Source organism: Haemaphysalis longicornis, unplaced genomic scaffold, assembly GCF_048455015.1.
Source record: "Haemaphysalis longicornis isolate Haplotype H1 unplaced genomic scaffold, Haemaphysalis longicornis Haplotype H1 scaffold_9, whole genome shotgun sequence".
In the NCBI taxonomy this organism is placed as follows: domain Eukaryota; kingdom Metazoa; phylum Arthropoda; class Arachnida; order Ixodida; family Ixodidae; genus Haemaphysalis; species Haemaphysalis longicornis.
In genome coordinates this window covers 80,038,967-80,159,968 of record NW_027526460.1, presented here as the reverse complement: position 1 = coordinate 80,159,968, position 121,002 = coordinate 80,038,967, and the positions used below count along the sequence as shown (strand labels likewise).

At 47.2% G+C, this 121,002-nt stretch overlaps 3 protein-coding genes and 1 long non-coding RNA gene across 6 annotated transcripts; 2 read left to right on the top strand and 2 right to left on the bottom strand.

The window, feature by feature from the left end:
• Nucleotides 1–60,193: 60,193 nt before the first annotated feature.
• Nucleotides 60,194–61,712, top strand: LOC144152362 (uncharacterized). The gene is made up of 2 exons (XR_013319150.1): nt 60,194–60,568; nt 61,358–61,712. It is a non-coding gene; the product is annotated as an uncharacterized LOC144152362 (long non-coding RNA).
• Nucleotides 61,713–72,946: 11,234 nt separating this feature from the next.
• Nucleotides 72,947–79,530, bottom strand: LOC144152955 (U6 snRNA-associated Sm-like protein LSm8). Its single transcript, XM_077684545.1, has 4 exons — nt 79,244–79,530; nt 78,156–78,196; nt 75,010–75,137; nt 72,947–73,498 (listed from the first exon to the last, which is right to left on the bottom strand). The coding sequence occupies exons 1-4, from the start codon at nt 79,272–79,274 to the stop codon at nt 73,408–73,410; spliced, it is 291 nt and encodes a 96-aa protein (XP_077540671.1). The 5' UTR covers nt 79,275–79,530; the 3' UTR covers nt 72,947–73,407.
• Nucleotides 79,531–79,676: 146 nt separating this feature from the next.
• On the top strand, nt 79,677–89,903 carry Mrpl2 (mitochondrial ribosomal protein L2). Its single transcript, XM_077684544.1, has 5 exons — nt 79,677–79,823; nt 80,206–80,498; nt 83,577–83,825; nt 84,343–84,479; nt 89,618–89,903. The coding sequence occupies exons 2-5, from the start codon at nt 80,237–80,239 to the stop codon at nt 89,876–89,878; spliced, it is 909 nt and encodes a 302-aa protein (XP_077540670.1). The 5' UTR covers nt 79,677–79,823; nt 80,206–80,236; the 3' UTR covers nt 89,879–89,903.
• A 2,897-nt stretch (nt 89,904–92,800) lies between these two features.
• Nucleotides 92,801–118,280, bottom strand: LOC144152960 (uncharacterized). Of its 3 annotated transcripts, none has more exons than XM_077684561.1 (6): nt 117,942–118,280; nt 112,004–112,193; nt 108,705–108,870; nt 106,645–106,772; nt 100,960–101,446; nt 92,801–94,963 (listed from the first exon to the last, which is right to left on the bottom strand). In XM_077684561.1, exons 2-5 carry the CDS (start codon nt 112,175–112,177, stop codon nt 101,000–101,002), a joined length of 915 nt encoding a protein of 304 aa, XP_077540687.1. In that variant the 5' UTR covers nt 112,178–112,193; nt 117,942–118,280; the 3' UTR covers nt 92,801–94,963; nt 100,960–100,999. The 3 variants fall into 3 exon arrangements, with proteins under 3 accessions (XP_077540687.1, XP_077540685.1, XP_077540686.1); XM_077684559.1 differs by having other exon boundaries at nt 92,801–94,968; nt 117,942–118,279; XM_077684560.1 differs by having other exon boundaries at nt 92,801–94,968; nt 112,004–112,190; nt 117,942–118,279.
• Between the last annotated feature and the right edge of the window lie 2,722 nt (nt 118,281–121,002).

Genomic DNA, 121,002 nt, shown 5'->3' with positions numbered 1-121,002 from the left:
AGCTTTATTACCATGCTTACTGCTGCTAAAACGATTTCCAATCCAATACAATCGAATTCAATCCAGTCCAGTTCAGTCTGGTCCAGTCCAGTCCAGTTCAGTCCAGTCCAGTCCAGTCCAGTCCAGTCCAGTCCAGTCACTGCTCCCCGAGCATGCGCAGCACGGCTCTTCAGCAGCCGCGCGAAACGGCTATCAAGCTGCTCCGGTGCCGCGTCAGACTTGGCTACTGCGCAACGGAGGCGCAGAGCTAGGCACGGGCCGGCGCCAGTGCGTCTGCCGCGGCTATGGCGAATGTGCAGACTCAATTCTCTACACACCCGTACTCCAATTGGATTGGATTTCAATCCAACACAATCCAATTTAATCCAATCCAATCCAATCCCAATCCAATCCAATCAAATGCAATCAAATCCAAGCCAAGCCAAGCCAATCCAATCCGCTCCGATCCAAACCAATCCAATGTTCCTCGCGCTTGCACAGAACGGCCCTTCACGGCCCACGCGAAACTGCTCAACCTCGGCCAGTGTAGCTCACGCTACAAAATAGTCGCGTGGGTTCGTTCTTCGTCTGCGATTTGGGTGTATGAGGTCTGACGGTCGATTGGACGCCCTTTGAGCGAAGCTTGGACGCACTTTTAGCGAAGGTTTTGACGCAGTTTTGATTTCAGAACGCTTTCGCGCTCCCCTCAACTTCATTAAGAAAAGGACGGTAAAGTTTTTCCCCCGTCACTGTACACGTAATAAGTAGCACGTTTTACTATAAAGTTATATAGCGGGAAGAGAGCCCTTACAGATGTCCATAACCGCGGTGATGCATATTTTGTTGCGCTCGGAGATTGGCAACTAAACACGCCAACGAATATAACACTACTCGTATGGTATAACATTGGTTAGTTTCCGGCATGAATATATTAATTACCCGCCGCGGTGGCTCAGTGGCTAAGGCGCTGCGCTGCTGAGCACGAGGTCGCGGGTTCGATTCCCGGCCGCGGCGGCTGCGTTTCTGATGGAGGCGAAAAGCAAAAACGCCCGTGTGTACGAGATTTCGGTGCACGTTAAAGATCACCAGGTGGTCAAAATTAATCCGGAGCCCTCCACTACGGCGCGCCTCATCGCCTGCGTTGCGTCGGCGCGTAAAACCCTGTAATCAGATCAGAATATATTAATTGCCATATTTGAGACTTCGACACCGCGGATACTAATGAACTATTTCATTTACCAAAAAAGACTGCCGAAAGACACGTGGACCGAATGAAATTTTTGGGCAATATCGATAGCCAGCAACTGTAAAATTGCCGATAGCACTTTCCGCTGCTAATGTTAGCCACTTGCCATTTTAGTACCGACGGGGCTGTCAATAATGGCCTTTTCGATAGTCAGTTTACATACCTAAAATAAACACATGTGGGTGTTTTCTATCCCATTCATCTTCCTCCTTATAACTAAAACATCGCCAATTCAGACGTTTGAGCCACCGCATTTGCAGTCGCAAATTAGCATTAATGTTTACCTCCCTGGTCAAGAAAAGTAAGGAAAGCACCAGAAAAATGTGACTGTATTCTTAGAAGACGGTTCTGTACAACGCAAAACACAGAAATCTTGTACCGCACCGAGCATTTGTTTATTTTATGTCTTTAACACCCGAAATCCCGCACGAAACTCTAACGTACGTAAAAAGAATAATCAGGTCTTCACGTATGTAAAAATTATTTGAATACGCGCGCTAATGCACGAAGGCATTAAAGTTCAGACACTGAGGGCGTTGTCGCGTTAACAAACGGCAGTCGAACTTATACCCCAACTCGAACGAGCTTCGTTGAGTTGAGAGCGTGCCGATAAACACCACGGTTTCTGTACCTTAAACAGAGAAGAGAAGAAACACCGCACGCCACCATTTTCAGAACTAATTTTGGTAACTAGGCACCAAACTTGTTTTAAAACAACAGCTTTCATTTTAGCGAGTGTGTGCGCAACACGAAACGTAGTCGGAGAAAACTAGTGAAGTTGAGTGTGCGCTTCTAATGAGCACGCGTCCGTTGAAATCGCGGCTACCGTCGAATATTTTCTCTTAGGGCGGACGGGAAACGTGGAGTACAGTGAAGCGTCGTTTTGATATTGGGATAACACCGCCCATGTATTCGTACCACTTGCTTAACAGGCCAGTTGTAAGCGTGAGATTGCAGATTCTTTCGACGTTTGACCCAACGTGAACTTTAATGCCACCGCTTCTGTGGCGCAGAGACACTAGCTATTGAATATTTCACCGCGGAACAAATTCAGTGGTGCTGCCACGGGAAAGATTTTGAGTGAGTGAGTGAGTGAGTGAGTGAGTGAGTGAGTGAGTGAGTGAGTGAGTGAGTGAGTGAGTGAGTGAGTGAGTGAGTGAGTGAGTGAGTGAGTGAGTGAGTGAGTGAGTGAGTGAGTGAGAGTGAGTGTGTGAGTGAGTAAGGGAGGGAGGGAGAGAGGGAATTAGCGAGTGAGGGAGAGAGGGAGGGAGTGAATGAAGGTGAGTGAGTGAATGATTGAGTGAGGGAGTCAGTGAGTGAGTAAGGGAGGGAGAGAGGGAGGGAGAGAGGGAATGATCGAGCGAGGGAGGGAGTGAATGAAGGTGAGTGAGTGAGTGATTGAGCGAGAGAGTCAGTGAGTGAGTAAGGGAGGGAGGGAGGGAGGGAGTGAATGAAGGTGAGTGAGTGAGTGAGTGAGTGATTGAGCGAGTTAGTCAATGAGTGAGTGACGGAGGAAGTGATCGAGTGAGTGAGTGAGTTACTGAGTGAGGAAGTGGGTGAGCGAGCGAGTGAGTGAATGAAGGTGAGTGAGTGAGTGATTGTGTGAGGGAGTCAGTGAAGGAGGGAGGGAGGGAGGGAGGGAGGGAGGGAGGGAGGGAGGGAGGGAGGGAAGGTGAGGGAGTGAGCGAGGGAGTCAATGAATGAGTGACGGAGGGAGGGATCGAGTAAGTGAATGAGTCAGTGAGTGAGGAAGTGGGTGAGCGAGCGAGCGAGTGAGTGAATGAAGGTGAGTGAGTGAGTGATTGTGCGAGGGAGGGAGGGAGGGAGGGAGGGAGCGAGTGAGTGAGTGAGTGGTGCGTGAGTGAGTGAATGAAGGTGAGTGAGTGAGCGATTGAACTAGGGAGCCAGTGAGTGAGTGAGTGATTGATTGAGCGAGCGAGTCAGTGAGGGAGTAAGTGAGTGAGTGAGTTAATTAGTGAGTGAGTGAGTGAGTCAGTCAGTGAGTGAGTGAGTGAGTCAGTGAGTGAGTGAGTGAGTCAGTGAGGGAGTGAGTCAGTGAGTGAGCGAGTGAGTGAGTACGTCAGTGAGTGAGTGAGCCAGTGAGTGAGGGAGTGAGCGAGTACGGTACGCGCGAAAATACGGTTCATAAAAAATGTGTTATGATTAACTGCATCACCCATTGTCATATTCGGCGTTCATATAAATTCCTCCGAAAACATTTAACCCCAATTTTTAACAGTAGCATCATCGTGGTCGGCTTTGTGCTCTCTGAGCTGTCATCCTTCTACGTGTCCAGTCTCTTCTTATGGTGTTATTCATCGGCAGTAGCATCACAGCTCAAGGTACGAGAAAGAACTGCGCTTAAACCGGACATGTAATGAGGAGATCTGACAACCAGTGGACAGTCGTGGAACCATAGCGACTAGCGAGAGAATGGACCAAAAGTGAAGTCCATTAACTCGACGGAGGGACGAGAGAGAGAATAAACGTTTTTTTTTTAGCAAACAGTGGTAGTTAAAATTTGACTCGGTGGGGTGGATTGGCCTCGGGTCAGGTAGGCTTAAGCCTTGGCTGCCGCCCAGGCAAGGGTGGCCAGAGAGTTCTGGTCAATGTGGTGTCAGGAGTTGTTCTTTTTGAAGGAGTCAAATCCACGTGAACAGAATTTGAGAAAAAAAGCGAAAGTTTTTTCACCTAACCTAAATGCAAACCTGTCAAATCGATTAAATGATGTGCTGTACATGTCAGCTAGGCGAAGTTTACGGCCATAAGTAATTAAAAATATGTGGCGCATTTGACCAATGTTGGGATGATAACTTTGGATTTTGCTCGCATTGAATTGAAACACTGTATTTGATGTAACCTTCTTATGAAATTTTTATTGAAACTGAATTTCAAGAATGGAACGATGCAGTTTTGGCGGAAAAGCCATTAAACATATGCAACAGGGTTTCAAGAACACGAGGACTGTGCACGAATGAGTCGCGATGAGTCTTCTTGGCAGCATAAGCAGCTCTCTTAGAGTCCTTTCGCAAAATCATTCTTAGGAATGCCTGAAGGCACTCACGAAGTAAGCTAGCTCTTCATTGTTCTGCCATAAATTTCCAAAACTCGTCACAAGAAGGCTGGTCATATCGTCTTCTTCACCTTAAGGAACTGGCTCGTACACACACAGGGGTGGATTGCCCAGGGTTTGTAAGCGGCGGCTTTTTGGTTATGTAATAAACGGTAAATACGGGAGTAAAACAAAAAGAACAAAAAGAACCATATTTACTTCCTTGGGCGGGGTAATTGGGAATAAATGATTATTTCACATCTCTCAGTCTCACTTACTTCACTTCTGCTGTTCACTTCGTTGTCGACGTCGGGGACAGATCTATACACGATTTCTTAACAACCGTCCGAATCCATGGTTAGCGAGCTCCGAAAACCAAAATAACTTGCAAAAACACCCCGCAAACAGTCCGACCAATCACACCAAAATCAGACTCCCACTGCGTAAGTGGATTTGGCTCATTTCGATCCGTTCCACAGCAGCATCTGGCTCATTTTTTATATTAAACGCGATTTCCGCACACGTTTGCCGTCCGTTACCCAACCTATTTCGTCGCAACGTCTTTCCTAGGGGAAAGCAGCGGAGTTTTTCTTGTCACTACAGTTTTATATGACTTAGTTCCGATTTGCGGACTCGGTTCATTTTTAAAAAAACTCCTCAGGTACCCTGGGCTTTGGCTGAAGCCCAGGCATGGGTGACAAGAAAGTTCTGGTCGGTGTGGTGAGAGCTGATCAGCAGGCCCCCACACAGCTCGGAGGAAGTGTTGGAATGAATTAAGAGAAACTTCGAAGGATTAGGGCACTGCAAGACAGGAACTGCTGGGAGAACATGGGAGATGCCGTGGTCCAGCAGTGGACAACGACATCGAGCAGTGGACCAGCAACGTCCAGCACTGGTCCTCCTGTATACGTTTTGTACTACACTCAAGTTACATGAAATATTTTTTTCTGAATTTGAATTTGACACGACCACGCTGATGATCATGATCATTATCACCATCGTGGCCACCGTCGACATGGCCGGTCCGACGACGCGTCGGCTGGCCTCCCCGCTAGTCGCGGTGGCCACTGGCACCGGACGGAGCCGATGGCTGCTGCGGTCGCTTGCGGGCTGCCGCCACTGAAGACAGCGCTGTTCCGGGCAGGCTGTCCAGCTAGCGGCGTCCAGTCAGGGCCGTCGGTCACCGGCGTGGCATGGAAGGGCCACTCAGCGTTTGGAGTAACTTCTACGCCGGCTGGCACCTGTGTTGGGTGCTGCTGGACGAGAAGAACGGCATGCTCTTCCGCTTCAAGGTACGCACGCCCGCCCGCCTACATACCACAACGCTTGTGCCACTGCTCGTGGGCACCTCTATAGCAGAGTCCGTGTCAATATAACATGCAAATTTTACTGCATATTGACTCGCTGTATTGCCTATACTGTGTCCTTCATTTCAACTAAAACTTTCAATGTTCGAATCGCCCTAGGTACGATTGGGGTTTTGAGTCGCGCCGTACCAGAGATCTACGAGTTAGTGATGGCTTCAGGTGCTCTTTAACTGGTGTAGAAATCTTTTATACGCGCAAGCTGCTTCCTAATAAGCCTCCAGAAAGCAGGTTGGCGCATGTAGTGTGTGACATGGTTGTTGACTCCTGTTTCAATACAACCAGCACGCACCAAGCCTCGAAGAAGCATGCACGTGGCAAACAAGGCCCATAAAGGCCCGAACCTGTACTCATGTGGGTAGAACACAGGACACGAAGGTCGAAACCAGCTGGAAAAAAACTGTGACTTAGCCACAATGGCAATGCGAACGATGTTTTCCCACTCCGGCTAACCCTTAACCCTCTCGGCCCTGGTGGTGTCAATTAACGCCATCACATAAAAGTTCCTCTAGAACATAGAGAACGAAACCGAAATTGCAACTTTTTCTGGGTAATTGTTATTCAATGATGCCTATTGCGACAGGCGTCACCATCGTTGCGTTTTAGCAGAGCTGGAACCTACGAAGAAGAAGCTGCGATGAAGACAAAATTCCGACATTGGCGTAAAAAAGCACAGGGGGGCCTAGTTTTATTTCCACGCTTATAAATCTATAAATACGTGCACTGCGAAGATTATTTCTTTTTTGTAGGCTCAAGAGGTCATAGCGTTTACGAAAACATTGAAAACAGATGTTCCTGCTCAATTTATTTCTTTAAATTTCCAGATGTTCTAATTAATTGCCTTATTAGTGAATCAGCTAATACTTGCCCTACTACTGTTATTTATTGTTTGTGGGCTCGTGGGAACATAAAATTTAAGAAAACATGCAAAAAAACATTGTTTTTTTTAAATAAAATAATCAATGCTGAAAGGGTTAAAGGCATACGATATGCTAGAGTCTGTTCTTCAGAAACAAATATGCCTTATGTCTGTCTACTTGACACGAAAGTGAGTAGTAGTGTTCATCTTAGCCAACCAAAACCGACAGTCTGTTACGGCGGATCTAAAAAAGCCAGAGGTGAAGAACCTACCGTAGCGACCCCGTGGCTGAGGCGTCGTGCCGCCGATCGCAAAGACACGGGCCGATTCCGGCCAGGACGGCCATTTTTCTAACTGAGGCGAAAAAACCGCACTTGTGACAAGATTTCGGCCTCCATCACAGAATTCCCAGATGCACTAAATTACTCCGAAGTCAACTACAACAGCGTGCCTGACAGTGCGGGTGTAGCTCCGGAGCAGCAAACCCACCGAATGACTTCGAAGGTGGAGCCCAAACTCTAGACGAGAGCGCAACACGTGAAAAGGGCGGGAAGAGCCTTAACTTTCAATGACGTTTATTTGGACAATTAAGCATTTTGACAACCGCATTCGTGGTCCTGGCTACCGGGCCACACAGAAAATAGGAAATGTAACGAAACAATCAACGTAAAGAAATTCGAGAATTCACATTTCCTCTGCTTATTTCATCTGTGCGTGAACCGTAACCATGCTCAATAACCATTTTTTCTGAGCTAGGACCATAGCCTTTCGGCACCAGGATATTCGCACCTATAATATTCATTAACTATGCCCCACCCTCTGTAACGTCATTCCATCTCTAGATCTCTGGATGAATGCCAGCGTCAAAAATTAGCGACTTAATTTAAACACCACGGTTCAGCACACTGGAAAACATGGCTGGCGATGAGATAGACCACACTGATTGAATTCGAAGTCGTTTCTGACCCCCCGGGTGTTTTTTAACCTCATGCCTCCGCAGACCACCCTAATTTTGAGAGGCGAGAGGCTGGGACAAAAAAATGGAAGCTGTTCTGTACTGTACTGTAGCTCAGCCAACCTTGGATATGCAAAGTAAAAGCTTGGCTTAGTCTGGTTGAGTCTTGGTTTCGCTGGGTTAACCTTTTATGTAGCTGCATTGCCGACCACGACTCAAAGCCTAACGTTAGGTCCCGTGCAACGCTCACAGAACAAGGCCCGGCCTCGCTTTCATCCTCGGCGAATGCGGCGTTTCTCTCTCACGGCCATCGGAACGCAAGATGAGCCGCATCGCCTGAGACGCCCCAGCGGCGCATGCGTGCACGGGAGGCTGCGGGTTTCGGTCGGCTGTCGATCAGCTGAGCGGCCGCTCAGTCGCCGCCGCGACGGGAGCAGCCGCGATGTGAGCAGAACGACTTAAAAATGGGGCCTTATGCGCAGCGCCGACAGTGGGCCCGGCGAATCACGCTGTGCGATTCGGGGGGTGTGTCGCCGGGAAGGTGTCTCCGGTCAAAAGGTCAACTTGCGCATACTCCGCGAAACCGCTGGACGAAAGTAGTAAAGCTGTGCTTTAAAAGAAAGGATGTAAGCCCGGCGCATTGCCAGACTACACATATGTGACTACAGACTGCACATACGTGACTATACGACTACAGACTACAGACTACAAATAAGCTAAAAGTTTTGTTTGGGGTGCCATTCGACACCCCAAGCAAAACTTCTAGCTTATACCACGCTTATTCGTCCAATCCTCGAATATGCGAATGTGGTCTGGTTCACTTTCACAAGCAAAAATGTAGGCGCGCTTGAAAGAGTGCAACGGAAGGCGGTTCGTTTTATCTATAATTGTTATAGGTGTACAGACCCGCCTAGTGTTCTTTTGAAAGAGCTGATCTGCCCACCCTGGGGAGCCATGCCAAGCTTCATAGTTTGAGATTTTTGTATCTGCAGATACACAACTCATTGAAAATAAATCCGGCTAGCTATGTTAAGGCTAACTGTAAGCGTCAAACACGAAACAAGCATTGTCACACAGTTGATGAGTATTCTTTCATGATTCCGGTTTTGGTCACTCTTACGAGCCATATGCGCCTCGAATGCACTGCACCCCATTGTGTTGACACAGCCGCCAGTTCAAAAATTTGTACTTCGAGCGAGTGAAAGTTTGTGTTGACTTTTATGTGCCCATGATTTCTTGAATTTGACTAGTCGCAAGTTTTGACTCTTTATCTATGCTTTTACTTTTTGTATTTGTTTTAATATATAAGCCACTGGTAATTTTTTAGTCTGTATATTGTTTGTTTTTACAATGTGACTCTACTTCTGTAATAATGCCATAACGGTACGGACAGTATCCTGAAATAAATAAATAAATAAATACCGACTGTGTAATCCGCAATTCATTTTATGCGCAGAACCACCACCAAAGGCGCCAGCGGCGGGGATTACTCACAAAATTCAGCGGAATCAACCTTTTGGTAAATCTGCCCTCTTTTTCTCGTCCTGGAGCGTGTGTCTGTGAACTGAGGCTATATAAGCGCTGCAGGGGTGGGAACCTTAACGCGCCCCTTTTGACCCGCCGGTGTCAACTGACGCCACCACATAACAGTTCGTATAGCGCACAGAGAATGAAATCAAGACTGCTAGTTTTCTGCGGAATTCTTCTTCAAGGATGCCTATGGCGATAGACATCACCGTTGTGGGGTTTTAGCGTGAGCTGGACGCTACAAAGAAGCAGCAGCTCCGGTGAAGACAAAACTGCGACATCGAGGCTAAGAAGACGCAGGTCCTAGTTTTATTCCCAAGCTTACAAATCTATAAATACGTTCACTAAGAAGCTCATATCTTGTCTGTGGGCTCATGTGGTCATACAAATTAGGAAAACATGCAAAAAAATGTTTCTTCGCAAACATAAAATTTTTAATCGCCAGATGTCCTAATTAATTGCCTGATTAGTAAATCAGTTTGCACTTGCACTACCAGCTCTATTTTTTGCTTGTGGGCTTATGGGGCCCTGAAATTGAAGAAAACGCACAGACAACATTGTTTTGCCTGGATTTAAATAATCAGGGCTGGACGGGACACTCCTTTTTTAAGCTCATTACAATATGATGACAATGAAATCCCGTCTTTTTCGACCAAAATTCAGTGTTAATTTGATTTTTGAAAGAATAATAGTAACATAAAATATTGGCGGCGAGTGACGAGTGTATTCGTACACACACACGTACGCACACACAATGTTAACCAACATGTTAAGTATGCGGTAAATAGCACTTCGATATTCTTGGAACGCTCCTAAATTTGTGCAGCCTGCACTAAAGCCCAGTGGTGGCATGGCCGTTACTGTACGCAGTTCTTTTTTCAAATAAATAAATGAATGAGTGAACACACGTTTACTGAAAATAAAATACAGAGAGAGAAGTCCCCTTGACATGGCCCAAAGCCTCGGTCAAGAAGGGATGAAATATTTCTTGCAGTACAGTGTTCTTCCAGTAGTATCTTTAATTTTTTTACTTGTCCCGAAATAAAAAAAAAACGCGATGTCAATAGAAAAAGCATAGCTGACGCCGCGCACAAGCCGTACTTTATACTTTTAAGATTTATTTGATACATGCGCGCTGTCCGTGGGCCCCTTCACAGGGTGCTATTGTGACGAAGGACCCAGCAGAGCCGACTGGTTTCTCCGTCGTCTCCGAAGGCAGAGAGTACCGATTTCAAGGTAAGCACGAGTTCACGTGGTTGCATGGCCAGCATCTGCTGACTGCATTAAAAACATTCTACATGCCAAGTGAAACACATTTTTACGACATCGGCAGGTTTTTTAACGTCATTTTTTAGGGGCGAAGCCCCTTATGAGCGGGGGCTGTTGGCGTCTCATGTCGTCGTCATCGTAATCGTCGTTCGTCTCATGTAGTCACGGTACTAAACACTGGGAAACTCGTTTACGCCTCGCGCTGGAACGTAACGCGTACTAAAAAACCACCGGGGACACTCATTTACGCCTCGCGCTAGAACGCTTCGTGCTTCAAAGACAAGAGACTTGCAGAAAAGCTGCAACCCCCAACGGTTTCATCTCTATTGTCAGAAACGCCAAGGCAGCAAGAATGCACTTATACAATGCATGCTTCGCCCCGCCCCAGGTTTCACGTTAGTGGAGATGGCCCGGGTTTTTTTTATTTATTTATTCAGGTTAGATTAAGCTTACGGGGGATGGCAAAATTGCAATAGTCAAATTTGCGACAGTGCAAACACTCCAAAACAACCGACCGCTATTAGCAGCATTTTTAGACGTAAAATGCCGGTTGAGACGCATTTCACGCGTTATATAAGCTCAAAACATTCACATGACAGGTTTGGGAGCTGGCACTAATGTTTTCGCATTCCCTGCATCATACGGAGTGTTTTTAGTTGTTCTCGTAATTTCTTTTGATTTTAAGCGCCCAAAAAGGATGAACTGGAGTATTTTTTAAGGGGACATGAACACAAAATACGAGTTTGGTTCATTAAACTGTTCTGTACCGATAGCGACGATAGCAATTTTATCGCAAACTTCGCACAAATAACCGAAATTCTCAGAAAAAATATGGCCCCGTATCTGCTCCTTTCGTTGCAAATGTCGCCGAAAGACGATACTCGACTGGCGCCCCTCCCAAGTAAAGGCCTCCCTTCTCTTTCCCGCTCACCTCTCATGCTGTTCTTCTCCCGTCTCGTTCCTCCCAAGATAACACGCTAGAGGTTTGCTAGAGTCAGTTTAAATTTAACGCGTTCCAGTGCTCCAAGTTGGGTGTCTCGGTGCCAGCGCTGCCGTATGGCGGAGACGCGCCTGAATTGAGGCGCCCTACTACAACGTTAATAAAACCACGTTGCCCTACTCCACGAGCGTTCCAAACTGAACTTGGAACCTGCCTAGTGGAACCTCTCGTTGCTATTGCCGCTTGAATTTTTAAATGCCGCCAGGTAGCGCGGGCAACAGTAGGCGACAGTTTTCTGCAGTTGATCTGGTATTTCATTTGCTATCGCCAAAAGCCAGCATCCGTGAATTTTTCAATAAAGGAACACGGCTAATGTCACTCATGTATTGATTTTCGGCCTTATATTTCCATAATTGCTTGTTCTTGTTCAACAATGTTGACAAGTCTGAACAATGACACCGGACTTAGACGTTTAGATTTGGCTGTGAGTATATAAGGCTACTGCGCAGCTCTTCCCTTTGGGCGGGTGGCTGAATCGAGTCACAGACAGACAGATCAAAATTTGTGGTTTTAAGTACCCCACAAAAGACTATCGTCTTTAAAATAGATAAAGCAGAGGCAACTCCCCCGCCTCTTGCAGGCTGTTTTTCTGTGACATCACAGAATCTTGTTTGCGCGATCGGAGGCCGCCGAGATGAGCCACCAGCCAAGAAACTTGGCTGTGCGATTGCAATGGGGCCTGTAGTTTTGTTTTACCGTATCACTTGAGTGTTAACGGGCAGTTAACACACTAATAGCTGCGTCCTTAGTGCTCACCCATATTACGTAACTCCTACCCAAATTATGTCACTGTAGCGCGAAATTTCAAATTTGGTAATATTTCTTACGTTATTCGGTTAAAAACGTTTTTCGTAGCCGGGAAGGAGCTTATCGAGTTACCAAAGGCTAGATCTTTTAATTTGAAAGAATTTGCATTTTGTCTTCATGGCACGTCGAAGTTCTAGATCACCCTAGAAGGCACACAAGAGAGTATTTCGTATCTGAAGCTCATCGGAATGAACGAGTGGATTACATGCGTTAGTCCCTCATCGACGCAAACCGAGATAGGGCCGGCAACTCTTCTTTTTTTAACGTGGTATAAGTCAAAGTGTATAACAGCTGCATCTCACCGGTACTCACCTACGGGGCAGAAACTTCGAGGCTCACTAAGAGGGTTCAACTTAAATTGAGGACGGCTCAGCGAGCATTGGAACGGAAGATGATAGGTGCAACATTAAGGGACAAGAAGAGAGCGGAGTGGGAACAAACGCGTGTTGAGGACATATTAGTAGAAATTAAAAAGAAGAAATGGACGTGGGCAGGGCATGTAATGCGAAGGCAAGATAACCGCTGGTCATTAAGGGTAACAGAGTGGATTCCCAGAGAAGGCAAGCGTTACAGGGGGCGGCAGAAAGTTAGATGGGCAGATGAGATCAAGAAGTTTGCGGGGTAAACTGGTCACAGTTGGCACAGGACCGGGGTAATTGGAGGATAATGGGAGAGGCCTTTGCCCTGCAATGGGCGTAGACGCCTGTCTACGCCCATTGCAAGGCAAAGACCTCTGCAGCTTGTTGCTGATGATGATGATGGTGATCATGATGTTGATGATACCGATTGATGATGATGATGATGATGATGGTGGTGGTGGTGGTGATGATGATGATGATGATGATGATGATGATGATGATGATTATGATGATTATGATGTCAAAGACGCGTCATTACGAACAATCGAACCGTCGAGACAAGAACAGCCTTCTGTTAAACGTCCCGCAGCACCAAGCGAGGCTCAGCGGGACTCCTGGGTGATGGAGCTTGAAGAGGCCGTGCTCCGCCAGATGGTCTGCCGAAGGGCTTACCACGTGAGTGAAGGAACATCCCTCTAAAAAGAACATCCTTCGGCGCCTCCACCCATGATTCGCCTTGTTCATTCGGCACCTACTTTATCACCCATACGGGAATATGCAGAGGTGGTTCTTGTCCAACCTGCATGAATTACGTCCTTTCTGTTCTATTCCACCTCAAGGACAGGTGCCCCAAAAAGTAAACGAAGCACGGGTTGGACATTTTGAGGGGATTTCTCCGCCATTTGCCTAGCCAGCAACCTCTAAATTTTCATGAAAGACATTCTAAAACAAAATGTGGCCGCGCATAAGCAATTTGTACTGGCAGCCACATAAAATAGAAATTATTGTAAATTCACGAAGCCGTGCTTCGTTTACTTTTTTGGGCACCTGTCCTTTTTAACTTAAAATAGCACGGCTCTCTTGGCATTCCATGGCACTGAGTTTGCGAAGACAGCTTCTCGTAACGTTTCCCTAGATTGGCAGTGAACCATGACGTCACCTTCCCGGAGAAAATTATCGCTGATATTAAACTGTGACAGCTGTTAAACATTTCAGGAGAAAATTATCACTTACATTATACTGCGACAGCTGTTAGTTGTTTATAGGGGATACATCAGTGTAGCCGTGGAGAAAGGAGAGGTCACAAGGTGATACCGTATTTGATTGATTGATTGTGGGGTTTAACGCGCCGACGCAACGCAGGCGATGAGGCGCACCGTAGTGGAGGGCTCCGGATTAATTTTGACCACCTGGGGATCTTTATCGTGCGCCGAAATCTCGTGCACACGGGCGTTTTTGCTTTTCGCCTCCATCAGAAAAGCGGCCGCCGCGGCCGGGAATCGAACCCGCGACCTTGTGCTCAGCAGCGCAACGCCTTAGCCACTGAGCCACCGCGGCGGGTGTGATACCGTATTTATTCGATTATAAGGAGGTACAATTATAAATAAGGCAAGGGTGCAGTTTGAAGAAAATGGCCATATATATATATATTGTTACGTGGTGGCAGGACAGAAATGAGACGAACGATGAGATGGGTTGAAGCGATCTATTTACATAATTTCCATAGCGGCCATTACAGGCGTTGTGACTGCAGTCATGTCACAATATATATCATCATTGAAAATCAGCCCTCCCTTTCCCTGTTCTCTCGCCCCAACCCGCCAACTTATGTTGATAACAAGGGTACACTGTAGCACCCCTTCTGCACCTATACAAGCGTGCGTGCTTCTAGGTTGTATGTTACTCAGATGAAGACTGGTCCTCCAGTCGAAACGTCAGTAAGCCACTGTTTTTGTTCTTAATCGTGACTCAACCATTTTCTCACATATATATATATATATATATGCACTTGAGGCGACAATTACCGGTGTGAACGCGCGCCGTGCGAGAACGTGCAGTGAGAGAGAGAGAGAGAGAGAGAGAGAGAGAGAGAGAGAGAGAGAGAGAGAGAGCTCAGCTTCTAAAATTAGATGGGGTAGGACTTTGAGGCTACGAATTTTGGGGGAAAAAAAACCTCTCCTTATATTCGAATAATTACGGTAGTGTATCGCAACATGTATCATGGCACATGCACCGTGCACGGTCGTTGTACCTTTTGCTCGTATTTTTCCCGTAGGAATCAATGCTTGCGGAGATGCAGCTTGTACGAGTGGCAAGTACGTATTTGTCGTACATTCTGCACTGCGCTCTGAGCAAACGTTTCCTCGCGGGTTGACTTTCCAGCCATAATTAACAGATACTGTCGCCCTTCAATGCCTAAACAAAATTACGATGCGCCTCTTCGCCTCTAATCGCAGATCTGGGATAGGCGCTACATTGGGCCAACTTTGGCTTTAGTGAACGCCAAGCTACAAGACGCTGGACTCCTCTACGAAGAACTGGCTTGCACCTTGCAGGTGAGCGCGAAAGGAACGAATTCTTGCCGTTGCAGACACGCGAACACCTCAGGCACTAGAGCGCATGCGTGGGCTTGGACAACCAACAACACAGAGTAAAGTCCAGGGGTAAAAACAATGCCTTTGAGGCGCGCGAATTAGGAGCTCACCGCTAAATCTTGTACGTCTAAACAAATGCCCCATACCAACCTTACATTTCGCATCGTAGACTATTGCAACCTTCCTTTTAATATCCAGCTCTTTCGAGACAGTAAAAAAATCCCGGTCCATCTCCAATAACGTGAAACCTGGGGAGGGGCGAAGCATGCGTATTCTTGCATTCTTGGCGCCTTGGTGTGTTTGCCAACAGAGGTGAAACCGTTGGTGGGGTAGAAGTATACAGCTTTGCTGTAAAAGTCTCTTGTCTTTGAAGCACGAAGCTCTCTAGCGCGAGGCGTAAACGAGTGTCCCGGTGTTTTTTTAACGTTCTAGCGCGAGGCGTAAACGAGTTTCCCGGTGTTTCAGTACCGTGACTACATGAGACGACGCTTACGACGACGACATGAGACGCAAAGAGCCGAAGCCCCTAAGGGGCAGCGCCCCTAAAAAAGCTGCGATGGATCTCTAAGACATCTTGGAAAGCAAATTCCCATAGAGTAAAATATTTTTTTCAATAAACTGAATTCTCTAATTTTTTAAACATTCACAGCTATTCGACAACAGCGTGGGTGCTGCAAATACTTTCAGTGATCACTAGTCTTCACTTTTTCGTGTTCTTCGTGTTGACGGCCAACGACGATGACTGTGGTCACTTTTCGCGTTTGATGAGGCATCTGAAGCTTTCACCTTAAAAACGGCTTGCACCAACTGAGGTGTTCAAACTCAAACGCGCTTACAGCGTGCTTTTAATCGTTTCTTCCCATTACCTCGGTCTGTTCGCTGCTTATGGGCGCTTTCCTTTCCAGGACCTGGACAGGCGATGGTCTTCCGACGACGGAGGGCAGAGAGCGCGATGGCCGGGCGTCATACATGACCTGTTGGTTAGTATAGCGCTCCCTTCTTTACTCGTGAGCATATCCAGTCCGCAAAATGGGCGTGACCTTGCCTGAAACATCGCATATTTCCATATTTAAAACTGGATTACGCAAAGGTTGATGAGCAGTAGAGTGAGGGGACGATGCGGTTATGCGACGGCCTCACATTAGGCCTAACATCAATCTTTGAGGCCTAACGTCGTCAACAGGCACCCGCAGCTCAACCTACAATGAGTATGACGTTACTTGGCGTGTAGAAAGGCTTACGTGGAAGGTTACCTAACGTTGGACTTATACCTCTGCTACAATCGGTGGTACGGTCGCTACACGGTCGTTTCAAGGGCCTTCTAAAGGCCATTGAAACAATTGTCCATCGAGTATTGCACTGACTACCTATTAGACGCACATAAGTAAGAATACAGCTGTCAACTAAAAATTTCAATGTAGCACAGGCATTAAACAGACGGCGTTAGACAACTTTGGGCGTTAGGCCTTAGGCGTTAGGCGTTAGGCCTAACGTCAACCGGCATCTGGAGAGCGACGTACAGTGAGTATAACGTTGCTTGGAATGTATTAAGACCTAACTTTAAAGTTACCTAACGTTGGGCTTAAACATAGTGTGTTAGGCCTAACGTCACGCTATGAGGCCTGATGTCGTTAAAGCGGGATTCACACGTCGGAGAAACCCTCTCACGGAGGCGGACGGATATGTGACGTCAACAGCACGTGACCGGATTATCCGGCCTGGCGGTGCATCCACACATGCGGAGCTACGAGGAGTGACTAGCAGACGACAGCGCCGAGGAACAGGTTCCATTCCCCGCCGAGGGCCACCGCCGTCGAGCGAAAACATGCGGAGGCATTTTCTTTCGCAGAGCCACCGCGGGCTATCCTCACCGAGGGGCGGAGCCTAAAACCGGTCACGTGAGCGGGTCCCGCGGGCCAAAAAGAGAGGGTTTCTCCGTCGTGTGAATCCGCCGTAACGGGAGTCGATTGGAGTCAGCATACTCACTGTACACACACGCGCCCGCTAACGCATCCTGCACCGGTATGAAGCAGGTGCTTTGACGTTGATCTGTGCTTACGTTTCCTCACTAGGCTTTCCTCACGACCGCTCGCGCTGCCATGGCTTTGCTGGAGAACTTGAAGGTGCGCCGCCTGTTTTTACCTATCACGCGGTTTTTTTAGCTTTCTGTGACTGGAACATGTGAACAGAAGTGCTAAAACGGCATTACGGAGGGTAGAAACGTCTTTCTGTAGTTTTTATATCATTACGACTTCACAACCTTCCTAAATTCTGTCGCGAATAAATTATTCCCTTCAAAATTGGTCATCTTTCTGTATATCGACAAAAATACAGTTAAGCCAACGCGCTTGTTTTGATAACTGGCAATTGAAAGAACGAATTCCTAGACTGCTCATGCAATCGTCGCCGACCAATACTCGTCAAGTATCGGCCGTGGCCATAGACGTCAAATGAGCAGCGAATGCGACAGTGAACACCCCTCAAAAAGGCAGAGGGGTCGCAATAACACTTCTTCTGAAGCGCTTCCATAGTGAACCACGAGCTGAAGACCTTTCCTTTTCGCCTCCCCAATTGGGCTTCACACCATCTCATTGAATATATTCTTCTATCATATCCGTTGCTTAAAAGCGCGTCTGCTGCCAGCATCTTCTCGTTACACCCAAAATTGAGTTGGAAAAGGAACCTCAATTTACTATTAACCGTTGACCGTATAGCTTACCGAGACTGGCGGTGAACGCCAGTTACCGCCTGTTTGCCGCAGGTTCCACATGCTTGATGAGTAAAAGAAGCTTAGGCAAGTAGCCATTGCAAGAAACAGGAACGGCTGCTGCAGGCACGGGGCGCGTAGCTTCCAAAGCTGCCTTCACCATGATATATCCTAGCAACTGATAACTAAAGAAGGCTTCAAGAAAAGGCCAGTTGACCCGCGACCACCTTTAAAGGGACTCTGCAACACTTTTTTCAACTTTTTTTTGAATCTTAAATGCTTGCAGAACGTAGTCACCCAACACACCCAGTACTTAGATTAGGGGGCCGCAAAGAACCTAAGCCAAAAATTGCTGCTTTATGCCCATCAGATATCTTGGAAACTCGCTCAAAAATTTTTTAAGTGCGAATGCACTTCTTAAGCGAGCCTCAAGCGTCCGCCGCCGTCCGCATTCCGCCGCCGTCCACATAGCAACAGCTGCGGGTGCGCGCGCTCCTCGTCTTCCTTGGCAACGGGGGGAGATGGGCGCGCGCTGCCTGGCCGCTGACATGGCACATACCCACGTGGGGGATTGGCCAGGAATCGGGCGTGAGAAGGGCTAATGCACCCGCTTAAAGGAGTACTGACACGAAATTTCAAAGCTGAGATCCGCTCTAGCAATCAAGTACAACGACAACACAAATAGGTGTCTGTGCATGGCACATACCCACGTGGGGGATTGGCCAGGAATCGGGCGTGAGAAGGGCTAATGCACCCGCTTAAAGGAGTACTGACACGAAATTTCAAAGCTGAGATCCGCTCTAGCAATCAAGTACAACGACAACACAAATAGGTGTCTGTGAATAAATGCATCTTTCTTTCTTTGTAGTTGTGTGTGTGTGTGTGTGATCTCTCTTTCGCGAACATTACCGAACCGCGCAAATTCAACTCCTGCATTCGCACTTTCACATTCTTCCCCTCGGGGAAATGCGGGGAATTTTTCTTTCTTTCCCGGTCTTGGCGTTCTTAGAAGGCTCAAATCGCGTCATCAAGGCCATGTAGCGGCTGTTGGCCGGTTTTCCTTCAGTTGCAGCAATGAACGCATTGGGTAGCAACTTTAAAATAATTCAACAAAAACAAAGCAGAAACGGGAGACATGTCTGGTGCAACCACTGATCAAGAATATATAGGAGACGAAACGGCCCATCGCCATAAGCTCGGGTGAGCGACCAGATAATGTCACAACGAAAACCAAGGCGGACTGCAAAGCTTCGTCGCTGCGACGGTGAAGGACAGGGTAGCGGCACCTGATGGAGAAATGATATCGGCCGCACTTTTTTTCGTGACTGTGCAGTGCAATGCCGAAAGCAGCAGCTCCGCAGTTTCTTCCCCCGCGGCAGATGCCGCCAGGTTAACATATGACGAGCGCTTGTGACATTATCTGGCCGCGTTAGGAAGCCTTGTTTCCCCTCCTATATTGTTGATTTGATTGATTGATTGTGGGGGTTTAACGCGCCGACGCAACGCAGGCGATGAGGCGCGCCGTAGTGGAGGGCTCCGGATTAATTTTGACCACCTGGGGATCTTTAACGTGCGCCGAAATCTCGTACACACGGGCATTTTTGCTTTTCGCCTCCATCAGAAAAGCGCCCCTCCTATATTGTTCTTGCTCCATGGCTGCGACACGCAAATCCTGCAGTGCCGCTCCGTGCTGGCGATAACTATAGCTTAAAGTGCTTCCAGACGCGAAGGAAAGAGTGAAAGCGCTTATCGAAAGTGTTGCAGGGTCCCTTTGTGCGCAGCTCTTTGGCGCCCGCTACTGTAGTTTGACGGCGGAGTTTGCCTCGTTACCGAGCGAACGAAGGGAGAACCGAACACAGAAAGAAAACGGGGGAGGTGTGTGGCGAAAGTGTGAGGTGGAGGGCGGTATGCCGAGCCGGCGCGAGACGCTCCCCATCAGCGACGCATGGCAAAAGTGTGAGGGGGAGGCAGTGATACATGCTGGGCGGTGGCGACGCGCTGCGAGATGACGCCATAGCAGCGCGTGCCGTCGTACGCTCGACAATGACGCGTTCACTTCCTGAGGCGCAGTTCGCTGTTCTTTAGCGAGACGCAGATTGCGATCACTTCCCGAGACGCAGCAGCTATGCGCCGTGACTGAGAAGACTGCAGTTCGCGCTGCGCCGAAATATCACATTATAAAATGTTCAGACTACCGTGATTTATGGACGTAAGAAAACGACGTGTCACGCAGTTCGGTTGGCTGACACATGACGTCATTCTTCAAAGTTATCGCGACAGTTGTGGCAACAGTCTGAACCCGGCCTTAGGGAGTATAGTAATCGGCAGTCGTTTTTTTTTTTTTTTTTTTCTTGCTGAATTTCACGGAGCTCCCAAGAAGCGAGTCCGGTTTGGTTTTTGGGGGGCTTGAAAAGCACTGCCGCAGGCTGCCACTGTTTGCCTACAAAGAACGTCCATACGTACCCACGTATACTTCCACCGTTCTTTCGCAGTCAACCGCTCAGAAACTAGTCAGTTGAGGCAACATCACCCGGAAGTGAATGCACTTCCCGTGATAGAGCGACATGTGGATGCAACTGTTTTTCAGAAATGGGTGAAGACCCGAGGGCGATCTCGGGGAGGAGGGCGGAAGCGAAAAGAGTTCGATTACAGAGCAACCAGGTTTAGTAGGCCAAGATTAGAAAAAATTAGAAGCCGTTCCACTCAATGTGAAAGCTGTCGGAAATGCCGAGCAGTGATTCGCCATAGTGGCCTGTACCGCCGTTATCCGCTTACTGCTACCACCCCATGCAATTCAAATTTCCCGCCTTCGCAGTGCTCGCGCGCCCCCTGCCTGAAACTGCGCCAGCGGGAGTTCTGTTCTCTTTGTTCTTTTCTCCCCACACGTGCCGGCGTTGCACTGCCATCGTAATTGGGACCATCTCCCCGCGAGGGGGACTGGAGTAAATGCGTCGCATAGGGGGTGAGTGTATTGCGTTAACGTTTAGTGTTTGGGGAGTTGGTGGTAGTGAATGCGTTGTATCAGCAGCTTCTTGACGTAGTTTGAATGAGTCAAGGATATAAGGCGCGTTCGTAGCCTCCCATTCTGGGTCGGCTCTGCATTTAAAAAAAGATGCGGAGTTGGACCGGACAATTTGGTGCGGTGGACGGACAACAGGTTACCACTGGGGAACGCGGGCGAGCGGGAGGGAAGAATTGCGAAGGAAGGAGCTAGAGTCTACCCGCCCCGGTGGCTCAGTGGCTAAGGCGTTGCGCTGCTGAGCACGAGGTCGCGGGTTCGATTCCTGGCCACGGCGGCCGCTTTTCTGGTAAGAGAAAAGCAAAAACGCCCGTGTGTACGAGATTTCAGCGCACGTTAAAGTTCCCCAGGTGGTCAAAATTAATCCAGAGCCCTCCACTACGGCGCGTGTGTGGATACGAGTTTGCCAGCTATGGATATCACACCGCAGGCATGAAAAAACCGGTTTGTCCGCGATTCTAGTTGCAGTACTGCTGTTACGACACGCCGTATAGCCTGTATTCAATAGCGAGGCACGCATGCAGGCAACCATGTGAGTGCGCTGTCACTTGTTACGCCGGGCGCCGCTCGATGGCGGTACTTGTCCGTGCTAAGCGCATGATATGGGTTGCACATTGCAAGCTCTAGCACGCCGAACTTAAAGTAATGGCTCGACTCCAATGTCAGTGCAATTAACAACTGTGTTGACACCACTGTTGAGAATCAGGTTGAAACGGAGCAGACAACGCACGCCGGTGTTATTTTTTTCTTCGGCGTGCGGCAGCAGTGGCACAAGCCGCGCCATGTCCGTGGCGCTTCGGCCATGTCCGGGGCCATTTCAGTGTTGCCAAGCGAAGAAACTGACAGTTAAACTTTTCAATCAATACCACCTATAGCAAACGACCAAATTCAAAGCTGCTCCTCGGCTCCCCTGTTACGAGTGTGGTCGAACGACTGTTTCCTTTAGTAGCCACTACTTGTCTGTTTTATACTCAATTCCCATAGCAGAGAGATCACTGCGCATGCGCCATACTACAGTTCCCTGGATGTTTTAACTAGATTTTGGGTGTGAAACGTGCCTTGTAAGCACACGGCGTCTACGTAACTCTGCGACGACCAGTTATATGCTCTTGGGATGCATCTTCGCTACGGAGTTTTGCCCTGCCGTTGTTCGTTTCGCGGTGGAACACACACGACCGGGCGTAACGTCCACGCAGGCGATGATTCTTCCGGGACTCGTGGCTCAGCTGGAAACCATGCAGCCGCGCAAGAAGGCCGCCACCATGCTCAGCCTGCTCAAAACGCACGCAGCTGGTAAGACGACACTTCCGGGGAATTTAAAAGAGCCATGAAGACGAAATACAAGTTGGGTTTATTAGAAAGACTGCTTAGTCGGGATAACAATGATACCAATATCATCGCAATCTTCGAACAAATAATGAAGGTATTAAGGAAAGCGTGTGAAGCCGTGGCGACCCCCTAGCCAATTTCCCGCAACTTTTCTATGACGTCACGGAACCTTGTTTGTGCGACTGGCGGCCGCCTAACCAACACCACCTAGACTGCTTCAAAAAAAAAAACGTCGAGGTGGTGTTGGCCTAACTGACCTGTCACGACGACACATGGCTGGACGTCTGTAATGGGGCCTCTAGTTCCATTTCACCACATCACTTGAATGCTAACGTGTAGTTAACGCACTGAAAATTGTTTTATTGTTGGCACTTATGATATCATTCTTGCTCAGCCACGTCACTGTGGCGCAAAATTTAAAAGTTTTTAAATACTTCTTGCTTTTTTTTCGTTAAAAAACATCTTTTGGGGCTGGAATGGGGCTGAGTGAGATACTGAATCCTAGTTCTTTCAAATTAAACGAAGTTGTATGTTCTCTTCATGGCTCCTTTAACTTATTCCGCGAAAAATGGTAGCATGGGTTCGTTCTTCGTTTCGGTCGTTCGTTCTTGCGATTTCGGTCTTTCAAGGTTTAACGATCGATTGTACGCACTTTCGGCGAAGGTTGAACGCAGTTTTAGCCGAGGTTTTGATTCAGTTCTGATGTCAAAAAGCTCTCGCGCTTCTCTCAACTAACTTCAGGAAGGTATGAGGAAAGTTTTTATGCTACTGAGGACGAGGATGACGCGAATATTTGCCTGCTTATTTTGCTGCAATAATAAGCCCTGCAAGTTTCTTCTTATTGCAAGCTCTGCAATAAGCTCTGCAAGGCTCTTTCTGGGAACTTTCCCCAGAAAAAAATGTGCAAACATTGGAACTTGGTGACATAGTCCCGAACAAACGGCCGGGTGAGAAAAACACCCGCAAATTTGTGAGAAACGAGTGTGCGTCCTTCAGGAAAGCAGGATCAAGAAGTGTCTCGCTAAAATTTTGTGATCACTTTCTTCGTAATTCTTCAAGCATCACGTGTTGCTGAGTAAGTAGCATACTAATAATTGTAGCGCTTTCCACAAGAATGCGCCCTACGAGGCTTTAAGCAGGCTTAAACGCTGTTCCTGTGAGTCATGAATTGGCGTAACTACTTCTTTTAAAGTGCTGCGGCTTCCGGACACACATAAATGTCAAGCGTGAGACAGTCAAAAATTTTGCCGTGATCGAATGCGGTTAAACCAAGTTTGTCTCACTTTTTTCGCACTAAGTCCGCAATGAACGCCACTACATTGGCACCCCAAGACAAAACACGGACGCTGCTAGACGTATGCAGTCGCCGCTCAATGCGCGAACGTGCAGTAAGCTTCGATGCATCCAGAGCCTCGTATAATTTACTGATGGCACACACCGTCACACTCTTTCCCCGTGTACCACTCACCGCACGACCCCCCCCCCCCCCCGGAACGAACGAGCGACTAAACGCTTTCACTCCGTAGCGTCCATTTGACCTTTGCTGAGCTTGAAAGTCAAATTGACGCTACGAGCTATTTTCTGGTTTTGTACTTGGAAGTAATATAGAGCTTTCGAACTAATAACACCGTTTTTAAATTAGGTCTATATTCTTCAATCCTGAACCCCTCATGACCGGCTTGTCTCCTGTTTGCACCTCAGGATTGGCCGTGGACCCGCTGTCCATGCTTCTGCGCCGGAACCCACAGCCAACAGCCGAAGGCGCCGCTCTACTCGAACCTGCCGTCCGAAGGTCGCGCTCCCGGATTTGTCGCCCGCTACCGGAGATGGCGCCTTCCGAACACTCCTCGTACATGTTTCATCCTAGTATGCTCGCGTTAAAATCTTTTTACGGCCCTTTTTCAGAACACTGTCTTGCGGGGCGCGACGCTGAAATTCAAATTTTGTCGTTTCGGCGACGCCAGTACATTTAGAACCAGTTGTTATGGGTTAATATAGGCTCGTTTACGCACACACGTGATATGAGCACTGAAGCCTGCTTATGCGCTTTTTCTATCCTCTCTTCTGCCCAATTCGTAGCGCTGTAGAATTTACAGCAGGATCTGGGGGGAAGTAGGGAGGTGGCAACTCTACCGTTTTTACCTTGCGGTGGCAAAATAACCTAAAGCAAGGCTTTATTTGCAAGCAAGATTTTTAAACTCAAATTGCCGTTTTACGCGCCAGAGCAGCGCCTAGAAAAAGCTACCTAATGGAGGGCTCCAGATTATTGTAGACATCGCGGGAATTCTTAGCCTCTGCGATAATTCCAATGCCAGATTTCATTGCAACCAGGTGCAGCCATTCTCTTTTTTCATGAAAGTGGCCATCGCTCTAAGTAGCTCGCAAAGGAAACCTATGAAGGGAAAGTAAAAGCAGCAGTCATAATTTATTCACACGATCACATATCCATGCTCTGTATTTTCTAATGTACGATTACATGGCACAAATACTGACCCGAATAGATGTTCTTACCGATTCGCTGTCTCCATTACATCACATGTGAACAATGGAAAAAAATTGGCTCCAATCCATGGTGTGAAGATGGTTGGACTGCGAAGCTGTAAACGACACACCCACAACGATTTCCAATGCGGCGACACTTGAATTCACACACGTGGCTCTACAAATACTGAAACCAGAGACTCTGCCAGCCGTTATTTCGGATTTGCGGGGGCGACGCATCAAACGTAGCGGCGTCGGCATTTCTGCCGATTTTCTTTCGAAAACGAGGAGGAGCGTCTTTCGAAGGGTGAGGAGGAGGGCGGCATGCGCGGCTATGGCGTCATCTCTCTCACTGCCTCCCCCTCCCTCTTGTTTCGTGCGTCGCCTCCAAAAACCGCCCTGCCCCTTCCCAGACACTGAATCCAAACCACCGTATGTCTCCCCGTCTCCGCGTGTGGGCGTAGCTTAGTGGGGAAAACGACGGGCCCTCTCTTCGCTTCTCTTCGGGCCTCGGTTCGATCCCTGGCGGTGCCAGTAGTTTGTGTAGCCTGTGTGCAGCCAGTAGCCAGTAGTACCCTGGGATGTTTCTATCTGTAGCCAATAGTAGCCTGGGAGTTTCCTGCTGACGCGGACTGGAAAATTTCCCTGGCTGGTTATGCCTCTGGTACACTAGCGTCTGAACGTCATTTGAACCAAATGTAATTTGACTACAATGCGAAGTTGTGCTGCTCCACTGGGTTTTGAAATGCCATTCGGCTCAAATGACATTCGAGGCAAATGAGCACCCAGAGAGTCATTTGGGGCTCTCTAACGCCATTTCTAGCACTCTCGTGCACAGCGTTCTAAGTCAGCATAAACAAATACATGACTGGCGTACTTAAAACAAACAAAATATTCTTAAATTGTGGGACTTCGTTTACTTCTCGTTCACTTTAATCGCGATATCAAGGTGCAATTATTCCGTACTCTCATCACCAGTGCGAGAAAGCGACGAACCAGTGTGGCCAGATAAAACAAAAAACCTCGATTGCGTTTCAGAAATAATTAAAAACGGTGTCAAAGCTTAGGTTATTGATAATTTTGTATCATTTTAATGCCGAAGACTGCCGCTAAATTTGATTGTTGCAGTATTGCCTGAAAACAGAACTCGACAACAGTAGCGCCTTGCAGCACGGCGAGCGACTGTTAAAGCTTTCGAATGTCATTGAAATTGTAGTGGAGCACGGCGATTTCGGAATGGCATTCAAAGCCCCTATTTTTTGTCAAATGTCATTCGGCTCGAATGACACTCAGACGCAGGTGTAGCAGGGGTATTGGTCATCGCCCCTCATAAATGCCCCCATACCATGTCGTTATTTCGCCTCGATTGGCCAAACTCTGGACGTGTGTTTGCCTTTGTCGCGCTGCACTATAGCCGCCCACACCATGTTTGCTATGTGACGCAGGCTCATCTCGGCCCCACAGTCCGCCCCGTTCGGAGCACGGCGTCCCCGCGGCCAGTTCGCCGTCGGTTCGCAGTATGTGCAGCACCACTCGGCCAACCGCGGGTGACGACTCTTCGTACCGCTCGGCGAGCACCAACTCGGTGACGCGCTTCATCACCGCCGCAAGCAGCGTCGAGCGCTCCGGTGAGCCTGCCGTGCGGCTACAGTGCCCAACAATTGACACCAGTCTCGGGTATCGTTGGCTCTCACTAAATTTGCGATACATCAACTTTCATTTTTTGAGCCTAAATTGGCCATAAATACAGATATCCCGTGCCTTCTTCATTAACATGAAACTTGGAGAGGGACGAATCATGCAGTGTATAAGTGTATTCTCGGTGCCTTGGCGTTTTTGCCAACGCAGATGAAACCATTGGGGGGGTGGGGGTGTACAGAATACAGATTTTACAGCTTTGCTGTAAAAGTCTCTTATCTTTGAAGCACGAAGCTCTCTAGTGCGAGGCGTAAACGAGTGTCCCGGTGTTTCTTTAGTACGCGTTACGAAGCGCTCCAGCACGATGCGTAAATGAGTGTCCCGGTGTATTTATAGTGCGCGTTACGTTCTAGCGCGAGGCTTAAATGAGTTTTCCGGTGTTATAGTACCGTGAGTATATGAGACGACGATTACGACGACGACCAGGACAGGAGACGCCAACCGCCCTAGCCCCTAAGGGCTTCGCCTCTAAAAATTAAAGCTGTACCACTCAACGCATCAGCTGCCAGTGGGAAGCAGTGATTTCACCGATTAAGGCCCCTAAAACTAAGGGATCTAAAAGGCCCCTAGAGGGCCTTATCCCCAATGGGGATGTTGCGCCCTCTCTTGCCTAGTTTCAGTGTCGGCCTGGCGTTGATACTGAAAATTCTCAAGATAGGGTGCCGCAGCCCCTTAAGAGGTATATAATGAGACATTGGATTAAGTTTGTTTTTTTGCAATTTGGGGTAATTAATGGCTTAATTCAAAATTTCTTCGTATTGTAGATCATTGTGTGCTTATTTGCGGCCTAGCAACAACAGCCTCTGAGGCAACGATGCAGCGCGGATATCACCCCCAACACTTTCAATATAAGGAACGTGCGCCTCTCGCCGCATTGAAATGGACCTTTTTCCAGTAAAGCTCTGCGCATGCGCGACTGTCGCTCCCGGCCGACCGATCCGCCATTGTTGAGGGGCAAAATGTAAACAAAATGACGCCATATTGGATTAGCCAGTTGCGAACGCCGAGGCCAGCTAAGCGCTGCTCCGTTTTCTGAGCCCTGACAGTGGTTGCTGACTGGTAGGCGCTACGGCTGCCATCAAAAACTTTCTCTGCCGCCACCAACACCATGCGTTGTGCATTAGGCGGCTTCCTCAACTGTGCAGGGCAGACGGAAAAAATGGCGGCGTGTTCTTCTACAATCCCCCAAGTGTGGTTCGGGCGGTCGCCGCAAGAGGGCTACGCTACTGGAAAAAGGCCCATTGACATAGGCTGCGTTCCAATTCGCGGAAAGCTTGGTAGACAGCCTACGAAGCAGTCTAACTGGAAGTCTAAAGGAATAAAATTGGAACGGCGCCGCGGTCGCAAACGCAACACCAACGCAGACGACAGCGTCGTAGCAGACATGTGAAGCTGCGCAAGCCGCAAGTTTCGTAACTAATACTACCGTTGTTATTACACACATTATGTGATTTAAAAATTAAATAAAGTCGTCTTCATCACTAGTAAATTATACTAAATATTTCAATAAAAGAACAAGTGCTTTTCTTTCAACATTAATAAGCAAAAAGGTGGCGCTGGCATCCCTTATTAGTTTAGACAGGAAGGTAGCCTGCATCGTTGCTGACTTCGATGCTGTCTCCTCGAAGCAGTCTTCGTCGACTGCTTCGTTCGAATTGGAACGGGGCTTAACATGGCGGACTGTCCGCGAAGACGGCGACGAAGCTGTCTAAACGATAAACTGGAACGCACCCATAGGCTTCGTAATGGCCCAGGTTCAATCGCGGCCAGAGGAAGCGGTGATCTTTCCGAAGCCTCTGTTTGGGTGCGTGGCGTCTCGTTCGGTGGCCGACATCGTGACCCCGGACGGGCTCCGACGACAACCCGGGCCGCTAAAGTTCTCCGCAATTAAAATACAACTTTGTTCAACTTGAAGTAACTAGCTTTCGGCTAATCGCTCTAGATCGTTTCTCCATCCTATTTGAGTTCGAGTTTCACCAGAACATCATCACTCGCGAACTACATTCGGCAGTTAGGTGGAGCAGGCTATAGTGGTGTAACGGGTTTTGTTTGGTCGCAGACTTGCGTGCGGACAAGAGCTCGCGTTCAGCGTAAGTAATAAACGTCACCTACTTCTTTAGAAAAAAAAAAGGAAAAGACAGCACGCTTTTGTGTTTTGTATTTACAACGGGACAGGCATTCTTTCTTTTGTATCTTCTTGTGCCGCTTTTCCACTCGCATCAGGGCGACTGTAGCTACCGCAGCCTCGAAGTGGTCCGCCCATTCAGGGCAAAACAGCAGCGAAGGATGTAAGTTTACTCTCTCTCTCTATCTCACTGCATGTTCTCGCACGGCGCGCGTTCACGCCGGTAGCTGTCGTTTCATGTGTATATATACATGCGTGTATATATATATATATATATATATATATATATATATATATATATATATATATATATATATATATATATATATATATATATATATATATATACACGTGTAGGATGCACCTAATTAGGGATTTTAAAATTACGCTCCCCTTCACCGTAAGCTGCTACGCGACAAAGGCCATGTCATGCCACCAAGCGTCCAACGCCACGTGACTAGGCAGCTGAACCCATCTCGCAAAAGGATTCTCGATCATAACTTTCGCGACTTGCACACTTGTTCTCAAAAGTGCTCTCCTTCAGCTGTAATTTATTCGAAGGACGACAAAGCTTTGCTCTAAATAAATACCCGACATGTTCTTAAAGCTTCAGCCTCAGTTAGTCAGTGCTCGAACAAAAAAAAAAAAGGTGTAAATGACGTTACATGGGGAGCTTTCACCGGATATTCGCCATGAGCAGGTGGCACAAAACCAAAGATTTTACGCTGTTACGAAGGCATCAGGTCAGCGGTTCGGCGTTTTCATCCATTGTTGTGGGTGCGCAGCGCAGGAGGCCGAGAACGAACCCTCAGACTCCTCAATCCTCCCGCAACCGCACGGCGCGGGCACGGCAACGTTGTCCGGGTCCAATGTATTGCAATCCCCGCAACCGAAACAGCCAGAGGTGAGAACCAGCTGTCTTGCTCCCATCTCTTACCGCTCCCATGCTAAAAAAAAACACACATCCCCACGCCATGAACGATGCCGAGGGTGCGAAGCACTGGGACGCAAGTTGTGCATTGCCTGTGTGGCGAGCGTCATCGTCCGTGCGTGCTGATGCAGACTGGAAAAGGTCACCAACAAAGCCCCGCGAAACATGAGCGACGGCGCAATCTCGGCGCTCACAGCCTACTACAACAAGTGCTGGCAATCGGGCAAGCTACCCCCACAATGGAAGAAAGCGCGCACAACGCTCATCCCCAAACCTGGCAAGCCTCCACACATCGATCACCTCCGACCGATTTCCCTTACATCCTGCCTCGGTAAGCTGCTGGAGCACGTTCTCCTCAATCGCTGGCAGACGTACCTCGAAGAAGCCGACCTGTACTCCGACACTCTGCTGGGCTTTCGGAATAAGCTCAGCACACAAGACGCAATGCTCCTCATTCAACACGAGATCCTGAACCCCCCCGCCGGATCCCTCGACAACTACGCTCTACTGGGCCTGGATCTTGAGAGCGCCTTTGATAAGGTGCACCACTCAGCAATCCTCGCGCAGGTCTCGCACCTCAACATGGGACACCGCACTTTTGCGTATGTCAGACTTCCTCGCTAACCGCACGACACAAATTGTGGCCGGCGACATCGAGCTCCCAGAGAAGACCCTGGGTAGCACCGGCACACCCCAAGGATCAGTGATATCCCCCCTATTGTTTAACCTAGTCATGATAGGAGTTGCCCGCAGACTGGGCAGCCTCCCAGACGTCAAACACACCATTTACGCGGATGATATCACCATATGGAAGGCCGGTGTCAGCGACGGACAAATCGAAACCGCCCTGCAGCAAGCTATTGACACCGTGGGAGAGCAACTCTAAGGTACGGGACTCCGGTGCTCCCCGGCAAAGTCCGAACTGCTCATCCTCCCACCCCCTGGTACGCGCAACAATCGTGAAGCATCCCCTAACATCAAGCTGAAGACGAAGGACGGCACCCCCATCCCGCAAGTCAAGTCCATACGGGTACTCGGCATGTACATTGACGCACTCCGCCACAACGGACACACGTTACAGCGCCTCAACGCCAAAATCACCACGGCCATGCAACTCATCCGCAAGGTAACCACACGATATGCCGGCATGAGAGAGACCAGACTCCTCCGGCTAGTTCAGTCCTTCGCCGTTAGTCACATCGCATACGTGGCGGCATACCACAATTGGAAGCCGACGGAGCGTCAGAAAATAAACGCCCTGATAAGGAAAGTATACAAGACAGCGCTCGGTCTCTACACGTTTACCAACACGGAGAAACTCCTCGGCCTAGGCGTTCACAACACGCTCGCCGAGATCGCCGAAGCGCAGCGAACCACACAGTTCGTAAGGCTCACCCAGACAAAGACAGGCCGCGCAATCCTGGCCCGCATCGGTTACAACCCCCCCGGCCACATCGACCCTACACCCTCCGGCCCACTGCCACTAGTCTTCAGCCGACGGCTCAGGATCCCCCCGCTGCCCAAACACATGCACCCCGACGCCAACCCCGAACGTCGCCTGGCCCGCGCGAAGGCCCTAACCAAGATGTACGCACAAGACACAAGCGCTTACTACGTCGACGCCGAGCCATACCCCGGCAGACCCGATGCTTACGCGGTCGCCGTCATATCAGCTGCCACGGGAGCCCTCAAGACAGCCGCAAGCATACGTACAACACACACGACTCTGGCCGAGGAGTTCGCTATCGCTCTGGCCCTCACCCAACTTCCGTGCACCACGATCCTCAGCGACTCTCGCTTAGCGATCCTCCGTTTCGCCACCAACCAGTTAGCCCCGCCACCCTACGGATCTGCACCCCCTCCCGGCCACCCGCAAAGCTCGCCCGACTCGCATGGTTCCCGGCCCACACCGACCTACCGAACGGCGGAACTGTTAACAGGAATGCGGAGGCGGACGGCACGCGCGCTCATCAGTCGCGCAGCCGTACACGACCCCGCACGTTCCGTCCAACAGCCCCCCCCCCCCCCCCCCAAAACCCACGCCGCTCCTCACATACGGTGAGATTCTAGCCTGGTACCGCGGCATCAGACATAAGTACCCACCGCCGCACCCCGACCTCCCACGAGCGGAGTCGACGATACTCCGTCAACTCCAAACGGAAGCGATATGGACCCCCGTATTCGCCAAGCACATCTGCCCCACGGTTTACCCGACCGACCACTGTCAACACTGCAACGCAGCCAGAGCTACAACACCACATCTTTTATGGGACTGCAGGCCCCCAGAAGACACCCAAGACCCAATGCCACCAAGCATGGCACTCGCCATAAGAAGCGACGACATCGGCCATCAACGCGGCACGGTCCGGCAGGTGATGGACATCCTCGCGCGGCAACGGCCGAAAACGCCGTCTCCACCGAGACGCGCAGTGAGTAGGCGGCCGTAGCGGGAAGGTCCACCACACACCTCGCCGCCCCATCCCCTCTTTCCCCACCACACTACTGCTGGACATGATATATCTCTCTCTCGGCATCGTTCACGGCGTGATGTGTGATTTTTTTTTTTTTTGCGTTTTTTACCCTTTTAGGGGGCTTGACTCACATATAGGGGCGAAGCACCTTAGGGCCTCTCTTTGTGCGTGGATTGTCCCTTGGGGTCCGTGTACACAGTGTTGCGCATGCGCGAGGAGCATTGAATTGGATTGGGTTTGAATTGGGTTGGATTGTATCGGATTGGGTTGGATTGAAATTGTATTACTGTACACAGGCGTTGTCACTCATTTACATGCGCGAGTGGGCAATGCCACGGGTGCTTTACGGTAAGAACGATCCCCAGTGCTTCGCCCACTCGTCATGATTCACTTCATGGAGAAGCGTAAATTTTTTGTTTTTTCTATTTCGATTCTAATGATGTGTGCACGGACGCCAACGAACATTGCGAGGTCGCTGTACACTTCAGTACCTATTTTTTATTCAAATTTCCGTCTGGCGGCGTAGTGTAGTGGTAGCGTATTGGGTTCCTTGAGTGCTGTTGAGGGAGTCGGTGGGTAGAATCTTTCGGGTGCTGGTTTCCTTTTTTTTCTGCGACTCCTTTTGGCCGTTCGTCCATAATGCTGTGTGCACGGACGACAACGGACGGACATTGCAAGGTCCTAAGGTGCTTCGCACCTAAAAGCAAACTTTATTTCGGGTGTACGGTGAATCCTCATTATAACAAAATTTCTTCATTCGAAGTTTCTCGCAATTCAGGAAATACCGCTTACAACGAAGTCAGTTTCCTGTTCCAGGTCTCACTGTCTCTTCGTGATCAGAGCCCAGATTCACAAAGCTGTTCGCACGCAGGATATCCCTAGAGCATCTCGTGACTGACCGGAATTCCTGAGCGGCTTAATCACGCAAAAAGCGAGATGACAGCCAGTGTGCCAGCTAATATCGAAATGCTCCTCTGCTGTCCTATGTGGGGACAGCTATCTTAAATTTGGTAATTGAAGTTTAGTGCCGTGAATGAACACGCTCTTCGTGGTGCCGTGAGATGGGTAGCAGGGAACTTACAACACATTCCCGCGGGGCTAAAACGTTAGTACTGGAGCTGGGCGTCGGTTAAAACTTTTAATCCGATTAATCGGCAGGCTTTAATCAGTCAATCGATCCATTAAGCCGTCGCGTTGGTTTACAAACAAAAGTGATAAAAAACAATGTTTTAATAGTAACCATCAAATCACCATAATCACAAAGTCATAAAAATATTCATGAAATAGTCACAAAAATGTAATAATATCTCATATCAGTATGCTCCTCGGCCTATTTACTGCTTCGGATCTCGGAAACGGGAATGAAAGGAAGTGCGCTGGGAGTATTACTGAGCTCGGCAAGAAGCTCAGCTTCATACAGACAAGTGCGAAGGAGGAGAAATAGAGGTGGAGTGTAAGAATAGAGTTGAGTGTCAAAGAGATACAGAACGAAAGAAGAAAGAATAAAAGGTGGGGCTAAGCCAGTCTAGCACATCACAGACATCCCGTATGAGCTGAGCAGATCATCATCACGGTGCTGATGCGGGCGGAACGTTGACCGCCGCGTTCTTTAGGAGCATTTGCACGCGCTGCAATCGCAAAAGTGATTAATCGCAAAAGCGATTAATCGTGCTTTACTTGCGCCAGAGTTGGCTTATACAACGGTAAGGTAGCTGGAGTGCCCGCTAGGCGTTTTTTGTGCCGTGTATATGCGCATTCAGAGCAGCCCTTTTCACGGCGGTCTTGGATATAAACTTGCGGTCTTAATCACTATCATCTCTCAACATGCTCGCATCGTTTTTGTTGTGAAGTAAGGCGGGTCTTCTCGACACGAATATGACCCTCAACTCGCTTGCGCGCAGTTTCAACATGGCGCCCTTATTTCATTTCGCTCACGTGAGTTCAACCGATTAAATTAATCGCGACTAAGGATTATTCGATCGATCGGAAGTTTAATCGATCAATCGCGCACCCCTACTTAGTACCAAAAGAATCATATAGGCCCACGGAAAAAAATCGCCAACACGGTTCAATCACGTGCCGTCAGGAGGTAAATCGCAGGAAAGTGATGCCGGCCTGTTTGGTAGCCGACCGATGACTGTATCGAACACAGCGTGGAAGAAAGCTGCAACCAGACGGCGCCGATGTTTTATTGCTTTTAGAACCTTCCTCATCTCACCGTAAATTTTATTTGACTCATATTATCTTCCCCTTGCGATGCATGTCGGTAGCAATTACGTCTGGAATTCGTTCAAACCGATTATCCTGTGTTATCATGGCGTAGTAATACAGGGTTACATCCAGTTTTTATCATCAAGGTGATACGTCCGAGTCATTCAGAGCATTAAGTTCTTCTGAACGTTTTTTTTTGTTTGTTTTTTTTTTCGGAGGCTTTTCATTTGCACTGCCCGTGGCGTAGTTACGTCGCAGTGTGTTCTGCATTGGCCTGCTCTTAATGTTATCTGTTTTAAGTGCAGAGCCTTTAGGGGCTGTACCTTTGCCGTAGCTCGCTCGCTGGACCCAAGTAGAGCCATACGGCGTACCGTCGTAGTGGAATCCCGTCGTTACGGCATCCCACAGAGGCTTCGAAATCCAAACAGTTATATATATATATATATATATATATATATATATATATATATATATATATATATATATATATATATATATATATATATATATATATATATATATATATATATATAGTGTGTGCTTTGAACGCAAAAAAGTGGTGTTTCATGCAGTTCGGTTGGCTGAGGCGCCAAATGACGTCATTATTTAAAGATATTACGACAGTTGCGAGAACAGTCTGAACCCGTCCTAACGTTCTGTCTCAGTATAAATCAAGTGCAAATGCCCGTGGTGTGCACTGGGGCGAGAACTGAACTCAACAGGCGACAGAAAAGGCATCGCCTCTACCACTGAATCAACCATCCCTGCAAGCACTGCGAGGAATTCACTGTTGGTGCCGACAGCGACATCACGTTGCGTTTATGGCAGCGGACGACGCGCTAAGAAAATAACGTCTGGACAACGACTCCGGCAATTTACTGTAATGTTTGCGATCGGTAGGCACGACCGCTCTTTTGCGCCAGCATTCTTGCTTCCGTTGTTTTTTTGGCGTCTGATTGTGCAGCACTTCACAGCTGCCTCCTGTAGCTCATCCTACGAAACAACATTAACGACCGACCATTTCTTCACAAGAAATATTCTTGCAGAACTTCAATTGAAAATTCGGGCCTGTCTGCATGTGCGTTTATTGGCGCGTGGTTATCCTCTTGAATCCACCGAAATTATCTGGCACCTTATTTAATTATAGGCACTTCCGCGCATGTACATTAGCCCTTCCCTTTCCATCTGTCCTAACAGCCTATTTTGTCCTAATTTGTCCTAACGCAATGTCCACACTCATTACCTTGCACTCGGTGTGACAACCACTAATCTTCACCTCTCGGTGGCTGCACTGTGTGTGCCGCCGGGCTATTAGAGTAAAAGCTCGTTCGCTAAAGAGTAAATGGAACACTCTGATATTACTCCTTGTAATCACTTGCTTAACACTAGGGCCACTTAGTTCACCCATCCATCTGTTTGCCGGTTTAGCACTGACCCCCTCCTAACGTAGTTGGCACCGAATCAAGCAAGGATCGGATGCTTCATCGCGGCTCTTGTACGGCCACAAAATCAACGCGTGAATTGTATCAACGCCGTGTATTGAGCAAGTATTTTGCAATAACATGCGGCTCTTGTGCGTGGGTTGAATTCACGGTTTAACACACCGTGAGACATGTGACGAGGCATATTAAAATTCAGACTAATCTTTTCAGTTTCAACCTGTACTAGCCGACCGATTTTTCGGGCCTGGAAGGGAACGAACAATTGTCTGAATAAAAGAGCAGTCCTAAAAATCCACAAGTCGCAAAAAAGAACTTTAGTTTAAATAGCAAATTCAGACTAATCTTTTCAGTTTCAACTTGTACTACAGTAGCCGACCGATTTTTCGGACCTTGAAGGGAACGAACAATCGTCCGAATAAAAGAGCAGTCCTAAAAATCCACAAGTCGCAAAAAGGAACTTTAGTTTAAATAGGACTGAAGAAGTTGCGAATGGTTCAGGACAAATATGATGATGATGTTGCTTATAAGTCAACGCACCTGGTGCCTAAAAAAAGTGGTGTTTAAATATAAACTGGACACGTATGACCCCTTTCCGCCCTTCGAGATTCCCTCCGCCGCAGACTATACAACAAAATCATAGCCTCTAAGATCAAAGTTGGTTACCCCGGCGGTGGTCAAACCAATACTCATCCAATCCGAAGCTAGCTAGGTGGCTGAGGATTAAAATTAGCATCGCCCTGGAGTCGCTCCGTGGCTCTGTCGCGGAAAATTTAGTAATAAAAATCAACCTTTTGGCTTTATTTAGTCCGAAATATTCGTTGCTCATATACATTACTCCTATGGGACAACTGGTGGTTGCTCGGGAAAGTTCGTAATATCCAGCAAGTCCGAATTTTCGGCGTCCGAATAAATGGGCGGCTTATGTATGCGTATCCGACGCCGTCGACGAGATCCTTCCCATTTTCTTCTCTCAGCGAAGGACCCGCCGTGGTGGCTAAGGCGTTACTCTGTTTAGCCCAAGGACATGAGTTTGATTCCTGGTCGCAGAGACAGCCTTTCTGACGCAGGCGAAAAGCGAAAACGCCCGTGGTCGAGATATCGGCGCACGTTAAAGATCTCCAGGCGGTCACAATATAATCCGAAGCCCTTCACTATGGCGCGCCCCATAGCCCAGATGTGACTTCGACGCGTAAAACTTTATTTTCTTTTTCAGCAAAGAAACATCCACTTAGCGCCGCCTCGTTTCGAACGAGAAACTTCGTGACTTCCATCAGAACGCGTTTAGCTCTACTGCGTCACGACCGGTGCTACTTTAGGAAACAATTACAATTAAAGCCGTTCCACTCAATGTGAAAGCTGTCGGAAGTGCAGAGCAGTGATTCGCCATAATGGGCTGCAGCGCCGCTATCCGCTCACTGCTGCCACCCAATACATTTCAAGTTTCCCACCTTCGCAGTGCTCGCGCGCACCCCTGCCTGAAAACTGCGCCAGCGGGAGTCTGTTCTTTTTGTCCTTGTTGTAATTTCGTATGCTGGAGCTCTTTTGCGCCATTTCGAACCCGTAATATTTTTCTTGCTCGGCTGGAGCCTTGATGCGTCATTTCGAACGCGTCATTTTTTTTTTTTTTTTGCACGGCCACTTTTTTTGCATACTATCGTAAAAACCAACCCAACAAGCCCTCCTAACAAAATAAACGCGGGGGATGCCGGCTATATACACAGATTTTGCCTGAAATGTACCTACAGTTTTCTTTGCGCTAAACAACGGGGAGATGTATGACAAGCGCCAGCGGTTCACGAGCTTTGAACGGTTATGACTATTCAAACCGCGTGGTTTTTCGAAGCATCGGCATAACTCCCTCACGCCTGTGCAGAAGGCCCTAGTTGGGTCCGTTATCTCGCTGCGCCGCCGCATCGACCGTAACCGAGCTAAGACGACAAGGCGAGCCCATAAAGTGATCCGCACTTAATAACAAAATTTCAAGTCATATACGCTGTCAGTAGCACACAGTGCCTTAACGTTCCTTTTTTGGCCTTCGCTTTGTGCGTGAACGTAGACGACGCCCGTCGACACGGCGGTCGCTTGGTGGAACGAGCCTGCCAGTCCGACGGCTCGCAACCTCCGCGAGCTGTGCGCCCCGCTTCAGTTCGGCTCCAGCATGCTGTCGCTGGACTACCCGATGCCGCTGCTCCAACCGCGGTCGCTGCTCGTGGCCCTCTCGGACCTGTTCGCCTGCCCGGAGCTCTTCGCAGAGTACGATACTGAGGCGCCGTAGCCGTTTCTGCGGTAGTCACTCACTTACAGTTGGTTATCCCCGTAGACGCAGGTCGTGCGAACATGTGTGTGTTCGTGCGTGCGTGCGTGCGTGCGTATAGAAATAGCGAAAGAAAGAAAGAATGAAAGAAAGAAAGGAAGAAATAAGTAAATACAGAAAGGAAGGAAGAAGTAAATAAGGAAAGAAGTAAATAAGTAAATAAAGAAAAAAAGAACTAAATAAATAAAGAAAGAAATAAGTAAATAAAGAAAAAAGGAAGAAAGAAGTAAATAAAGGAAGGAAGAAATAAGTAAATAAAGTAAGAAAGAAATAAGTAAATGAAGAAATACGTAAATAAAGAAAAAGAAACTAAGTAAGTAAAGAAGGGAAGAAATAAATTAAAAAGAAAGAGAAGGGAAAAAAGAAGTGAAAAAGAAAGAAAGAAGGAAAGGAAGAAAGAAAGAAAGAAAAAAGAAATATCCATACACTGTGTGCGCATTTCGCTCTATCATTCCCTCATTTTAACATGCACACGTGTCCTCCAGAAGCCCCAATAAGAAGATTTGGGACAATTTTTCTTGACGTGGCTACATCCGCGCAGATAACATAAGCCTCATAAATACTTTCATTCCCAATCCAATTCGTGAACATATATGCCCTTCCGTAATATAGTTGTGCCTGTAAAGCTTGCTTCTTAGCCGAAATAGCAACGTTGCAACAGAGCACGCTTTACAGGCAAATTTTTTTTCAATAGGGCAAGGTGTTAGGTTACGTTCAGACTACCGACGCAAAAGCCATATCGTGATCTATGGACGTAAAAAAAATGGCATGACACGCAGTTCGGTTGGCTGAGACGTGAAATGTCGTCATTATGCAAAGTTATTACGACACCTGCGGCAACAGTCTGAACCCGGCCTCACGATTCAGCGCGCCGCTAAGTGGTTCGCACATGCTGCAAGTTTCCTGTAGTGCACCTGTGCGTTGCGGAAAGCCCGTTTTCCCCGAAAAAGTGTTAATACAGGCCCCGCCAGCGATGACTCGAGCCGCGGCAGTTTCAAAATACAAAACAAACTCTTCGGCATGCAGAGACATGCACCTTCGAAGCGGACGCCGCTCACCGAGATCTCCTCTATCCCTCTATCAGGTTCAACGCACGCCGCTACTGCCAGCCCTCGCGAACTCTGGAAAGAGTGTTTGTGTGTGTGTATTATGTTCAGGCCGTGTGCAAAAGCACTAGGAGAACTGTTTGACCGTTAGCGCTACGGGGATAATTACGCGGCACCTCCGAGCGTAGAACGCTTTTTTTTTTTAGAGCATCGGACCCCGCATTCACTCTGATCGAGCCCTGCTGTAACCTCGCCCGGAAGGGTGCTTTTCCTGTATCGCCGTTGTTCATCTCTCGCCATGCAGTAAAACAGTTGGTTTGCCTTCGGCTTCTTGTGAACACCAAGGCAGCAACATTTGCTGACCGTTCGACTACCATGCTACCACACAAGACGGAAGCGACGGAGCCGGGTTCGGCGACGCCTTCCCGAATGTAACAAAGGACAGATGCTGGCCACGTATGATATGAGAAGGCCCGGAAATTAGTTGGGAGAAATCAGAAATCCCAGAAGTAAAGAAGCCGAGGAAAACACTAAATCGGGCAGTCGGAAAGCAAGTGGAGGGATGATCGGACAATGTCAGTTGCTTATGTGTAACGGTGCTTCGGCGGCGAAGCTTGTCATCTAGCTGCAAAGAAATTTATTCCTAGCTTGAGTCACGTGCTACGGTAACGGTCGATAGGAATGTAAGTTGGAAGCTGATCCAGGGTGACCTCTTAGAGGTAAGTAGTGGGAAGCGGGTACCTTTGAGCATGAGCAGAAGGGGAGGGGATGGCGCCTCCTGTAGTATTTATTTATTTATTTATTTATTTATTTATTTATTTATTTATTTATTTATTTATTTATTTATTTATTTATTTATTTATTTATTTATTTATTTATTTATTTATTTATTTATTTATTTATTTATTTATTTATTTATTTATTTATTTATTTATTTATTTATTTATTTATTTATTTATTTATTTATTACATGCGGCCAATTTCACTGACTTCGACCCTTTGCAAGCTTCTGGAGAGGATGGTTCTTACACGTCTCAATTACCACCTTGAAGAACAATGCGCTCATTTCCATCCAGAGCAAACGGGATTCTGACCAAACCTTTGCACACACGACAGCTTCTATCTCCTGCGACGTCTGGCAAACAAGAGTCGCGGCCGGCGAACCGGCGTACCGAGAATCCTGCTCACCGTAGACCCTCGCAAAGCGTTTGATGCAGTCTCTCACGAAGCCATCATTCAAGCATTTGAAGAAGCTCGTCCCAGAACACGAATGATAAACATGGTAAAAGCGTTCTTTAATGACCGCACATTCGAAATATGTAGCGGGTGTAGCCAACCTCGTCACTACACAAATAGGGTAGGAGTGCCCCAAGGGGCAATCCTCTCACCAACCCTATTCAACCTAGTGATGAGAGGGCTTGCAAATGGCCCTCACGACCACGCTACGGACATTCGTTTTACTATGAACGCCGACGATGTCACCATCTGGACTAACCCAGGGCAGCATGCCACAACAGAAAAAGCAGTAACTGCCGTTCAAACTGCCCTGGATGCTTTATTCGCTTACCTTCCACAAACTGGCATGCACCCATCGGCTGAGAAGACCCAGTACATTCTCCTAGGAGGGTCACAGGAAGAAAGAGATAAAGTAAGTCTGAAGCTGGGGGATCAACTAATCATTAGATAACCTACTCGCCAGTTCCACATCTTGGGCGTACCATTTCACGAGAACGGAGGTGCCGACGCATGGCTTAAAGAGCTCGCGCCTACATGGATGAAGATCCTTCACCTCATTAGAGGATTTCCCATCGCAGTGGGGGTGGGGGTACGAAGGCCGCCCGCATGTTAGTAGTAGCACTTCTAACTTCCCGCGCCTGCTACGGAGCCTCGTATTTTGACCTCACTCAGGCTCAAACCAAACTAGAGGTGTTGCACCGAGCATCCATGCGTGTCATTACGGGCCTTCCCCGGCACGCGCGAGTAGAACAGCTCCATCGTTTCTCGCGTCTTCTTGCAATAGCTGCGACTATCGAAGAGTGGGGGCGCAATCACTCAAGGCACCGCACACGGACTCTTTCTGGTCAACGTTTATTATTGCTGGACTCCCCCGTGCGCCATACCGACCTGCCAAACATTCCTCCAGAGATTCCATCATGGGAGGATGAAAATGTCTGCCGGCTCAGTCCTACTACCCGAAAGATTACCAAAGCGTCCCACACTTTCCAGCGATCCGCTCAGGCTGCCTGTGCCGATGCCGATCCTGGGGCTGTTTTCACAGACGCCTCCTGGGATTCTACCACCCACCGCGCAGGCATTGCTTTCTACCACCCCCAACGTGATGTGCGCCGTTACCTGGTGCTCCAGTACGATGATCAGGAGTGCCCCACGTCTTTTGAACTGGAGTTGCGCGCTATTCACATGGCCCTGGACTTTTTATCGCAACAAGAGTCTCAAGGCGCCTTTCCCCCAGGGACGCGCCTCACCATTTACACAGATTCCCTTCAGGCCATCAAAAAACTACAGCAGATTCCACGGCACGGCTGCCTAGCTCATCAAATTAAGAGCAGTTGTCGTGCACTTCCCGTACAAAACAATGTGGACGTACATGTGACCTGGATTCCCGGACACGCGGGCGGCTTTCGAAATAAGGCCGCTCACGCTTTGGCGAGCGCGCTTCTCAACTCCCGCTCGATCACCGCCGCTGGAACACGGGTTCACTACCATCCGTCCACTCCAGGACCCCGACGACCACCCTGACTTCCTGAAGCAACGTGGATGGCAAGTGCTTCTCGCATCGGTACCCCTTGACCCCCATCCATTGCCGAGCGGACTTCCACGTGCTGCCGAGGTTTTTATCCATAAGGCTCGAGCTGGAGCGGCACTCGCCGATGATGTTATTGCTAAATGGCGAGCCTACATCCCTCGTCATGGACGCCAGCAACCTGAATGCGTTGATCCATCCCATCCCGACGTCACCTGTCGAACATGCGACCTGGGGGTCCGCCCCACTATGCAGCATCTTGTGTGGGAGTGTCCCGGACTTGAGACTATTCGCGCGCGCCATCGCCGCCAAGTTCCGACGTATGAGTACTGGATCTCGCCACCACAGCACACGCACGCAGCCCGAGTCCTGCGTTCCCTCTGGGACTTCGCACGCGGGGCTTAAATTCTGAGCCGGACGTAATTTTACCCCCTCCTTTCCCACCCTACCATCCTTATAGGCCTTTGAGCCAGCCCTTTTTCTAATAGTTAGATCTATTTATTTTATAGCCTCTGTAACAGGGAGGTAACGTGTGTCATCTCACCAAAGAACCTGACGTACCTATGTTGTGCTACTAGTTTAATTCTAGTGCGCTATTGGCGGCAGGCTCAAATCAAATTTTGTCCGCTATGAGTCTTAGCTGTTGTAGGCTATCGCCTCTTTGCTCTTCTTCGACCAGCATTGCAATCTTCTTTTAGTCACCTCTATAGTCGTTAGTTAACGCAAGAATAAATGAGAACAAGCTAGTCCAACGTTCCGTGGCCCAGAAGCCGAAGTGATGCACTGGTTGTATTGAAGAGTGAATTATGCTCAGGATAATGAACGCATTCTTTCGCACACAGAGTAATAGAAACAGAACTGTAAAATCCTCAATGGTAAAATGAAAAGCAAAATCCAGTGGTATTAGAGCAGTAAATTCATTTGTTGCATCCGATATTCGTTGTAAAAGTAAAGGTTATAATTGGCTTCAAGAAATCGGCTACCGCAAAAATCCTAGATACTAAAACGCACTACTCTAGTCTTCGAACCCGCTGTAAACGACGCAATCCTCACCTGTCTCTTCGTGGCATTTCAAACTAATCAGTCAGTGCATGAAAACGCGAAATTCCAACAGAACAAAGTTTGTTTCACAAAATAGGCCTGCGTTCTTATTATTCGAAGAAGGATGTGATCTTCGCCTAGCGGCTTTTCACAGCCTTTCAGGATGAAGTTTTCCATGGTGTACACGCACGAAAGGGCGCTTTCTACGTTCGTAGTTTTACAATTCTGTTATCTTCTAATTTCAAAGAAAAGCTTTCTACCTGTACCAGACGACGGTTCCTTCACGGCATGCGGGACAAGAAACTTCTATCGCGGCTGAAAAGGGGGAGGGCGGTTTTCACTGACACAACACATTGTAGGTGGCGAAGCGGACGCACGCTATTACCCAGCGTTCCCTGCGCGACGACGGGAACCATTCCGTCGGCTTTGTCGTCTGCTTTAGCGACGGTTGTTTTGGGCCTGTTTTGGCGCAGCTGCGCGTCCATTGCGCGCTTCCTTCGCACGGCTTGATTAGCTTGTTCGACAGCATCTCCTGGGTAACCCGGACCAGAGGGAGTTAAGTGGTCGTACGGCAAAGATACGCTAAGTATTGGTTTGCAGGGCGGGAAAACAAATTGTAGAGACCCCGTACAGACATCTGACCGCTAGAGAAACGCTACCTTTTGCGCACCGCTTGCCAAGAACGGGACTCCATTTTCTAAATTGGTCAATACCAATTCGGTTGTGTTTTAAGAGGTATTGCAAAATGCGAAAGGAGCAACTGGTTCTGATAAATAGCGATTACAAGAGTTCCCTCAGCTTTCTCGCAATTCTCAAACTTGCTAAACTAACTAGTTTAAATCGGTATAAACAGGAATCACTAAGCTCACATGCCGCGTTGTTTCGGTGTCTGCGCTTGTATCGCGCGCTAGTGTAGCCCCGAGCTAGCACATCAGGGTGGCTAGGCTCCGCTGTCTCACCCTTCGAAAGACGCTCCTCTTCGTTTTCTTTGTGCCGACCCATGGCTGAGCTACAGCAACAGCGTCTGCCGCTCTAGCCCGGCCGTGGCCGACGCTCCTGCATTAGGTATGCCGCCCACGCGAATTCCAGGTAACGGCTGGACGAATATCTGGTTTCGCTCTTTGTAGAGCCCCGTGTGAGTATTCAAGTGACGTCGCATGGGAAATTGTTGTGGGTGTCCTTTAAAGCTTTGCTTTCCAGCCACCTTCACAGCGTGGATTGGAACTTTCTTTTTGTTTTGCTTTCTTAACCTAGCTTTCGAGTTCGAGCCTCGCGCGAATCAAACATTTCTTCGTTATGGCCGATATCGCGCGCGGGTGCGGTGGTTTCGGTTTCTTTATAAGAAGAATAAGTGTAACTGAAATGAAGCGTGACCAGCCAAAGCTCGTAGTTAGTTCGCTATAGCCGATAATTCGCTATATTAATGTTCGTTATAACGAGGTTCGCCTGCAGTCCTAATCCAGGTACTGTAAAAAAATGTCGATGTGCTACGCAAGGTCAGGAGCAGTAATCACGAAAAATATACGCCCGTAATAAAAAGAAAGTTAGTAGTTCTCTGACGCTATTGTTGTCACCAAAAGCATACAAATGTCAAACTTTCTGGCTAATAAAAAGCGTTAACCTTGCAAAAGTTGCGTCTCTAGCAACCCGTGCAATCTTCGTGGCCGTTTCACCGACCTTGCTCCTCCCGTTTTGTCCGTGCATATTTCGAAATCTGTACGCCTTGGAGCGTGCTCCTCTGCAGGATCAGCATGTCCACCCGTGCGTCGGAGCGTATGCTGCGCGTGCTGCGCTGGTACCTGGCGAGCCTGTACTACGTCAAGCGGGGCGATGACGTCACGAAGCCGCTCGCTCCGGTGCTGGGCGAGACTTACCGCTGTTCGTGGCAGCTGGTCCGCGATACGGAGAACCTGGGGGACGTCACCTACGCCGCCGAGCAGGTCTCCGTCAACCCGCCAGGTAAGGGCGCGCTCACAAGTCGGCGCCGTTTCGTTGACTGACGTACGTGAATGCCTGGCGAACGATAAATACGAGAAAGATGAAAGCGACGCACAGGGCCCGTCATCCTAACCATCAGCCAGGTTAGTACACTGTAGCCCGGTGATGTAGGTGATGCCTGGTGAAGCCAGTAGCGAGGTGAAGTTACGTTAAATCAGGTTAGGTGCACAGGTGGCGTCAAAAGTAATTGGAGCACGGGAACTGCGGCCGAACCGCATACGAGAGCCATGTTACATAGCTGCACCGGCGGTAAATGAAAGGAGCAGAACACGCATGCGTGCTTGCCGACGTCGATAGACCCTCCATACCTCTGAACCTACTTCTTTTAACGCGGCTTCGAGCGTTGTTCACAGCATACTGGTCTCGGCGATGGCGCTGGTAGTAGACCCACCTAACAATACTAGAAAACAAAAATTGCCACTTCGGATCCGTGTGATTTCGACGCTTCTCCAGCATCTCGCGTGCGCTGAAAGTGTGTTAGCGCGATTTTGAATACCGCATCTGCTACCAGCGCAATCGCTGAGATCAGTATGCAGCGAATAATACTCGACGCCGCGTTAAAACTTGGTTGAGAAGCATAAATGGGCTATCACCGTCGGCAGGCGCGCATGCGTGTTCTGCTGCTTTCGTTTACCGCCGGTGTAGCTACACGGCGCTCCTATGCGGTTCGGCCACGGCTCCCGTGCTCCAATTACTTCTGACGGCACCTGTACATCCCTTGTTAACTGCCATGCTAGCAGCGGAGTTATGTTGCCCGCCACGGTGGCGCAGTGGCTAAGGCATTTTGCTGCAGAGCTTCAAGTACGCGGGTTCTATACCAACCCCGGTTGATGCTTTTCAGGCGGAGGCTGAAGCGAAAACGCCCGTGTGTTCGAGATTTCGGCGCACGTTATAGATCACCAGACACTCGATCGATCGATCGATCGATCGATCGATTGATTGATTGATTGATTGATTGATTGATTGATTGATTGATTGATTGATTGATTGATTGATTGATTGATTGATTGATTGATTGATTGATTGATTGATTGTACGGTTTAACGCGCCGACGCAACGCAGGCGATGAAGCCCGTCGTAGTGGAGGGCTTCGGATTAATTTTGACCACCTGGGGATCTTCACCGTGCGTCCAGAGTTTCGAACACACTGACGTCTTTGCTTTTCGCCTCAACCAGAAAAGCGGCCGCCACGGCCGGGAATCGAGCCCGCATCCTTGTGCTCAACAGCACAACGCAATAGCCACTGAGCCACCGCGGCGGGCCCATATGGTCAAAATTAATCCGGAGCCCTCCACTACGGCAGAGCTCAGGAGTAGCGTTAGCGCGTAAACCACCGAAAATTCGAAATTGAATTTTTGAGCTAGGGTACGTGAAGTCAGGTTGAGATAAGCAAGAGGTTAGTGCTTCGTGAATTGCCATGCTGGCAGCGAGGTTACTTTAGGGTTAGGTTGGACTGGGAGTACGGGCTTCCTCAAATTTTAGGTGCGAAGTACCTTAGGACCGCACAATGTCCGTCCGCGTTCATGCGCATAACATTTACAATCGCAAAAAATCCCACATGCACCGGCAGGATTCGAGCCTGTGAGTGGTAGATCAGACAGAGTTAGTGTCAGTCGTCTTACCCATTGGGCTACGACCGTGAGTTAGTACCCGAGAGTCAAACGGCTTACTCCCTCTCCTGTAACGGTGCGGAGTACCTTAGGACCTCCCAATGTCCGACCGCGTCCATCCGTGCGTACACCACCATCAAGCGAAAATCAAGCGAAATTCGATTTGAGCCGTGAGTTGCAGTTTCATTTAGGAAATAATCAAGGTGCAACTCACGGTTCAAATAGAATGACGGTAGAGGCGCAAATCGGATGTCACTCGGGGCGCAACTTGGATGTCATTTCGAGTCCGCGTACTCCGCACCCTCGCCATCATCCACGGAGTGGAGATGCTGCCATTCTTTATCAGATGCGTTAAATAATTACCTTTATGGCATTAATCTCCTCTTCTATTGCGCACACAAATGCGTAGGACCTTCATTACTTTGAAACAACCTGTCCTGGAGTGCCGAATCCTATATTAAATATTGCCATTGCGAAAATCTTCGCTCCAGATGGCATACCAGACATGTTTCTAACGCGCTAATGTGGCTTGTGTGTGAGTGTGTTGTCCTACCTTAATATTAAAAAATAACTCATCTTTTCAACGGTTCGTAAATTCTGGAAAGCGCCAGATGTCATGTTTGGCACTTAAATAGGCCATGAAGGTTTTGTTTATTATAAAGTCTGATTTGTCCTGATTACAATGTTCTAGCAGGTAAGGTGTGTCGTGCGGGGGAAAACCAATGGAAAGCGCGGGTCCCTTTAGCGATGAAAAAATTGTATGGAGCAGCAGGCGTCCCCAAGAGAACTCCTGTTGCAGCCAGCGCCACCTATAAGTTTTTTAAACAAACAAAACAGTTATTTGACGGGTTTTATAAAACTTTACGTTGTGAAATGAAGAAATAAGACTATTTAGGGCAATAAATGAGGATTAATTTAACAAACAAAACTTTTCAAACCACTGGAAAGCAGCGGCCGCCAGGGGCGCTGCTTACAGGGGCGCTGCCTAGGCAGAAATTTTCATCGCTAAAGGGACCCCCCTAATCGGGTCCGAACGACACACCTTTCTCTTCGAGTACACTGTATCCTGATGATTACATCAATTTTATCGCAAACTTCAAACAAATAATCCAGTTAGTAATGAAAAAAAAATGAAGTAGTAGCGACTCGCCACACATTCTATGGCGAAGTGTCTATGACGTCACAGCTTTATTTGTGCGATTGGCAGCCATCCTCCGCGGCAGCCGCTTATCAAAGCCACCGCCATTAAACGTGGCTGGGCCATTCTGGTGGAACCTCTGCTTCTGTTTGATCGTGTCACAGGTGGATGATACCGTGCAGTTAACACGCTCGTAACGATGTTTGCAGGGCCGGACTCTGTTGCGTCACTGCTTCCGGCGTCGTGTGGCGCGAAGTGTGAAAGTTCTTTCAATACTGCTCGCGGTTTTTTTTTTTACTTAAACTTAACAAAAACATCGTTCATGACCAAAGGCTGTTTCTTTCAAATGGAACAGAGTTGTATCTTGCCTTCTTGGTTCCTTTAAGAGAGCAGTGCGTATTACAGTGCAGATGACAAAGGCCATTGGCGGCCATAATGGAAAGAAATTGACGAATCCCAGGCGTGGGCGGTTCTTGAACGTCTTGAAGTCGCGCAATCTTGACACTTGCACAAGAAGCAAGTAGACAAACCAAATAAACGAAGTAGACAAAGTTACGGTTTGTCTACTTCGTTATTCTGTAGTGTCCGTGTCGAGTTTGCGCTACTTCAAGATGTTCGAGAACCAGTACCAACTAGCCCAATTGTCGATTTTTCTGCATGGCTGGAAATCGATGTGAAGCGAAGCTTCAATTGCATGCCGTTCCGAATTCGTTCCTCACAAAGCGTTTTCCAAAGTATATCTCTGCGTCGACAAATGAGACGAGCTTCTCTCGCTAGGCCACAACACGTCCGGCGACCGAAGCGCGGCTAGAGGCGCTTCCGTCGGCGCCCCTTAACCGCACGGTGCGCTCCTTGACCTTGTCTGAACTTGAAGGTCAGAGGGACGCTGCCAGGCTTTTCTTGGCTTTGTGCCCGGAGTAATAAGCGGTGTGGACAGAGAGAGATGCGCGGCAGGCGCCTTCCCCGCCGTGTTCCCGTGGTGCACAGGGATGGGCCGGCGTGGCGGTGCGCAGTGACGTGCGTGCACGCCGAGTGCGTGGCCAGCGGTGTCGAGGCCCGGGTGCGGCTGCAGCCGGACGCCTTCTGTGTGGGCTCGTACGTACAGCTGCGCCTGCACGGCTTGGCCAGGATCCACCTGACGCAGTACGCCGAGGAGTACGCGCTCGAGCTGCCCACCGGCTGCATGCGGTACGTTAAGCGTGAACGCGACGAGTTGTTTGACGTGCTCTAAAAGTGCCTAAAGGGAGTCTAGAAATGGGGGTCGTCAAGCCGAGGTACTCTAAAATGGGGTGTGATGCAAATGCAGGGGTAAGACAGGATAAATTGGGAGTGACGGAGACAAAACGCCAACACTTGCGGAAAACAAACGGAGTGGCAGGCAGCCTACACTAAAGCCCACAAATGCGATTACTGAGGCGGTTGAAATGCAAAACACGATTCTCACAGTGTATGACAGGCGTGCTTTCGCGTTGGATTTTAAAGCGGGAGCAGGGCGTGCACACAGGGTCAATCCCGGGCTGTGTTCACAACGGAGAGAGATAAGATTCCCACACGTTCTTAAAGATATTCACTAATGAATGTTCCATTATTATTTTGTTTTCCTTGTTTTTTACGCAACCTACTCGCTGGTATGAGGCGTTGAGGCTTAATTAAAGAATACAGTCATGTAAAAATGAAATGCGAATACAAAAATATGAACTAGAACACGCAAAGTTGAAAAATACTGTTTGTAGATGCGCGCTATGGGTATGCAGTTCAAATTCGATCTAACGAAGTCACCGGGAACTGCAAAATATTTCTTTAAATCGGGAACTTCGTAAAATCGGGACCATCATACTCCAAGCAGCTGATTCCATAATTTCGATGTCTGAAAAGATTCACACCCCAGCAGTAATTGCGGCTGCCGCGGCGCTCGCCTGCCGATAATTTAGCAATGCGCGAGAAGTACCGGGTGAAAATGATAAGCCAGCCAGGCCTTGCCCCGAAGCCGTCGCACCCAACCAGTCGCCCGAAACTTATACCACTCGCCGCTGAGCAGATGCCCTTGGCTCGCATATCCTTAAACCAGGTAAACATGGTTTCCTCCAACTTCTCGTGCGGGGTGGTATTGAGATTCTTTTCTTCGGGGCAGTAAAAAGCGAAGCAGCGTGAATGATCGCATCTCTTCTCTTCAAGATTCTGGAAAGCGTGCTGGCCGGGATGCTGTGGCCTGCGGCCATGCACTGCTGTGTTTCTCTCGTAGAGCCCCGTAAAAACAAATCTAGATGCTTCGTTTTTTTTTCTGACATGGAACAAAAACTCTTCGTGGATTTCCGACGAAACACATTCGAAATTTCTCCTTTTTTAAATGTCCGTTTCTGGAAATCCTTCGTTAAATCGGGAATGGCACTGAATTTATTCCGTTAGTTCGAGTTCATAAAAGCATTGAGCCGTATAGGAACCTGCGAGGGAATCCCAATTCCTTCGTTAGATCGGGAAATTCGTAAGATCGGGTTTCGTTAGATCGAGTTTTGACTGTATTTGGGAAGTCACGTTTCCCAACTTTGTTACTGTAATTAATCCACGCGTCAATTTGACCTGCGTCGAAAGAAATTGCGCTATTTTCGTGTTCTGGTTGATATTTTTGTGATCGCGTGTCATTTGTCTATGACTGTACATGATCATTACATGTTGCACTAAAACCGATTTCCATTCATGCCGTTTACCTCCCGCAGAACCATATCGATTTATGTGCGGGCCGGCTGCACTTCCAACAAGAATCGGTCAACTACACATGTGGCCTGTGGTTGCATCCTCGCCAGGAGTTTACTGACAGCTATAGAACCTTGTAACTGGATGTCTGCGTCGTCGGCGCTCTCCGGTCACTCAGAAGCATGTTCAGCCGCTGCGCCTCCACTTCTAGATGTTCTGTGGATCCGCTGCGGTGGCTCAGTGGCAAAGGCGTTGTGCTGCTGAGCCCAAGGACGCGGGTTCGATTCCCGGCCGCTTTTCTCATGGAGGCGAAAAGCCAAAACGTCTGTGCGTTCGATATTTCGCGCACATGGTTAAAGAACCTTCCCAGGTGGTCAAAATTAATCCGGAGCCCTCCACTACGGCGGACCTCATCGCCTGTGTAGCGCCGGCGCATTAAACCCCACAATCAATCAATCAATCGATAAATCAATCGACCAATCAATCAATCAGTCAAGAGATGTTCTGTGGCAGTGCGCTCAGCAATCTCAGTGCGTTTCAGTCTTTCTTCGACCAGACTAGGATTCAGTGATTCTGCACTTACTGCTGCTTCACTGTATTGCACGACCCTGCCGTCAATGGCGATGTCACGGCATCGCTAGTGACGTCACTTGCAGTCTCGCGGTCACGAGTCTTTTCAGGCATCAGCCTCCGTAATCATAGCAGACACTTTCTAGCAGCTGGTTTACCTTTATCTGGCTTTCTGGTATCCTTAATTGAATGGCCTGAAAGGGTCTTCAGCCTTGGAATGACACTGGGATACGCTTTCCAGAACCGATGTTGCATGAAACCGAGATGGCAGTGCCTGTATTTGCTAACCACATTTGCCGTGCTTGTGCCTGTACATGCGAGTGCTCGTTCGTTTGAGTAATTGTGGCAATATCACTTGTTGCTGGCTTGAAGTTATCAAATGCTATGGTGTTCTGATTGATTGTAGGGTTTAACGCGCCGACGCAACGCAGGCGATGAGGCGCGCCGTAGTGGAGGGCTCCGGATTAATTTTGACCACCTGGGGATCTTTGTCGTGCGCCGAAATCTCGTACACACGGGCGTTTTTGCTTTTCGCCTCCATCAGAAAAGCGGCCGCCGCGGCCGGGAATCGAACCCGCGACCTCGTGCTCACCAGCGCAACGCCTTAGCCACTGAGCCACCGCGTGCTATGGTGTTCTAGCTTGCATAATAATCCGGGGAGCAAAGGTTTACATTCTGGTTTGGTGTTCAGCTTTGCTTGGTCGTATTACAGGACGTGGTCTTATTTGTATTAAAATTCCAATAACATGGGCTAACCTGCTACCTATAAGTGACGTGGACAAAGAGGCAGGCTAGCTGAGATGCAGTTGCCCATCAATTACAAAATCTGCGTTATCTGTTTTACCTTGAATGCCCCTTCCCCCTTACAAGGGTGTCGAACTTTCGACAGTGATTTACCACGTCAGATAGCTTGGTTAGTTTGGGCACAATGAATTATGAGAGGGATGATAACGCCCCCCCCCCCCCCCCAAAAAAAAAAGAAAGTAGTTTTGCTAAGAATAAGGTGGGGAGTAGCACTCTGTTCTGGGGGAGTTCTAGCTTCTTGGGTATTTTTTCTTATCTTGCTTCGTTTTTGTTTTGTTTTTTTCTAAGTTTGTTATAGTCACGTTAGGATCAACGGCACCGTTAAACTCAGTGTTGCTTAGGCTGCTGCTCAGCTCTACAAGAATGACGCTCAGCATCAATACCGTATTATCGCGCGTATGACCCGCCCCTGCATATAATCCGCACCCCCACTTCCAACCCATTGAAAAAGAAAAAAAACTCGCGTATTGCCCGCACATTTGATACAGGAAAGGCTGCACCAAAGCTACTGCTCAAGCAACACATCACAGAGAGAGAGAGAGAGAGAATCAACTTTCATTGAGCCCAATAAAGGTATTGGCTAGTGCGCGCAGGCACCGGACGGGGTGGAACCCTCTTCTCGGTACCCATATGCGTCTAGCAGCTCCTGTCCCCTGGCTGCCAGCGTGAGCTGAATCGTCAGGTCGGGGCTAGGCAGCCAAGTCTCCCATCCATCTAGGGGGTCGGGTGTGGGAATAGGGGTTGGGGGCGGGAGGATCTCAAGAGACTCACACTCGGCCAGGACGTGTGCCAGAGTGCCTTATGTCCTTGCAGAAGGGGCAAAGTCGTACCTGTCCGGGTACATCTTGTTCAGGAGTGTGGGACGCGCTAGCGACCCCGCCTGTATCCTTCGGATAACGGTCTGCTGTTTTCGGCTCAACACTATGCAGACAGAAAAAGCGTATATCTAGCAAGTAGAATTCACTGACTGCAAGGCGAAAGTCACAATTCACTCAGCGTCAATGCTCTCGCCATAGCTATCATAGAGCCGTAGTCCTTACTGTTGTACACAAGGTCACCTTCGGTTCCATCCATGTTTGTGTTGCAGTATTTTTTGAACTTTTTTTTGCACCATCACATCTCGAATCGCCCTCCATGCCTCGGCAATCCACTTGCAGATTAGTGGCATGGAAGGCTTAGTGGGTGTTACTGCGTACGAGCTTCACGGCACAACGCTCATTGCCGTGAAGCTGCAGTAAAGGAAAAACCCCGCGTATTATCCGCAACCTCTACTTTGCCATTGAAATTTTCGCATTTTAAAGACGATAGACTTTCTTGGGCTACTTAAACGCAAAACTTTTGGTCTCTCTGTATGTCTGTCTGTCTGTGACTCCATTCAGCCACCCGGCCAAAGTGACGCAGAAACTACGCAGTAGTCTTATATGCTTAGCAAGGAGTACTGTATAGTATTATAATGAAATCTTATATGTCCACAGCCAAATCTAAATGTCTGAGTATGGTGTTAAAGTATGGCGTTAATGTTCAGACTTGTCAACATTGTTGGACAAGAACAAGACATTACGCAAGTATAAGGCAGAAAATGAATACATGAGTGGCATTTGCAGTGTTCCTTTATTAAAATTCACGGATGCTTGGTTTTTGCGATAGCAAATGAAATACTACATCAACTGCAGAAAACCGTCGCCTGCTGTAGCCGGCGGTACCTGGCGGCATTTAAAAAATCAAACAGCAACAGCAACGAAAAGTTACACTAGATAGGTTCCACGTTCCGCTTGGAGCGCTCATGGAGTATGCTAACGTGGTTCTATAAACGTTGTAGTAGGGTGCCTCGATTCACGCGCGTCTCCGCCGTACGGCAGCGCTAACATCGAGGTACCAGACTTGTAGCAGTGGAACGCGGTAGTGGAACGCGGTAAATCTAAATTGACTTGAGCAGACCTCTAGCGTGTTATCTTGGGAGGGGCGACACGAGAGAGGAGCAGCATGAGAGGTGAGCGGGAAAGAGAAGGGATGCATTTACTTGCCAGAGGCGCCAGTCGACTATCGTCTTTCGTCGAGATTTGCAACGAAAGGAGCAGATAAGCGGACATTTTTGGTGCAGGCTATACGCGCGAAAATACGGTAGTGGTTAAAGTACTTTTTATAACTAATGCGGGACTATAAAGTTGATAGAGGCGTTACGCGCTGCTCAAACTCAAGAAGATGAGGACATGAATTCCGGAACCTGGCTTTATATATGCTAACATCCTCTCTGTACTGTCGACCTCTGTGCATTCTGGGCAGCTACGGTGCTTCCCCCAGGCACGTACAGTAGCCACTGTCCTTAACGTGGTCACATGATTACGCCTCTGCTAGTTCCAAATTGGTCACGAGGCTGTGTAGATGGGCAAAGGTGAAACAAAAGACAGTAGCAGACAACAAGCTTGCTTAGTTGCTTAGCAATGCTGTTTCTTTTTGCTCACGCGGTATTTTTTCGCTGTTATCTTATTGATAGGTTTAACGTTACATTGGTGCGAACACATTTATGAGTGTTTTTGGGTCGTCCCACTGTCCCGAAACACTTTTATGTATACGTTGACTCGTGAAGATGACTTGAGAACACGTTTTAGATGCGAAGCAGCTTATCGTCACGCCTTTTCCATCCGCCGTTGTGCGGCACTGCGCATGCGCATCCTGCTCCCCCTCCTCTACTCTACTTGTCTCATCTCCTCTCCGGCATTACTCCTCTCCTCTCCGGCATTCCTCCTCTCCTCTCCGAAGCTCCTCTCCTCTCCGGGATCGCGCAACGAATGGCAACACCTGCGGCTCCGCGCGCGATAATACGAAGCAGCTTAGGGTTAGAGGCGCGACGGTAGCCGCTGCATACTCCGCTGGGGGCGCCACTGTAGCTCCGCGGTATAAATGACGCGCGCGCGCTCCGCTCTCCTCATTTTCCTCCCGCAACGCCGCGATGAGTGCCACGGGCAACGCCGCCGGTAACGCCACCTAACTGAAAACTAATGGGAACTTGAGTCGACCCCATGGCTGCTTCGCATACTACTCAGGGTTCCCCTAAGGGAAGATGGTGAAATTTTTTTTGTTTCAGAGACATTGCCAGCAAACCCTGGTTCGAGCTCTGTGGCGCCGTGAGCATCAATTGTCAGCAAACGGGTTACCGCGCCAAGATGAAGTTTATTGCCAAGGTAGGCATTTTTTCCCCCACTGCTAACAGGTGATTGGTTTAAGAGGTGTCCACAGCTGAAAAATAAAAACATTAGGAAGGGCAAAATAAACGCATTGCGTCCTTCTGCAAGAAATGTATGTGCAAATCAGAGGACTTACAGACGTTCAATGGTGAAATTCTAAGCTCAGCAGGATCACGTGTTTACTTGCGATCGCATTTTTTTAGGGGGCGAAGCTCCTCTTGCTCGGGCCCTGTCCCGTCCCTCGTAGCGCCGTGTACATACCGCTGATGATGATTGTGGCAGGATGCCCCTAGGGATTGGCCAACCAAGATTGGACGAAGAGGTCAAAACGTTCAACGCGTTCGTTGCTACCCAACGAGGAGGAGCGGAAGAAGAAGAGGTTGTCGTTCGTCGTCTGCGAGCTCAAGAGACGTGCCGGGGGTACACGACACAAGACGCTCTGCAGAAGGCGACGGCCAAGGTGGCTAAAATGTCACACACCGAATTTGCCAACTTACCCATGGAGATTCTCATTGTCCCAAACAAGCCCTACATATGGTATAGTAGGCGTGGGGCAGTTGGAGTAAAAAAGCTTTAAATCTATACGGCACTGTAATGGCTAGAAAAGTGGCTGGAGGTGTTCTTTATGTTTAGAGGTGTTAACCGGTGCAAAGATTAAAATATTATGAGATATTGGAATATAAAAAAATTCTAAATTCTTTGGCAGATAAGCAGCAGGCATATGTGGAACGTGCTAACGCCTAGTGTGGGCAGCAACTGTAGCTATGGTACTATACTCGGTGACAACTTAAGAACGGCACCGGAAGTTGCCGCTGTGCCTTATCACCGTAGCCGGATGTTTCTCCGCGTGGCGCAAGTAGGGCGTTACTGGGAATATTTTGAACATGGCGTCAGCCGTTCCCGTGATTTTTTGGACTTAATATGCTTAACGACTCCAGTGACGACAAACAAACTGCGTGAGGCAAGGGAGACGATATCACGCGTTCATAGCAAACCCCTTTCAAAACGCGCGCGCACTGACGTCACGGCTCCGACGCTTTGGCGGAGTGATACACTACATGAGGTGGTGCCGTTCTTGAGTTGTAACCGAGTATAATAAGTAACAGTGACAATCGTGGATAGAGAGAAAGCGAGACATTTTCAGCTAGGGAGGTAGCCGGGAATACCTGCGCTTCAAATGGACATGCCACCCCGTTTGACACTCGTATCCAAAAAAAAAAAAATGGTTTGGTTATGAACCAAAAGGGACTGCCACAATTTTTCCGAAATTTAATCTTTAAATACCAGCTGCGTTTCCAGGTATTTCGTTGCCAGGCTGAAGGGGGGAGTGTGTTTAAATATTTAAAAAGTGCACTACACTGTTTTTGTTGAATGCACCAGTTGACAAATCACTTTGTACAGTGGCGTGTGAATTGTTGCATGACCAGATCGACGCATGCAAGCATAAAAGCATGAAACATGTAGAGCGGGGTGTCTAGGAGTAAAAAACTACCAGAGTTCTTTTTTTAAGTAATGAAAGTTTACGGGCGCAAACTTGTGCTCCAAGATAAACTAAAGAAAGAGCATAAACATCGAAAACGCTCTTAAATAAAGTGCGTGCATAGTCGAACATCCGCCGATAGAATGCTGTGCCGTTCGATCTGCGTGCGTTTATTCGCTCCCACATTGGCGGATCCACGGGGAGGGCCAGGTTGTCCTTGCCAGGCGGAAGTGGGGAGTGTTTTTAAACATTTAAAAAGTGCACTACACTGTTCTTATTGAATGCTCCAGTTGACAAGGATCGCTCTGTACAATGATCCCGCCTGAATTCTGAATTTATATTCCAAGATAATGATCCCTCAGGTCGTAGAAGTCTAGTTGGCGTTTTTTTGTGTCTTGTATTATGGGTTTTCAAAATTTTTCGCGAATAAAAAAGCCTATATCCTTCGCCTCCTCCTCATCATCATCACCATCATCATCATCACTGATTGAAGCTGACGCCCCCCCTCCAAAACCTGGATCCGCCTCTGGGTAAGCCCAGTATTTTCCAGAAACATCCAGTTGTATTCAGAACAGTGTCAATCAAACAAGTCATCCAGTAGAATTGGGAACAGAGTAGCCCTTCCCCGAATAAGATATAACTGGGTATGGCCCAATACCAGAGGGAACAAACGCATGCCCGCTTTAAACTACATAGCCAGGCACTGGCAACAAAACATTGATAAAATGACCGGAAAGGGGAGGGGGCGATATTATCGTGCATCATGTAAATTGAACCTTTTTTTATTATTCTTTCATGTTTTGTTTTTACATCCTGTGGCTCTGGCACTATATTATATATATATATATACATATATATATATATATATATATATATATATATATATATATATATATATATATATATATATATATATATATATGTGTGTGTGTATGTCTGCCATTTCTTCGTTGCCGCTCGATCTGTTTGCACTTTTAAGAGCAGAGCTATTTAGGCTTTAGGATTTCAGTTCTGTCCTGTAGCGTTACCAGAAAAAAAGACCGAGAAAAATACCGAGCGCTTGTGAGCGTGTGCCTCGTGAGGAGCACCTGACGACGGCCAGCTTGACGTTCGAGGACACTCTGCCCAGCGTCTGTGGCCGTGATCTCTTGCGCGATGCTCTCCTCGCCGGTTCACGTGCATTCACGCCTGAAGTAAGAAGCACAGACGCCGAGAGAGAGATAAAGACATTTATTCGGTGAAATCCGGCACCGGGGGGTGCGTCACGCAGGACTCCGCCCCGTCCGTGGAGTCCCCGAAAGGACCGGGCTGGATGACTAATGTGCCTGGGGAGACCGGGCGTGAGGGGCATTACAGCCACCACCTTGGTGACTGCCCGATCCGCCTCGTTTCTGTCTAGCCAGGGCTAGCTCCAGCTGCTGGATCACCGTCCGTTGCGCACTGAGGTCCGTAGAGTTGAGCGCGCACTGCACATTCGGGGGGAGCACCCGCGGGTACCCCTGAGTTTCGTGTTCTACACATCCCCACATTACGTGTGGTAAGTCTGCTAGCACCAGTTCACACACACAGCACGTGTCACTTGCGTAGTATCCTGGACACACATAACGCGCCAACGCCGGCGTAATCACTGTGTTTGTCTGTAGTTGACGATAAAGCACTCCCTCGGTACGGGTGAGGAGTGGGTGTGGCTGCACTGTCTTCCTCCGTTGCTCCCGATGCCAGGCGAGTACGTCTCCATAGTTCAGGATTGGGTGCATTTCAGTGGAGCTGTCGCAGTCAGTCTCATTTCCCTCCGCCCGGGACGTAAGAGGTTCGGCAGTCGCTACACGGTGTGCGAGCTCTCGTGCAACTTTGTCCGCCTCCTCATTGCGGTTGGGGGTCCCCTTCGATAAGTTTCCCATGTGCGCCGGGAACCATCTGAGGTATGCTCGGGCCATTCTGTTTGTGGGTGCCAGTTTCCACGCGACGCTGCTTATCGCATCTCTGCTGTATCTGTGGACAGCAGAAAGGGAGTCGCTCAGTATCGTGATGGTTTGACCGGGTTGACAGGTCAACGCAAGCGCTATGGCAGCTTCTTCAGCTTGCACGGCCGTACGGGTCCGGACACTGCCGGCCGTTACACACTGACCATCGCGTGCTCGTATTACCGAGAGTGCAAAGACCCCGGTCTTGTGCTGATGTTCGGCTGCGTCGACGTAATATGCCGAGCCATCGTCTTCATACATGTGCGCTAACGCATTTGCTCGTGCTCTACGACGTTCCTCGTCCAGCCCCGGCTGCACGTTGCGGGGAAGTGGAGGCACGACTAGTTGCTGCGCAAGTAGATGCTTCTTGCCCGCGTGTATCCTTTGGTCTCCCTCTTCAGGCAGAGGGTCCACCGGCGACGTCAGACCCGCCCTGTGGAGTATCTCCCTGCCCGCTTGCGTGGTGCCAAGCCGGACTATTTGCGATATGCGTTGCGCCTCCCCTATTTCGTCAAGGGTGTTGTGCATTCCCAAGCCAGCCAGTGCCACGTTACTGGTGCTAGGTAGGAGGCCTAGGATGGCTTTCGCGAAGCCGGTTGCCGCAGGTTCTAGCGCGTGCTAACGGGGTCCACTTTGGGGGAGATGTGAAAGGCTGCGGACAAAATGATCCGGGCCTGCCAGTCATGAAGAACTTTCAACAGCAAGTTCGGAAATGCATGTTGTTGTTGTTGTTGTTGAACACGTTTATTTCACGTTTTGAAGCCAATCTAAGGCTGCTGTGAAGAAAAAAAAGAGTTAAACGTTTCGTCGTTTGATCACTGGCTTCGGTCGTGACGGGCTGTGGTTCTGGCAGTGTGTCCGAGCCGGGAACCGGTGGCAGGAGCTTCTGCATCATCCATAAGCTGGTTTAGCGACCGCCAAAGTTCGTTGGCGACCACTGCAGTTGTACACGGGGGTGGTGCAGTTCAGCTCCGAAGGGAGTTCGGCCTTATCTCACTCGGGAGTGAGGCCAGGGCCCGAGCTCTGGGAGCCATGTCAGGTGCAACAGACGGGTCTCCGGCAAAGGGAGAGGGTCGGTGAGCTCTGGTGTTTCCTCCAGCCTTGTACCAATAGTGCAAGCTGCACCATTTTTTTTAATGCAGTTAACGTTCTAGGGTTACTTCACCCCGTATTTGATTTGCCCATATCTGTCTGTCTAGCCCTCTCACGATACTCTCGCGGAATACAAGGGCCCAAATTTTACCTCCAAGCTGAAGAGAAAGCGGAGGGTTGGTTGGAGGGGCTGGAGAGGAGGGGGAAGTGAGAGAGGAGAAAAGGGGCCACTCATATGGAGGATGGGGCGGCAAGAGGGACTGGATGGGAGGGAATGGAGGGGGAATAGAGGGTGAAGTGAATTCATTTCAACGAAAATCTGTTATGCAATTGCCCAAGCAGCATTGGCCGATAGCCAATCATTGGACGCCCCTTGGCTTCCCTTTGGCTTCCGATAGCTTGGCCAGACGCCGGCCTGTACGCAAAAGCCATTCGTGGACAACGAGCGCTATACGACCGGCCTTGAGGACACACATTGGCCGGTGCGCAAAAAATCACACTGGACAGCCGATAGCTTGGCCAGACGCCGGCCTGTACGCAAAAGCCATTCGTGGACAACGAGCGCTATACGACCGGCCTTGAGGACACGCATTGGCCGGTGCGCAAAAAATCACACTGGACAGCGCGCTCATTCAGACGTAATTTTTGATCATAAAATTTTATGAAGAGTAGTAGCCTATATGTGACGCAGGTATTTATGAGTGCCTTTACGCACGTCTTGGCATGTTCTTGTTAGTTGAATGACCACTCAAGTTCACTCAAAATATTACTGAAGTTTGCGTGTTTTTGAATTTGTTTTCACGCGCAGCGCACAACAAAAAAAGTAGTTCCAAATCATTTTCAAGCTTGTGTCAAGTAGCACATTTAAATAAAAAGTATTGGCAGGTGTAAATGCCGACAGCCTTGCCTGTTTTTGCATATTGTTACATGAAGTCTCACTGTAGAGCACTCGTGTGCGTTATTTTGCGTGTGTACATGCGCACCCGGCGCGCAAGCAGCACCACTCGAGGGCAGCACTGCGGTCGTTGCCCGCGGCGGTTCCCCAAACGGTTAGAGCGCGGTGCAGAGGCCAAAACGCAGCAAAAAGTAGTTACCTAAAGAGCCACAGCACCGTGCCACGAAACAAAGCGTACTTAAACTAAAGTGCAGCTTATTCAAAACAGCGTGAGAGAGAGTGTTAAACGTTCAGTAGGAATTGGTCATTTGTGTGTCCTAACGCAACGGTGAACGTCGAACTACTTCAGCGTTGTGCCTTTGCGCGTTCTTTGAACCCGCGGCGGGGCTGGTGCACGGGCGCGTTGCACCGACGGCTCCGTCTCTTTTGTGGCATTGAAACTGCGGTAGTACTCCTGTACGTGTCTGTGAGGTGCGTTTTGGTGTCGGTGGCTGTGTGAAGTATACTGACTGGTGTAATAACATCGTTTGCCTGCTACGGCCGCCGCTGAAAACGTAAGTCACCATTTCATTTTTTCGCGGTGCGGGAGTGCGCTCGTTCCCGCCAAAACTTCAGCTGTCGTTTATAACTGGCGCTCGCGAGTGCTGCTTAGTGTTGTTGGTTCTTGCGAAGAAAAAAGTGGTCACATACATGTGCTTCCAATTGTGTGACGCCAGTTCTAGCTATCCTTTTTCCGGCTTTGTGTTTTCCGAACAAGCAGCCGTGCTCCCACTGCAGGTTCACGACGTTCAGCATGCGTTGAAGCAAGACTCGTGTGCAGTATAAGAGTTGCGGATGTATTACGCTGGCTTAATTAAACTCTACCTATTAATGAAGCTTTCGTTTCATTATTTTCTTGAGCAACGTAAAGGTATTGTCGAGCGACAAAGTAATTACACTACCGCTGGGCTTCTCCGTCGGTTCCGTTCGCGTCTGAATTCCGCGTCTGACGGGGCAGAAGTGAGCGAAGGCACAACAAAATTTCACGGAACCGCTGGCGTGTCGCTTTGTCTATTGGACTTTTTATATTACTTTCCGCTACTGCAATAAGAGTGAAGCCCATTTTCGGTGAAATTCCGGACTGTTTTCTCAAGAACGAGCCAAGTAACTGCCACCGTAAAACGCAGTATTGAAAAATGAATAGTGCAGTACGTTTTATGTTTCATTGCGAGTGTTAACAAGCTAGAACTTTAGGCTGAATATTTTCACACGGATATGTGGTAAGGCTTGTATAGGTGCTGTATTTAGTAAGCAGCGTGAATTTAGCATTATAGTGAACTATTTTTTTTTTTTACTTATTACAGGCGCTACGACGCATAGGTGTTTCCCGTGGACAAGTGGCGGATGCAGCAGTGACAAGCTTTCCAAGCTGGGCTATTCTACAATAGTGCTGTTCAAAAACATATTGTGGTCTTGGCAGGTCGGCGAATTACCGGGAATGAGGGTCCTGTTTTCATTTACCTGAATGCTTCTGTTTTATAGGCATCTCAAGCAGTTAAACGAATGATAATCGGTTCGCGCTTCATGAGCAGCGCTTTTTAAAATTTTTTCTCGACTGTTATTTGTGTTTGCTTTCATGTTTGTGTTCGTATTCTTGCCACTGTTAAGCGAGGTTTCTCGTATATTTGATGAGAATAATAAAAAAGCTACACAGAGAGACCCGGTGTGTTGTGTTGCTCCATTGTTTTTGGCAAGTCACTTATCTATAATTGGTTCGCAAAGTTGATGCAGTTTGCTTATTGTGCCTCGCGGTCCCATTTCTGTTTTATACATGCCATTGTACAGGAAATTATTTAACGAGTGCGCATTAAATAAATAATGCGCACCCGTTTAATAATTTCCTGTATACTGGCATGTATAAAGCAGAAATCGGGCCGCGAGGCAACTCGTAAAATAAGCATTGGTCATAAGGACTGGCCACAAAGCCAAAAATGTGCATGAAAATAGCGTGGGGTCCACCAATTGGCATTATCATGGCAAGGTACTTTGCCAAGCGTTGTCCAATATTGGCCTTCCAGGGCTTGGCCAATTGTTGGCTTGTCACCTTTCCCAAACACCAGCCAATATTGGCGGCCGAGGTATTGCCAAGCTCGGACACATTGGCCACTGATGTTTTGCCATGCTTGGGCTTGGCAATTTCTGCTGCTTGGGATGGTTACCACACCCCATCAACTTTCATCTAAGATGGGTTCTGCCTGAATATTTTCTATGCCCATTTCACGTCTTGGTGATTCAAAACGGCATTGTGACACAAGTTATGTTCCTATACGCCACCTATTTCCTTTGAAAAACCTTTATAAGTTTGGGTTGGATGATCCGTTCTGTTCGTAACATCAAGTTCTCAGATACATCCAGCACTGGCAGTCAGAACCGATTCATAATGTCAGTTTAATACAACTCGGCACACTTGCCGAGCAGTGGCAACCGGTGTGGTGTAGTCTAGTGGATAAAGGTCAAATGATGAGCCATACAGAAGCTCTTCCATTTAAAAAAAATGTCGCGCGATAACGATGACCGTGTCATATTGCAGTCCCCGCAGCCCAGCAGCCAGAGGCACAGTGTCCAGGTCGAGGTGTACAACCCCTTCCTGAACCGGCCCTTTGTGCGAGTTCGTGGCCGCTGGAACGACAACCTCACGGCAATGTGGGCCTCGGGGGTACGTGTGCGCGTGCGCACAGGTGACGACCAACTGAGGCGGAATGCAGCACAGGAGGAGCAGTTCGCAGCCAGTGCACCTTCTGTGCAGTTGTCATGCCTAAAAGCAGTGCGGGCTTTCCCAAACTGCTTTTAGGCACGACATGACCACAGCATCCACTACTCCGCCCTTCAAATCGTTAAACCAATACCAACCTGCCCAAATGTCGATTCTTTCGCAGTACATTTGGCCAGAAACAGGGCAGTGGATTTGAGCGGATCATAAAGACGTGGACAAAACCAGAAAAAAAAAATACACGGCCTTTGCATCTTTCCGATCAATACGACTGTGCAATGCTTCAAGCCTTATAAAGAGGGCCAGTGCAAGGATTTGTCTTTGTTGGAATGTCTTGTACAAGAAGTTGTATACGTATCTATTATACATGTCTATACACGGGGACACAATATTCCGTACCACGCGAGCGCATGGCACAAAAAGGCTGTGCAAAAGCCTGGCTAAGTCTCTGTTTCACTCGGTTAACCTTTGCTTTAGCTGTAAATACTATACTTAGGTATGATGGCTGTGCCTAGGTCGGAGGCTAGACATGGCTACGATTAGCGTTGGGTAGACGCACTCTTCATCAGTGCCCGACACTAGCTTCGCGAAGGAGCTCGCTGGTAAGCAGACGCCACATGCCGACGACGGCTGAAAGCCTCCCGCTCCGGCGCAGCGGTCAGAGAAGACGGCCCAGGCTCGCTCTCATCCATGGCCAAGCTTCCACTGACTAGGCGAGCGAGGCGTTCCTCTTAGCCAGGCGCACAGCGAGTCACGTGGTCAGCTGGCGACTCAGCTACGGAGAGCACAAGCGCCAAGCCGGCAGCGGAGCTAAGCGTGGCGAGTAACGTGGTGCATTGCCAAGGCTACGGTCAAATGGTCAAATAGCTGGCGACGCCGAAACTCAGCTCGACTACATCAGAAAAGCTTTGCTTTAAAACCGCCACTGTGCACTCTGGAAGCACGGCGCCTCCAGAGTGCGCCGCGCTCCGATTGTCAGTGAGGCACCACGTCGCAACGCTTTTTAGCACCCGTTTCGCCTCTAGGATTAGTGCACAGCCAGAAGGGCTTTTCGCATGTGCTTTTCGTGTCCTGATTAAGCATACCTTGGAAAGGTATTTTTTGTTGTTGTTTTGATACAATCGGCAAGCTAAACCTGTGTTGTTTGAATGACGAAAAAATGAAAAAAAGGAAGATATGAAGATATGATTAGAAACAAAGGAAGAAATGAATAGAAAGAAATGAGTGTGACGAAACAAAGTAAAAAGAGATAAAGTAAGAAATAAATGAATAGATAAAAAGGAAACGAAAGGAATAAATAGAAAGGAAAAAAGAAAGGAAGAAACAGAAAGAACGGCAAAAAGAAAGGAAAAAAAGAGACAGAAATGGATCGAAAGGAATAGAAGGAAAGGCAAAGAAAAATAGAAAAAGAAAAATAAATGCCCACACAGTGTGCACACTTCCCTCTTTCTTTCCCTCATTTTAACATTCACGCATGTCCTTCAGGAGCCCCAATGAAAATATTTGGGGCAACGTTTATTCAAGTGGCAAATTCCGCACAGATCACATATGCCCGATTAATACTTTCATTCCCAATCCTATTTGTGCAGCATATGTGACCTTCCTATAGTCGCGCCTGTAGAGCTTGTTTCCCAGCTATAGGAGTAACGTTGCAACAGAGCACGCTTTACAGGCAAATTCTCTTGAATAGGGGTGTAAGCAAGGACAGAGGCTGGCCTCGTAGGATATGTGAAGGCCCGGAAATTAGTTGGGAGAAATCAGAAACCTAAGAGGAAAAAAACTGCAGAAAACCCTTATGATCTGCCAATCATAAGGCAGATGGAGGGATGATCGGACAGTGTCAGTAGCTTAGGTGAAACGGTGCTTTGGCGGCGAAGGTGATCTTAGTGAAAAGAAATTTATACCTAGCTCGTGTCACGTGCTACAATAGTTCAGTAGCAATGTACGCCATAGGCGGGTCCAGAGTGACCTGTTAAGGGAAGGGTGGGAGTGGGGGGCGTATACTTTTGAGCATGAGCAGGAGGGCAGGGGATGGCACCTTCTGTAGCCTATGCTTTATTTTCGACAGCAGGCGCCATGCCTCCAGAGTGCACAGCGCTGGTATTAGCCACGCGGTCGCGTTGTCCGGACTATTGTCCCCCCTGTTATAGCATGTGTGAACGGTTCATTTGCAGCAAAATGATGGGGGGGCAAAAGGTCAAATGACTCATAAGCACAGGCGGGTCATAAGTATCCATCGAGAGCCCCAGCTTATTTCTTGTTTGTTCAAATGGGCCCGCCGCAACTTCTTCCTCTTCTGCTCAGGACAGCTAACAGATTTAAGTGCCAAGCCAAACTTAACTGAGCTAGTGCAGCTATATACATGTATATATGCTCGTATTTTCATATTTTTAACCTCTTTTAACTTTTCTTCTATTTTCTCCAGTCATTCTCAGTTTTTAATCTCTCTACTTTTTTCATGTGCCATCTGCAACTGCTGCCTCTCCCACCTATGCAAATGCGTATGTCAGGGGGGCCACATGTCCCATTTCCTTGCATTGTCAGCCAGCTCAGTACTGTACAAAATGAAACAACATTTAGCCGACTTTACTGGCCCATCGCGAGACAATGAGTGCCAGGGCTATGGCCTACCAAGAGCACGAGGAAGGTTAAACAGAGCAATAAATAAAACAGTTATGTCGTCAATGTAATATAACACAGCAAAAAGCTCTGTTTTGAGTTAATCGACCCTCAACTACACTAGTGCTGACAAGCACGTTCAAGCTCAGCAATTGATTTTAAATGAATCAGTGATGGATCACCACTGGAACTGATGATACAGAAAAGCAGCAACAAAACAAACGATGACTTCAACTTACCAACTTAAGTTTTGAGTGAGTAAGCAAAGTGAGGGTACTTGTTAGGACACACCAACGGGGTACAAGGAAGGTTAGAAAGTGCTAGTTCGTGACACAGCCCTCGCAGTGATGGAAGATCACAAGACCACCCCCCTCCCTCTTATTTGTATCCACCACTGGCCTCGGAAACACCGACAGGCAGGCGCACTGCATATGCAAAGCAGATACGCCGGTCGAGTGTAACAAGTGCAGCTTGCGATTGTACATGGTCACATAGCATTGCGGGGCATTCAAATTGATGCGTCACCAACACTGCAATGAGGGCAATGCAACAAGTTGTCCCTATTCACGTATGGTACTGAACCTAATCGATACCTTTCACTGGCAACGTGTTCTTGCTTTCAGGAGGTGAAGGAGTTTCTGAGCAAGCAACTGCTGAACCAGTCAAGGAGGCCACCTAGCGTCATCTTCAACGATGACCCCAAGAGCTCAGACACGTCCGTGGCAACGCACCTTTTCTTCCTGTTTGCCGCTTAACTCTTTCACTGTCGGGTGTTTCTGGCCATGACATACACCCAGTGTCGGCTTGGTTTCCGGAACGTCAGGGAAGCAGCATAGTGATTTATTTGACTATGATAGCGTGCGGACTGTAACGCGTCGAAAGGAGAGTGCGTGGGTGAGAAATCACCTGTCTTCCAGATATTTTCACAGGGTTCGTACAGGCTTCAAAAGCAAAAATTGAAGGGTTTTCAAGGACTTCCAAGGACCAGAAAACACATTTTTAAGGTCCCCATCTAACGTTTTCTGGGATTAATTATAACTTTTCCAACAAAATGCAAAAGTTTTTTTATTGCACAATGCCCAAGCACATTAGTGCACATTTAGATAGGTGCTAACAGGTTCATAAATGTTCCACCAGCTTTATTTTTTATTTTATGGCTGGTATTTAGAGGTTTTTCTTTTTCCTTTGTGTTTGCTGAGGCTGTTTGATTTCAAAACTTAGTTAATGTTGCCTGCATCTCCTGCTTTGGCAGCAAGAGTATCAGCTGAAATTAAATCCGCAAGTGTTGCTGCAAGGCAGGATGAACAATGTACATGTCCACCATTTGCACATAAAAGCAAACATGCAATGGGTGAGCGTCCACAGACCAGATGGAAGATGCAAGATAGAGAACAGAAGCTGGCTTTCACTGGATTGTATCGTGACATGGATTGGATTGACAAGTGCCTGCTCCCAATGTTGCCTTGTAATAATGAAAATTCACCAAACTTGCAATTTCACGCAATACACTGAAACGTGATTGTTACAATGTTTCTTCACATTTGTTAACACCTCAAATTCATGACAAACACTTTAAATTCTTGTGAAAAGACAGGGCCATTGATTCTCTCTGGAAAAATCAAGGGTTTTCAAGGACCATTTAAAAATTCCATGACTATCCAGGCCTTGAAATTGACACTTCTAAATTCAAGGGTTTTCAAGGTTTTCAAGGACCTGTGCGAACCCTGTTTCAGTTTGCTGTGCAGGAGACCAATCACTCCTGTGCGCAGTCAAAGGCCTTGTGCGGTCAGCCATCCGAAAGTAACCGCGCGCATGGAGGGAGCACTTTCAGCCGCCCGCACAATGCACAGCAATGACGCGTTGCGAAATTATAATGGGAGATAGAGATAAAAAGAGGATACAACATTGATACAACCACCTTGTTTGCCGCTGACAGCGACAAGTGAGGGCGCGGCGAGCGAGTGAAAGCGCGATTGAGTCATGTTTCGGTCTATTGGAAAGGCAACGGTGTGCTGGAAAACCTGGCGCGCCGTAGCAAACATAGGAACAGAATAAAAAAAAAACACAGAAACCCCTTCAGGATAACAAAACAACCCTTGCACCCATAACCGCACACATGCTGCATGGTCACTCATCCCGACAGAGTACAGCATGCGGAGCGCCTGAGCGCCCCAGCACCGAAGCGTGGGCGCGGTCACTTCGTACTCTTCAGTTTACCGTGACAGAGCTAGCGAGTGAAAATACGAGCTACTAGAAAGCTTTGACAGATGGCATGAACAGTCCAAGCATGCCAGCTTTGCGCTATGGCACGAATTTTTGAATGCACAATAGGGAACCTACCGGTACGTCAGTGACACTGCGGAGGGGAAATGCGAAAACGCACTGGTATGTCAGTGACAGCAAAAGGGTTAAACTTAGAAAACAAAAATTGGCTCCAATCCACGATGTGAAGGTGGTTGGAAAGCAAAGCTTTAAACGACACCCACAACCATTTCCCTTGAGACGTCACTGGAATTCACACACGTAGCTCTACAAAGAGTGAAACCAGAGATTCTGCCAGCCGTTACCTGGAATTCGCGGGGGCGGCGTCCGGAACGCAGCACCAGCGTCGGCCATGGCCGGGCTACAGCGGTGGACACCCCCGCTGTAGCCCGGCCGTGAGTCAAGAGAAAGAAAACGGAGAGAAGCGTCTTTCAAAGGGTGAGACAGTGGAACCTAGTCATCCTGATGTGCTAGCTCGGGGCTACACCACCGCCCAACACAAGCATAGATACCGAAACAATTCGGCATGTGAGCTTAGTGATTCCCATTTATACCGATTTAAATTAGTTTTTTTAGTAAGTTTGAGAATTGCGAGAAAGCTGAGGGAACTTTTACAATCACTATTTATCAGAAGCAGTTGCTACTTTCGCCTTTTGTAATACCTCTTAAAACACAACCGAATCGGTAATCACCAATTTAGAAAACGAAGACCTATTCGTGACAAACAGTACGCAAAAGGTAGCATTTCTCTAGCGGCCAGATGTCTGTATGTGGTTTGTACATTTTGTTTTCCCGCCCTGCAAACCAATCCTTAACGTATCTTTGCCGTACGAACACTTAATTCCATCGGGTGCGGGTTACCCTGGAGGTGCTGTCGAACAAGTTAATCAAGCCGTGTGAAGGCACCGCGCAATGGACGCGAAGCTGTGCCAAAACAGGCCGAAAACAACCATCGCTAAAGTAGACGACAAAGCCGTACACTGATGCTGGCGAGCAGGCACTTCCGCGCGGGGAACGCCTTGTAAATTCACTCTGTGACTTCCGTGAGTAAAACCTTCCCCCCCACCCCCTTGCTGCCGCCTCCAACGCATTGGGAGTTTGTTGTCTCGCACGCCACGAAAGAACAGTTGGCTGGTAGAGCTAGAAAGCTTTGCTTTAAAAAATGTCTTGCAACAGAGCAGACCAACACCGGGTCCACTGTACACGAAAAAGCGTGGCCAGAGTTTCATCCCCTATTACTAATAGCTCGAAAAAAACGGGAGGGGGCCCAATTTTGGGTTCTCCATATTAATGAAAGTTTGAGCATTGGCTCTGCCACGATGCACAGGCACGGCCCGTGCTTCCCGGGACAACACGCGATTTTTATGTAGGCTGCCCGCACGACGCCGAAGTCGTGCTAGGAAGCCGAACCCGAACGACGCTTTTTCGAAATAACTAAGTTGAACTAGAATACGTACTGCACCAGTTTTTGTATTCAGCAGTAGAAGGCGAAAGAAATGCACCTCGTTTCAAGAAGCATAGGGGCCTGTCAAGCATTTATAAGGGTTGTCCCTGCCAAACCATCCACAACAAATACTAGTAAAGTGTGCAAAACTGCACCCATCTAGTTGTCAAATGTAGATGTACCTACTTGAAGGTGTCAAACGCTCTCATAACAATGTGCAGTTTTAGTGAGCCAAGTTTAATGACTAACAAGCATCACATAAGACATACCAGCGCGCAGTTTAAACTAGTAGGTCCAGACACGTGTAAGGTCAATAAAAACCACTGTAAGGGGCTCTGCCATACAGTGCAAGGTTACACATTGCATCACAAGCTGTGACAGGTGTATTTGAGATGGGAGCAAAAAAACTGGTGCACAAACGACGTTCGCCAACGTTAGGCAGCCAATTGACACAGCTACAACAGCAGGTAGGCTGTCCTCCTATACGAGTAGTAGTACCAATAGATTGAGTGGCAACAGCCTTTTGGCCATGTAAGAAGCCCAAAAAAGCTCAGGCTTGTTAGAAGTAACTTGCGAAGAACATTGATGTGTCAGCCAAAAAGCACGCGAAATGAACCTGGTGCTATTTTGCTGGGCAGCTTTTCGTGATTCCTGATAGAATGCGCAGCTCCTTTCTCCCAATTTGGGACGACATGCCTCAGGTTACAAAGAAAAAAGAGATGGGAAATAGGAGAAAGAGGCACTGACATTCTTGCTTCACCTGCTAGTTCCTAACCAAAAAAAAAAAAAAAAAAACGATACTTTATCGTCAACATCATTGTTGAACAAAGTTAGAAAAAAAATTTACCCTCCCTTGTTGAGAGAAGTGCAAAAGCCAAAACTGTGCCCAACCTTAGCTGAAAGTGCGTCAAATTGATTGTCAAACCGTCAAAGACCCAAATCGCAAAAGAAGAACGAACCCGTGCGATGATTTCTCGCGCACTAAGTAAACACATCTATGACCGATCTAAATCTATACCGATACGAGGTTTATGAGATGAAGGTATACTATTATACTTCTCCTTGATGATTGATGCGCGTATTGTCTTATCTAGAACCATGCATTTCTCGCTATTTTTAAGCGAAAAATGGCATAACGGAAGCCCAATTTCACGCATGCATCGTGTGTGCGAAGATCGTACCCGAGCTTTTCAGTCAACCAACCAGTCTGTGGGGAAATGCACTAGTTTTTTGACAGGACGCCATCTGTCCCCTACAAAAGCTTTTGCTTCTAAATTTCTAAGTCAGGGCAGTATCGGATGGAAACTTATCCCTTCAAAGTTGGTAAATTCTGCAAGTCCTGCAGTCTTGAATCAACTGCTGTGAGGCGCGTATGCGATGCGATTGGTTCCATGCAGTACACTACCGCTGGACTCTTGTTCCACTGACATCATGGTTAGCCCTTTCCCAGAGCACACACAACGCCTCACCAACGGTTGAGAATGGCGTGTTTTGCGGAACACGCATGCATTTGCTAGTTTCACTTGCTACAAAGCGGCGCAATGCGGGAAAACGCAGGGTCTGGCGCGGCGTCATCGAAGTTCTGAGCCGCAGAAACTTTCACGAGGCGTACCGACGACGAGAGGAACTCCAGCAAGGCAGCACATCTGATACACCTTTCCATCGGCCTGCGGTAACAATGCTAGCACTGACATATTCACACCATTGATGCTCATGTGTGTACTAGAGGGAAATCTGCTGCTACATTCGCGTGCCACCGTGGGCACTCCCATAGCAGCTAGCAGTGTTCCTCTCCTGCTTGGCTTGTATTGCCGCAGGGCTTTTTTTCATTCTTGAAGCCAAAATCAACAAATTATACATGTTTTTCTCGATCATCTTGCATGAAGAGTCTAAAAAAATTCCTCACAAATTAAGCTTTCACAGCTCCAATTTTTTACTAATAAAACAACTTCAAATAATTTTTTTAATTGATACTATTGTTTTTTTGCAGCCACAGGCAACTTTTGAGCTTGTAGGCGAGCCATGCCAAGTAACAATGAAACGCTTCTCCACGGTATATGACGGCACGCCCGCTGAAACACAGCTCACCAGGTTTCCCTCTATCATGAATTAGCCCAAAACACTACGAGTCACGCGGTTGTAGGGCAGTTTTGATGACATCACTAAACAGACTTCTTCGTGTCGACGTTAACGCGACATGCTTAATCCAGAAAGCAGGGTTGATATCCTGGTTGAGTGACAAAAATTTAAGAGTTTTCGCAAGTACAGTGAACTCCAGGTAAGGCGAATTCTCGCATATGCCAAAGAATGCGGGAAATTTTGCTTGGTTTTCCTTAGACCCAATGCAAAAAAAAAAAAAATCCACTTAAGATGAACAGCCTTGCATGTACTCTTCGGTTAGACAAACAAGAATGGTCACCCCTGCTGGCGATTCTGGGTAGCGAGCATGGCAGTCTTGACGGGGTGCGGCGGGCATTCACGCGAACAGACGGAAATAAATGTAAAAGAAGACCACAACCCGAAGCGAATTTGCACCACGGAGGAAGGGAGGAAGTGAGAAAAATGGACACACGGATAAAGCTACCACTCCTCCCACCCTTCAACCTGAGGAGCCAGTGGCAAAGCAAAGAAAAAAAGAAGAGCTACGGCGAGTTTTGTGCTCTGGAGAAGAGAGGCGCAAAACTAGGAAGATAAAAAAAAGTGAAGAAGCGACGACGCAGACTTCCTATTCACGAACGTAGCAGCTCTCCAGACCAAATCCGTTTCTCAGCAAGGGCATGTGAGTTCGCGTCAGCTCACGTCACGAGCCCCACAGCATCACTGCTGAGAAAGCGAGGACTTCCCTCTGTCTGTGCTGCGATGTCACTTTAGGTAGCGGGTGTAAGCTCTCCGTCGCCGCTTGGACTTCATAGAGCCAGGCAAGAACACTTCAAGACAGCCTTCTATCAAGTTGCGCACTCAAATAAATGATTTTTTGTCGTTTTCCTCCATTGTAAGTCTACTTCATTCACCGGTTCTTTTTTTGGGGGGGGCGGGGGAAGGGGGGCGGGGCTTCTGATAAGATGAACTTCTGATAAGATGAACAAGTTATCATGGTCCCTTTGAGTTCGTTTTAACGGGAGTTCACTGTACTTTTAAGGACCTGTGTGTGGATATCCAAGAACCACATTGCCTGTTAGGAATATAAATAAGACCATGTGCCGAGTAAGGTGAACGTTTGAAATGATGCGAAATCATTGAAAAATGGGACCATTGCTGGGAGCTAACATTTCAACAAGGGGACTTGTTCTGGCTTTAGTGACGATAGCTTTCGAGGCATTTCCTTCTTTGATGATTTTTGACAATTGTTTGCTACCATTACATAGATAAGTAGTTTTAGTGTGTTACCAAATGCAAACTTTCATTCACTAAAGAATATCGACCAACCAACAAACAGACACTCAGACTTATGTAGTTTCGTGTAGCTGTTATCTTGGTGAAAAGGAAGATTCTAAAAAGGATTTTCAAGGGTCTGTAAACATTTTGCAAGTCTCAAAGCCTTGAAAACAAGTTTTTCAAATTCAAGGATTTTTAAGGACCTGCATGAACCCCCGAGAGTGACCCTTTTAGTAGACCACTTTTGTTTTTGTTTTCTTCTTCAGTTGTTCAAGAAACAAAAAGACAACAGCTTCATATACAAGCCACCTGACACAAGCAAGCAAAGCAGCACTGGGAACAGCCTTCAGCTGAAGAAGCGCTAGTAGAGTGCTGACAACTGTGGGCACTTTGACAAGCTCTGTTACTGGTCAATTGTCCGTAGCCGACACAACGCATCACTTCCACCCTGTTTACGAGAGAGTCTTCGCGGATGAATAAAAATTCTTTCGTAACTCATCACAATTTTATTACTCAAGTTGTTTGTTTTTCATTCATTTTAACACAGTAAAACATCCCACAAGTTTGTAAGTCACTGTATCTTTTCAATAACCATGAAGCTGGCGATTCCAGCCACGTTGTTTCCCTCTAACCCATACTTGTATGCACTGCGTACAGTATTACTTACACAGGGTTCAACGGCATCAAACAAATGACCTTTACTTCCTAACCCTAGGTTTCACAAACAGAAGAGTCGCGGCAAAGCAATGGTGACATCGCCCCCACTATGAGAAAGTACCACCCAAAACAATTTATCACACAAGGTTTGCGCATACTTCATTCATACTAAAATCACTCGCGGGTTCCGGCTCAAACGCGATGCATTCCATCTTTACTGGGAACGCAGCGATTCTCGAGCACTGCACTGCCGAGAATCTTGTCAAGGTTTCAAGAAATTGCCGCCGCTAATGAACGACTGCGTTGAGTGGCTCAGCGCGCGTGTTGGCAAGGTCCAGGTGCATGTCCAGTTCCTCGTCCACTTGTCCCACCACGACCCTGCGCAATGGTGGATAGAAAATTAGGTGAAGGAAGGCTAGGTCAGGCGGCATCTTGCTGCTTACCTTTTGACGAGAGCAATGTTCAGTGTTAGAACTGCCTCTGCTGTATTTATGACACATGTTAGACAAACTATTGGCTTTCGTGTTAGATATCTTGCCATCGTCCTTGTTATGAAGCAATGATAATAGCCAATGTCCAAAAATATTCAAGTGGAAGAGTAGACAAATACATAGTATCTGAACACAATGTAGGCGGTGCACACTCCCACAATGGTGGACATGCTTGATGAGGGCCCAAAGGAACAGGGCATGCCACAAATCCGTCTTAATGACCTGGTGAACCCGTCCATAACCATAACATCGTGGAATGGATGGCGGCCACTCAGTGAAGCTGGCCGACATAAACTAGCTGCAAATCAGCACATCACCATATTTCTGCAATGAAATACATTACTGTTCCCTGCTCTTGCTATGATGAAGGGCACAGCAGTTTTGACTCACTGTGTGCGAATATTCGAAGCTCCTGACGTTACACACTATTCAAATCTAGCAGCACAATCTCGCCATTTAAGTGCGCAACTTTTTTTTTTTTTTTCCAAACAAACCAGAAATTAAAGTTCCTCTGCAAAATGTATGCACTTTTCTTGGAGTTCACTGAATGGCTCACAATTATTTTTTGTTGTTGCTAGCTTTCCATAAAATATCGCAACTGCATTTAAAAAAAAAACAGACAGACATGCATGAAATTTGAAAAAACAAGCTTATGCAGGCCATGCAATACGCCAGCTGAAGTGGTATATGACTTGCATGTCAAATTTAAGGACCTAACAGGCACAGTTTTTACCCAGAAATACTTCGCATTCAGCCTGCCAAGGCCGCCCCTAGGCTAAATAAACTTCGTGGTACAGAGGCCCTAATAAGTATGTAGGTACCATATTTATTCGATTATAAGGCGGTCACGATTATAAGGCGAGGGTGCAGTTTGGAGAGTAAAAAAAAAATCACAATATATATATATATATATATATATATATATATATTATATATATATATATATATATTATATATATATATATTATATATATATATATATATATATATATATATATACTGAGCTTTGAATATAAGGCGTGGTATGACTTTGAGACAACGGATTTTGGAAAAAAACCTTGCCTTATATTCAAATAAATATGGTTCTCATGAGTACTATGCAAGTACTATGAGTACTATACAAAGAAATACAAAGCGTGAGCTCACGAGCACTTACGTATTATGATGCGCTAAAGGGTACACTTTCATTCATCACCAGACTTGCAATTTTTACCTCCGTTTTTACATATCCTGTGCATCAGGCTAGAATCAAAGCGTCCAAAAATAAATAAACCTAGACAATCGACCAATGGTGAAATCTCGTACACTCGGGGCACCCCGGCATTCACGTGTGAGCCAGTAGAAATCAATGCGAGCCGTGCGAGACACTACTCGGGAGGGGCCGAGGATGGTACGCACACGTTGTCCCCCCGGACGATGTACAGGCCGAGGGGCACCTGCTCCACGCCGTGGTCCGAGCTGTACACCCGCTCGTGGCTCTCGTCCAGGATCAGGTTGATGGTCTGGTCGAAGCCCTTCAGGGTGCCCTGGGGACAGCACACGGTGGCACACAGCGGTCAGGCACATCCCACACACTACAGAGAAACCCAGAAATCATCCCTGCTGAAAAGTGGTAAAAACTTTGCCACCCCTTCCTAAAGAAAGTTGAAAAAAGCGCAAAAGCTTTCTCACATCAAAAATGCGTGAAAACCTGCGCTAAAAGTGCGTCCAATCAACTGTCAAACCTTTGAAGACCCAAATCGCAAACGAGGAACAAATCCATGCAACAATTTTTCGCGCACCAAGTAAGCGCATAAGCGAACAAACTAAATGTATACCGGTCAAGGTTTATGAGATAAAGGTATACTATTTTACTCCTTCTTCGTGACTGATGCGTGCACTGTTTATTTCGAACCGTTCCTTTTTCACAACTTTCAAGTAACCATTCCGGCAATGGAAGCCCGGTTTCATGGATGCGCCGTGTGTCCAGAGAGCTTTTCAGTCTATGGGGAAAATGCATTAGTTTTTTGACAGGATGACACCGTTACCACTAAGAAAGCTTTCACTTTAGTGAAGTTTTTGATTCCCCCCCCCCTCCCCTCTTTTACAATTTAAGGCATCCGTGACTCAGGACACCTCCCACAGGCAGGTGCCTTGATACCAGCACCTCAGCTCAGACCAATGAAGTTTATTCATCCCCACCATCGTCCCTGAAAATCAGCATGCTGGCAACCAGTGACACGTGTGCTATGTACGGCAGTCAAGATGCGAGTGACATGGCACCATGTCTAATTATCACACGTAACAGTAATAGCTTGCAGATTGGGCCTGATCAAGGCTATTAAATGTAACATAGTTGCGAACAAAATTCCAACAAACATTTCAACCAAGCCACTTTTTTTTTTTTTTTTTGCCAAAGCTCCGAGCCTAGCAATGAGTAGCCTTTTAAGGGGCACTTTTCTTTACCCGACGTTTTACACAGTGTCACTCCCTCTTCGAAGTGAAAGCCAGCTGCTGTTTTCCCTGAAATACCAGCAGGTTTTCACTACGAACGTTATGCTTTGAACAAAGAAGTAGTAATGAACAGACAACTACAGAGAGTGCTTTGGGACCTCTTCCAGTTTCCTGACTGTTAATAAACACCAACGTCTGCGTTTACTTGGACTGTTGTGTTATCCATGCAAGACGGAAGGTTGTTCCACTCTTCTCTCCGAGAAATCACACGCATCTGATTACACCCATAAAGTTAGCCAGCCCCATCCTACATGTCCCACAGGCAGTAAAAAATCCTGTACCCATGAACTAGTATGGCTCAATGGACAATGATGGGGCACAGTTGTCCCGTTCTTTCCTTCCCCAATACTTGTTATATCACTGAAACGGCCCAGTGCTTTTGACAGCAGCCCTTGCTAGAGGGCAAGCTGTGGCCATTCACCAATATGGCTGCATCACATTTTTCGCAGCCTATGCAAGCTCAGTTTTTGCACAATTCCCACACGGGAAAGGAAGCAATCAAGCCAAGCCGCTAATGTGGTACCAAGAATGCAGTGTGGGGCTTCTTACGGCAAAATAGGTCCACATACCCGTTGCCACAAGACATCAGCTGTAAAACACAAGCGACCTGTTTGCACAAGGACAGGGATGTACTTGACATCCTGCCCCTTCTTCCCAATATAAGCGACTGGTGGTGGTGGTGGTAACACGCGTTTATTTTATGCACAAGGGACACAAAGACGCCATGTTACGCCTTAGCGAAGTTTGGTGTCTAGGGGAGAAGGATTAGGTAATGAGAGTTGGGGGAAAACACATGATACATCCAATGGGGTACGAAATTAAAGGAAATGTTGGAAGCCAGATGTCTCGAGGAAGTTTCGCAAATGGGTGAGCAGGTACCGTTCTTCGCTCTGATTGAGACGACTTTTTTCGAAGGCTTGTTGTCAACAGTCGGCCAAGCGAGGGCATGTTGTGCACAATCCTGCTTCATGTAGTTTCCTACAGATGGCGACACTGTCCAGGACTCATACTGGACTATCCCACTTTCACAGGGCCATCAACGTATGCCGTCACCATCACAGCTTAGTGCTGACGTGGCAGTTGGAGCTATAATAAGAATATCTTGCCACCGACATCTGCCTGGGTGGTTTGCTTGCTTGGCTCCGCTATTCCACGCAGCGCCTGAGCATCACATACCACACAAGGCATCTCATGCCATGGTTAGTGTAGCATGAAGAGTATTATTAATCTTGTTAGCTCCTGCCTGCTTAAACTCTTTATGTGCATCGATAAGGACCTTTGGTTTCGTCCTGCTGCTTGGTTACCTGAATCACTTTAGCCCCCAGCGCAATATAAAACGTGGCATTGTGTCGGCTGTATGAATACAGGTGACGGTGTCATCTGCCAGATCTGCCACTATACTCGGTGACAACTTAAGAACGGCACCGGAAGTTGCCGCTGTGCCTTATCACCGTAGCCGGATGTTTCTCCGCGCGGCGCAAGTAGGAGGGCGTTACTGGGAGTATTTTGAACATGGCGTGAGCCATTCCTGTGATTTTTTGGACCTAATACGCTTATAAACGACTCCAGTGGCGACAAACAAACTGCGTGAGACAAGGCAGACGATATCACGCATTCATAGCAAACCCCTTTCAAAACGCGTGCGCACTGATGTCACGGGCCCGGCGCTTTGGCGGAGTGATACACTACATGGAAGGAGCCGTTCTTGAGTTGTAACCGAGTATAGATAAACTGGTGCTAATAACTAGCACATGAAGACACAACTGCCCTTCCCAGAGCACCACTGCTAGCATTCTCATAAGAGGAAAGCCTTTCACTGCACATGTAGTTCATGAACACGGCAGCTACAATGAGAATAGTACAAGACGCCTACGCCATAGAAGGCACAGCACGCATCGTTTCAGCTTCAGCTCGACAAGTCTGAAGCTACCACCGGCACAGACCTGGCCCAAGGGTGAGTAGTAAGCTTAAACGGAAACTATGCGGCAAACAATTCAGTCTGAGGAGCAGATACACATAAATATCTCAAATCCATCGTGTAAGGGACTCACCACTATATGACGACCATCAGCAGTAATGATGGAAACGGTGTCTGGTGCAGGAAGTTAAGAAAATCATCATGGTCAGCACGGTTCACTAGATTGCAGTTAATAAGCACGACCAACTGCAGGCCTTCCTTTGGCCTACAAGAAAAAAACGGCTGACACCTCGTAGGCGTTGTGAAATGGCCGCCGCGAGAGCAGTCTGTCTTGATTTTACTTAACCGGCCAAACCGCTTCCGCTCACTGACTAGCCAGAGTCACTGTTAATTATAGATAGTGACTCTGGCTAGTCAGTAAGCGGAAGTGGTTTGGCCGGTTAGGTAAAAATCAGACAGACTGCTCCCATCCAATACAGCAATCCTAGCTGGTGTCGTTATGCAAATGCAAGTGATCAGTATGTCATGATTTTACCTAACCGGCCAAACCGCTTCCGTTCGCTTACTAGCCAGCATCACTATCAATAATTAACACAGTGACTCTGGCTAGTCAGTGAGCGGAAGCAGTTTGACCGGTTAGGTAAAATCAACAGACTGCTCTCGCGGCGGCCGTCTCTGGGTAGGGGGGGAGGGGGATTTCACAACGCCTACAAGGCGCCTGCAAAAAAAAAAAAAAAACAATGGTTGCTTTTTATAGAATCAAGCCAGACAAATCCGCTGTGTCACTGTCACGTTCTCTTCACAACTCACGGTGAGAGCAGCTTGTCTTGGTTTTCATTCAACCTGCCAAGCCTCTATCGCTCACTGACTAGCCAGAGTCGCTGTTATCGAGGTACTGTTCCTCGCTTTGGCGGGAATATAAAAGGACTCTTGCTAATCACTTGAGCGGAAGTGGTTTTGCCGGTTGGGTAAGCACCAACAGAGACTGCCCTCAAGAGGACTTGAGCCAAGCGGAGCACGTAGAGCGCGTCCGACGTGCCTTTAGACCACTTTAAGACAGGGATAGATCAATAGCCTAATTGAACATCATGAGACACGTGCAAAAGATCGCGCCACAAGCCCTCACCGCCTTCCAACCGAGATCAAGTAACTACGGTTGTTTCTTTCCCCTTTGCTTTGCTTTTTGTTTACACATTTTTCTAGAGCCTTGACAAAGGATACGGTTGACATATCCTTCGAGCGACGCAGCCATCGTATCGAAAACGTCGATTCAAACGGTGCACTGGAGTACCGACGAGGTGGCGGTTGGTCTTGACGCCGGTTCCGGTATAATCCGTCAACACCCGCAAGCGTCAGGCACTTCTTCTGCACATTGCCGCAGCACAATTTCACGGATCGGAACACAGCAGATCACTGTCGGCGCGAAATAAAAGGCAATCGCGTACGTAAACACAAGATGCAGCCGCTCGCTCCGTCGCCGCTGTTGCTGTTGCTGTCAACGTCGATACAATTTCGCATTTTCTACCGGCTACAACCAGTGTGGTAGCAATAAAACACCAATTGTAATCATTCTAGTCACAAAAACTCTTTTAAATTAAACGAGCAGTTTTTTTATAAATATTGTTTACAGCTATGTTTATAATTTTCGGTCATTGTTGTAATCTTTGTAGCCACAGCATGCCACCGCCAAATCTAGTCGAAGCGTGCCGCAGCAGCCGCAGCGTGAATCGAGTCGGCTGCTCGTAAACGTGCTATGAGTAGCACAAGTTTGCTTGAGTTGTGAGGAAAACCCTATTTTTAGGTGAGCAAATCTTTGTGCATTTTAAACGTAGCTAGAACACAATTACGACGACATGGTCAAACGCCAGCAAGTGTATTCTGAAAAACAGCGCTTGAAGTGAAACTCTGTACATAGCTTTCGCAGTTGTAACCTTACAAGTGCCCTTGAAATTGTTTATCTTCCGAAAGTTAGTCTGTCTGTTCCTACTCCGGTACCCACTATAATCTTACTCTAACCTTCCTATTATGTCCCGTGGCCGGTCGACCGCTAGAAGTCATAATCTGACGTAGCAAGGCAACGCTTAGCGGAGGTCTCTTTTCAATGCATCGTGCAGCTAGCAATTAGTTTGATTCCACAAAGTTGTTTTGCCGGCTTTATCTAACCCAGTTCTTCATTTTTCCAGGCTTCTGAAGGCCACCGATCGTTCGCGAGCCATGGCGGTGAGCTTGCTGGCCAGCCTGGCTCGTGCCGCTACGTCGCTGTTGGCGGCGCAGTTCGAGTCGCAAGTGCAGAGCCTTCGGCACCGCTCGATGCGGGCGTCGCGCCGTATCCGTGGCTACCCGCGGCCGCTGTGCGACAACGTGCAGCGACCCGAGCCCAGCAAGTACGGCTGGCGGCCCATACTACCCGAGGACGGCGTCTACACCACCAAGAAGCTCCCCATCCGAAAGCTGGGCGGCCGGGATCCCGTTACTGGTAAACGCAGAACTATCTCGACTGACGTCGTGCGTTCGTTTTAATTCTGGAATTCGTTATATTCTAAAATCAGTTAAACATCGTTACAGCGAACAGTTATAGGCGAATTATCGGCTATAGCGAACTGAATGCAAACTTTGGTTGGTCACGCTTTACAGTCAAACCCGTTTATAGCGAATTGCAATATGCACCGCGATTAGTTCTATATATCCAATAGTTCGATATAGCCGAACCCGCCTATAACGAACTTATTGTTACAAGTTCGCAATCCGCGGGAGCCCCCTTCCCCCTCCCGAACTCCACCATCCCCGCATGCAGACACGAACACAGTAAAGTAGCCGTTACCATACCCAAAATAATCCATTTATTGCAAGTAATAAAGCTACTTTCCGCCTGAACTGCCTACTTTGCAAAGAAAAAAGCGGTGATTTTTGTTTAGACTTTCGTTTTGGCGGCTTCAACTAGCATAGCATTCTCTGCACGAAACATTATTTGCACCAGTTCGAGTCCACGTACTCCAAAATCTAAGAAGCATTGGCGGAGCACATTGACTGACGAAAGCACTTCATTATAAGCGTCGGACGGCTTTCACTCGCGACATCATCGGGAATGTGGGGGAGCTCTTCCCACAGTTCACCGATGCTGCTGTCTTGGTCCGGACTCGCTGACTGTGCGGGTTCCGTCGTGAGTCCCGCACACCGGAAACAGTTACGGAAAGTGTTGGGCGTCATGTCGCTCCGTGCGAGGCGCAATGTCTAAGTCGCAACTCTTGCTCCGTGGTCGCGGCCAATCCACATCTCAATCGCCGCTCCGAGACCATGCATTTCGGCGCCCATTCTAGGTGCGCAGAGTTCGATATATCGGATGTAAACTTTGTTATAAGGAATATGTTTCCTATGTATTTCCGTAACTTAATTATTTTTGTTCGATATATAGCATAATTCGCTCTATCCGAGTTGGTTATAGCCGGGTGTGACTGTATTTCAACGCAGTGTCTAGAGTTACGTCCGACGGAACTTTAAGCCAGTTTCTAGAGTTACGTCCGATGTAACCCAAAATTGAAAACCAAAGTTACGTCCGACAAGAGTCCTGGTCCGACGGAACTTAGGCCAATGTTTTGGGTTACATCAGGCATAACGTAAAGCACAAAAAAAAAATTTTACAGCTAATGGCACCAAATACCGTGATGCTCTACATGTATAATCCGTACGCAACATTGAGGTTCCTCGATTATCAGTCCTGGATCATCCGCGGACTGCCCGAGACGCGATCCGGTGCTCGATTTTCCCATGTATTCCTATGGGACTTCCGGTCCGAACGCAGTCGTCGCACTGCCCGTGGACCATCCAGGACTGGTAAATCGAGGGGGCCAATTATTGAAATGGTCGCTTTTACAGTACATGACGTCAAATTCGAAAACACAAATGTTGCTGCTTTACGGCCAAACCAGTTCAGAATCAGTAAATCATAGGTAACATGTTTGACAGCGCCGGTTCCCCGTCAATCGAGCGGCCAGGGGCATGATATAAGTGCCCACACTACTGCAGCGATCTGGGTTCGAATCCCAGCTGAATTGGAGTTTTTTTTTTTTTTAATTAAAAGATTCAAATTTTTCTGTACTAGTCCATGTACACTTCTTTCCATATCCAACTCATGCAAGCAAAGGACAAGACGGGAATCAACAAAATAGAACCTCCTCACATTTTTCATTAGTCAGCTCGATCAATTAAGTAAAATTTGTTGACATTTCTTTTTTTCCTGTGAAGAAGAAAAGGGCTACCAGGACATCCGCTTTATTACCCCTAATCAATTATTTATTATTAAGGGTAGGTTATCGATCGATTAACCTTTCGATTAATCGATTAATGCAAACTAAGTAGCCCAGAACAGCGTTTTCAATGAAGTCTGTTTCAGGCACCAGCATTGCTACTGGTTGGCTGTAAAAAAGATTTCCGACGGGTGTTCAAATATGTGGGCGTGAGTTAATGCATGCTTTACTTCCCCAAGCTAGAATATTGTTTGTCCCCAACTTTACAAAGAACAATCGGCCCGCCAACAAAATGCACAGCTTTTCAACGTGCTTCAGTTTTCTCTGGCGTACACCCCCCTTTATTCCTGTCAGAGGAAATCAGGTTCCATCTGGCAAGTAGAGATAAAAGTAAACAGGGCATACAGTCAAACCCTGTTATAACGAACAGCGTGATTCAAGGCAATTTGTTCGCTTTAGGAAGTAGTTCGATATAACTGAACCTGCTTATAACGAACCTCAGTATCAAATTCGTTTTAAACAATGTGAACAGTTGAATGAAAACACGATAACGAAAGAAAGACCATGCCGCTCACCATTGATACTAATATACTCCAAAAATAATTTATTTCGGAGAAATGTACACCTATTTGCAGAAGAGAGTGATTTTTGCCTGAATACTGCGCTTAGCACCATCAATGAAAATCGCATTCTCGACACGCGACATCGTTTCGACTAACTCCAGTGCACTTCCCTGTATTTCGGCGCAGTATCGCCACAGCACATCAGTAGCAGAAAAAGCTCCTTGCAACGTCGGGCGAGGGCTATCGTCTTCTGGTGGTGGCTTTTTGGTGGCACCGGTAGCAGAAGCCATCACGTCAGCAGAGATTTAAGTATCCAGAGGGCTCGTTGTCGCAGTGTCGTCGTTTTTGGACACTCAAAATGTCCTCAATAGCAACTTTTTTCTGGCATAGCATCCGGAGTATCGGCAAGTTCTTTCCAAATCGCTGTGGCCCGGAGGCTAGGCACAGCCGGTGCAGAAGCACATTGGCGGGCGTTTGATGAGCGATCGCTCGCACTCAGAGTTCGATATGTCCAATGTTTAGTTCGTTATAAAAAATACATTTTACATGCATAATGGCAAAAGAACTTTGAGTGTTCGCTATAAAGCATAATTGGCTCTATCCAAGTTTGTTATACATTTTCGGGTTTGACTGTATAGACAGTTTCTGCGTACACCTGCATTTATTCCGGTCAGGAAAAGTCAGCTTCCATTTCACGAGGAAAAACAAAGGTAAGCAGGGCGTGTAAGCACTTTGTAACCCTCGCAGGGCACGTGGTGGTGCGGACGATTGGCGGAGGCATGAAGCGGTGGTTCCGCTGGATCGACCACAAGCGGTTGGGCAAGGAGGACGGGGGCAAGCTTGAGGAACGGGTGTACCAGGTGCGGTACGACCCCCTGCGCACCGCCCGCCTCGCCCTGGTGGCCTCGGGTGAGCACAAGCGCTGGCTCACGGCCACCGAGGGCATCAAGCCGGGTGACATCATCACCACCTCTTCGGAGATCCCGCGCATCCCGGGTAAGTAGTTTTTCGGGGCCCAAGATGTCTTGTACCTCCTCTAACGTAAGGTAGCGCTGCATCCCTGCTGAAGAAATCACCTTTGATGCACCAGGGAACTCATTGCAAAAAGCAGTACGCTTGTGATACTGTGATGCAACACTGTGATGCAACACTGTTTCCCTCAAAACTGCTTCAGACATGCAATCTATTCAATTCGCTTTCCTGTGCTTTAAAATGTTCTCTCCAAATTTTACCCTCCGCAATTATCACACCCCCAACTTCGCATCAATTTTTCTAGAAAAAAAACAGTGTGATCATTATGCGAGTAGCAAAATACAGTAGGCTGAAAAGACAGATTTGCTTTGGCCAAACCAAAAGGCCACCTTTCCACACTGGCCTCATTGAGTGTAGAAGTGCTGTTACTAAGCTCCCCGTGAGCCAATGTACAAGTGCAGTAGAAAACTGATGGCCCCCCAGTGTGATCTGGCAGTGATGGTAGTCTCTCTCCCTTCCTTTTCCTGCCTTGCCAATCCAGTGCGTCCCAAGGAGGGTGACGCCCACCCACTGGGTGCCCTGCCCGTGTCCACCCTGGTGCACCACATTGAGAAGTACCCTGGCGAGGGAGGCGTCATGTGTCGAGCTGCTGGGGCCTCCGCGCAGATCCTACGAAAGGTGAGTGGGCTGTTCTTTTATTTAAGGTGGTGGATTGTTTTTTGGGGACCTAAGTCTTGGAAATAATTCTGTCTTTTTTTTTTTTTTTTTTTTTTCATATTTCTTATCGTGGAAGCGGGGTTCAGAGATGAGTGATGTCTCGACTGCATGGTGTTTGTCTCGTGGAGTCCATAAATGAATTTGCCAGTTTTTTTTGTGTGTGTTTGCATTGCATAAACAGGCTCAAATAAATGCGCTTTTAATTGTTTGTTCAGTTTCTGAAGTGGTATCTAATTTATAAAGCCTGAAAGAAGAAGAACTACCATGCAACATCTGTGGCAGCCACAAGAACTACAGCATGGAGACAGTGAATGCAAACTCTTCGAGCAATGTGATTGGAAGATGCCCCAGCTTTTAAAGTTGATGAATGTGCACTTGCGTTTGTGCCAGTTTTACTTTTTCTTTAGGAAAAAAAACTTTAGTACTACTGGCAATGAGCATGTGTGTTGGAGTGTAGTTGTGGTTTCAACGTCAATCCAAATGGCCTACAGATCTCGATTTCACTTCTTTTGTTCAATGGGGTCCTCAAATGAGGACACCACTCTAACTTAATGCTCATAAAGACGTTCATCCTCTCTCTCTCGCTCCACTAGAGAGCGGGTTACTCAAACTCAATAGAAGAAAAGTTGTTGGTGTTCCTGTGGCCTGTATCATGAGAGGGAGTGGCCAGGAATCAGAAGCTTCAAGGCGCTGATGCGCCGGCTCCCCAAAATTCGCAAAATTTTGAACAACTGCGAACGTAAAATTGGATACGCAGAGACGTAATACACACCATTATGTGGGGAAGCGAAAGCGAGGAAAGGTGTTTTATTGATTTATTTTCGGGTTTAAAGCACCGAAGCTACATTAGGACTATGAGGCGCGCTGTATCGGATGGCGCCGGATTAATTTTGACCTCCGGGGGATCTTTACCATACGCGGAAATCTCGCCACACGGGCGTTTTTGTTTTTCGCCTCCATCAGAAAAGCAGCCATTGCACACCGGGATCGATCCCACGTCCTTGGGCTCAGCAGAGGGAAGAAAGAGATGCAAACACGGTGTAGTAGAGAAGAAGCCGCTCCAAGTAATTCACGTCACAAGACGAAGAAATGAATGCGAAGAAAGCTACGCAAATATGATGTAGCAGTAAAGGAAATGCTAATAAGTGATGCCAGGCTTTTTTTCGCCTTCATCAGAAGACGTAAGCTGGCTTAATTAAGTGCCTCCAGGATTTTGCTTGTTTTTGTTTTTCGTTTCAATCATTCCGTACGAATTTGAAAGGTACTGATCGTCTGCAGTCACACAAAACTGTTAATTGGCTTAGCTTTGCCAATTATGCATCGCACTTAGAAATTTTTATCGCCTGGGCAGAGTAGAAGTGCAAAAAAAAGTAAGGTGATGACTCGTACTTACTACGTGAAAATATATGCCAAACCATCCATGGGTAATGAAACTGACGCGCATCGATTAGCGTTGTTCGCAAGCAAGGTATGTACGTCTGGAAGCCGAGTTGAGCAGACACCATCGCGTTGGGCAATGAATGATCATCGCAGTCACGTGATCTCTCGCTTGTTCGCGAAATAGGCCTGAGTTAGATGTTTCACAATCTTGCAATTTAAATGAAATTTTTGAAACAACTTTGATGTTGTATAAGTTTTCTCGGTATATATTATTGTTTTACTCAAAAATAAACGCCTTACTTTCATCGTGTGACTTCCAGAACGCGAGTAATTTCAGACCAGAAGTAACGACCAAAATTTTATACCTCATACGATGAAATGCGGGTCGCCGCGAGGCCGGCGATGTCGCGACATGCACAGTCAGCATGGTACGCATGCATTGTTATCTCACTGTTCTTTTACGGTGATGCGTAAGTGGTGAGATGATACATGTGTCGGTGCTTTTCTCCTTACCTGCGCACAGCTAAGCGATTATGAGGTCATATACACTGTTCATTATTGAATGGGGTAAATTTTTTCCCGCGTGAAAAACGAGCTACACTTCCCGACTTCGGGGTGCTTCCTCCCAAGCGTACATTTTTTAGCTCCCGCAGCCCAGTTCTTTTTAGGGGCACTTTTATAAGTGGCGTATGATGTTTTACAGTACACTTTTCGCCCGCATTATCAGCTTTTTTCACGCATGAACTTAGTTTGCCCCTCGTGTTGCGTTTCAGCGAACGGTTAGAGGCGCCCACTGGAGCTTCCTGCATCGCACGGGTGGTCTCCGCGGCTGCGTCAGCGCGCCTGTGGCTCACGAGGCGCGTTTTTGCGCACAGAAAATGCCCCATGCGGTTCACACTGATGCCTGCATAGGCGATTAAGCTCCGATGAACAGAAGCAGTGCGCTAACCATGTGTCTGCTCCATGTTTTCGTTTGCAGGAAGCGCTTGATGCGGTTAACAGTTCATTTTAACCCTAAACTTCAATGTAGCAAAATTTCAACGTAACGAAGTAAATTACGAGTTTTACCATTTTCGTTGCATCGAGGTTCAACTGTATGCGGATCGCATACACACTAGTAGGAGTTATTTCCTTCCATGGACTTTATTAAGCCTAGTGCCCACTGCAAACTAGCAGAGTGGAGCCACAATCTTCAAGGCCAAGTCTAGTGTGGGCTCGGTTTGCACTTTGCGATCGACTTCCTATGACCCATCGGCGATTCAGCAAGCTGTGTAGTCAGCGCAGTCAAGTCAGTCCGATAGAATTGACATCGCAGGAGACGTCATGGGAAATCGGCAAGGAGGATAGCTCTATAGAATTTATTTTCCTACTAAATAAAGTCGCAACGACGCACCGATACTGGTCAAAACATGGCCTAGAGACCGCAGACTACAACTTGTGCAAGCAATCCCACAATATTCACAAATCACTTGAGGGTCCCTTGCAAAGGACCATGAGGTCAAATTTCAGCCTTGTTTTACTTGAAAGAGCTGTCATTTGGTAACGCAGGGCTGGCAATGCCAGCCCTGAAGAATGTTTTCACTAAAAAGAAAAAACTAGCAAGCATTTAAAAGCTTTTGAAGTTTTCGTTACGCGACGTCAGTGGTGATGTCATGAAGGAAAATACTGAAAACAGAGTTGTCAGTGTGTTATGAGGGCCACGTAGATAAAATAAAAGTTTGGTTCATTCAAAGAGCTGCTTTGACCCAGTTTTAATGCTGACTTTCAGCATAGAGCTAGGCATTAAGGAAGACAGGTGAAGGGTTGGCGACTTGTTAGCCACTTTATCACTGGGTCTTCATGACATCACATGGGTTTGTTTTAAGCGCACAGCACTTTAGGGGCTCACCTTGTCGTCGTAGCTCGCTCGCTGGACCCAAGTAGAGCCACATGGCGTTCCGTCGTAGCGGCTGTCATCGCGGCATCCCACAGAGGCTTCGAAAGCCAAGCGGTTTATATAGTCATAACCGTTTGAAACTCGTGAACCACTGGCACTTGTCATACACCTCCCGCTGTTTAGCGCAAAGAAAGCGGCAAGTACATTTGAGGCAAAATATGCGTAATTAACCGGCAGCGTCCTCGTTCATTTAGTTCGCACCGCTCGTTGGGTTGGTTTTTACTAAGCGAAAGAAAGCGGGAGTGCAACGCCAGCATGTGCGGGAGGAAAAGCAAGCACAAAAAGAACAGAACTCCGGTTTTATTGTACTACTTATTATGGGGGCACTACCACAGTTGCACAGGGCCAGAGTTCTTAGTGTCTCCCATTTAAAAAATGTCTATTTCGTGCCTGTTTCAGTTGTGACATAGGTGCACTTGCAAGGCTTCTGACAAATATATCATGCGCAGAAGCGGACGCCTTACCTTGCTTGTGCTCGTCGCACCTGATTGTCTGCTTTCAGCCAATAGGGCTCACCCGAAATGGACATGAAGTGGACAAAACTGACAATTCCGCCCCAGTTGTGTTTCTTGTGGTGCGGCAGAAAACTCTGAACTAGCTGTGGTAAGGACAGTGCTCCGCAATGTTATTTACAAGCAATGATGATGATGGTTGGTGCTTAAAGGAGCCATGCAGAGAAAATACGTTTGTTTTATTCGAAAGATCTGGCGCGTTATTGGCGGTGAGCGCGAACACAGGCGGCGCTGCGAAGCGCGCCTCCGTGACGTCAGCTTAGGGATTCTCGCATTTGTCGTCTGCTTCACTCAGGATCGCTCTCCCTACTGTTTTTTTGCGCTCGGTCAACGTCTGATGCTTGTCCGCACCAGAATTGGCGTGTGGGTAACTTTTTATCGGAATAATAGGCTTAAAATCGCATCACTAGCTGATGGTGTCAATTAAAGTATAGTTTGGATACCGCTATGGGAGAAACATTGCCGGCGCCACCCCATTCCTTGCGAAGCCGGTCCTGTGCGGAGCGCGAAGAGTCGGAGCTAGGCCTCAGCTTCTCATGTAAGCATTCCAACAAAAGGAACAGTCAGCTGCTAATAACCGACAACAGCGAAAATGGAAGACCAAAACAAATTCTAGGCCTTCAGGGCTGTCGGCTTTGGCAGAAGGCATCTCGATTCCCGGTAATCATATGTAAGGTAAAACAGCTTTTGCAACCTTGCCGAACGCTCGAACGCGTTTTGTCCCATCACTTTACGTTGTCAAGGCATGAAAGTTTGCCGACATGGACTATAGACTGCAAAAACTGTAGGTTGAGTTCCAAATAACCCAGTGTGTATATACGCGCGGGCTGATTCTGTGCGAGGCATCCAACCAGTATGAAGGTTTATTGAGCAAAACGAGTCACGTCTTCATTAAATTTATAGTAACACATATATGTTTGTTAAGACCTGGAGGATATTTCGGAACATTTTGCACAGCCATATCTTCCCGATATTCGGATATGCGTTATAGGAAAACTGCACTCAAGAGGAGGAGGAGTAAGAGGAGGAGGGGAAAACTTTGTTTAACAATTAAATCGTTCTGGTTAGTGGACCGGGTCCTCAGTCCAGGACAAGAGAGTAAAAGAAATTTTCTTCAAATCATAGAATGCCATCCCGAGTAGAATAGGATTTGCCAGCAAAGCACGTTTACGAGTAGCGGTAACCAGCACCCGTTGCTTGTCCATTGCTGTGGTTGTTGTCCTTCCCTGTTCCTCGAAAGAGAAGGGTGTCGTCACCTCGGGTGTCCGCAGGTGGACGACCGGGTGATCATCCAGCTGCCCTCGAAGCTGCAGGTGTCGCTGAGCGAGAAGTGCATGGCCGTGGTGGGCCAGGTGTCCAACGCCAAGCGGATGGAGACCTTCTACCCCATCGGCAGCCCCAACCGCATGCGCCGCTTGGGACACCGGCCCCGCTCCGGGTTCTGGCACCGCAAGGACGGCTACTGCGGCCGCAAGTTACGCGCCCCACCCCCAGTCAAGGTCTACCCCTTGCAGAGGCCTCTGGAACTTTAGCTGTAATAAAGGACCCGCCCCCGTCTCCTGATTTTTTTTTTTGTCAGAGATTGGCAACAGAAGTTGCCGCAGCGCCTCATGACTGCGGGCAGCTGTTTCTCTGGAAGGTGCAAAGCATGCCTTACCACGACTATTTTGAACATGACATGAGTTGTTTTAGTGACCTTTCAGGCTTGATCTGCTAATAAATTACTGCAGCAGCAACAGGCAAACTACGTGGCAAAGAGCCGACGATGTGACGCATTAAGCGCAATCTCCTTTTAAAGCACGTGCCTGCACTGACGTCAGAAGCTGTCGCTTCAGCAGAATGATGCGCTGCACGAAATGTTGCTGTTGTCAACTTGTACTGAGGTATAGACATTGGTGTTATCACTTTCAAAACCGTAGTGCACTTGATTTCAAGCGCAACTATCGAGGTGAAGGTTTGTTCAGAAAAGTGCACTGCACTCGGGTACAACTTGTAAACAACAGCAAAAGTTGTCTTTGAGCCTGGTCACCACAGCTGGTTGTTCGTCCACACGGCACAAAAAGTGCACTACTGTGAGTATTTTCAAAGTGACCCAGGTCATAATTTCCGTGACTTTTTGGGTGTAATCGTATAAACTATTGCAGCGACGAAAAGCAAATTACTTGAAAAAAAAAATGCAGATGATGGCACACATTACAAGCAACCTCCTTAAAACTGTAAACACTCGCATTGATGTCTGGGTAAATATGAGCTGCTGCCGTTCTTAAGTTGTATCCGTGCATAGACATCTACTCAGGCAGTGTTTTTAATTTTTAAAATAATTGCGCTGGTAATTTGGAGCGTCTTTGCCGTGCATTGCTGGACACAATCGCCTGAAACGGGCCAATCTTTCTTCTTAACGTGTGGGTGAGGGAATGTATCCAACACCCTTGACCAGGGGAGTGTTGCTTTGCTTGGGAGAGCATGGCCTCGAAAAATGTTAACCTCCAAAACACCTGACAGGAGCTATGAAGACAACATGCATCAAGACTCGTACCTTGAAGTAACAAACATGCCTGTCATTTAAAATAAAACAAAAGGTGGGCGACTGTGCTCCAAGGCCTTTCCTGCACACACTAGTAGGCAATGACTGGCAGACGACCATAACAGTGACTGCAATCGATACAAAAAATGCTGGCTTGTAGGCTTGCGAAAAAAAAACGAATTTGAGCTGTATATCCAATTCAGCAATTTATTTTCTTTGCAAGTAATTCAATTAAAATAACGCTTTTTATGCAAAGCGAGTGATACGATAGCAGTGCATCTCAACTGCTTAAAGGCAAGCTGAACTCTGACTCACAATTTGCAGAAAGCATCGAGCACTAGATTGGGCTGAAGGTGTTGGATTCAGCGCGGTTATCTTCCGAGCAAGAAAGTTTTATTCCCTGAAGCTGGAACAAAACCCACGGCTGTGCCTTAACATGTTTAATTCTACAGTTCCTGCTGGATTGTGCCTTCGACATTTGAGTCAGTCTGCCGGGCCCTCCATCCTTTCTTTTTTCTTTTAACAAGCCATGGTGACTGAACGAGGCTATCCGAAATGAACTCTTAACGAAGGTGCCACAATGACAAAATAGAACTTCGTTCAATTTGAAAAAAAAAAAAAAAAACTAGTAACGTACGTAGTTGCGATAGTTGTTCGATCATACTTGAGGGGGTGTACACTGCAAAAGGACGAAGGACAGAAAGGATGCACAAGGACGAAGCGCTTTGTCCTTGTGCATCCTTTCTGTCCTTCATCCTTTTTTTTCGCAACATCCCCTTAAGTTGAAAGAACTAGCAACTGGTAATTCAAAGTTGGCTCCATTCCAGCCACGAGAATTTTTAACAAAAAATAAAGGAATGTTGAAAAAATCTCAAATTTGATGTTGCAGGGACGTAATATTGGCAGAAGTGACGTTATACGGGCAAGCACTAAGAACGATTAACTGCTGTTAGGGTTCAAGTGATAAGATCGAATGGAAACAAACATAAGCCCCACTGCAATTGCTCAGTCTTGTTTCTTGGCAGTAGCTTTCGTCAGCAGCCACCAATTGCACAAACAAGATTCCACGATGTCAGGGAAATCGCCGGGAAGTGGCTCATGTTTCTTTTTTTTTTAACATCTCTGTCTTTTGTTTGGAAAATTGATGTTATCGAGAGGAGTCTTTTTAATGACCGAAACTTGTATTTTATTTTCAAGGCCCGTTTAATCGCAATTCTTCAGCAATACATCGCAGCATCATTGCCCAAGAGAGTGCAGCAAAGAATGGAAGGCCTGATCTATCGAACTGATCTAGAATGTGCACACGGTAGAGCATAAACATTATCACACTTAAAGGAGGCAGAAAAAGCTTGACACAATAAAAAAGTACAAATTACAGTCCAGACCATCAAATATAGGCAGTACTTCAAGATATAAATATGTCACTGTATTCTGTCTTTCCTAATGACTTGACCAATCAAGAGCCAACACGGTGCACAGTGACTTATGCAGGTCATTCGGTCAGTGACTGTACAGCCCCATAGTGATGCTACGTAACAAACTTGCACTAAGGTTTTGCACTAAAGTTTGGCTGCATCGTTGGACACTCAACCATTCATAAATGGCAGAGGTGTATTGTGAATACGACATTGCAAACTGGTGCTGCTATTATGTGCCAGCCCCTCATAAACATTGCTTGCACAGAGCTTATGTGTTCCTATACACCATGCAAGAACACAACGCATGCCAAATTTCAAATTTCGATAGTCGAGCTGATGCTGGGCAAAGCATTTCAAAGTGGCTTTTCGATTATTTCAAATTTTGCCGCCTGTCCTGGCAAACAGAGGGTTTTGCATTACAACTCAACTGTTCCTTTTACAAATGCTCATGCCTACAACAATATTGAATGAAGCATTAAGTGGCAGAACATTTCCCGGACTTATTTTTTAGGAGGAGTGGTTACTATTCCGCCAGGAGGAGCTTTGTAAAGCCACAATGGCAAGCTCATACGACACAAAGCACAAGTTAATTTTTTTTTTTAACAATAATGATTTGCTAGGTGATACTCAGAAATTTTTGAACAAGAGTTTTTTTTTGTAGAGCACACAAGGCAGTCAAGTCACAGTTTAAGTTTTAAAATTTCGCATTTCTAAGTACTTTGAACTGAAAAATTTCACACTTGCAGCGGCTGCCATTTGTAATGCTTCATTTCACACACAGCCAATTCCATTCAAACCATCCAGACAGAAGCGAAAAATTTCGAAACTACAACGCATTCAATATTCGACGTTGCGAAACTGGTAGAGCAAATAGAGTCGAGTATAAGGAATACAATTTTCAGTTTTATTATCTGCGTGCCAAACCTTAACATAATCGTAAATGCACCAGCATTTTTCCAGCTTAATACGGTCTGGTTTCCTTTGAATCCTAATAAACTGCGCCGAGTCTAATCACTTAAATATTGCCAAACATGCGTAATTTCAAATTTACCACAACATATGAGAGCAACATTCAATATTGAGAGCAATGTGAAACCCCACTTGAGGCCCTCATTACATAAAGAGCGGCATTATCACAAGGACGCAAGCTTACCCACTGTAAATGATTTCAAAAAACTGTCTGATATGAAATAGAAGCACATCATTTAGTTGCGTAACAAGCAACAGCCAGCCTTTGGCATAGCACGACATGTCAATATGAACAGGCAAACACACAGCAAAAGATTTTTTTCTAGTCCATAAGCTCTGTTTTCCTTATGAAAAATGAATACAAATGTAAATGAACAATGAAGACAACGTCCTACACTACTTGAATGTGTGCACAATTATGTTCTTGCGAACGCAGGTCTCCTTGACGAAACGTCGGCAATGCACCAAGGCCTTGTACAAGTTTTCTTTTTCATCCATAACAATACGCTTACAAGCAATCAGCCAGGCTGCCTTAAGAACATGTTGTAAATGATTCCAAAAATCTATCCAGCGAGATAGAGGCATGGCACAAATATTTCATTTCATACAACTCACTGTTTCACTAATAAAAAATGAAAAGTCGAGGTTAACTATAACAAACACATAAAAAAAACTCAAGGTTCTATGTATATAAACAATTGTATATTTTTGCCCTTACTAGCAGCCAGTTACCTGGTGCTTTACAGTACACTGTAAATTATTCCAAAAATACATTTAATAGGAACACAGCACAATTAAATATTTGCATTAAATTCATTTTCAAACATCGCTCTATTAAATTCATAAACAAACCTAAGGCTGGGCATAACACATCATTTTGAGAATAGACACAAGTAAACATTTCATTCCATTTAAAGTCAATCATTTCATTACTAAACAATGATAACAATGATAACAATGATAGAGATGAACACAGTAGGATAGAATAGATGCGGTTACAAATTCACTTAATTATTAAACAAACAAAGAAACATGTCATGGTGAAGAAAGACACGACGATACATTTCATTCAAAGCACACCATTTCATCTTAAACAATGACCTAGATAAATGCGGTGAGCTAAGACAGACTGCGATAACAAATTTATTTCATTATTAATTTCACTTCGTTACTGAACAATGAAACTGCATTAACAAATTTATTTCATTATGAATTTCACTTTGTTACCGGACAATGGCCAGTCCAGCCTGTTGCGCCATGTGTAAAGACCACTGTGTTAAAGGCAGAACTGGCTCAAAAATTATACCCGTGAAATTATGCCTACACAATGGCGCAGCAAGACAAAAAAAATTTCATCCACACTTGCCGTCGTGCAATCGTGGCTGGGTCAAAAAACAGAGACCCTGTGTGTTGTAACTACTATGTCAACGCTTTGAACCTCAGTTCATTCAGTATAGTGCAAAAAAAGAAAAAAAAATACATGAAGCTCAGCTCCAGCTAATCAATAAATGCAAATAAAGGGTTTGCAATCAGCGACATTTAAAGCACGGCTATCGTAGCCTGCTACGCAACGGCATTTTGCGGACAACACGATGGCTTGAGGCAGATGTTGCTTGCTTGCTGCCAGAGACGGCTGCCTCGGAGTTCCTGCCCAGCTTCTGCAGCCACTGTGCTCCAGGAATGGATCCTACTGGCTTCTGTCGGCTCTGCGCTGAAGACGAAAAAAAAAAAAAAACGTTAGTGGCGGGTCAGTTTCCTACCAGTGCCAAAAAAATTTCTCAGGGGCATGTAAGCCTGCTCACATACTTTGAAGGTGACAGATTTGCATCTTTTCCTTCGCTTTCGTTTGTTTTTTGACACAAATTAATTGGAACGTCTCCTTTTCTGCTAAACCGTGTACACGTCTCTTAGCTTTTGTTTCAACGTCTTACAACGCAAATTACATCACCAAGCAGACTGCCACAGCTCACTTAGAATTGGGGTTCTGCGCGGCTGGTGTGCTTGTGTTCTACTCACGCGCCATTATGTTAAGGCGCCACGTGGCATGCACTATTCTACAACTTTTACGCTTCCAATCCATAGTTTTGGGAATTTCGTGAAGCACCAGCTTCCTGGCCCATCCCTGAAGTGTATGTGCCATGAAGGAGCAAAAACCATGAAAATATCTCTTGTTATAAACACTGGCAATGTGTAGTGATAGCACAGTTGGTAGAGCACTGGGCCGCTACTATGCAGACCGGGGTTCAAAACCTATCGGATCACGCATGTTCTCTGTTTACTGCGGCAGGCATTTTCTTGACCAGAGACAACAATGCCGCTCTTGTGCAGAACATGTCGCTTAAGGCATTTCCCTTAAAAAGAAGAAATGCAAAGAAACAGGCTTACGTTTACAATGCGGAATAAACCTTGGAATGCACGTCGAGCAACCAGAGACAAAAACAAGACCGGCAGCAACCTCTCGAATTTTAAGAAAAGTGGAACAGAGCTAGAAATGATGGGAGTGCACGCGCCGCTTCTAGCGCCATTCCACTCCGCCACAACACACAAAGGTGCACAAATCCAGCTTGGTTAAAGCAAAAGCTTTCTTATTGGGACCAATGGCACCCTGTTAAAAAGTTAATGCATTTCCCCATAGACAGCTTGGCCGACCGAAAAGGTCTGATAAGATCTCTGGACACGCGGCGTGTGCGTGAAACCAGCCTTCAAAATGTTTACTTGAAAATCGCAAAAAGGGGACGGTTTTAGATAAGACAACACGCATCGACCATGAAGAAGGGGTACAATAGTATAACTTTGTCTCATAAACCATGTACCGTATTTACTCGCGTAATGAACCCACTTTTTTTTTCCAGAAAATTTGCCATGAATTCAGGGGGAGGGTTCATTATGCGGGAAAAAATTGTAACAGATTTTTTAAAAGTTGGAATTCCACACAATAAAGTTGCTGAGAGAAGCGCGTCAGAGCCTTACCATTTTCGCAAAAACACCTGGGTGATTATGTAATGGAATTTCTTTTTTATTCCGAACCTGCCAGTGGCCCCCTACCCTCCATGGAGCTGTCCTCCCCACTGAAGTCGCTTGCGGCTTCACATTCATAGTCGGCCCACAGGACACCCATCTTCCGTGCCGTCAAGGCACTCCAAAACTTCTTTTCTCACACCTGGAAACTTCCCTTTTTTGGGCCCACGAAACACACGACGATCCTTGCTCACCGACCACAAACCTTGTTTTCACCCGTAGCGTTCACGCAGTGGGTCAACACTGAAGTGCCACCCAGCCGCGCGGTTACAGGTGCACCAACGCATGCTCCACCACCTTCAGTTTAAATAAGTCTATGCAGCTCATGTACTGGCCCATCATACGGCACGCACCAGGAGCACACAAAAAAAAAAAAAGGTCGGAACACAGCTGAACCGCACCACCACAGAGTGTCATGGCGAAGCCACAGAGCAGCAAGAGCAGGGGAGTGCGGTGTACGTTTAGTGCTTTGTTCGCACGCTGCCAAAACCAGCTAGAACAGCAAAGAGCAGGGAAGGAGTGCGGAGTACGTTTTGCGCTTTGTTCGCACGGCGGAACGTTTTTACAGCGCAAGGTTTGTTTTGTGTTCAGCAGATGGCACACCGCAAGCGCGCAATTTTTAAATTGTGAGACACAGCATTCCCGCCAACGTCTCTGGCTACTGCTGAGATTTCTTTTTGTTGGAATGCGTCTTTAGCATCTCTGCGTGTACTGTAGCGTGATATCAAGTTACTGCGATTGTAAGCTTTGACGATTGGTTGGCCGCACCTTCAGGGAAAGTTTTGACGCACTTGTAACAATTTTGATGTCGGACAGCTTTTGCACTTTTAACTTTCCTTAGGAAAGAACGGCAAAGTTTTTTTTTTTCTTTCAACTCTCACATGCTCACAGCACTGCCAAACAGAGGGAAACATTAAAGGCCAACTGCACTCAAATTTTTCTTTGTCCAAATAGGTAGTCTATGCTCTTAAAATCAACATGGCGAAATCCTTAGCTTCGTAATCACAGAGAGCGCTAGGTACCGCCGTTCAAAGTACCTCCAAGCAGACGACGTTTGCACCTGGCAGAGAGTCGCCGAAACAACTTCCGAGCGGCCTGTAACGGAGGTTGGGGAAAACTGTCCCGTGAAGCTCGTGCTTCTCGGGCGACTTGCAAGGTGCTCCGCCGAGCGCAGGGATGCATTCGACCGGGGTTGCTCTGCTACACCAGCGTGCTGTACCGCCATCGCCATCACATGGCATAGGCAGTAATATCCGCCATTTTTTTCAATGCAAAAAAAAAATATTAGAAGCCTGCAAACTATTCACGCGCTTGAGAACGTCTTGGAGAGAGCAAAACTGTTTTTACTTGAAAATAATATTTTTACTCAAAGAAAAATATAGCGCGAAACGAGCACTTGCCTTACATTTGTCATTCCTATTGCATTTACCACTGAAAAAAGAGAACTTCTATAAATTCTTGATCACTTGCACTTCCGCATCCAACATTGGCCATATTTGGGCTGGCCCAACGCCACGTCCATCCTTCAGACCTTTCCAAAAGTTTGACGACCTAAATAGAGTTGCACACGTGGCTATAAACTTTTTGCAACTTTTGCCTCACTCGCTAAGTGAACCAAAATCAGCCTTTCTCGTAGTAACAAATACATCCACACAAATATCAGCCGTCGTCTTCACGAAGTGCGAAAACTAATGAAACTGCTCCTCTCCTAAATAATAGACTAGATTTTTGTTCAATTCCCAAGTGAAGTATTTACTTCGAGCGTTAGATTTAGTTTATTTGAAAGTAAAATGCTTTTAAGAGCAGCTGTCTCTGGTTAAAGAAAAAAAAGCGGTAGATAGGAAATGTTTTCGTGCTTTAGTGCATCACGTAGCTGTGGAAGCTGGCTTATAGTTTCAGACCACTTTTATAATTCGATTCTCGATGTGCAGCAAAGTGAAAAATACTGGGCCGATATTCACGAAGCTGTTTCTACGTAATGTATAGTAGAAATAGCGATTGATCGCCACCCGCGTGCGGTTTGTTCCCTTCAAAGAGAGCGACGTGATAGCCGAGGCGTCGGCTATAACGAAAGCTGCTTTTCGAAATCGTATGGGAAAGTACAGTCGAACCCCGCTATAACGAACTCCACTTCAACGAAATATTTCCAATTCCCCGTCAGCTAACCATAGAAGTCAATGCAACAAAGTCCTCACCACAACGAACTATTTGTCGAACTTACTTTCGCTTCAACAAAATTTTCGATGATTTGGCCTGGGTTTGAACAATTATTTTACAATAAAATAAGCATAGCGCCAGCTATCTGTAACTTTTTTATACATTCAGGACGCTTAGTTTCACTGAAAACATGCGCGGTGCGCCCCCACCGCCACCCAAAACAAAACAAAAAAAAACTCATAGGCGGACGGCATTGTTTGTTGGTGATAATGATGCGGCGGGCCGACTTTACATGAGGCGCAGGCCCGGCTCGCCAAGCCGGAGCTACAGCCTGCTACAGCCAATCCGTATCCAGTTGAAATCGCACGAATGTGCTCCGCTACAGTGTCCTAGAATAGGGCTCCGCTGCTGGCGCGGCACCGTCATGTATGCGTTATGAGCAGCTGTCCTTGCCGTTTTCCTTCTACCATTCTTCATAGCCAAGAGCAAAAATCATGTTTGCGTGTTTGGTCTTGAAACCCAGTCATCCTATCTTAGTCGCGAGCGCGCGGTCATGTTAAATGCAAGCGCGCGCGTCTTGCCTGCTTAGGTCAGTAGCTGCCGTGCCCTGTCAGAGGATAAGATAACGGCACTGCTCCTGCCACAAGCGAGAGGGGGGCTGCCGACGGCCTAGCAGCTATCTGCAAGTAATCAGCTCGGTGGACACGCCTTGTTGTACAGCAATACGTTTTGCGCCTGCATTTCTTCACCCACCTCCGTAACAAGTTCTTTGCGTGCAGTGAAAAAACAGATAACCATTGGTAGGTTTGTTATCCGAATCAACATGACGTTATTGCACGTCACTCCCTTTTCTCAACATTGTATTACTCTGCCAATGATGCGGAAACATACGGGGCTATTTTTCTGGCCTTTCCGTGGTGTGTTGGGGCAGATTTCGCCTCAAGAAATTTTCGCTTCAAAGAAATTTTTCGCACATCCCGTCAATTTCGTTGTAGCGGGATTCGACTGTAGCTTTGTAAATCAGGGTCCGCTTTTTACTTACAATGCCAAAAATTGCTACTCCGGCAATTATGATGGAAAAAAATTACTGTCGGGCGGTCTACTTCCTCTCGACTGATAGCAACGGGTTGCCTGAATTGCGCGTAACTCCATTATAATGGGCAAATGTTAGCGGAAGTTCTTCTGTGGAAATAATAGAGCAAAACGCGGCGCTACCACGCGCATTTGAAGGCGGCTCAGAGCGGCCGCCGGTTCCGGCGGTTCTGGCGCGGCCGCTTTCGTTCCATCACGTACATCACGTCCGGCCGCCGCTATGGCCACCTTTTCTATTCAGTTTTGGTTCTGAAAACGCCAATGTCGCGAGCCGTTTGTGTCGCGCGCGTTGATGTTTGAAGCGCAGTATTTTGCATTTCGCACCCTATTTATTTATTTATTCAAGATACCTTACAGGCCCGCGGGGTGGGGCATAGAGTAAGGCGGAGCACATAATATCATCAGAGTTAGTTTACAAATTATATAACACTGGTAAGGAAAACTAACAACAGATATGAAGTCATCTGTATCAAGCAAACACACACGCATACACACACACACACACGCACAAAATCGGAGCCTCGTGCGGAGCCTCGAAACGTCAAGTCGCGCCAACAGAAATTTCGTTGATTACCGCACATTTGAACAGTCGACGTGACGTGATAGATGGGCGTGGAAGATTAAACGGTGGTGTTGTCGAAGCATAAATGTACTTATGGAAAAGGCATATGATTGCGATATAGCGACGTGTGTGCAATGGTTAGAGACAGCATTGTCGCTTAATTTGTGTGATGCTAGAATGCCAGTTATAATTTCAAGTTATGTAGCGAGCAGCTCAATTTTGGATGGATTTAATCATGTCAATTAAATATTTTTGAAATGGTGACCAAATGGAGAAAGCGAATTCCAGTAGAGGGAGAACGAAGGTTTGATATGCTAGTTGGCGAACATTTCAGGGGGCATGCCGTAAATTGCGTCGTAAGTAGCCAAGTGATCGAGATGCATTTGCACAAATGGTTGAGATGTGATCAGACCAAGACAAATTGGGAGTTAGAATGACACCTAGGTATTTGTATGTCGACGCTCGCATTAGTGAGTTACCTTTTAACATGTAGGGGCAGTCGGAGTTATTACGTTTACGACTAAACGTCATTACTTTACATTTGTTTAAGTTTAGTGTCATTAGCCATGTTTCACACCAGCTGGACAGGAAATTATGATCGTTTTGAAGGGCAAGATGGTCATCACTGGAGGTTATTTCGCGATAGATAATGCACAATTTGTACTTTCAGGTGACATTGTTTGTACGTTGTCGAAAATTTGAGGGCAGTTGGCCTTTAACTTCTGATGCCAACATGTCATAACCAATACAACAATAATTTCACAAAATTCACCCCCAGGAGTATGTATACCGCTATGGCTCTATACCCTCTACACGAGGCGCTTTTCTCAGCAAGATCAACAAAGGAATTTTCATTTTCACTATTTTGCTCACCTTGTACAATGTCGGCTCATTGCATGGGCACGAGAATCCGTCAAGGTTCCATGCAGCAAAAACACTTTCGCTGCGGACATCGCCGCGGCCTTCGTTGCCAGCTTGGGGGACTGCTGTCGCGGATGGCCGGCTGCTGTTTGCTCCGGTCAATGGCTACCTCCGTCCGCTGCACTGTCGTTGGCTGTGGTTCAGGCTCCTTCTCTGGCTGTGGCTCGGGCTGCTTCGGTGGCTGTGGCTCGGGCTCCGTCTCAGGTTCCGCCTCTGGCTCTGTCTTTATCTGTACAGCTGGTTCCGCCTCCGAGTCCGAGTCCGTCTCCGGCTCCGATACTATCTCTGCCTTAATTACTTCAGGCTCTACCTCCTGCTGTGGCTCTGGATCCCACTCTGGCTCGGACTCGGACTCCGAGTCTGACTCTGTCTCTGACTCTGACATCGGCTCTTGCTTGATCATCACTGGCAGCTGCTGTGGTGTTGGCGCCTCTTTCCACTGCAATTGGCAAAGTCATCCAAAAGGCTCACTTAGCACACAACACACTTTCAAATGCGGAAAACATTCACATACGAGACAGTACAAACATGCTATCTTCTTTGTAATTCATCAGGGTGGTTAAACGAAAAATGTTACTTTCTTGAAGCTTGCGCATAAAAAATTTTCTTTTATCGAAGCTTGCCACCACCTCGACGAGAGTAAGATTTAAACCTGCAGCAAGACGACATATCATGATAGGCTCAGTACAATCTTGGGACCTTGGTTTACGAAACAGTTGGCATCACTGCGGGAATGGTTTAGTATTTTACGGTGAACTTTGAAGTTTTTGTCCATCCACGCCTCTTGGTTTAGTGATGAGAATGGTGGTTGAAACGAGGTGAATTCTTAGGTGTGAACAAGCATGCTTGTGTCACCACTTTCTCTCAAATTGAGCAGCTGACTTGCTCGCAACTTTATCACAGTTTTACACGTTGTTAATTACGCGTGGATACAAGACGAATGTCGAGGGCTCCTAGCACCGTTTCCTTTTTCTCTGGAACTTACGTTGCGATGCACACTGAGCGAAAATGTTCACCGCCACTACAAGAAAAAAATGAGGGGAAGGGCTATGCACCGAAGCAGCACCCGGGTTACAAGGTGTGCAATAGTGGTGGGCTGTGGATTGATGAAAAATGCTTAGGATAATTTATGCACTCCCAAATCTTAACAATAATTATTAGTAATAGAAAAATAGTGGCTAGGAATTTAGGAAAAAAGTTTTTCCTGCGTTCTACCACTGGCTGCCGCTGCTACAAAAATAACGCTCGGTCCTCAAGCTGTTGTAGCCATAATTTGTGGCGACCCTGGTTTCCCTAAACCTCGATTGCGCATGGTTCGGCTAGCTGGGGGCTGCCATTTTGGCAGTCGGCGGGTCACGTATTTTGTGGTTCCTTCGTGACCCGCAAGCGACAGTCGCATTCCCTGTAGGCTTGTGCGAATATTCGGGGGCTTCGAATATTCGAACGAAAATTACAGTATTCGAATTCGCTTCGACTCGAATTTAAAATTTCCGATATTTCAAAGTATTCAGGGTGAACGAATATCAAAACTGCGTTCAAGTTTCGGTTTCGTTAGGCAAGCCGCAGTGCCATTGACATCAGGACTACATCTTGACTACATGTGGAGCCAAGACAAGCTAAGACACATTCAGAAGGCTGTCGTAGCCTTCTCAAGCATGACCCGCATGGCACGTTTTTGCACGCGATTCAGGCGCGTCGGCGTTGCGCATGCGATTTTTTGACGCCCACGTCGACGATTCCGCGCGCGCGGCAGCTTCTGCCTCGCTCAGAAAATTACACGTCTCGCACGGCAGTGGGAGGAGATTGACGACTTGTGCCAATGGGCAGGCGCGCGCCTCGTGGCGGCAGTTTCGAAGCGCTCGAGACGGCCAGCTGGCTCCACCAGAGATGTTTAGGCTTACCACCCCGGCAGATATTGCATGGGCACTTTTACTAGCGGCGCGCGCGGATGATGTTTTATAGTACCGTTTTCGCCCACATTATATGCTCCTTTACTGCACAAGCAACTTCATGCATGCCTTCAGCGGCATTTTAGAGAGCACTTAGAAGCGGTCACTCGAGCTGCCCACACCACTTCGCGGCCGACACCGCCGCCGGCCACGCCACACGCAGCGTGCGGGTGGTTTCACAGCAGCGTCAGCGCGCACGCACGCAACGCGTTTTCGCAAGCAGAAAACAACATCCCGGCTGTTCCTGGAGAAACAGCGACAAAGAGGGGAGAGAGAGCCTGTACGTCGCTGTCGCTTGCTCGCTCGGCGGTCAGGCGCCTCGCCAGCTCGGTCGTATCATCCGCCGGGTCGTGTAGGTCCGTTCGCAAGAGCCAAAATTTTTCCCATTGCAAAAAATCCAATTTCGCCGGGACTTATCAGAAATTCATATTATCCCGAAATTCGTATCACCCAGAAACGTATCACCAAGATTCCACTGTATCAGGGGTGAGACAGCCCAAACAGATTTGGGAGCAGTTTTCGGAGCAGCGAGATTTCGATTTTGGAGCAGGAGAATCTTGATTTGGAGCAGTTAGGGACATTTATTACATCGTCTTGTGAGCTTAAAAAATCATAATTTCAGCACTTTGAAGGGTCAAGTAGACATTCCAATCAGTTTTGAATACACAGAACACTGAAACAGCCTTACGTGAAATAATTTTTTAAGCGTATCACAAAGTTCTAACTGCACTACCTTCTTCCTAACTAGTGGTATTGTGTCGATGCTGTACGCAACACTGACAACAAAACTGCCGCTAACATTATCAAATTTAAGGGCTCTGGAATTGTGGCGTGTTTTTTTACCGTTTCATTGCTAAAATTATTATTTTTGTAATTTCAGGCTGCGTTTTACGAACAAGAGCAGTCACAGCAACAGCTGAGCAACTTCGAGCTAACAGTCGCATAGCCCAACCAGCCTACCCATTTCATTCCCCGGGGCGCACGTTCACCCCATGGTCATTTGAGTACTGTTACTGTTTAACCACCGAGATTTTGGCATTAAATTTCACTTCGCATACATCAAGTGTTATTAGTCGCGTGCTGTGGCAAACATGCAGCCCTGCAGCTATTGGGCGCTGCCTGAACAGGTCGCGGCGCCGCAGCAAAGCCCGCAACTTTCGTGTCGACCGTTCCATCCCCGAGGCTCGCGATCACGCTTCGAAGCACAGCAACACCTCAGCATTTTATAACAACACAACGAGCCAAAAAGTTCACTTCACGAACCCGATTGTAGACGCACGCACCGCGTTTCGCACTCAAGGACAAACCACGCCGAAGTCGCAGGCCCCACATTTCAATTAACTTTTTTTCGAGCCGCGCAACTTCCCGTAACCTGGCACCAATCTCAAACCATATCCCCGCGTTAACGTCACTGTTCAGAGCCACAACAGATAGAATGAATAGACTGGAACCCAGCTGATAGCGTGACATAAACCAGGGAAAATATCGGCGATGCGCACTGAGCGCGTTGGTAGCAGCCAGATCAGGCGGCGGCCATGTTTGTTGCCACAGCGATGCCTAATCCAGAAGGCCGTTTCAGCGAACCCGGATGGAAAGCGAATCTAGTTTTAGAAGCTATCGCTTGCTTCGTTTCAGTCTTTCTATTTGTGCCATTTCTGTGTTTGCGATTGACCGACGATAAAAGCGGTGACCGGGATGCTGGAGGCTTTCGTCCCCGCCGAAACTGACATGAGCATCAAAATCCGTGCCGTTGAGGCTCTTCTGGAGCAGTCCGGCGCAATTTTCGCCATTTTCGTGCTTTTGGAGCAGCTTGGCGCAGGAAAATGGAATTGTATCAAAAAGGCGCAATATGCGCAGCTGTCTCACCCCTGCTGTATAGAACTTTTTTATCAAGGTCCTGCCAGGCCCAGAAGCTCAGTGTCTCAGTGACAGGAAGCTTAGTGACACCTGACAGCTATTCGAATTCGCTTCAAAAGTATTGACCCCAAGGGCTATTCACTTCGAATTCACTTCGAACTAAAATATTACTATTCGCACAAGCCTAATTCTCTGATATGTACCCTGTATTTGCCAGGCAACAAAGCCTCAACTTTGACTGCCCGAGTCTGTCTACCATGCGCAAGTACTCAACCTCGTGTGGGAGTCTTTAGATTCCGTTGGGGCTAGGCTAGTAGTGCTTTCTCTAGCAGAGCTAACCAGGGTTTTCTTTATCGCGTACGTCAGCCCACAAATTAGGCGAGACTGCAACGACACGCAGTTGCGCGGTTGTGTATCATGTGAGAGGGCAAGAGAAGAGCTCACTCTGAAATTTGGAAACCGGCAAACTTAGCAGGCGTTGCTTTTTCTTCTTTTCTCTTTTGTACGAACACGACACTGTTCACCCCATTTATTAGCAGCAGAGCTGTTTAAACTCTTGGATGCGCCGCCCATGAACAGAAATACCGAGCGCACATGAGCGTGCGTCTTATTAGGAGCACCTGGCATCATCCAGCTTCATCTTCGAGATCACTCTGCGTAGCTTCCGTGGCACGATCTCTGGCGTGCTCTTCTCCTCACCAGTTTACCTACGTTCGCGCCTGAAGTGGGAGAACAGATACACAGAGTTAGTAAAGCCAGTTGCCGCAGGTTCTAGCGCGTGTGCTAAAGCGGTCCACTTTGGGAGAGACGTGAGCCTGCGGACAGAACGGTCCTAGCCAGCCAGTCATGGAGAACTTTCAGCGGCAAGTTCGGAAATCCATGTGAGCTGGAACAGCCGGGTCTACGACGACGGGAGAGGGGCCGCCAGCTCTGCTATTTCTCCAGCCTCGCAGCATTAGCGCAGGCTGCGACAATTCTTTTTGTGGCTGTTGAAAACTACCTCATCTACTTTTCCTTTTCAACAGCAACCCTCCTTTTTTTTCTCTACGCCTGCACGCGCACGCACTAACACCACTGAATTAATCGATCACCCACACAGCACTGGTGCCTGCACTACAGTCAATCTCTCTTGGCTGTTGTTCCTGATGGGTTACACTTACAAAGCACATGGGTGACCAAATGTGGCTAGACATGGAAACAATATCAGTGGTAATTTCTGGAAGCTGTCTTACCTGAAAATGTGAGTGTATCGGTAAATTAGAAGAAAACAACGAACAAAAACAGAGCAACACAACCACGTGGCACATGCCCGATGTAACTCACAGGTTGTGAAACATCTCAATATTGATTCATGTCACAGTGTCGAACAATTTGCATTGCAGCTAACAGTCACTCAAACATAATATGGTGGCTTTTGGGTGCCTGGCTTCTTCTTCTTCTTTTTTTTTTTTTTTTTTTTGATAGCCGACGTATCGCACAAAAAGCCAGAGTTAAAACACGCGCTATGCGGAGAAATTAAACTTACATGTCCCGCATAGAAGCCGCCTTTCTTCATTACCAGCAAGGTTTCGCAAAAAGGAAAAAAGAAGGGAGGAAGAGTTTTGGGGAGGGCTTTGTTGAAGCCTTAAATACCTTGGCGAAACCTGCCGAGTCCGCAGATCCCCATTTGAGAACCACTGATGTAACTGAATTTCGGAGCGAAAGAATCTGGCTGCCCCACCTTCCCTCATTACAGTAACAGCATCGCAAAAATGCTTACATGGACCAACACACCATATGCTAAGTAGAGCAAGGGCCAAGCAAGTTAAGTCTCATGCAAGGTTCGTCATACCCATGTTGTCCTTGTCGACAACAGACATGTTTCGCCGTCATTTCGAACCACGGTATTGCTGCGGCGTCTCCGCGAAGTACTTTTCCAGTGTTCGTGTCGGTCCAAGTCGGCGTTCTTCAGCAGGTAGGCTGGAAAAGCCCAAAGAGAAATGGAAAAAGCAAGCTGTTGTTCCGCTCACAAGAATACACTCAGAAATGCAGTTTTTCTTTTTCTTTTTTTTTTTCATTTCAAATGATCCATTTTCAACTTAGCCTTCGACTAACTTCACAGCAGATGATCGACATGTCCAAGACGAGGAAAAAAAAAAAAGAAGTGGGGGAAAATTGGGGCAAACGCTTCAGCCAAATGTTTCAAGGTTAGACTGCATTAAAAGCGAAACCTGACCATCTCCCAGCAGGTGGGCTAAACCACTGCCATCACCGATGGCAGTGCCCACCTGGACCACAGCCAACTGCACTGACTGGTGAAACGACAAAACCACGGAGTGCAACAGGATAAAGATGCCAACTGCACCGTCACACTCCTCGATTGCACTGGCCACCAAAAGTGGCTCAAGAAATTCACAAAAGTGCTTTCTAATTTCTCACGTATTGTGGATTTTTCACAGGACAGTAACACTCAGAATTACAGCAAACCTGTATGCCTCTGCCCTCCCACGGTTTCATCTCTGTGGGCAAAAACACCAAGGCGCCAAGGCCTAAGACGCAGGGCGCATGCGTCATGCTAATCCGGCATACAGCACAGAGCTGAGAATTCGTTTAAGGAAGCCACAAAACAAGCATCAAAACCACATTATGGATGATAAGGTCCTTGTGAACATCAGGACCCCCCGCCCCCAAACATGTGTTCCTGGTAAATATTATGTTTGCAGGGCTAGGCAGGACTAGTGTCACTAAATAGAGCAGTTCTGTCCCATGACACCGAGCGCATGTGTGATGTGTCAAACTAGGCAGAACCCAGCATTTGGCACCAGAGAAGCCGACCGTAGTGTCAGTAGATTATTAGGCATTAGAGTAACACCACTGAGGCACGCAAGTCAGCAACGGCGGCCATATTGGCGTTCATCACTGTTGCGACATTGCCGCATCTACTGCCTCGCTCTTAACTTCGACTGCTTCGTTTGCTAACAACACTACAGCAGATGCAGCAAAACGGCATATTTGGACACACTTCTGCTGCTGGAATGCTGTTACACGCGTTATCTTTGATTCGCGTTCACGACGACGTCAGTCGCGCGCAGCTGCAGAGCAGGGAGGACAAGCTAAGCCTACCAGAGCTTACAGACTAAAATGCATACACAACAAAATGGTGGCGCCCATGAACCGTTGCAGTGTAAACAATTGTCACGTGATGCGAGCTCACCAACGATCACGGCGGCGGCACGGAACAATAGAAGAAAAGTGGCAATACTCAGTATCCTTATCTGGTGACACTAGCCGAGCACAAGCAACAAGCCCCCCAGAGACGACGAGAAACATTTCATACCCTCCTCCATCCCCATTTGTAGTGATTTACAACAGCTTTGCTGGACATCCACTTCCACAGGGTGGAATGGTGACCAATTTTTTTCATCCTGAGTTGCGATTACCTCATATTACACTGGTCTGCTGAAGATAGACCGAGTTCAATCCCCTTCAAATGCACGATGATGTGGGAGCGATCATTTTAACCGCCGCTCGATTACTGGTTCCGTATTTGAGCTGAGGAGCTTCATTTGATGTTCCAACACCGCCGTAGTTTTCAGTCAACTATTTAACAGATAGTGGACATCCCTAAGTCAAGAACTTCCCAGCTCAAACAGTGCTGCTAACACCTCTCATTTGGACTGCGTCTAGCACCACCCTTCGTAATTCTGCCCCCTGTATCAGATTTGCCAAAACAGAGACACAGAGGCACATGGCAAAAGTAAAACAAGAGGCCCAGTAACTACCATCACTAAGGTTGACCACTTCACTCAACCGCTAGCGCAGTGCACATTAATGCCAACTCCAGACAAGATTCATTAACATTCCTCCTGAACTTGACGAGAAGAAAAACCCAGACACCATCGGTGCGCATACCTAGGTCGTCTGGGGGGAACCGCCAGAACTGGAAGTACTTGCTGGGGAAGATGTCGCGCCACGACTTGAGATGGTCCAGGTGCATCTTCCGGGCAGCCACGCGGAACCTCTGCTTGGCCTCCATGGGGCCGCACGGCTTACGACGCTGCTTCGCGTCATGCCACGTCTGTGGAAAAACGAGAAGAAGAAGACAAGCTCCAAACCTTACCATGCCACTTTTTTTTTTTAGTTGTTGAACACGACCTACACCTCGATTGAAGCAAACATTTGTTGTTCATAAGTACATCGCGTCACTCCCACCATCATTTCCGTTGTGGTAAAGTGGCCACGAAACTCTTTCCACCCAAGGTTTATCATTCGTGAGGGGATGAGCTGCCCCATCAGGCCCTAACAGCACAGCTCAATGTCATTTAGATGCACCTGTGCAGAGGTACGCACTGTTACACAGACATTGCACGATAACTGGTGTATTTCTATGGTTGTTCACTTTCAGGTAAAACCCGATTTTGTGCGATTTTTACACCCCGAAAATGTGTCAGAAGAGTCGGCGATTTCTCCTCGAATGGACCTTTCAAAGTAGCGATCTACACAATTGTGTGCTGACAGTCCGCTGTTCTCAACCAGTATACTTGCTGAACTCGTAGAGTATTGGCATAGCCATACCGCCCGCTACCCAAGGCTGGCAAAGGCTGCTCTGATATCATGCCTGGAAGCTGTGATGTTGAGAACTTTCTCCTGGCTAAGATACGTTCAATGACCGGAGAGATCTCACATAGAGACCGACACGTTGCGCATGCAGATGATAATGTATCTAAACGAGCATGTGTAAGAAACTGAAGGCCAGCTTTTCGTGAATAAAATGTTTCATTTCTTAGACGTTTTCAATGCTCCTTACTGTGATCACGAGTAACTCTTTTCCAAAGAAATGCTGAATTTCAGAGAGTACTGGCTAGAAAACTCTGACGTCCCCCCCCCCCCCCCCCCCAGATAACCAGCTTGAAACAAACACCAATTTTAATGCGTTTGAATTAAGAAGCTTGTGATACCTTCTGATAGATCTAACCTGAAAAAATCCGAATTTCGGAATGTTTTGCAAAAAAGAAAAAAAAGAGAAATTCTGATTTCTCCCTGCAGATTTTTGCAGATTTTTACAACCTCCCCCACCCCCCCACCCCCCGCCGATTTTTAAAAAATATAAAACAAGGGAATGAACAACCCCCCGTATTCCAAGGCATTGGTCAAGGACTCAAGGTGTATCTCATCCTCAGAACATATTCGTCATTAAATTATAATGCAGCAGTACACAAACAGTTTGTCACTTAATCATATCACGCTGAAATGACTGCAAGTTAACTTTTACAAATCTTGCAAAATCTTCAATTTTTGTCACTTAGAGGGGGAAAAAAAAACTCAAGGCCTAATTACAATTTCTCTTCTTTCTCTACTCATCAAATTTCTCCCATTGCTCTTACTTCTAAACACAGCAGAACGGCGCAATGGCTATAACAAGCCACAGATGGCAAAGGTCAAGGGGCATTATCACAAAAGTTGTGGCAGTGCTGAGAAACAAGAAGTAAATGTTGGTTCGTTGTTGTTGATGATGATCTGTGTTGGTGCCTGATGGTTGCGGCACTGTTGACACGACAACGATACTTGGTGAGGGTTTTTACAAAACTGTATATTTAAACAGAAGACATATACAGAATATTTACAGACTGGGGATAGACATAACAAAGTAAGAAATAAAGTGAGGGTCTTATTCAGCTACAACTTTGTGCACGCGGCACCCCCGTCAGTGACGGACCCTGACCTAAGACTACCCAAGTGGTGAGATCCTTCCTAGCTGGACCTGGCTAGCCTGGCAATACACCGGCCGTGCATAGCACATTAAACCTTGAGGATTCACCCTGAGACCTCGTGTCTCGTGGTTTTGATGGGATACTTAGGCTCCACCCCTGATACACAGGCCAATCAGTATCTCCTGGGGACCTGATTGGATGGATTACCAAATCCGGGTTTAAACCGTGGTGGGCAACGCCCCCCACAACCCTGAAAGGCTGGTCACTCTCTCTCACCCAAAAAAAAAAAAGAGGAAAAGATCAAAAGCAAATGAAACAACTACAACACGCTTTCAGAAACCCGCGGAAACACGTGCAAGCGCCAGGGACAAGCTTTTACGAATGCGGCCTGCGTCGCCTGTTGCCACGCTTCTCGTCCAAGACCGGACAGCCACTCAAGCCAGCTGGGACCCCTAACCGTCCATCTTAAGGAAAGGCGGTGCAACTCCGAGATTGCCCACAGTTGTCAGGCTATGCCCCATTAATTGGACCACGCGGCAGAATCAACGCGTAGGGAACACAGGGTACGGCGGCCGCTGCAGGCGTCGCATTTCCCGCATCCACCCCAGGCAGCTACACGAACACCCCCGCATGCCTTCACTGCGCGCATTGACGGACCAACAAAGGGAGAACTATCGCCATAAACCGGCCACTGTCTAACCCCAGTTGACAGCTGCAAGCCTCCCCGTCTCCGGCGGTGCGACGGACCGTATGGTTTTACAACCGGCCATTCCACTAAACGTACACGCACTGGGCCACAAAACCAGCTGCCGCCAAGTTCCCGGAATGCCATTCGAGCCGCCGAGCTACCAATGTTTTCCCGCACCTGCACCATGCGCGCTGACCAAAACAGCGCGACGACGCAGCTGCAGCCCGAGACAATGTGTCTTCACGCGAGCAGCGTGACCCAGAGGCAGTTTGCTCTTAACAAGCTGGCTGCCATAAAGTCATTCATTCCCAATTCCCGGAACCACTGCTGCCTCTGCGTCCGACACATTCCGCGTCGCTGGCACCTGCAACCCTTACACAAGAGATCCAAAGTCTTCTTAAGACATAAACACTTATAACAACTTATAACAACAGCATAACAGTTGAGCAACCTTTGGTCTCTTTGACTTGCCATTCTAGACTGTTCATAGCTGCTCCGTTTTTTTGTTTGTTTGTTTTTTCATACATACAATTGCTATTGCGAGGGAAGTCCTTGACTGCTCACAAATTGCTCAGAAATTTCCTACCACAATGCCCAACAGTTGATGTCAGTATCTAATAAATAGACAGATTAAGAGACCAGGGCAGGCAAATAAGAGAGATCACAAAGTAAGGAGTACACCTTAGAAAGCACACTTTGCATTTCAGCTCGAGGAGAACATCAAACTCCTTAAATTCTTTACTTAATCATCGCACACGGCACAAGCCACTGCATGTAATCATTTTTGTAGCCTCTGAGAGCGTGATTGCTACCGTGAAGACGGCGTTGTCCTCCTCGGGCGTGGCCGTGACATGGTTGCCGTGCTTCCAGAGGATCTGGAAGATGCCCGCATCCCGGTCGAGCCACAGCAGGCGCTCGCCAAACGTGGCCTGCTCCAGGTGGGCAAACAGGAAGCGCAGAAGCTTGCCCGAGAACCGGCTCGGCATCTTCCCCCCGCTGCTGCTGCACCAAGCACATTTATGTGTTTGTTTGTTTATTTATTTGTTTATTTATACTGTAAACCCTCGCTTGAGGGTCATAACAGGGAGGGAGTACAAACAGAAAACAGAAAAACAAGAAAGGGCAATCACAAAGCAGTGCACGCAGGAAAACAGAATTGGCAGTAGTTCAACTATGACTAAAGTAAGCATCAATTTCGCTATCAAAAGTTTGAACATCGGTACTGTTAACAACATGGTGCGGTAAACGATTCGATTGTTCTATAGCATCCAGAAAAAAATGACCACCGAAACATGTCTTGAAAGCCTTCCCAGGTGAAAAAAACAATTGGAGGCCCAATTGGACCTGTCGAAAACACGATTGGGCCAAATGGAACCATTTGAAAACGCAAATGGTTCCATTTGAACCAATTGTGTTTTCGCCAAGTCCAAATGGTCCTCCAATTGTTTTTTTCGCCTGGGTTGAAAGGTTTAATTGGAGCGTCGTGATTCAATCTCGCACTACATTTTCCGGGACTACTGGCCATTTAATCCACTTGTATTGACAGGCTAATTAGTTTGCGAAATAGAATTAAAAGATCCGTTGATATGTTTCTGCTTCGTTCACTGGCTTTTTTTTCATCATTATGAAAAATTTCCTTACATATTTGCGCATTTCTTGGCATATTCCCCCCCTCCCAAGGTTCATCGTTTGAAATTTGTACCTGTTTTGTTTTATGCAATTTCATTCGAACCTGCATACGGCAATTCTTTATTTTAGTTAATACTTAAAGTCATGCTGCAAAAGCATTCATTGCCCCTCCCCCCTTGCTTTTTTTCCTGCTAATGTTCGAAGAATTAAAGAGATCGCTAATTTGAAGGGGACATGTGAAAAAGGACTTGCATTTTATTGCGTTCAAGTATTTCCCTGTTGCCTGCGTTTTCACACCGTTCTTTATCGACATAACCATTGCACTGCAACTCCTCTAGCAGTACTGCTACTGACTATGCGCGCCTTTGTAGCCCATTGCTTTGACTGTGTCCGAATGGCGCGATTGGATAGACGTAGGCTTCATAATGTGAGGGATTCAGGTTCGTTCCAACCACGGGAAGTGTTTCTCGTTTCATCATCATCACCATCATGTGCCCTCCCATTGTGCAAAGTTGCCTTTACTGCAGTGTGTTTTAGCTACAACACCACCCCCAGTGAGACGAAGAAAGCTTCGCCTTAAAACCTATGCTGGTATCATTAATAATATTTTCGTTGGTTCTCGCATTGGTTATCTACAATCAACCACGGCAGGTATACTTAACCTTGCACAAACCACAAAATTCTGCTTATTTTTCAAGCGAGAGAGAGAGAGAGAGTACTATAAACTTTTATTGCGAACAGACATTGATGTTGGGGCACTAGTACAGTGAGTGGCCTCCTAGACAAGGTAGCCCTGGGCTTCCCTGGCTGTCCCAGTCCTAACTGGGATGCAAGGTCGGAACTGGTCAGTTGGTCACTTCGCAGTGTAAACAAATCTCCAAAGCAGCAGCAGCACAGAATGGCTTGGCTGTGTGGCCACGCTAGGGCTTATTTCACAGCATGCAAGCCGTACTTTGTTAGTCATGATTTTCGTAGGCTCTGTCAGGATAACTCTGCAGATGCATGTTTAGTGATCCGCAATTTTCTATGTTCCATGGCTGCTTGCTTAGCAATCCCTTTTAGACAGTCAGATATCCTGTTATTTCTCGTCTATGTAAGTATGTGTGTTGTTTTCAACTTCTATCGAAACTCAAAGGACAAACCGCCCCTGCTCCATGAGGAATAACCATTTGAATGACTGTCGCCTCTACACTTAATAGGACCAAACTGCTTGGAAAAGTGAGGTCCAGTCTACGCCATAGCTTTGAGGGCAGTATAGGCTTTCTTTGTTGCATCCTCAATTCCAAATGACAAACCTCTGCCTCAAAAATCCACAAAAGCTAGCTACCGAGTGGAGTGACCAGCAGGCTGGAACAATCACATGGTTAGAAAAGGTGCTGACATAACAAGCGGGACCCATAAACAGCAGGAGATTCTTCATTATAAATGGTACATTGCACTAGTGTGCTTGGTACATTGTGTAAATTGTTCTGTTTTAATAATAATAAAAGAAAGATGCTTCAACGGTTTAAAAAACTGCTGCTAGGAATATGAAAAATGAACAACTGGACAGATAAAGGCCTCAATGAAGTAGCACTTCATAAAAGGCCTCAAATAACTGTCTACCAACAAAACAAAATTTCATAAGCTGTACAGACCCCTACTGACAGCCTTCTTCAATGACATGGTTCATGGTAGCATAGATTAAAGCGGGCTCACTACTCAAGCAGTCCAGTCATTGCAACAAAACTTCCCGTCTCACTAAGAGTTGTTCTGTCACCAAATTTCAGCACACTTTTTCAATCATTTCGAGCTCGCATCGCAGCCGCATTCTTTTCTCAAAGGCACCTCTCAGGACACAGTCACAAGTTCACCCAACAATTAAGGAACATAAAAGTATCCCCAACTCTATTCTCAGAATCTTGCCACTTGCCACGGGCTGAATCCTGCCTCTGTAGTGTCCCTACCAAGCACAAATCTGAATGGCTGTGGTTTGATGCTCACCCCTACCCTCACTTCTCAGTCCCAACAACCTTTAATAAGGTTTTAGATCATCTAGGTGTACGCCTGGTTCCTCTGCTGTTCCCTTCAGTAGATGGACGCAATTATCCCGCCTACCCCACTGTCTACCACTGTGACACCTACCCTGCACTGTCTACCTTTGTCATTTTGTCTACCAAGTCAATTCCCTCTCAGAGCCCCAGTGTCTTTGAGTGGCACTGTTCTGGCCCTGTAGATTTCTTGTCAATGCTGCAACAGGTGCCGGGTAGACAGGTTTCGTGCCGTGCACGCCAAAAGCAAACGAAGTGCACTGAATGCTCCCAACTTTCAATAGAGGTGTATGCCACAGCGGCAAGACTTCCCTAGTGCAGCATTCTTCGCTCTTTGACCTGACAGTTACTTCCGTGCGTGGCGACGACTGCAGCAAGAAATACATGCAATAGGGCATAAAAGTATGTGTGCAGGCACACAGAAAAGTACATAGTACGTGACCTAGCTGCACACATTTTCTGATCGACAGCAGATCAGTGATGGCTTGAAGCTGTGCATTAGAATTCCTCGAATTGGGCTTTCGGATGCCACCAAGTTCACATTATGCAATCAGAAGATTCCACAGCTCCCCCCCCCCCCCCTTTTTTTTTTACCTCCTCCAGTGTAGCTACATTTCCTCACTGTAATCATATCCAAAAGTCCTTGGCTCACTGACATATCATCATTGCCTCCTTTTTTTCGTGTATCAGCAGCCTAAACTGATCAACAAAGTTACTAATAATATTTTTTTAAAGGCCCCCATCACCTTAATTACCATTCGAATTTTCAAACCCTAGATTTAGTGGAGGTTAACTGCACTCTGTAAGGGCCTTAATAGCTGCTACATTTCTCGCGCTGGCCACCTTAACATAGTGCATCATGGACACGCCCACACCACTCTCTTTTATGTTTTTTTTTCTTCGTTTTTTTTACATGCTACCTGGAACTGGAGGAATTGCCTGCCTGTACAAACTTCCGTAACAATGAATGTGTAATGTCTTAGACAAATCACTTGAGAAGCACATCCATAACGTATCACTAAGGATGCTATTGTAATACTTCATACAAAACAACCACCTTTCATGTAATGGCTTGAACTGGAAACCTCGCGCAACAACAAATAAACACAAAAATAAATACGGCTTCATGCGGGCCAGAGCAACTGGCAACCTGATCTGTCCAGCCCACGAACCATGTTTGGCAGAATCAGCCCCTCACATTTGCCGATTTTCTTCAGTGAATGTCATAAAACTTGCTCCGTTCAAAATGCCTCTGTTCTATTTGACTCGACAAATACAATACAAAGATTTCATGACAAGCTGCTAAAGCAATGCTGTTTTGAATCTCACATCTCAAGCCTCCACTAAAGCAATAACAGGGGAAAAAAAAGGCAGGTTACACAAGACATGCGTGGAAAGAATGGTGTAGAATCTTCATCCACAAACAAAATTGCTACAAAAAAAGGTTCCGAGTTTGCCACTGTTATTTTTCTGGTGTTTCTTGCATTGGGGTGTGTTAACTGGGACCTAGCATGTTGCTGGGTTCCAGTTAACAGCTCACCTTCCGACCAATTTCCCATGTACACTTCAAGATATCATACACTGCACACCACAAGTTATACAAGGCACCTTGTTTGGGCACTGCAATCCCTAGTAATGTTTTCATTGTCTGCAAACTTATTTTACCTGTTCGGAGCAGCTCACAACACCAAAGTTGCTGCACTTACAGTGAACGCAAACGTGTCTACTGTAAGCAAAGCTCGAAAGAAAGTAACATCCACCTCAATGCAGTCAACGGCTACAAAGGAAAGCTAGACAGCTTTCCCAGAAACTTCGCAGTTGAAGAAAAATTCGTCCTGGTCCACAGCTATTCAGGCAGTCTGTCCAAGGTTATGTTTGCCTGGTTTTTGGCTGTGAGACCAAACTAAAGTATTAAGGGTAAAATTGTCACATAAAGTAACGTCACATTAGAAAAAACTGGAGCGGGCCCACACTGACTCGACTGCTTATGTTTTCTGTATGGTGGTATTGTGAATTTTACTGTGCAAAAAAAAAAAAAAAAAAGAGGAAAATGCGCTGTAAGAACTAAAAATCATCAGCAAATGTAGATATCAATTTTGTTTTCTTTTCACATGCAATGTGGCTTCAGTATGTAGGCACTACAATAATTCAAAACAGTACTAACACATATAGGACAAAAAATGACAACCAGTGCTGTTTTGGATCATAATGATCACGAATCAACTAGCCAAAATCACCGCCTTCACTCGGGGTGCACACGTGGTATGGTGTCACGCAACTGCCGGTGAAATCAGCCTATTTGTTTCTTCCCCCATTACTGAATGACAGTTGTGACGTCTGGAAGAAATTTTGCATTCCTTTCACAGTTAAATTATCAAGGAATCGGCAGCTACTGAACTAAAACTTCAACGCCATTCCGAGCTACACTTAAAGAATACAAATGTCTGGTGTAATTTTTCCTGTCCCAACCCACGAAGGTGAAAACAGTTGTCCACGACTTTTCAATGAAATGTTCGCCGCAGGAACAGTCGCCTCTGAATTTCACTGTTTTAAACTGCCCCGGACCAGAAAGCAAAGAATGATGCATTTCCACCGTGTCGGCAAGAGTTCACCGACAGGTCGGTCGTTGGTTACGGCTAGTAGGACCCACGTCGCGGCGAGTTCTAATGCGGAACACCCAAACGCACGTCCAGCGTTGTGCCACGGCGGAGTTCACGTTGCGAACCAGTGCACAAAGCAGAGCAAAGTGAACTGACGCCGTAAACAACAAAAGTTAACGCTGCTACGACCGGTCAGCGCAGCCCCACTCCATGATGCTGCATCGATCGGTTTGCCGGTCGACGCACGTATGATGGCTACAGCGTGAAGCAAAGTTAAGACACAGCACGTGCTGAGAGCAAAAACAACAAAAAAAGACACGGCGCATTACAATTGGTGGTCACTTGCATGTGACGCTCCGTTTCAGCTAGCGTCACGTCGTTACTCTCCAGTTCGCGCGCTCTCATAAACCTCCAGAGCCCAAGTTTGGGGGAGAAAAAAACACAAGAAAACGAGCACGCCGTTGCAAACACAAAAAAGTGACCGATATTACCTTCAGTTGTTACCCGGCATGGCAAAAGTTCCGGCGAAGAGTGGAAATACCGCCGCCCAGCGACTGTCAAGGATGCCTTTGCATAGCTCCGGTAGCACTCTGGGGAGCCTCACTCCCAAAACGCGAAGGCTCCATGCTGAGAACGATCAGGCTCAAGTCGTACGTAGTGCTAGCTTCGTGAGGGCAACTTCAAACACGCGCCGCGCAGGAGTAACAGCTTAAACTTTGAGCGCCAGTGAAAGATACAGCTCGTCGATGTTGCGAAAGCACTACCGTCGTTGTAGTACGTGCTCTGTTAGTGCTCAAACAGCTACGTTAACACAGTTAACATTCACGCAACGGCACCACAGAACAGGGAGGATTTACGGCACAAAGACATCTACTTCGAATCAAGAATTGTTCAAAAAAAGAAAAAGCCAAGCGCCACCTATTGAGCGAACGGCCAGTGCAGCGTTTTTTTTTTTTATGGCGGCGCTCGTGAAAACGAAACCATGCCAAATTAGAATTCGTGGGCTAGCGCTGGAATGCCATTTGAGATGCTACAGCAAGTGATGAGTAGCCAATTAACGCTTACCTTATTCTCTGAGGGAACCGTATTCGCTCGTCCCTCACATAGTGTTTCTGTGGCTTGCCCGTATGCACGCAGCAAAAAGCTACAGCTACGACTAGGCTAAAACCGCTTGGCGGCGCTACGGACTCCATGGTATGGTACATTTGACATTTTTGTGTTTTCTGTTTTTTTGCAGTTTGGTGATTTTCGTGTGTTGATCGTCTTTAGACAGTATTGTCTGCCGCCAAAGCAACAATTTATGTTCATTCAGTTAACATTTATGTATGTTTTCAGAGCGTTGTGAAGGCGTGATGTGTTGGGCACGACAGCGCTGCATAATTCACCCCGGATATATGCCCCGGATAACCCCGGCCGCCCCGGCGGCTTATCTTTCTCCAGCGTCGCGCGACAAACGCGCACGCAATGATTTTGACAAGGTCCGGGGAAGTGGGTCGTCTATTGAGTCTTTATTCCTTCCCAACGCACACAAAGCTCATCTTCGGCGCGGAGCGGCGAGTCCAATATGGCGTGGTGCGCGACGAAACAGACAGAACCGCACCAGACAAAAATTTTTGAATGAGATTTGTGGAGAAGTAAGTTTCGAAATGATAACTGTTGACAGGCTTCAAACATGTTTCAAATACGTGTCCTGCAGTGTAGCCAAAATAGCGCCGCCGGAGATGTTCAGTGAATGTAAACATGTAAACATGCATCTACTTGTTGCACCGCTTAAATGCATGTGTTAATGCATGTATTTTAACGTGCTGCCTAGATGAACGTGACCGCGGCACCCGGCCGCTTATTCAAAATAAAAACGCAAGAGAATGAACAGGCTGCTGTCGCTGCTAGCGCGATCGACTCGCACGGCCGACGTGGAGGACGGAAGAACGCACGTTAATTCTGCGCGCACTCAGCTCAAATTTAATTCCAGTTGTGCACATACCTGAAGGGGCATCCAAACTATTGGTCGAACACCGCTGTAAACACCACAAAAGGGCGTGAGACTGCACCACAACGCCATTTTCGCTAGCTGCTAACACCACTAACACTTGCACAGCGGCGCTGTAGAGCCACCGCGCAGTGAAGGTCGCCTATATATAGTGTAAAGTTATTAGGCAAACCAAAGGATGTGGCAGGATGAGGATAAAAAATGTTCGTTATTATTCATTATTGCGTTATTCTGAAGCTTGGACCTTCAGTTTATTTTGAAAGTTCACGAGCCCAAATTAAGAGACGCTCAATGCGATACATATTGACGGGATATATGCGGCATGCGTTAAAAACTAATTTTTGCTTAGTAGCGTTTATTCATGGACAGTTTATACTCTATAAACAATTCTACAGTTGTAAACAATGTTTATATAGTTCGCAAATAAAAGTCTAGATGCCCAGCATGCATGCATGTACGTACGCGCTTTGAGCTTTTTTTTTTTTTTGTAATTGTTGTTTCACGCATTTCTTTCGTGAGAAAACGGCCGCCGTTCCCCAACTTCGCTTAGAACATGCACGGAAGGGGGAAAAAGTGGCTACGACGACACATTCGCAAGTTCGCGCGAGGGACGTTTGACCTGCACAGCCTAGCTGTGAGCTAGTGAAGAAACAAAAAGCCTTCCTTTACCACAAAATAGGTAAAAAAAATCAAAACTTTGAAGAGTGAGATAGCACAAAGGCGTGGCATGTGACGCCTCTGCTGTAGCTTCTAAGGAGACACGCGTCGTTTTCTCCATTTTCTAGCGTTTATTTTCTTCCGTGTAGACGAACTAAAGCTGTGAGCCACCGCTAAATAATCATACAGTAGACGTAATCGGGTTAAACAACGTCATTTAACACAAACTAGAGAAACTGCAGACTCGAGACAAACTCGAAACTTCGAAACAAAAAATCCAAGAAATAAGAGCTGTACCTTATAACCTACACAAAATACAACTTGATAACGTGTCTGAACTGATCACTATATCAAAACTATAGAATTAAGGCGAGAATTATTTTCTTAGCTGAAGTCACTGCACCACTTGTTTAACAATAAGCTTGTGTTATATCCAAGTATATATATATATATATATATATATATATATATATATATATATATATATATATATATATATATATATATATATATATATATATATATATAGCGAATCAGAATGGAAAATAAGGGGCTCGTTGAATTGAGGCAGAAATAAAATTGGCAGTCAAAAATGTCAAGGAAAGCAAAAGGGAGGGGCGAACCCACGGCCTCCACACGCGTATTCTGGAGGTCTTGGGTTCGGATCCGAGCCGGGGGGCATTTTTTCCCGCCTTCTTTGTCTTTCAAAAATCTGCATCTGTTTCAACAATAATTAATGACCTACCGCAACCCCTTTGCTTTCCTTGACATTCTTGACTGCCAACCCTTATTTCTGTGTGTATATATATCGATCCACTGTAAAACAGAAAAACTCGTCACAACCATATGCATATGCCATATGACCAATCTATAGCCCTTTTTTTTTTTTTTTTTTTTGCTGTAGG

Bases quoted from the DNA above. Each gene is read 5' to 3' on its own strand.
- LOC144152955 (XM_077684545.1), bottom strand. From the start codon at position 79,274: ATGGCTGCGTCGCTCGAAGGATATGTCAACC. The intron at 78,197-79,243 runs GTATCCTTTGTC...TTCCTGCACCAG, and splicing joins GCTCGAAGGATATGTCAACC to ACACCGTTTCCATCATTACT. The intron at 75,138-78,155 runs GTGAGTCCCTTA...TGCTGTCCCCAG, and splicing joins CTGATGGTCGTCATATAGTG to GGCACCCTGAAGGGCTTCGA.
- LOC144152960 (XM_077684561.1), bottom strand. From the start codon at position 112,177: ATGCCGAGCCGGTTCTCGGGCAAGCTTCTGCGCTTCCTGTTTGCCCAC. The intron at 106,773-108,704 runs GTATGCGCACCG...GGGCTTTTCCAG, and splicing joins GTTCCCCCCAGACGACCTAG to CCTACCTGCTGAAGAACGCC. The intron at 101,447-106,644 runs GTATGACGAACC...TGCCAATTGCAG, and splicing joins TGTCGACAAGGACAACATGG to TGGAAAGAGGCGCCAACACC.
- Mrpl2 (XM_077684544.1), top strand. From the start codon at position 80,237: ATGGCGGTGAGCTTGCTGGCCAGCCTGGCTCGTGCCGCTACGTCGCTG. The intron at 83,826-84,342 runs GTAAGTAGTTTT...TTGCCAATCCAG, and splicing joins GGAGATCCCGCGCATCCCGG to TGCGTCCCAAGGAGGGTGAC. The intron at 84,480-89,617 runs GTGAGTGGGCTG...GGGTGTCCGCAG, and splicing joins CCGCGCAGATCCTACGAAAG to GTGGACGACCGGGTGATCAT.